General features: G+C 38.0%; 4 protein-coding genes across 10 annotated transcripts in view; 3 read left to right on the top strand and 1 right to left on the bottom strand.

The window, feature by feature from the left end:
• snx18a (sorting nexin 18a) overlaps positions 1-6304 on the top strand; it is a 25899-nt gene extending 19595 nt beyond the window's left edge. Inside the window, exon 2 of the mRNA XM_056250579.1 lies at positions 5798-6304. Coding sequence (XP_056106554.1) covers positions 5798-6051 — 254 coding nt within the window. The 3' untranslated portion in view covers positions 6052-6304. The remainder of the gene's footprint in view (positions 1-5797) is intronic.
• Positions 6305-24507: 18203 nt separating this feature from the next.
• Positions 24508-45003, bottom strand: cspg4ba (chondroitin sulfate proteoglycan 4ba). Its single transcript, XM_056250578.1, has 10 exons — positions 44799-45003; positions 39545-39708; positions 34563-38135; positions 32622-33095; positions 32220-32396; positions 30482-30680; positions 29801-29932; positions 28147-28319; positions 27620-27803; positions 24508-27104 (listed from the first exon to the last, which is right to left on the bottom strand). Exons 1-10 carry the CDS (start codon positions 44854-44856, stop codon positions 25072-25074), a joined length of 7167 nt encoding a protein of 2388 aa, XP_056106553.1. The 5' UTR covers positions 44857-45003; the 3' UTR covers positions 24508-25071.
• A 1096-nt stretch (positions 45004-46099) lies between these two features.
• si:dkey-193c22.1 (uncharacterized protein LOC567837 homolog) lies at positions 46100-58178 on the top strand. 2 transcript variants are annotated; one of them, XM_056250577.1, is made up of 9 exons: positions 46100-46155; positions 46497-46624; positions 47415-47564; positions 47650-47770; positions 55138-55350; positions 55424-55507; positions 56252-56393; positions 56553-56715; positions 56981-58178. In XM_056250577.1, exons 4-9 carry the CDS (start codon positions 47684-47686, stop codon positions 57207-57209), a joined length of 918 nt encoding a protein of 305 aa, XP_056106552.1. In that variant the 5' UTR covers positions 46100-46155; positions 46497-46624; positions 47415-47564; positions 47650-47683; the 3' UTR covers positions 57210-58178. The 2 variants fall into 2 exon arrangements, with proteins under 2 accessions (XP_056106552.1, XP_056106551.1); XM_056250576.1 differs by lacking the exons at positions 46100-46155; positions 46497-46624 and adding an exon at positions 46714-46752.
• Positions 58179-58330: 152 nt separating this feature from the next.
• wdfy3 (WD repeat and FYVE domain containing 3) lies at positions 58331-141598 on the top strand. 6 transcript variants are annotated; one of them, XM_056250573.1, is made up of 65 exons: positions 58331-58552; positions 72637-72847; positions 76938-77061; positions 78567-78676; positions 83792-83953; positions 84053-84245; positions 84622-84808; positions 86030-86196; positions 87991-88458; positions 88974-89072; positions 91186-91379; positions 92260-92717; positions 94138-94221; positions 96792-96963; positions 98212-98426; positions 101187-101299; positions 102716-102950; positions 104691-104791; positions 106969-107187; positions 107983-108164; positions 108976-109207; positions 109403-109563; positions 110754-110865; positions 111054-111244; positions 111745-111897; positions 113594-113667; positions 114390-114551; positions 114813-114907; positions 115213-115333; positions 117439-117656; positions 117827-118023; positions 119614-119748; positions 120034-120213; positions 120343-120576; positions 120759-120858; positions 121190-121350; positions 122112-122341; positions 124802-124911; positions 125059-125241; positions 125438-125595; positions 125693-125770; positions 125969-126196; positions 127905-128073; positions 128401-128561; positions 128848-128996; positions 129556-129676; positions 129786-129871; positions 130772-130852; positions 130947-131001; positions 131085-131204; positions 131343-131460; positions 131541-131647; positions 132276-132429; positions 132525-132616; positions 132806-133018; positions 133349-133496; positions 135024-135178; positions 136024-136182; positions 136331-136510; positions 137143-137325; positions 137425-137515; positions 137696-138061; positions 138454-138565; positions 138732-138929; positions 139176-141598. In XM_056250573.1, exons 2-65 carry the CDS (start codon positions 72668-72670, stop codon positions 139294-139296), a joined length of 10515 nt encoding a protein of 3504 aa, XP_056106548.1. In that variant the 5' UTR covers positions 58331-58552; positions 72637-72667; the 3' UTR covers positions 139297-141598. The 6 variants fall into 6 exon arrangements, with proteins under 6 accessions (XP_056106548.1, XP_056106546.1, XP_056106549.1 ...); XM_056250571.1 differs by lacking the exon at positions 58331-58552 and adding an exon at positions 63113-63303 and having other exon boundaries at positions 137699-138061; XM_056250574.1 differs by lacking the exon at positions 58331-58552 and adding an exon at positions 63114-63299.
• The last annotated feature ends 2581 nt before the right edge of the window (positions 141599-144179 follow it).

Raw genomic sequence — 144179 nt, 5'->3', positions numbered from 1 at the left:
ACCAATGCAATTTATTTTTGTTCTATAATATTTATTCTTTTTAATTTAGTATTTTGAGACAATTTGATTGAACCTATTAATATTTATGCAATATTTATGGTAAATTTTTTGCCATTGAAAATAATGAATTTTTTATTTTATTTTTATTTTTTATTTATTTTTCTTCTATGCAGTATTTTCGGTTAAAATAGAGACTAGGCTTTCAGAAAAAAAAAAAATGTATTAAACATAAAATTAAATAAATCATGTTATTGCATGGGTTTACCACTAGGTGCCTGTATAGCTCTAAATGGAGATGCTTGTGAATTCTAGTTGTTTTTGGACCAAATTACCGTATTTTCCGCACTATACGGCGCACCGGATTATAAGGCGCACCTTCAATGAATGACCTATTTTATAACATTTTTCATATATAGGGCGCACCGGATTATAAGGCGCATAAGATACTGCAGTCAAACGTTTGACTGGGTTTGCGTTATGCATCCACTAGATGTCAACAAATGTCAACAAAAAAGTCAGATAAAGTCAAACTTTATTAAGCTTTCTGAGAACTCCGTTCACTCCCATGGTAACGTTGTTCAAACGTTAAAGGAAAACTCCGGTCAATTTTAACATTGAGCTAATTTTTTGTAAATTTGGAGTGCTGTCAGTACAGATAACAACGACAAAAACCGGTGTTGCCTACACCGTGTTATCCTCTTTTTAAAATTTGCACCCTGTTGACTTAAACGGGAAAAGTTTTAAACCTGCTTTTAGCCTCTTAACAACCTTAATGTGTCATTACAAGTGCACAGCCATGCGAGTGAACACGGTGAATCTGACTCCAGTAAATGTGAAAGATATGAATAAAAATGATGTTTATTCAGCCAGCTCACATACCCGTATTTTCTTCCTGTTTTCGGTCGAAGTCCACAGTAGGCGATTGTAGAGTGCGCGCGCGCGATCATTGGTAACTAAGCAACAGTGGAGACTCAGACTGTCAGCCGATGACGGTGCTGTGTGGTGTTCTGAGAATATCAGCTCAAATGGATAGTTCATCCGAATCAGATGTTGAACACACGGAGGAGGTTTGATCGCGCGCAGCGCGAACTCGACAATCAACTACTGTGGACTTCGGCCGAAAACAGGAAGTAAATACGGGTATGTGAGCCGGCTGAATAAAGAGATTATTCCTGCCTTCGTGAAAGCTCGGATCACAGTTGAGACTGATATATCAGCCCAGGCATCCACGATTCATTGGCAGATAGTGGCGTAAGTCGGCCGGCGCTGTCTCCCCGTCTTGGTGAACGTGTGTTCACCATCCATATATAAGGTGCTCCGCATTATAAGGCGCACGGACGTTTTTTGAGAAAATTAAAGGCTTTTAAGTGCGCCTTATAGTGCGGAAAATACGGTACTTACTTTTAAGATGTGGATTGAATGTATTTTTTTAGAAATTCTCAAATAATACTTTTTGCCAAGGTTTATAACATTTTATTAATGATTATTTTAATAATTTTAATAATTATTATATTAATTATATATATATATATATATATATATATATATATATATATATATATATATATATATATATATATATATATATATATAATTATGATTATTAATTATGTTATGTTTTTCACTCTTGATGTTTTAGAGTTTCACCCCTTCATTGCTGAGCACTTCTTTCTTCATCGTGGCCGATTTGTAGATAATTTTTGTGTTTTTGTCAATTTCCCATTCATTTCCTATGGGGGTCATTTTTGACCGAAGACCAATATCGTTACTATTTTTTTTACGACCACTTAGCATGCTCGGATCATGAACTAAATTTTTTTGTGTGTTCACATATCTAATGGCAGAAAAGTCACCAAGTTTCGTAACATTCCGATGAAGCTGTGATTTTTAAAAATTCAAACAGATTTTTTGTAATCTGAATTTATTGGTGTGTATGTGTATAAAAGTGTGTTTGTATGTGTGTGTGTGTGGGTGGGTGTGAATTTTTTGCACTCTTGATGTTATAGAGTATCACCCCTTTACTGCGGTGTACTTTTTTTTAGAATCGTGGCCGATTTGTAGATTGTACTCTATTAACCCTCATACGGTCTTCGGTCATTTATGACCGGAAAATTTTCTGTTTTGAATTTCTAAAAATCACAGCTTCATCGGAATGTTATGAAACTTGGTGACTTTTATGGCATTAGGTATGTGAATACAAAAAAAAAATTGAGGTCATGATCCGAGCATGCTAAGTGGTCTTAAAAAAAAATTTGTTTTTGTAAGTTTCCCATTCATTTCCTATGGGTCGGTCATTTTTTACCGAAGACCACAAGTGTGACTATTTTTTTTACGACCACTTAGCATGCTCGGATCATGACCTCAATTTTTTTTTGTATTCACATACCTAATGCCATAAAAGTCACCAAGTTTCATAACATTCCGATGAAGCTGTGATTTTTAGAAATTCAAAACAGAAAATTTTCCGGTCATAAATGACCGAAGACCGTCTGAGGGTTAATAGAGTTCATTCTTGTTTCCTGTCATTGTAATATGAATCAGGTTGCTGGGGAAAGCAATGTCTTTGACGTTCACTGACATTGTTGAAAGTTTTATTATAGTCAGTTGATTGGTCAATCATGGTAGCCTGACTTCGTCATACTCATATTCTAGTCAGAATGTGAGTCTGATACTGCTTCATAGGGCTTTGATTATGAGGCGTGTCTTAACCGAACCAGGAAAAAAAAAACTGCACTCAATTGGATAGACCTACAACCAATGAGAGCAACGCAGTAAGTCAACTACTTTGCATAGCACAGTTGTCAACTACAGAACTCAAATGCACGCACGCTGGAAGAAGTAAAATAACGAGTGTTGCTTCTTTTACTTGGCCCTCTATGAGTGCGACCAAAGGAGAAACCACAACGACAGGGTTTTCATTGCGTCCCATCTTCTTAGTTACCATCGGAGCCAGCTGATAAATCAAACTTTTGCCGAATCCCATAGGAAGGACGGCAAACACATCTTTCCGATCGACAAATGCCTAGATTGCAGTTCTATGTTCGTCTTTTAAAATGAATGCGCTGTCGATTTCTTTTATAACGGACGCGATAGCGGAATCTCTACATCTCAGTTCTCCAGCGGCAGTCATCTCTGAGGGAAACCAGTTCAACCCAAGCGCTCTTTGATAACGTGAGGATTACGTCCCTGCAGATCATCTGTCCATCATCGTATAAAGCCCGCCCTGGCAATTTGATTGGCCCGACGATTTCTGAACCGATCATAATTACTCCTCAATGGAGCGAGTCCAGACCGAACTTCCCGATCAAAAAATGTTGTGGGCGGGGTTCGGGCTGGCATCCAGGCTACAATCATGGCATTCTGCTGTCAAATATTTTTGGAATGAAATCGGCAATCTGCATAGCTGAGCTTGTTTTTACATCTCTTGTATCATATCTCTCTTTCAATATTTCATGATAATTTTTTTATGATGATGTGACCTTTTTTTCTCCTGTCATTTCCACTAAGATAAAAGAAGCCCTGTCTATCGCTGGCGCTGATAAAGCAAACATTTTACCAATCTGGCACAACCGTACAGACTACAGAGGAAAACATGTGATTTTACTGCATTTTAACTTCCATGTTCTATGAGCTTGCAAGACTTTTGCAACAATGGCAGAGCTGCACGCAGCTGCCACATATCTCATTACTCATTCACTTTACTTCCTCTTGTAGACAAAAGCTCCAGAACAAAAGATAGCCTAATCAACATTCATTTCAAACAAACATTCAGAAGCATCAGCTGTAGTGAAATCAATTTTATTTTGTATTTGATCGGAGCTTGATGGCCTTCTACATGGCTATAGTCTAAAGCAGGGGTTCCCATTTCCAGTCCTCGCGCCTCCCCGCTCTGCACATTTTGTATGTCTCTCTTATCTGGCATGCTCAGTTGAGGGGTGGGTTCCATTCGACAATATGTGCACTGCGAAGTGGACTTAAAAGGGGATTTTAGAGGGAGATTCCAGTTCCGAAGCAGGCTGACAACGGTAACAAGTCAACTATCATTATTACAGGTTAAATAAGATAAAAAGACATGTTACCAAATTACATTTATTTTATATTAAACATTGCAATTTATAAAAGTAGATTATGGCATCAAACCTTAAACTCTTTTAATATGCTCATTGCAGGGTGGGTGTAGTGAAGTGAACTTCAACAGATATCCCATTCTCAGGGAGTAGGCAGCATTGAACACTGTGTAGGGACCCTGTCAGCCGGGACGCACCCCAGGTCACGGCGCTCTCTGCTAAAAAGCTGATGGTCTGAATCGTTAACTCCAACTCTCCCACCATATATGATGTTTTATTAACAAAGTTCGGGAGAAGCACGTTCAGATAATTAACACGGGTGGAGAGCACTCAGCAATCATGATTAAAACGTATATATAGACTCCGCAGTCTCACCTCATTTCTCTGACAGTTTAGCAGCGTCCCTCCACCACCCCTTCTCCACTCTTCTAGTCCTAAACCACTTTACATATAGGGGGGAGTACTCTGGGTTCGGGCCGAATTCCGAGCTCGGAGCCCTCCCCCCGGACAGCACGCCAAATACGCATTATACTTTATTCCCTTTAATTGTATGTAAGTGTGAACTCGTGAACTAGCTTAAAAAAAATCACAAGGATTCGTCACTCTGGGTCACATGACCACAAACTATTAAATTACTTCCTTGAAGTCTCTAATGGACTTTTGGAAGGGCCCTTCGTGAAGGGATTCAGTTGTTCACTTTCATTTGGACTGGAATTGGGAATTACTGGTCTAAAGAAGTGCTTCTCAAACCTGTCCTGGGGACCCCCACCACTGCACTGTCTCCCTCATCTAACACACCTGATTCATCTCGTCAGCTCATTAGTACAGACTACAAGACTTGAATTGGGTGTGTCTGATGAGGGAGACATCCAAAATGTGCTTTGGTGGGGGTCCCCAGGACAGGTTTGAGAAGCACTGGTCTAAAGCAAAGGCATAGCCCAAATTCAGGTAGAAAGTAAACAATCTGTATTGAAATAAGCAGCAAATTACAAGCAATAGGGCAAATAAACACAATAGAACAAAGTTAAATATTGCGTTTAAGTTTTTCATGTAGGTCTGTTCAAGTAAGAAATACAACAAAAATTAAATAGTCATAATATATATATATATATATATATATATATAAAACCTGCATAGTCTTCAATATGCTGCTGTCACTTTAATTAGACGGTATGCACAGATCCAGTATACTGACACATACATTTTATACTTATACGTTTGATTTTGTCTCAACAGACTGTTTACGTGAATACTCACCAAGGCAGACATTTCAAATGCAATAAGCCACACAAGAGAACTTCATTTGAGTTCTCACACACTGAGGCGGCTTTCAGACCTGGCGTTGGCATACCAGTACCGGATTCAGTTTTCTTGCATGGTTTGTTGTGCTTTTAATAACTTATGAAGTCCATTCCGCTCTTTATTTTCTCATTCACTTATGTTTCATTAGCGCTCTAACGTATATTTACCCCTCACCTCCTTTGACGTGCTCTTGCACCTCCCCACACCTTGAAAACCCATACATTCGCCAAAATAGTAGCCTGATAATTATATCATAAAAGTGACATCCTGGTCATGCCATATTGCTCTTTTCAAAACATGTTTTTACAACAGCCACATTCATGCAGAAGAACAGACGAGTGTAACCTGTTGAGCTATTCGTCATAACTTCTCTCTTGACTGAATCTGAGTCAATATTTAGTCTCATCCTGGTTCTGCTTTCTCCACAGGTGCTCTGACGAAGGTGAAGGAAAGCCAGAAGCACGTAGAGGAAGGGAAGATGGAAAGCCTGCAGGCAGACGGCATCAGGGAACGCTGCAACATCATCTCTTTCGCCACTCTGGCTGAGATCCAGCACTTCCACCAGACTCGAGTGCGGGACTTCAAGTCCCAGATGCAGCATTACCTCCAGCAGCAGATCAGCTTCTTCCAGAAGATCACAGGCAAGCTAGAGGAGGCGCTTCAGAAGTATGACGATGCCTAAATAAACCACAGTTCAATGGGACTGAAAGAGCTTTACCTTGCCCGGCAAAGAGCCTGGTGAGGGTTAGCCAGCCCCTAGCAATATACGACAAACCAAGAGTCTAAAATTGATGAAATTTATCCCCATACAATGAGTGTCCATTAGAAGGAACTGAATGACTTTTTTGGGGAAAGTATTTAGTGAGATGGCGATAATAAACGTCTAGTCTGGACTGTGTTTTCCTATGTGAAACTGCTGAGGAGGACAGAGACACGCAGGACATAGTCACAGAGAACATGGAATATCTTTGATCCTGCTACTAATGTCATATTTTAAACAGTGTTCTTCACACAGACGAATGAAATATTAATATGACTTGAGGGGCTCGTGTGGCTCCTCTCTGCCACCTTTTAAACACTCGAGACCCTCTTAGCCATTCTTAGATGTTTACAGACCTTACAGAGCCGCTGTCATCACTGTTGTGCCTTTCGATCTCGTCTTGTTGGTATTTTCATCATTTCTTAAAAAGAACTATATATTATTCTTATTCTGAAATTTGTTTTTACAAGGTTTGATGTTATTATCTTAATTATGTTATCTTAAAAGTCACCCCTGCTTAAAATGGCAGGACGAAGGAGTAGCTGGCTCATGTTTTGAGATAGGTGTGGGAGTAGCTTGTCACAATGCTCTAATTGGATATCCCATCTGATTTGTTCCCCCCACTCCCCAAGATATTTTGGGCCAATGCTGAACAGAATGTGCATTTGGGGGGAAACCGTTAGTCGTAGACAACTGAGCAGGCAGGCACCTACATTTTTTTTTTTTTTTTTTTTTATGTGATGTAAACAGGAAGCACAGCACACTCAGGATAACATGAGTTCATTTTGGACATTTCTGCCTACCATTTTTTGGCTTATGACATTTCTCAAAACTTACAGTCAGAGAATCCAGTTTATTTTCTACTACAGATTTCTACTTATGAACCACACCTAGATGTTCTGAAATATTACAGAAGATTCCAAATAAATTGTTCACCTAACTGCTTTTTGCATTGTATATATTTTGTAGCGCATGTATTTTGAGGTAGGCACATTCAAACACCACATTGAACATATTTTGATTTACTTAAAGTAGTTATAAATAATCAATGGCAACAAGATGTCTGTTTGCTGTTACTTGTCTTGATCATATCCTGTGCAGGCATAGTGAAAAGGAGAACAGATGGAAATAGTAACACAAAACGGTTTTCTTAAAAGGGCTGCACGATATTGAAGTAAAATGCAATAAATTGTTAAATACTTTCGATATGCGATACAAAACTGCTTTAAGTGTGTAAAATCAACTTTGATTTATATATTTAAATATATTTAAAAACCTTAAAATTATATAACCAATAAATGTTTCATGTTCTTTCCGTGAAAAGAAAGCATCACTACAACTTCTGAAAGTGAACAGCAGCATTTTAGCATTACATAAAAAGTAATTTCACAAATTAAAAATGTCATTTTAACATCAAACAAACAAAAAAAGCAAATTGGTAATGTATAGTTATATCAACTTGAATCCTTAACATCAAGAACATCCAGGTAAACGAAAACATAACTAAACTAGGGGTGGGCGATTTTTTTGTTTTTTTAAATTATCTTAGTTATTAAAAATAAGAACAAAGGGGTTTGCAAAATTACAAATAATAGGACAAATACAATAAAACAAAGATACAAATTAAATAAACACTGCTTTAAAATTTTCAGGTTGGCCGACATTAGATAGACATTAGATTATTACATTAGTAAGAAACAATACAGAAAATGAATAATCAAATGTAAAAGTAAAACACTGCAGTCTTCAAATGAATTAAATATACACTGATTCATATTAAAGCTATAAAATGTATTAATTTAAGAGCAGTAAGTGATTTATTTTCTTTTTTTCTTTTGTTGTTTGACAGACAGTACTCTATTAGGCTCCTGTCACTTTAAGACCTAATGCACGGATCCTATTGACACACATCGGATTTCTTTCCCATTTGTTTACATTCACTTAATACAGACTGTGTTTGCATGAATACTCGCCCAGACAGGCATTATGACATAACTGTGACCATTCAACTGCAATAAGCCGCAAAAGAGAACTGAATTTGCCATCACACGCTGTCCGAGAGGCGGATTTCTGTGCGAGCGCTTCGGGTGTGCTTCAGTCATGACCTAAAATTGACTTTAAGCTACTTTTTGAAGTACCCTATTAAAATCATTCAGATATCCCATATGCATATTGCGATATTTCTATATATCGTGCAGCCCTAATTCATTTGCATTCTTTACATTTTTTGTTTTCTCTTTCCCTGTTTTTTTCAGTATATATAACCAATATTGATGCAGTTTTACAACTATAAGTGTTGTGCTGAAGGGAAGAGGAAATCTTTTAAGCGTCTTGTTATTAGTGTTGAAGCATGAAAAATGTGAAAGTGGATACAGATGTTTATTTGTCAACACTTGTGAAATATCAACCCTATATTTTCACATTGTACATGATAATAACAGACACTTGTGATTGTTAGTTTGCATCAGCAATAAAAACACTTCAAATCTTGTTTACCACAACAAACACCTGTTATGTCCTAAGGAATGAGATTTTTACCATATCTACATTGTTTACAATCTCTGTAGGATATGGGTATTTCATGGACTTTCAAGGAATGACTACTATTAAAACTATTACAATGTAAACAAAATCTTTTTAATACTTATATTATGCAGGCTATATTTTATGGAGGACCAGCTCTACCATATTTAAAAATAAATACAGAAATAAATAAATGCTCAATAAATAAATAAGCATACAATTAATTGCCCCAAAAAATACAATAAACAAAGAAATGTAGGTAGAAATTAAATTATACAGTGAGACATGAATGTATATATCTCTTAATAAGCTTCTTTATTTATTCACCTATGTAATAATTACCTTAATTATTTATGTGCATGTTATAATATTTTTGTCTGTTTTATTCTTCCTTTGTATTTTTTTTTTACCCTATTTATTTCTTCAATCCTATTTATTTCTGCCTGTCGTTTTTACATTTCTGTATGCATTTCTGCCTCATTATGCAAATGAGGAGGGGCTGTCTTAGGGGGTCAACTTCTGCCCATTGGTTGGTTAGCATTTTACTGCATCGGTCGAATCTACATGCCACCGGCCACAGTCACAACAAAGATGGCTACCTACGATGAAGTTGTCAGTGAGCTGAGGCATTTAGCAACTGTTAAATGGACCACAGAAAAACATTTCAGATCTCAAACTTACAGCGTTCTAATTCTTCCAGTCTATTAGCAGCTTCCCTTAAGAGGTCGGACGCTGAACGTCTGCCTGCTGAGTTTGACATTACTAAACAATGCTTCTTCTTCTTCTTCTTTGGATTTTTACGGCAGCTGGCATCCAATGAGTTGCATTACTGCCACTAATCAATGCTTTATGGCGGGGAAAAGCCATGTAGATTCGACCGATGCAGTAAAATGCTAACCAACCAATGGGCAGAAGTTGACCCCTTAAGACACAGCCCCTCCTCATTTGCATAATGAGGCAGAAATGTAAAAACGACAGGCAGAAATAAATAGCATTGAAGAAATAAATAGGGTAAAAAAAAACAAAGGAAGAATAAAACAGACAAAAATATTATAACATGCACATAAATAAATACTTAAAAAAAATAAGTAATTAATAAATAAAGTTGAAGATTATAACAGACAATAAGTAAATAAGGTAATTACTACAAAGATGAATAAATAAAGAAGCTAATTAAAAGAGATATATATATTATATACATTTATGTCTCACTGTATAATTTAATTTCTACCTACATTTTTTTGTTTATTGTATTTTTGGGGGCAATTAATTGTATGCTTATTTATTTATTGAGCATTTATTTATTTCTGTATTTATTTTTAAATATGGTAGAGCTGGTCCTCCATAATATTTATGACCTAGTCATTAAGCAAATATACTGTATGTTGAGTTCATTTAAATGTATAAATAAAATTGATTGAAAAAACATTATTTCATATTTATAATTTAATATAAAATATACTTATTCTTACATGTATAAAGAAATTTGAACCTAAAATCTAAGGTACTGGACATTATTTACCGTCTTCTACCCATTTTATACTGTTTCGAATATAAGTCGGTAACAATACGTATGGGGATTGCTGTCAGACAACAGTGATTTTTCAGTTTGTGTTGCTGGTAATGAGAGGAGTGTTCACTGTGAATGGTGACAAATGCCTTTTTCAAGGCCAAGCCGTGGGAACGCAGCCTGTTTGCCAGACCTGCCTGCTCTTCTAGTTGGCCCGGGCTTTCCTCAGCGCTGGCTGTAAACACTGAAGCGCACTCTGCTTTCAGCGGGACGGGTCTCCGGGAGGTGTGCCAAACAAGTCTCCTACTGCCAGCCATGGGCTATCCTGTCTCAAAGTCCTCACTTTATTGGAGTTTTTTGAGATTTCCAAGATAAAAACAGTATATTGATTCAAAACATCACTATCAGACTAGTGCAGACACAAAACATCCTGCTTTGCTTTGTTTTACAATACTATGATTTCAGCTTTTTAAAATACAAGGATGTGATGCTTAGGGTAATAACTGTTGATGAAGTGACTAATGTTGAGGTAATTAAATGCGATTTTATCTTCTTCTGCCATGGGTTTGAATTATTTTCTTACCGGTCCAAGCTCAGACACTGTTTGTATCAAATAATGTCTCTGTCTTTTCCTGTTTAGGCTGCATCATCCATAAGTGTGAGCACATCTTTTTTTAATTGTGTTAACATGTGATGCTATGCTGTAATGCTCTGCACACCAAGTCTTGTCTCTCAATATATACAGTATCTCACAAAAGTGAGTACAGCCCTCACATTTAAGCAAACATTTTAGTATTATCTTCTCAAGGGACTATACTGTAGAAATTAAACTTGGATATATTTGTGAGTAGTCAATGTGCTGCTTGTATTTACTGTCCTCTGAAAATAACTCAACATACAGCCATTATTGTCAAAATAGCTGCAACAAAAGTGAGTACACCCTAAGTGAATATGTCAAAACTGCGTCCAAAGTGTCAATATTTTGTGTGAGCACCATTGTTATCTAGCACTGCCTTAATACTCCTAGGCATGACATTCACCAGAGCTGCACAGGTTGTAGTTGGGACCCTCTTCCACTATAATGACATCATGGAGCTGCTGGCTGTTAGACACATGGCGCGCTTCTCCACCTTCCGCTTGAGGACGCCCACAGGTGCTCAATAGGGTTCAGGTCTGAAGACATACTTGGCCACTCCTTCACCTTCAGCTTCCTCAGCAAGGCAGTTGTCATCTTGGCGGTGTGTTTGGAGTCGTTATCATGCCGTTCGGCCCAGTTTCTGATGGGAGCTCATCATATTCTGTTTCAGAATGTTACAATCCATGTTTTCCTCAATGAAGCTCAGCTCCCCAGTACCAGCAGCACTCATGCAGCCCCAGACCATGATGCTACCACCACCGTGCTTGACTGTAGGCAAGACACAATTTTCTTGGTACTCCTTACCAGGGCGTCACCACACATGCTGGACACCATCTGAGCAAAACAAGTTCATCTCAGTCTAATCAGACCACAGGACATGGTTCCAGGAATTCATGCTCTTGGAGAGGTTGCTTTAAGCAAACTTTTTGCGGGCCTTCTTGTGAGCCAGCACAAATTTTAACTGCTCTGATACAAGATACACAAATGTGTATGTTCCTGTCAAGCAGACAAAAACATGAACATGATGAATAGGCTTTGCATGGTTAAACGACGTACTGCTATTATCACTTAGGGTGTACTCACTTTTGTTGACAATAATGGCTGTATGTTGAGTTATTTTCAGAGGACAGTAAGACTGCTATACAAGCAGCACATTGACTATTCTAAAATCTATCCAAGTTTCATTTCTTTAGTATTGTCCCTTGAGAAGATATACTAAAATGTTTGCTGAAATGTGAGGGCTGTACTCACTTTTGTGAGATTCTATAAATATATTTTAGTGCTGTCAAATCGATTAATTGCATCTAACATAAACGTTTTTGTTTATATAATGTGTATATATTATTTTATATATATATTATACCCGGTATGCATGTCTGTGTGTGTACATATATTCATACACATACAGTTAGAACAAAATTTATTCAGACACCTTCAACATTTCTCACATTATCACAGTTTATTCGCTATAGTTTAGAAAATGGTAATAAATTATGACAAGAACTTATCAAATCAGTTGATATTTCACTGGTTCTGGCCATCCTTCTGTTAGACTGTCTCACAAATGAATTAGGTTGAATAGCTGTTAGGCAGTTAAATTTAAGTATACAATTAGATAATACCAATTTAGGTCAACCAATTACCAAGCAATGCTTAATTTTATTCAGTCTGTGGTGTAAAAAGGTCACAATTAAAGAAAAAACACTCAAGCAAAACATGGTTAAGTGCAAAGTGTCTGAATAAATTTTGGTCCCAATTTTTGTATCAATTTTATTGGTAGTCCACCGTATGAATAATTTTTGGGTATAATATATCAAAGTTTACTTTATTTTGCTATCCTCCTCACTTTACTTTACATAAATGAACAATTTCCTGGACCCACTAATTAAAAAATATATATATAAAAAATTTATCTGGTGTCTGAGTTTTTTTTTTTTTTGACTGTATGTATATATATATACACTCACCTAAAGGATTATTAGGAACACCATACTAATACTGTGTTTCGCCTTCAGAACTGCCTTAATTATACATGGCATTGATTCAACAAGGTGCTGAAAGCATTCTGTAGAAATGTTGGCCCATATTTATTGATAGGATAGCATCTTGCAGTTGATGGAGATTTGTGGGATGCACATCCAGGGCACGAAGCTCCTGTTCCACCACATCGCAAAGATACTCTATTGGGTTGAGATCTGGTGACTGTGGGGGCCATTTTAGTACAGTGAACTCATTATCATGTTCAAGAAACCAATTTGAAATGATTCAAGCTTTGTGACATGGTGCATTATCCTGCTGGAAGTAGCCATCAGAGGATGGGTACATGGTGGCCATAAAGGGATGGACATGGTCAGAAACAATGCTCAGGTAGGCCGTGGCATTTGAAAACGATGCCCAATTGGCACTAAGGGGCCTAAAGTGTGCCAAGAAAACATCCCCCACACCATTACACCACCACCACCAGCCTGCACAGTGGTAACAAGGCATGATGGATCCATGTTCTCATTCTGTTTACGCCAAATTCTGACTCTACCATCTGAATGTCTCAACAGAATTAGAGACTCATCAGACCAGGCAACATTTTTCCAGTCTTCAACTGTCCAATTTTGGTGAGCTCTTGCAAATTGTGGCCTCTTTTTCCTATTTGTAGTGGAGATGAGTGGTACCCGGTGGGGTCTTCTGCTGTTGTAGCCCATCCGCCTCAAGGTTGTGCGTGTTGTGGCTTCACAAATGCTTTGCTGCATACCTTGGTTGTAACGAGTGGTTATTTCAGTCAAAGTTGCTCTTCTATCAGCTTGAATCAGTCGGCCCATTCTCCTCTGACCTCTAGCATCAACAAGGCATTTTCGCCCACAGGACTGCCGCATACTGGATGTTTTTCCCTTTTCACACCATTCTTTGTAAACCCTAGAAATGGTTGTGCGTGAAAATCCCAGTAACTGAGCAGATTGTGAAATACTCAGAGCGGCCCGTCTGGCACCAACAACCTAACCTGACTCCGCCAGATGGATTTGCTCCGCATATCCATCTGGAAACCTTCCGTTGAAGTAGTTTTGGTAAGGGGCGAAAATACTGGTTAGCTGATTGGCCTATGTTGGTGATAGACGGGCCAAATCAACCAATCAGATCAACGAAGCATATGACGTACTAACAGAGCGTATCTTTTCCTCTGAGAAAAGCCTCCAGAGCAGTGTTTTGCTCTTCTTTCAGTGAAGAAATACTCTGTAATTCCGATAAAACTTGCTCGATAGCCACGCTGATGCTAGTTTCATCCGCTGAAGCCGACATGTTCTTTAGACTGAACTGACGCGCTTCTCGTTGCGTCACACCTCAACCCGCCTCAAAGCCAACGCTGATTGGACGTTCGTTTGGTGAACTGCTCCCAAATTTTCTTTAACGGAAAGTATCCAGACTGATCTGCGAGTGAAACCTTGAAAGCTCGCGAGATCAGGATGGTCTCACGAGGCTACCAACAACCATGCCACGCTCAAAATCGCTTAAATCACTTTTCTTTCCCATTCTGACATTCAGTTTGGAGTTCAGGAGATTTTCTTGACCAGGACCACACTCCTAAATGCATTGAAGCAACTGCCATGTGATTGGTTGATTAGATAATTGCATTAATGAGAAATTGAACAGGTGTTCCCAATAATCCTTTAGGTGAGTGTATATATATATATACATATAATATATACTGTATATAAATATAAGAATATGTATACATATAAACAAAAAAACTTTTATGTTAGATATGATTAATAGTTTTGACAGCACTAATATATACACATATTAAACACTTGCCACAGAACACATTTGAGAGGCATGCAGTGCTGTAGGTGCCAGAATACTAAACGCTGGCTTTAAACGGCTTCACAGGAAATGCATTCCAGATGTTTGCAACTGCAGGAACACAAGTTCCTCCCAAAGGAACTTATTGAGGGTTGATATCACAATATGGTATCAGTAGATTTAAAGAATACTTACCACATTCACTTTATATTCTATCTAATGTAATATAAATAATTGCGAAATATATTAAGGAATCATAATAATAAAAAAAATAATTAAGATTTTATTTTCTGTTTTAAAGGGGTCATATAATGCCATTTTTGTACAAGCTAGTATGATTCTTTAGGGTCTAAATGGAAAGTTTGTAATATACTTTAATTAAAAATTGTCATTAGTATTGTAAGAAAACAGTTATTTTACTTGGTCAAAAACAGCTCTGTTTTCAGCACACCGTTTCAGTGCATATGACTTTAAATGATAATGAGCTTCGCTCACCCCGCCTCTCTGTTCTGTGCGTACACCGTTTGTAACACAATAACCATAACGCGTTGTTCAGTATAAACGTGGGATTATGAATTATATTGAGAACATCATACATAGAAAACATGCCGCAATGTACCCTAAGTGTAAACCTTAGACGCATTCATTGTGAAGCGTGCAGCTAGCGATTTGCAAAGATTAATATAAATATTAATATAAAGTTTAATAAAACGTTACACTCACTTCAGTTGTTCTAGAGGTTCAGCAGGAACACGAATAGCTGGTACCGATCCTTTTTTCATGAGCAGCTTCTTAGCAAAACCAGCTTTATACTGACCCTCGTTTATAAAGCAGTCTGGTGAGAAATGATTCGCGCAAACATGAGAGCATTGACGTTGCTCGTGGGGAATATTCCCTTCGAAAACAAACTCAGCCACTGCGTCTTCAGCGGTTCGGATTTAGGAACATTAAAATGACTGCTGTGTTCTTTATTACACCCAAGAACAGAACACCACAATCGCTTAGACGCCATTCTGCTCATAGACAGTGCTCCAGCATGTCAACAATGACCGCGCCGGTCCGCGCAGACTATGATTGACAGCTCGCTCACGAGCAAGGGCGGGTCTGTGTTGAAACGCTGCTGTCAATCAACAATCGTGGGAGGGGCTTCCGACCGTGTGACGCCACGGTCGAACGGCTCGATTTGAGACAGGGGAAAACATATAAGGAGATTAAAACAAAAACACTGGATGGATTTTTATCATTTTATGATGGTTGTGTACAGGCACTGCCAACACACATTTCAGTACAATCAACTTGTAAAAGTGCATGTACCATTATATGACCCCTTTAAGATTTTTATTCAGGAACCTCTGTGATCGGGGCAGTCATAAAACCCATGTGATGAGAGTGAGTTTTCGCCAGTTCATAACTAAATTGGAGTCCTGAGATCCTTTTACGTATTAAACTCAATTTCAATTCCACCCTCTTGAGGAATGCCGCTGCAACGAGTCAGAAGGAAAACAAAATTAAAATTCCTCCCTAATAATTGAAGAATGTTAAACTCAGTGCAGCTTGACATTACATCTCATAGCAGCTTATTGTGTAAGTCTAACTTGCAAATTGCTTTCTAATGCTAATGCCAGACCTTATCAAATCCTATTTGAGAAACACAAATGCAGTGAATATTTGTCCTTGTTACATGGTTGATATGTTTATCATTTTCCCTCAAGGACATGAATGCCTTGATAATGCCTAAGTGCACTTATCAGTGTTATGGTCTTGTATATAATTCGGAGTCCTGAGATTCTCTCACGTATTAAACTCAATTTCAGATCCAACTTCTTGATGAGGAATATATTTATTGTAAAGGAATATACTCTTAGGGGAGATTAAAAGGGGCATCAATATATAAGCTGCATTTTCAGCATCATTACTCCAGTCTTCAGTGTCTCATGATCCTTCATAAATCATTCTAATATGCTGATTTGGTGCTCAAGATAGATTTATTATTATCAATGTTGAAAAAACATAATATTTTTATGGAATCTGTAATGCTTTTTTCAGTTTTCTTGGTAACACTTTACAATAATCCCTCATTTGTTTACATTAGTTAATGTATTAATAACTAACAATGAGCAATACATGTATTTCTGTATTTATTAATATTTGTTAGTTAATACAATTACAGTCGTTCATTGTTTGTTCATGGTAGCTCACAAAATGTTTACAAATATAACTTTTGATTATAATAATGTATTAGTAAATGTTGAAATAAACATTAAGATTAAAATATGCTGTAGAAGTATTCTTCATTCTTAGTTCTTGTTAACTAAAGTAGTTAATTAATATTAACTAATGAAACTTTATTGTAAAGTGTCACTGGTTTCTGTGATGAATAGAAAGTACAAAAGCATTCATTAAAAGCACAGCATTTATTTGAAATAGAAATATTCTTGCTGAATAAAAAACATATTTTTTCTTTTACATTTTGGTTGAGCATAATATAAAGTTTGGATTGGATTTAGTAAAAAAAAAAAAAAGAGTGAAAAAATAAGAAAAAGCTCAAGAAATAAATCCAAATTTATTGCATGTATTAAGCTAATCAAAATAACATGCTCATTTCACTAGATTTCACTGACAAGATGTGCTGATGATCTTAAATTATGCAGGAGTTGACTGACATGCTGCTGTATTTATTGGTCAATTGCATGCTGTGCTACAGTTTCCCAGCAGACCTGTTTCCCAGAACTTCTGTTTCCCATCACAGGACTTTGATGTGCACTTGACCTGCTAAGGGGATGTGGACTGCACACCATTCTTATAGCCTACAGGTTGGACATTACTGGAAACCTCTGGAAAAGCTCCCCTAAGAGCTGTATGACTGCACATTCCAGTGTTTGCAGTTCACATCCTTGGTTTTGACCATAGAAATTCCAAGAAAGCCATACCACAGTCTGATGAGGTTATATTGTAAAATAAGCTGTTATACATCCTAAGACAAACTAGTGGTCACAGGAAGTGTGGTGACATCCTCCTTTTCATTTAACCCACACAGTACAGATAATTTACTTTCATTATATGGGTAAAACACATTCCTCATTATATCTTCTTTTCTATTCCACAGAAGATAATACAGGTTTGAAGTACCATGAGGGGTGAGTAAATGATGACATCATTTTCATTTTTCGGTGAACTAATCCTTTAAGTGCAGGTGTTCTAGAGTTCACTTAAACTAGTTTAAAGTCACCATGAAATCAAAATGGACAATTCTTATTTTATTTTTTTTTCAATAGAATATTTCAGTATTTATTATAAATTATTTATTTGTGTTCATCATTTTTTTTTACCTTAATCTTTAATCAAAATAGCTTCCTCTCTCTCTTGACAAGGCATCTCTTCTCTGATGACATGTTTATTGGCGTGAGGGCGGTGGCAACTGTCACTCACATGACATCACAGCAATAGCAAACCACAACCCTCCAATTAACTCCCGATGGACAAAACAAATCCCGCCCTACATTTTGTCGTATTCGAGAAGCCATTTCACTCAGATATATGTCACAACAAGCAAGAAAGAAAAGACTATCGCAGCTTCTGTTTCTTTCACATCAATAAGGAATTTGGGTAACACTTTATTTTACAGTGTCATACATGTATGTTACATGTACTTACCGTAGTAATAACAGTACATTTTGCATAATTGCATGCAACTAACCCTCAACCAAACCCTAATTCTACCCTAACCCTATAGTAAGTACATGTAGTTGCTTAATATTACTCAGTACTTAAATATATAATGACACAACCGGAATTTGTTACTTCTGCTATTACAAACTTCACTGTTGCCTGTGATTCATCCAAAAAAATATCACAAAAAACGAGTAAAGGTTGAAACAAGTCACAAGACCCTGACAGGGCTGCACCATGTCTCTGTGTTGTGAATCACACACACATCAAACACCTTTAGCCCACTTTCTTTGTGTTTTAAATACTTTTGGCAGTTGTAGACCCCAGATGAGTATCAATGTTCAGTTTCAAACACAGTTGAGAACTAGGAAAAACATAAAAAATACAGACGATTCAAGCAAGCTCTTTATTAATGTATATTTGCAGCAAAAATTGAGTCAGAATTGACTTTTCAGTGACCAGCCCTTAAGCATAACAAGCAGTGATATCCCATGAGGTAATGTTGGCAGCGCACAGCGGACCATTAACTCGACCTGCCCACTCTCAAGTGAATTGGAAAGACACTATTATACTTAAACCAGGGTATTTGTTTGTGTGTGTGTGTGTGTGTGTGTGTGTGTGTGTGTGTGTGTGTGTGTGTGTGTGTGTGTGTGTGTGTGTGTGTGTGTGTGTGTGTGTGTGTGTGTGTGTGTGTGTGTGTGTGTGTGTTTTCTTTGCTTGGTGGTTCACTGAAAAGTTCAGAGAAAAATAGTAAAAAAAAAAGAATTCTGTAAAAAATGTATATTTTATATTTTTAGACTATTTTTTCTGAACTAATAATAATGATTTATTTTACATTGCTAGACTTTTTTTTCCTCTGAACATCAAAAAGCAATGGTGGGTAGAAAAAAATGAAGTGTTAAAAAGAGTAAATACTTCCAGATAATAGTTATACATATTTATGATATTTTATTCATCACAGTATAAATACGTCTTCATGCATTAAAATATGTAGCTGTCTATATTTACGTAGGCGTTGTTTTTTTCTTTGAAAACCCCTAGACCACAATTCCTCATATACAATTCTTTATAAATCCCCCAAAAAACAATAAAAACAATCATAAACAATTGCAGCTTGTTATCTGTATATCAGCTATATTGTATTGCACTGGTCACTTTGATCAAAACTTTCAAACATTTTGCCCCTTTACTAATGAGATGTATCTGTATTTCAACATGAAATATACCCTGCTGCTAGTCTGTGGTCCATTTAAGGTGAGGGGAGTTGTGCCGAGCCTGTGCATGTGTACCTGGAAAGGTCTGGAATGTGGGAGCAGTGGGAATATTTCACTGGCGTGTTGTTTTTATACCCCCACACAGGAAGCTCTCTCCAGCAGGGCCTCATTCATGTCTGAAAAACGCTGACTGCTTCCTCCTCTCTCTGGCTGCTGGCCATGAGGCCTGATTATACACACACACACAGTTGTTAAAAAAGTGTGTGAACCTGAGAAAAGCGTGACTTAGCTCTGATTCAATAAGCATCTTTTCACATATTCAGAAGACAAAGATGGCAGAGGTTGTCTTTCGTTTTTTATTTTCATTGGACAAAACAAATATAATTTGAGGTCTAGGTTTAACTGCAGTTGGCTGCCTCATCTTGTAGTTATCTCCTTCACTTGGGCATTTTTAAAAATTATGAAATGAGTTTAAATCAGCTGATACACCAACCATGAGCTACTGTTTAAAAATCAGAGGTGGACAAAGTACACCACTTCCTTACTTGAGTGAAAGTACAGATACTACTGGACAAATATTACTCCATTACAAGTAAAAGTTGTAAAGACCGAGTAAAAGTACAGAAGTACTCGTTTTTAAAAGTACTTTAAGTATCTATCAGAAGTACTGTAAAAAATTGCGCTGTAAATTAATAGTAATCTACTGGCAGCTGTGTGCAACCAAAATCATCCCCTTACTGACATTACAACTTTCTACTCAAGGACCTTGACAGAAATGTAGTGGAGTAAAAAGTACGATATTTGTCTTTCAAATGTAGTGAAGTTAAAGTAAAAAGTTTTCAGAAAAAATAATACTCAAGTAAAGTAATACTCAAAAGGTGTTCTTAAGTACAGTACTCAAGTAGGCTAAATGTATTTTGTTACTGCCCTCCTCTGTTAAAAATGTTATACATATTGGTGATCTAGCATTTAAAAAATAGCAGCAGACAGAGGGAATGTGAGGAACTGTTACTGTGTATTCAGAAAAAAAAAAAAAATATATATATATATAAATTGTGCAGAAAAACACTCATCATAATGAATAACATGTTCATTGAAGATCTTCACTAAATCTATGAAGAAATTATTTAAAAAAATGTAATGTCTTTTCTCAGTTTTTGGACCTATACTGTGTATATATATATATATATATATATATATATATATATATAAAGAAATAGGGTTAGTTTAAGTGGGAATTTGGTAAAGTAAACATTTGGTAATCTGATGCTCCAATGTGTACATTGTTTAATTGTGTATTTGTTTAATCACAAGTTCAAGATAATATCACTGTTTTTTTGGTGGGATGTCATGTCAAGTGTCATTTGTTTGTCTGAAATGTTGTAGTGACACTTTGCCCAATCACAGATTGCAGAAATGTGAAGTGCAAAAATGTCCAAGGTTACCCTGATTAACCCTATCGATTCCCATCAACCTGAATCTCTGGAATAAGAAATGAGGTATGGATTCAGGGAAGGTTAAAAATTGCAGTAAAACTGTAATGTTTGCCCAAAGGCTTGTTCATCTCTAGAATAAAGCATGTATTCTTCTTCTTTTTTTTTAAAAAAAAAGAAGAACAACTGCTTATCTCCCCCAAACCGTTAAAAATTGCACAAACTCATTTACTGTAAGTGTATGTTAAGGGTTTCTCAACAGTAATGATATCCTCACCCAGAACTGTGAAATTCTGTCTTCAAATGTAACATTTCACATCTATACTACATAGACTCAGTTTACTAAGGCCCTATTTGGGTGTATTTGAGAATTAGTTTAGAATGCCGAGAACTGATTGTAGAACATGCTCGAGTCAATCCAAAATTATTTAGAACTGGTTTGCCCTTTGTATTTTTATAAATTAATGTTTTTCACGTGCATGTGTTAACTGATTGGCCGAACACTGGAAAACAAACAGCAAGTACTGCTTACTTAACTGGATTGGTAACACATTACAATAAGGTCTAATTTGTTAAAGTCCCCCTAGTCAATAATTGTATCCCTTAAAACTCATCTTTGATCACCAAAATAACATATTTCAAAGTTTTTTTCCTTTAAAAAAAGTCTTCATGCCTTAAAATAGCTTGAATGAAACTCTACACCCTTGCCTTATTTAGTATATGCGGTTCTATGAATATGCAAATTAGCCCCGCCTCCACTCACTCACACCAGCTCAGAGATCCACTTGTTGATGATCACACGTTGACGTGATTGGTTACATCAGACGTTGGTTAGTTTGTGATGTCAGAAACACCAGCAATTTCAAACCGTGATTTTGAGACTGTCTTTGGTTCACTGCAGTTTTAAGGAGAAAATACTCAGCAATGGTGTTGACTTATGAATTTGCACATGGTTTGTCTTAAGGGACATTAAAAACACCACATAGACATATAAACATCATCAAAAGCTTGATTTTCACCACAGGGGGACTTTAATGCAAAATTTAATGCATAACTAATATAAACTAACAATGATCAATATATTTCTACAGCATTTATTAACCTTTGTTAATGTTAGTTAATAAAAATGTTCATGTTCATGTTAGTTCACAGTCCACAGACTAATGTTTACAAACACAACTTTGGATCTTAATATAAATGTAGAAATTAACAATAACTAAGATTGATAACTGCTGTAGAAGTATTGTTCATTGTTAGTTCATGTTAACTAATCTGGTCCTTCCCTTTTTTAAATAGCCAATAGGCTTTAGTTACATCACAGACATGATCATGATTTGCTGCTTGTCAGTTGGTTACAGGTGAGTGGGAGGGATATTCTCATTCGAGAGCATTTGATTGGACAAAAATCTGTGCAGTGCAGGACGAGTCATCAATATTTTCCACAAATTTTCCTGGACTGTAAATTTCATATCTGGAAACTTGCTAGAATTGACAAATAAACATTTGAAAGTACACCAACAAAGATCAAATCAGATGCTGGGGCTCAGAAATATCTTACCTTAAACACTCTTATTGGTACGATTCATCACGGATGACACGAAATCAAATTAAGAATTCAGAGAGTGGCTCCTCTGCTGGGCAGCTCTTCATGATCTGGAGGGCTTAAACCCATTATGTTTCCATCTCTTGGGACCCTCTTTAACAAATCATACCTCAAGATGAGTCATGAGTCACTACTAGAGCCAAATGCGAACATAATCAGCTCATTTTCACAACTTTCTACTTTTCCACTAAGGAAAAGTAGGAAAAAGCAATACAGATAATGGTTTCTACACAATGGGGTTCATTAAGAGGGCTGGCCTTTTGTTCTTTGATGTGAGCATATTCACTGAAATGCAATATATAAAGAGATAATTTTATATAATTATAAAGCTATTGTTCTGTCAAACCTTTTCAATGACTCAATGAAAAGTATAGTTTTGAAGTTGATTTGTCATGCATTGACATCTTGTTTGGACTTAATTAAATCACAGAATAAGCAGATAAGCCACTGTCAATGTGACTTATCAACCATTTTCTGATGCATATCGGTGCGAATCATCCTGACACTGATATTCTTAACTGAACCGGTTTCACAGTGTCACGTTTGTATAAGGTCAGCACATTGCAGGGTTCACGTTTGGCAGACTCAGTGGATTGTCACCAGCTTGCATTGTTTGTAATACAAACCAGTTGCAACAATAGGAACTAATATTCCATCACACTCATGCTGCTTGTGACAGAGAATATTTTATTCTTATTGCATTTATTATTAGGATAGTATACTACAATAATAGTGTATTTTATTAATATTAATTGTATATATATATCTGATATATATTCTCTTTTAACCACAAGCACACTCTGAGATTTTTACCAAATGAGCTCTCAGCATGTATCTGGAAAGTGGTTGAAAAAAAAACACTTTTAGCACCTATTAACTGAAATCACAGTAATTAAATACGAGGAATGACGTATCATAGCAATTACATCCCCAGAGGCACCTCGCTGTTTTTAATCTGTGTGTGCCTTCTATTCACATCCAAAAGAAGAGTAGCTCTAGTGTACAAGGCAAAAAGTCACAATATCCATCTAAATAAAGAAACTGCACCTGAGTTGAGGTCTATATTGATATATTGAATTGAAATGCTTTATGAAGTACTAGATCAAAAAAAATTATCCCATTTTGCTTAAGAGCTGAACAGGAGTCAAGATGGCTGGATTGCAAAACATGTTCCATTTATTGACAGAACAATTCAGTGTATCAGACAAATAACTCATAAATGAGGAAAAATATACAGTGACACATTTGCTGAAGGACTGAACCTATTGTAAATAGAGTGGATTTAGTTTCAGCTTGCGGGTTGTTTGAAATCCACATTGGCATTTTTGTACAATACAGAGGGCATAAAAATGCTATAGCATATTTAAAAACTACAGTTCATAAATGTAGGGATATGTCCACACCACAGCTGCTAAAATTAATTGAATATATTGAATTGGATGCTATATGTAGTTCAAATGTAAGTAACACAGAGTTTTATTTACCACAAATAAAGAAATCAGTGGCAAGAATCCAGTGGTTTCCTCACATTGCATCATTTAAAGATGTATGGTATTTACTTCTAAGTACCTGAGAGTACAAAAACATTTAGGTTACATAAACATTCAATAACGACACACAAATATATAACACGCATAAAGTAAAACATACCCAAAATATACATAGTAGTGTCGTTGAAATGTGCACACCACACCTATATTTTTTCAGTGCTGGAATATATGTCATTATAATATTTCAGAAATTCTAAAATCATTAATAAATATCCTTACGGCTTTAAATAGTTTCAGTATATAAAACATAGTAACACATAATGTTATCCCATTGAAATGAATTCAGTGTAATACATTTTTTTTTTTTTTTACTTTGTTATTTGAGGTAGACACAAAAATTACTCTTAAAACACCCAGAATCACTTGTGTCTTCACACATGACTTTGAATTTATATATATATATATATATATATATATATATATATAGAAAAAATACAATAGACCTTTTTCAAATACTTAAGTTTGTCAATGAGGATTCAAAATCATTTCACACAAATTCACACTATTTTCTAAATTCATGTTATCGATCTTATTGTTAATGATTCATCCATGTATACGTTTCATTTTTGTTTTGACCTTGTAATTTTTAAACATCATGTCATAACTCGATCTTCTGGTGAAAGGACACTTCTCTTTGGTGGCATATGTTGGACTTCTCCAATCATTTAAACCACTTAAACCCCGCCCCTTTCTTACAACTGACCACAAACTTGTGTTCAGCCCTGCTTCCATCTAATCAACAACAGATACATAATCTGACTGTTTCACACAGAAGCATGTCACAATACAGAAGAATATATCTGTCTCCCAAATTTTTATCTGGATGTTTTCCTCCCTAGTTTTTAGGTTCTTGGGAAAATGCTGATTATTTGCAAACATCAAGGCTGCAAGTACATGTATATGCAAAAACCAAATAGTTAATTGAGACTTGTGGGGCCACATAACTAGAAGATGTAATGTTTCAATCACATTTCAGTCAGTGATTATCAGAGATTACAGTGATGAATCTGAAGGTCATACCCAGTACTGATTGTTTCGCAGGGTGGGGTTGGTGGTCCTGCAAAGCTGTGAAACTTCAGGCTCCAGGTCTTCAATAGAGCACAGAGACACAGATTGGCCATAATGGGAGTTTTTAATTCCGGTTTGAAGTCTAGTTATGGCTGAACTTCCAGCGTTTCTTGGAGTAAGAGGAGTGACGGTTACGATGGGGACAGTTGCAGGCCACTGTAGCTGGTCTTGATTGTTCGGTTGAGCTGGAGGACCTGATGTCCTCTTTAAACGCTTTGGTTTCTTCCTCCAGTTCCTTCTTAAGAGCAGCACTGACACGACCACAATGATGACCAGAAGCAGAAGAGCAAGAAGGGGCAAAAGGATGATCATTGAATTTGAGGAGAAGCTCGTCTGGGAAACTGACTCTACTTTCACTGGGTTATCATTTATGGGATAAATCTCCTCCACCCCATGGGTTGGTTTCAGGTTAGTCGTACCCATGTCATTGCTGTTTGAAATACCCCAACGGTTGCGACCTTTGAATCTTGACCCAGATTTGGTCACCTGTTGTGTCGTACGCACCGGTGGAGGTGTTGAGGATGGAAACAAACTCATTTCAGCGGTTTGGTTGCGAAAAACAGGTCTGAGTGTGGACATTGGGATCATTGTTGACATCTCCAGAGTGGGAACATGAGGTACGATGCTGAAAGCGAAAATCCCAGTGGCAGGTTGGACGTTTTTGGCTTTAAGCACAAATCCGAAAGAGTCATTTACTTCATGGACACCCGTCAGGTTTGCCTTTAACTCAATGGCCAGTTTATCCTGCTGTAGTTCACTAAATGTGAAAAAGCTCACAGATTCGGCTTTCCTTCCCTTGCCGCTGGTCACCCTGACAATCCTGCCATTCTGCGGTAGTGATGTTATTTCAAACAATGGGTCATTAGCACTCAACAAAGCCAGTTCAGACACATTTAGCAAATGTGGCTTCAGTTTAATTCGAATTCCGTTTGGAAACGTTGCCCTTTCTGTGTACTTAATGAGAGGTTTCACAGTGATATTAACTACTTGGTTAGTTAGGTTCGCTTCTGTTGTGAAGGCCGCAAACTCAAAGTTATCATGGGACGACTCAAGGTTGACCATGTGATATCTTAGCTTTTCCGCCTGGAGATCATCTTGACTGAAAACAGTGACGTCCTCATTGTCCAGTAGGAGTTTACCGTACTGTGGCGGTACTGTGATTTTATAGTGCACTGTATTGTTTTTACCATTGGTCACTGCTGCGAGGTGTGACCGTGTGAGGGTTACAGAAGTGTGTCCCTGGTCCAGTAGCACCTCTGTGTTGTTAACAAGCAAAAGAGTGATCTCTATGACTTCCAGATTGAACAGTTTATATAATGGACGATGATGACCGTCGGTGACGCTGAAGTAGAACGCTCCAGATGAAGGACTGCCATCGTGAACAAAGAACACCTCTCCATTATTGATCTGAGCCTGAGAGAAGGAGTCCACGGACTCATTCAAGTGCTCTGCAATGGCTAGGAAACCATTGCTAGGTTTGCTAATCACAGTGTATTGGATTTCAGTGGGTGGGTTATCCAGGTCAACCACCCTTAAGTTGTTGGGTCCGATAGCCATGGTGTCCCCCTGTACAACTTTGAGGCTGGGGGCTTTGGTCTTTAGAACAGGTGGTTGATCATTTATGGGGATTATAGTGATGTTGAATGTTTCTGACACGACCTCTGTATCTAGGGGGCGGGATGGTGGTTTGCTCTTTAGGTTGAGATACACATCAAAGTCAAAATGGTCACGGGTGGTCTCGGAGTTGTCGTGATGGTATGTGATTCCATACTTGTTTAGAATGAACTGAGAAAAATTGGGCTTTTCTTTTGTAAGATTTCGTTCCCCAACGACGATGACACCATGCTGTGGAAGAGATGTGACCTGGTACCAAACCTCATAAGAACTGCGCTTGGATTCAGGTTGTTTAGTTATAAGATTGGATGCGTCCAGCATTGATTTGTCAATTAGCACTTTATCTCCTTCAGTTAGTTCCACACCTGAAAAAAAGCCATGACATTTCAGTTAGAATGTCAGATTTAGAGTATACTTGACCATTTCTAGGATATTCATGTTTAATTCATCATTTATATTTAATAATAATGTTTTTTAATAAAAATGTTTCTTGAGCTCCAAATCAGATCATATTAGAATGATTTCTAAAGGATCATGTGACACTGAAGACTGGAGTAATGAAGCTGAAAAGTCAGCTTTGCTATCATAGGAATATCATAGGAATTACATTTTAAAATATATAAAAATAGAAATATAATAGAAAATAGTTATTTTAACTTGTAATAATATTTCACAATATTATGTTGTTGTTTTTTTATTACTGTATTCTTGATCAAATAAATGCAGCCTTGGTGAGCTGAAGAGACTTCTTTCAAAAACACATATATATATATATAATTAAATGTGTAAATAATTAAATATTCTTTATGCTTCGGGACTCAACTTTATCGACTGTAAACTATTTAATATTAATTGTTTTTGTCAGATTTTCACACTGTACCTTTATTTTTAAGGAGCACAGAACTTTGTTCAGGTCCAACATTTTCGTACGAAATGTCAATGTCGAACGTCTGGGTTTCAAGCGTAGCAGGAGGAGATGACACAGTAAAAGAGAACTTATCTAGTGCTGCCCATCCCAAAGAGGTCCCATGACTTTGCTGATATGCTACTTCACTCGCATCCACCTGTAATGATTACAGTTCCATGAGTAACTAAAACATAAAACATGAAAAATGCCCCCAAATCCTCAAAAAATCTTAGACATGACTGTAAAATATTATTTCCTGATATACAGTAACACATTTAATTCTCTTTCAGCATATCAACATTGTGTCTTTTGAAAGTATCAGCACAAGCTTATATTAGCACCAAATCCTCTTGTGCCGGCTAACTAGGACATGTTACATTCAGCTTTCAAACATGACAGGCCCTCAGATTATGCTCATAGTTAAAGTAAATTTATAATTCATTGCCTTGCACTCTGATATGCATGGCACTGACATGGGAAAAGAGGTTGGAAACACTCACCATTTGTTGTGTGAACGATGAAATATCTGTTGTGGTCTTGTCTGCCTGCAATTTGACCAGTTTTCCAAATTTCGGGGGATTGATCACAGTAAAATAAATGGTTCGATTTGTGATGCCAGAATCATCATTCGTTACGGCCTGAAGAATGTCGGTTGAAATCAAGAAAAAGGAGCCTAGATGAAAAAAAAAAGACAATAAGAATAGCCCCGGAAACTTCCAAAACAACACATTGGTCTGGTACATGCTATAAACAAAACCACATTGTCTGGTGTATGGGCTTTGAAATGTGAATGTTTAGCTTTTTTAGGTTATGTTAAACAGAAGTGCATCTGAACCAGGAATTACAACCAAAAACAAATTTGGAAGTTATATTTGCTTCAGAAGTATAAACACAGTCAAAGATTGAGGGTAGGGAAGTATTTCGAGATCCTGTTTCAGAATACTTATGTTAAAGCACATTAGAGTGACTGAATTCGAACAACTTCGAGCTATATTACAGGAAGGATTTTGCTTAAATAATCTACAAACTCCTTTCATGACTTTAATGGAAAGTCATCCATTCTGTATTTATAGTTTTCTGTTGTGTCTAACCATTTGAAAGAAGCCCTGAACACAAAGGCCACGAGAATAGCTTGACAGGATGTGGCATTGAGAAGCATTTGTGAAGAGTGGCATTAATTTTAACACAATAATGCATCTATTGGTCAAACTTACTGTTGATTCATTAATTTATAATCAATTATTACTATTTAAATTCCTGTCCATGTTCCTGTCCAAAAATTGATTAGGAATAAAGTAATGAAATAAACTGGAAAGTAACATTAAAAGGAAAAGGGAACAAAAGATTAATGAACTTCATGAACAAATAAATTCAGTTCGTTAGAAGTTAGGCAAACCTCTGTGAAACATTATGTATGAAGCCATTTCAGATGCTACCATTTAGTTTAGTGTTGCTATCCATTTATAAAACTGAAAGAAAGCAGAAAATGCAGAAGTTGAAAGTGCAGCAGCTGTTATTTTCTTAGACAATGCAATTTTTTTCTAGCTGTGGTATTAAATGTGGCATATGAGTAAGTGTTTCTAAAATGAAGCAAATGACTGTAGTCTAATAACTTTAGGGACTTTCAAAGGCTCTCCACTGAGCTATTTATAGCCCGAGAATTAAAGCCGTTTTGTTATTACATGGTTTGGTTGCACTAGGATTGAGAAACCATAAAACACTATGAAACCATGAAACACTGTGTTGATGCTCAGACAGAGACTAAGAAGTCTTAACTGTCTACGAGTGGGTGGAGACAGCGTTGTTGACTTTATACAGAGCGGAAAGGAGGCGTCAATCTGGTGCTCTGACTTGACATGAGAGGCAGCCAGATGCTGACCTCACTGCTGTGAATAACATGACGTTATTTTACTCTTAACTCCATAAAAAGAGATGGAGAGCCCAATTTGTTCAGGTACTTATACGGCCTGAGATTCCATACAAAATTAAGAAGTACTACAGAGATCTAAAATACTGTCTCTACAATGATTTTATGTTTATCCTTAATAAAATCTAATATTTGATATCACAGAAACTATTTCATTATAGATAATCTGTGTGTGACAGAATATACCACATTACTGCTGAAGTTCACCTGATATTAATCAGCATTACCTGGAAACACCTTAAGAGGTCCAGCCTTCTCTAGAGTAAGAACCAGGGCACGAGCTGTAATACTGAATATCTGTCTGGGAGCAAAGTTCACACCATCATTCACTTGGAAGTTAAAGCCTCCTGCCATTGGGCCTAAGAAGAAAAAAAGAGCAAACAACATCATTTCCAGGGATTTAAATATAGTTCACAATGCACTGCAGCATCAAAGAAACTTTTTAAACCTTTGATGCCACATAATTTAACAACTCCTTTTATGTGATCTCTTTTATCGTACTGCACAGCTTACTATACTAAGCATGGTGTCTCAAAAATAAAAAATAACAAACACATATATATATATATATATATATATATATATATATATATATATACAACATATAAACTCAGACACAATCTTTATTAAAGGTTCCTTCTCAGTCTAATTTCATTTATTATCCATAACAGAATCTCTTGGATGAAGTACACCATGTCAAAGTAATTATTCTGTAACACAGTTTAACTCGAACCAATTTTCGCCTAAAATGGACAAAAACGGGAGGAACAATGCTGTGCTATGATTCAAAGCACAACACTGACATCTAGTGGTTGAAACACAATGACACAGACCTTGTAAACACAATCTGACAATGTGAAAAATGCTTTATTTTAAAAATAAATTAAGATTGTTTAATGATATCTCACCACTATGTACAAAAAGCAGTTGTCTCTGGTCAATGTGAGCTTGAGTAAAGTTCATAATGGGCCTGTTAGGGGCAGTCTTCAGAGCCAGGTGACCATTGCTGGGTTGGGTAATGATGTACTCAATCTGCTCAGGGATTGTGTCCTCATCTTCTGCATTCAGATCCTCACTGGTGATTTCTGTGACAGAGTCAACCCACACCTGAGTAAACAATCAAACAAATAATGAGGCACAGATTAGTGCTTGAAAGGCTTGTAGATCACTGAATGGTAACTGGCATATTGTTAGGGAAATCTAAAGTTAGATATATTAAATTAAAATTCTGAAATCCCTGAATAACACGTTTCTGCTAAAACACTCTCCTGAGTTTCACACCTTGGCTTTATTCATACCAAGTCATGGTACACTGATTGAATCTTACTTCAACTAAACACAGTTTAGGGAAAACAATCTTAACTCAACTAATCTGAATGCAAATCAGATACCAAAGAACAATACAAAACACAGAGATAAGGAGACATCCTGACTCCAGCAGAAGAGTAATTTTTGGATTTCCCATTGTTATGGATCTGCCAGATTATCAAGAGTGTAGTGTAGATTAGGATGTTCAAAAGAATCAGGATGAACACTCTTTTAACAGCTAAAAAAATAGAGGATGCAAAAAATAATCAATTATTTTTTAGTGCTGTCGGGACGGATTTCTCAGGAAATTGCATGCATACGGGATTCACCCGCATGTGTCACATCATATCTGTACATAGATAAAAGAAGCACTGGCTGTGGGACGCGCAAAGCGGAACATTTGTTAAATTGATTATGGATCATTCAAAATGGCAAACCTCTGGGAAATCACCAGTTTTAAAAACAAGCAAACAAAAATGTTATTTTGTTGTCCATCTGCTCTGATAAGATATTCTGCATCCATGTGTACACTGGTACCTCAAACCACATTCATCTGTGCAGAGGAGCAGCGCCAAAGCATAACCAAAACCATGTTCTTCCTGTTTTTTAACCTCTAGAGGGCTAAAAGTTACAGTGTAGTTTTAAAAAAGTTCAAATGTAAGATTAGAGAAAAGATTATAAATAATGTACATCTGAATGAAGTCCCTTTTGACGAAAAAACATGAATGTAGACAAAGACCTAATAGTTTCTCTAAAACCCTGTTGAGTAATTGAATACAAAGCACTGAAATACATAAACCAGATTGTCATCATTTGTAATAAAAATTAGCAAACATGCATTATAAAAGTAGCAGTGGTGAGCCACCTTGTGGGTTTTGTAAATATTTAAATAGTAGTGTTTGAAATCAACAAGCAAAATCGTGTCATTTGAATAATTAAAGCTAGAGGAAAACCTCCTGTAAATACTGTTGTGAGAGTTTTTCAGCTGACAAATCCCTGAAGTTTAAAAGCACGACACTGAAATGTCTTGAGGAATCTGAAGCATGTGGAGCAGCCCATTTGACTGTCCCTGGTCTGTGATCTGTGGCTTAGACTTCTCTTGAAGTTAAAGCCAATGATTTTCATGTCTACAACTAGTCGTCTTATGAGGCTCAGAAACAACTGTGTACTTGTCTCTATTCTTCGACTGATGGAAAACAAAGGGAAAGATACAAAATTAAAACAGTACACAAATTTCAACATCTTTTCTCCAGATCCCCGCAGAGTTCTCATACTCCATAAAACATTCTCGGGACTTGAACCTCAGTCATAAAAAGAGTTTATAAATAGTAATCTCACCCTGAGAACCCTGTTGGCTGTAATGGCTGGAGGCTCGTCATTGACGGCTGTGATCTGGACATGCACAGTCCATGGTGCACTGTGTTTTCGCAGGTCTGTGTCATTTGCTGTGACAGTAAAGTGGTCCTCCGAGGTCTCTGTGTTGTCGTGGACATAATAAATAAACTCTTGCTCCACCTGCCATGTAAAAATAACAATATATTATTATAATATTATTATTATAATATAAACATAACATTACAAAGAGAAAAAGTGACTGAAATATTATTATTTTTAAATAAATAAATAAAACTAACAAATAAATAAATATATAATAATTTACTAAAAATATTTGAAGTGATTATTTATGACTTTTCATAATTTATTTTCCCAATATTATGTTCAAAATTGGAAAAAATTTACCTGCTTCCTTGTAAAGTAAGTTGTGGAAATCCCTGGGAAACGTGAATTCTCAATGCGGCCATGCAGGGGACCCTCTGAGATGTAGTACACAAAATTGAGGCCAGAGAAATGTGGTTTTTTTACTCTGATGATGTCATCTGTGAGAGCTTTAGATGCCCCTTCCTTCAGAGTGATATTGGACACCTCAATGGGTATAAGGCATGGGATGATATCCACAGACATGATGATGTCACTGACCTCTGCGACCCCGTTGCTGGCCTCCATGGTGAATGAATCACTCTCTTGGCCAGGTCCCACCTGTACATACTGAATGTTGCCATCATTAACATCTCGCTGGGAAAAGGTCACTAATGGATCCTCTAGTGTTCCTTGGTACTGATATTTACTCTCAATAAAATGCCGTAAATAGCCATGAGATGGAGCAACTTTGATGGTGAAGGATATTTCTGAAGGTGAACTAGCCTCATGAGTCACCTGAAGAAAAACAGACATAATATTTTATTTCTGCATGCAACATCCAGCGTCGGGGAGCAACTAACTACAAGTAGCGACACTACTAACTTAACCCTTTAAGTGTCACCCCCCTTTTTTTGAATATACATGAAAATGCACATTTCGAACTTAAATGGTTGTAATTCAAGAATGCTTTGGAATATAGACGTAAGATTGGTCTTGTTTTAAAGAAGACATTTGGCAGATTTTTGTAGAAGTGAAATAAATTAAGAAAGTGAAACAGAAAAAAAGTTATAGAAGTTTGAGTTTATGAAAATGTACAATGTAAAAAATTTAATTATTCATATTTTATATAAAATACATATTTTTAAAACCTGGGCGACTGTAAAACGGCAAAAAAATCAAAGCCAAAAATCTGAACAAGTTGTGTTTCAAATTTTAGGTTGATATCTCAAAAAATGAGCTTTCAGTAAGATTTTGTTTGGGCGCAGTACCAAACTTTTTCACTAGGTCACAACCAGACTCCATTACTGCCCATATAAGGGCGCCTCCATTTCCATATGTGTTTTGAGTGAAAGGAACCATTATTTCCACAATTTTCATACAATTTATGAAGTAGACATCCTATTCAGAAGTAATATGAGAAATTTGGCAGATTTTGATATGATTTCAACCTCTAAGAAACATAAAAAGAACACGCATGTGCATTTTAGCTTCCTGCCACATCATATAATTTTTTTCTTTATATAAAAAAAAAAAATTCAGACCTTTTTTTTTTAAATAATTGAATTGATGCTATCTTTTGAACTCTTGGCATGAAAACAAACTGAGGTTTCTACCCTTCTTTCATGATTTTTCATGTTCATCACTATTTCAAAATAAAGGTCTAAGAGTATGAAAATATTATTGTTGCAAATTGATAAATTACGGCTCCTCTGTAATTTATTTTAAAAATATATCACCAAATATGGAAACTAGAGATTGTAAGCTTTCAAATGATATATAGTTTGTCAAGATTAGTTTAGGTTTAGTATGGGATATTACTGTTTTAAAAATGTAAAGGATTTGGGCCCACCGGTGGGCCCGTGACACTTAAGGGGTTAAATACATTTTTATTTTCAGCAATTTTTTTTGCTTTTTTCCAGTAACAAGCTACTTTTTCCATCAATAAGTAGTGAAACGGTCCTGTCTCTGGCTGAATACGGAATTGCATATTAGCATAGTATTCTAGTTTGCTACTCCGAATTTAGCCTCTCACATAAGTGTCAGAAATTCAGATTCATTAAAGTCAATCATTCATCCTAAATGGTCCCATAGGTAGCAAATAAAAGTCTTATTCATTCTAGTGAATGAACATAAGAGCCTTCAAACAACTACACAACAACCTGTTATTGGTAAAAGATATCAATCTATAACAGGATTCCCTTGAATCAGTAATATATTGCTAAAAATTGCCCAATAAAAGCTCTAACTGATGTGGATATTTACCTTGAGTTTACTGCTCTCAATCTTGACTGGTTTCCCCTCATCCACCAGCAAGGTTTTATTATGAAGGATGATGGGTGGCCTTTGATGGCTTTCCAGGTACACTTTCACATGGATTTTAACATCAAGCCGTAGGTCCTTTGCTTCCACCAGGAGTGTAAAAACATCAACAAGATTCTTACTGTTATCATGATGATAAGACAAGTAGTCATTTCTCAGGTCATTCTGGGTGAATGACTCTGTCTTGCTGTCTTTTAAATACAGACTTCCATGTTTTGGAGCCTCTTGGACTTTAAATATTATTTGACTGTCATTTCGGATGTCAAGATTTGTATCCACGCTAAAGTTTGCATTACTAAGTGTCTTGGCTTGCCCTTTCTGAACCAACAGGCCTGTGTTGTTGCCAGTTTTTAAATAAGCATCCTGTGTGCTAATATCCAACAGAGAGGACACATAGTGCTTGCCATCTGACACAAAGAGGACAAAACGGCCAGAGTTCATCCCATGGTGAATAAACAGCACTCGTTTCTGTTCTAAGTCTTCTTGGCGAAACTGGTACAGCTTATGTGAAGTGTCATTCACAAGAACCAAATCCCCCATTGGGATACCACGCCGGGTGTAGATAAGCTGCCCATCACTAAAGTCTGAATCTGCATCATGGTAGCGCAGGTCATCGAGTGTAAGTAATCTCTGTCCATTTCTGACAACATTAAATACTTTGTCTACAATGCGGATGGGTTTCTCATCATTAACCAGCTGTATCGAGATGTTAAAGATGCCTTCCTTGGAACCAATGTCATTATCTCTTATAGGAAGCTTTGTTACTGGGCCTGTGGAGGCTATGAAGGTAAAACTATCAAGAGTTGTTTCACTGTCATCATGAACGTACATAATACGCTCCTCAAGAACATCCTGATTGGTAAAGGACATAATATTGTCAAAGTCTTTGGTAGAGTTGGACAAGTTGATTCGCATTAGCTTACCATGTTGCGGCATCTTTGTGATCGTGTAGTAAATCTCTTTAGTGCTTAGAGTTTCAGCAAACAATTCATCCTTTGTGATGAGTTTACTTTCACCTTCAAGAAGTGACAGCCCATTGTTTGTCAAGAAAATGCTGTTGACATCTGCTTTAATATTGATTTTAAAAATGTGACTAGCAGAATGTGCATGCTTTGAGAATACATGGAAAACAAATTCATCACTGGTGTCCTCGTATGATCTTTCCACAAGTTTGTATTCGACTTTCAGATCTGTGATATCCCTTTGACAAAATGTGGAATTCACATCTAAATTGGCATTATTCACTTCAATTATTCCTCTTTTTGGTAAAGTCAACAATCTAAAACAAAGCTTATCCTCAGACAAGCTTACACCGTGTGCTGTTACATACAGATGCTCAGGGTCAATTACAGCTCTTGTAATTTTGTCCAGCTCTACAGGTTCATTGTTCTCTATTGTGTAGTCTATCCACTTTACCTTTATGGGAAACACCAGTTCTTCAGTAGCTCTGGAGGCCACAGTTACTTTACACTTGAAATGGTCAGTGCTATTACTTGTTTGAATGGACTGGTGGGTGCTAAGGTACCTCAAACGCTCCTTTTCAAGAACTCTTTGGGAGAACGAGCTGGTGATTTTCCACTCTCCACTTGAGTGCATCCTCTGGAGCTCACCAAATTTTGGTGGCTCAATTACATCATAACGAATGTCAACCACCTGCTTCAATGCATTGGTCCAGACGGCCAGTTGCTTGGTGCTTAACAGAAACATCTCTCCTTGAGTCACTTCCAGACCCGTGGTATTGGAGATTTTATACTCAAGTTCCACAGCCATGATTCTAAGCACCACTGTGTTACTCACCTTCTCTCCATCACTGACTCTTAACACAATCCTAGAGTTCCTCACACCCGTGTGGATGTAATATATCTTACCGTCTACAAGAGCTGAATGGGAGAAAGAAGTTACTGGTGTACCTGCATTGTCTTCATTCTCCAAATACCCTGCATCAGAATTAAGGTTCCCTAACACAGAATAAACAAGGTCTGTGTAATTGCTGTCAATGTCTATGGCTTTCAGAACATCAGTGGTCAGCCTCTTCTTGGAGTTCTCCAAAAGAATAAACAGATTCCCCTCAGGTAGACTCAACTCAGGAGCGTCGTTGGTTGGCGTGACGGTGACATTATACCGGTACAACTTGTGTCCTTTCAGATAGCTTGGCACTTCCTTTCTGCTACTGGAGAATACAGAGAACATGAAGTAGTCCTGTGGGTCTTCAGATCCCCCATGGATGTACATCACCCTGCCGTGCCACAAATCCAGCATGCTGAATGTTTGCTCAGCCTGCTCCTGGTCTACATCAAGCCTAAGTTGACCATGCACCGGCTGCTCTTCAATCCTAAAGATGATCTGAGACTGACGAATGCCAAGCTTCTTGAAATCGAGGTTCACTTTAATATGCTTAGAATCCAAGGCTCCTCGACCCCCTTCTGGGACAACAAGGTTCCTAAGCTGTAGAAAATTGTGTCCATAGTTTTTGACAAGACCTTTGGCTAGGGTGGACACATCTGTGGGTGGCAGCTGAGTGACAGAGTCAACGAGGGTCATGGGAAGGGTTGTTGGGCTCACTGTGGTGCTTATTTCCAGCTCCTTTTCAGGATCACAACCAACAGAGATGTCTTTGGTTACCACAGCATTGGGAAGACCCATTTTGGCATTATTTATTTTAATGTCTCTGAAGCATCCTTTGAAGGAGCCACCTTTAATACGCTTCCCTGCTACAGAGGAAAGACCTACCTTTCTGACCTCAGAACGTGTACCGTCATCGATTCCACCAAGGAAAAGGAAACCTTTCAGATGAAAGGCTTTTGATCTGGAGCTAATTATGGACTTTACAGTCTCTCCATCTACTGTGAGTTGGAGGCTTTTTGGAGTGAAAAAGAGCTTAACGTCATGCCATTTGTTGTCATTGATGAAGGTGAGGGAACGTAGTTCTGTTTTACTTCCATCTTTACCGACCACGGCAACAAGGAGACCTTTCTGGAGCTCCAGGGCGACAAAATCTCCTTGTCGAGCTGAGCTGTACATAACGATCCCTTCTTCAGCTGACGTGTGGATTGAGCATTCAAAAGCCCACTCATGTTGTGCTGTCCAAGGTGGAAGGGATATGTAAGCCTGTGAGCTGAAAAAACTGATCGGGTCATCCTCATTGGCAAAGAACTGAGGGCTGCATCCTAGGGAAACCTCATAGACATTCTTGAACCCAGAGTAGGGCCTCAGTGATGAAAGGAGATTGTGCTGATTAAATATTACTTCATCGAGGCAACCACGGAAGCCATTGAGATCTCTGGAAAGATAAGCCTGATCCAAACCTCCAGTACCACCCACATATAGGCCGTCGTTGATGTGCAGCTCTCTCTCTGGGCCTGGCATTCGCAGACTGGTCTTGGAGTGGTTGTCCACAGTCAGTGTGACGTTATATAACTCATGGAGAAGCTCTGCAGTGTGCCAGGCCAGATCATTTAGCTGGGTTCCACTGTCTGAGAAAAGGACCTGCTCTCCAGAGCCCAGATCCATCCTTACCTGTGAATGACAGAAACAATGTAAAAAACCCCCCAAAAAACCTGTCTTTACACACTCATACATAAAACACTTTTATTTTTCAATAAAATACACTGTACACTATAAAATACACTATACACTAAACCGCAAGGTGGTGGTAGCTCTGTGAAAAATGTTAAAGATTTTTTCTTTTAATTTAATAATAAAAAACGTTCACGTTTCAGCATATTTCAGATGTTTATTGTGGAAAGTATTTACAAATTAATCAGAATTGTAAAAAAAATTTCATGCTAGGTTAATACATAAAACATTAAACAAAGTATTTAACATTAAAGTACACTTAAAATATTTAAAGTAAAAAAAAAATCCAGACAATATTATGTTTCAGTACAGTGACAATATAAATGCCAATTATTTAATTTTGTCAATAACATGTTGGTGTTGCTATAATATCTATAATATTTTTTACACAGTATAAATGGAGAAACAATATAAAGGAATCAAAAAGTTTGAAAACCCCTGAGTTTTAGGTCTAACAAAATGTTTACTATAACAGGAGTTATTATCTGAATTGCAAAGAAAATGTGTAAAACTATTTTAATCATTAGCATTTGTCTAAAGCTCATTCATTTTACTCTTAACATGAAAAGTCACTGTCCTTACAAGACAAAATTGTCATGGCTTGCTGAATATTTCTACCTTTTCCTCAACTGAAAGCAATTATAACCTGTGATGTATTCGAAGAGGGTCACAGTCAAAGGATAGCAAAAGCACAATTTAATGACATATGATAAATGTGAGGGTTCAAAGATACTTTCAATTACAGTCAGACCTCAAAAAGTTCAGCACAATCTGTTCTGTTGTAGCCCTAAGATATCCTCTACAAAAGGAAAATGAATTTTACGTGAGTGCCACTGAGAGAAATGTAAAAACCAAAATCCATTTCAGAAATTCATGCAAGGATTTTGAACTGGATTGTGGGAGTTGATTTAATAAGATTCAACTCTAGCAGATCCTCCAGTCATGTACCTACAGTACTTCTCTCACAATGTCAACTAAGCTCACATTCTTCAGCCCTTAAGTCAGTGCAATCATCAGATTTGTATTGTATACCTTAAAAGAAGGTGGAAGAGTCTGTGGTGAAGCAACACAGTATCATAACTGGGCCAGTTTAAAATTCACTACTGCATTTCATCTGAAGAGGATGGTGTTGAGTTATTGTCTAATGCTGTCAGTCTTGATAAAAAGCTTTCAGAAATAACTTTTTATTATATTTTTTTTAAATGTTGCAGCAACTTAACATAATCCTTATAATAGCTCTAATTAGATTATTTTCAAGCCCAAACAGAATTGACATGTTTCCACATGTAGTTTTATTGTGGTAGATGATCTAAACATTGCTGAGGGTGAAATAGCAACATGTGACTCACCTGCAGTCTGCCAGCATTCATCTCCAGCAACAGGAAATCATTCTGCCCTGCAGCCAGGAAAAGCAGGCCACTCAGGCTGGAGGTGCGGAAACGAACGTGCAGTGTGTTACGGCTAGACGTCTCTGTCCCTTTTAACTGCACAAATCCATCACCATAGAATGAAGCTGCAGATAAGAGAACATCATCATGATGTGTGTTTAGTTTTTTTTGTTGTTGCCCTGAATGCTCCATGATTTCATTCAAATTGTTCATTTTTGCTTATTGTTAATGAGTTTCAATGTTGTGATTTAAACTTAATTACATCACTTTTCAATTACACTTAAACTTGGTGACTTTATAATGAATTGGTTTGTAGGAAGATTTGTTTACATTTAAATGGATAGTTCACCCAAAATAGTACATTTTGTTTTCATTTACTCTCTCTCATGTCATTACAAACCTGTATGGCTTTTTTTCTTTTCTGTGGACAACCAAAAGAAAATATTTTGAAAAAGGGGAATCACTTTGTATGTTTGCAACTATCTTCAAAATACTGTATATTCGAAACGAAAGTGGAAAAAATACAAATTGCAATCAACCAAAGCTGCACATTTCTGTATTTTTCTGATATTATAGCGAAAGACTCCCATAAACCTAAAATGCTTTTTACTGTTTTAAATTTGTTTGTGAGTCCTGTGAGTGCTGTCTGTTTTAATGCATCAACTGCAGTATGTGATAGCTTTATAAAGTTTTTCACAGATAAAATTGTTGATATAAGGCAGAATATTGTATCTCTAAACTATGATCCATCTATTCTTTCTCTCTGTTTCATCCTTTGAGTATTTTTAGTAATTTTAGTCAGTTTCTTTTCATTCACTTTAAAGATATTATTAAGATTTGATATGATAAGACATTTTTCCGACACATTTTTTCCTGCAGGTTTTTGATGTTGTTGGGCCTAGCATTTTAGCTATAATAAATAAGTCCCTTCTCACATGTATTGTTCCTAAATACCTAAAACATGCAACCGTTAAATCCATGCTTAAAAAACATAATCTTGACTTAAAGCTGCTGTAGGTAACTTTTGAAAAAATGTATTTGCTAAAACTGTCATTATGTCCTGACAGTAGAATATGAGACAGATAATCTGTGTAAAAATCAAGCTCCTCTGGCTCCTCCTAGTGGTCCTATTGCCATTTGCAAGAAATACACGCTCCCGGTCAGAAACAACCAATCAGAGCCAGGAGGAATGTCTTAGCAGTGTCAATCACGCTCGTGTACGCGCTGATCACACCCCTCTCTTGCAAAGCGCGAGCCGTCGTTCAAACTCAAGATTGCCGGCGTGCTGCAGCTGTGCTTATGACGGAGAAACAACCTAAACTGCCAATTCTCGAGTGACACCTGCTCATCAAACAAAGAGGTAAAAGGAAAAAGACTGATGAAGATAAACAAGCGAAAAAGAAAGAATGACACAGAGCCCATTGACTCGGTGTCAAAACTCTAGCCGCATAACATGTAGATAAAATGTCACACACTCTGCTAAGCAACAATTGAAACCTGCTAATTCACTGGCTTGTCATGTTGCTGAAATAATGTACTAGCACACCTTATCTAGCATTATATATCGCTAGAATAATTACTTACATACTGTAACGTTAGTTACCGTTATATTAACGTTATCTTACTAGCTATTTATAACTTATAGATAGAGTGCAACGTTATAAAGTTACATGTAGGCTATTGGAAAATACATAATGATTTGAGGACCAAGTTTGTAGTCAAAGTATGGGCAGGCCATAGTCAATGTAAAGCATATTATTGACGTTTAGTCCCTATTAGTGAATGTGCCATATAACTTTTTATCCGCCGTTATGGGTGGCCCTGTTTATAGCCTGCGCGTTCACGACAGGCTCCGCTGTGGAGGACGAGCTGTGGAGGGAGGGCTGTAGCGCAGCAGAGAGCAAGGGGTGGGACCTGTAAGTTGTGTTTGTTCAAATTTTCAGGCTAAGTCAACGTTTTCTCAAAACTCCCTACTGCAGCTTTAACCATATATACTTTCCATTATAGACCTATATCAAATTTATATTTTATTTCTAAAATCTTTGGAGTTGTTCCAAACAACTTTCTCTGAGTCATTTGAAGTTAAATTGTGTTTTTGAAGAATTCCAATCTGGGTTTAGAAAAAAAAAATATATCACAGTACCGAGTCAGCTTTATTAAGTTAAGTTTTTAATGATATTTTATTGTCTGTTGATTCTGTGATACTCTTACTCTTAGATTTAAGTGCTGCTTTTGATACTATTACTGTGGACTACAAAATTCTCATCTCATGACTTGAACAATGTGTGGGTATTGAAGGTTGCACTCTAAATTGGTTTAAGTCCTATCTGAATGCCAGAACGTTTTCTGTTTGTCTTGACGGGTTCTCTTCTGATGTTTCTGTTTTGGATTATGGAGTCCCTCAGGGCTTCATTCTGGCCCCTCCGCTGTTCTCGTTCTAATATGCTTCCTCTGGGGACTATTCTTTCTAAACATGGGGTGTCATTTCACTTTTACGCTGTCACTGGTGATACCCAAATTTATCTGACCCTAAAGAAAAATGACAAAAAAGGCCTAAGCTCATTATCAACATGCTTGTCTGATATAAAGTCCTGGTTTTCCTTAAATCTAAACGAGAGCAAAATGGTTATTGTTTCTGGCCCCTCAGGTGTTTCTGTTACTCCCGAGGGCAACCTGGGAGATTTGGTCCCCTATGTAAAACACTCTGTGAAAAACTTCTGTTATTTTTGATTCTGCTCTTAAATTCAATAAACAGAACAGATAAATACTGTAGTTAAATCTAGGGTTGTCCGATTAAGATTATTATCTAAGGCTAAGAGTTGCAGTTTGAGAGAGTGATCCATTCGTTCATTTCATCTAGACTTGACTATTGTAATTCTCTTTACATTGGAATGAGTCAATACAATATTAGTAGTCTTCAGATGGTTCAAAATGCAGCAGCCAGACTTTTGACTGGCTACCGGTTTGTTATAGAATTGATTTTAAAATTATGCTTTTTGTTTTTAAAGCTCTAAATGGCTTAGCTCCAAAATATCTCTCTGGATCTTTTGAAATTAAATAACTGCTAGATTATTAAGGTCATCTCAACAAAGATGGCTGATGGTTCCAAGATCTAGACTTAAGACAAGGGGTGACCATGCTTTTTCTAATGTTGGTCCAAAATTGTGGAATAGTCTTCCTCTATCCCTAAGACTATATCCACTAGATTTTAAAGATTTTAAATCTCAGTTAAAAACCTACCTCTTCACACAGGCTTACAACTGTTTTCTGATTGGTGTTTTTTATGTAAACTTTATCATTTGTTTTGCAGTCTTTCTTGTTTCTGTTTTTTAAATATTTATTCTGTTGCACAGCACAATGGCTACTGTTGCTTTTATTGTGCTATATAATTAAAAGTTAAATTAATTTGATTTGATTATTCTTTTGTAATCTTCACAATCATAAAGGTTTGGAACGACATGAGGATGAGCAAATGACAGAATTTTCATTTTTGGGTTAACTATCCCTTTAAAGTTACTTTTAGATTTTCACATAGACAATAAATAAAAGTGACTGAATGAATAAAATCAGCAACACTTGTCTTTATGACAGGCCGGATGGCGCCAGGGAAGCACTGTGATACCCATGTGCATGTGCTGGCATGCTCTGCCCTGACAGCACCCTGTTCTCAACATAAAAGACTCTGACATGGCCACATTGTCTTAGCCCTGCTGTCCATTGATGGAGGCCTGCATGGACGCAGCTGTTTTCTAACCCAGCCACTCCACATCACCCTTTAATCTACACTAATGTGTTCTACACTCTCATCAACCTGTCTTTGCAAGTGTTACTATAGGCATTTACACTCCACAATTTGTATGGGTACAGAACACTTCTACTTTGGGACTGAAATCCCATACTGATGTTTAGTGTAATGCTGTGAAACTATGCAAGTTTATTGTGGTGTCATTACTCATTTGTGATACTACAGTTGCATGAAAAAAAATTCTGTTCGAATGAATATTTATTTGTTTTTAAGTCCTTTGTTTACAATGCTCAAGGCACCATGCAAAGTTCAATGAAGCAATGTGATTCACTGAACTTTGCATGGCTGGCACAAGTAGCTGAATAAAATTGTGGAAATAAAGATTATATTATGTAATATAAGATTGGAATAACTTTTACAATGCAATGATGAGTAAAATATGTCAAGCCATACTTAACCATATTGGTCTAAAAATGCAAAGGAGCAATATTAAGACAACACATTTGATCAAAAGTACATCTACAATAATGATAAACATAAAAAATTGAGGTCAAACTTTGTGGTTAGAGATATACTAACAAACCTGAACTAACAGTAACAGAGGAGAAAACTAGAATGCCACTATCTTTAGTCTCTTTTTATCGCACAAAGAGAGCTTGAATCTGACATCTTGGGGATTTTATAAGTCTGGACACTGCACTCCAAAATAAGACCACAGAAGACATCAGACATCTTGATAATTCAGTGCAATTGCTATTGTGAAGCTCAACACTAAACAAATGCAACTGATGCAACAATTGGCAAATGACACTATATTCAAATGCACCACAGGAATCAGCATTTAAGTCATTTGCTCTTTGAATAATGCTGGATCGCTCTGAGTTTTTTTTTTTTCTGTTGTCCAAAGCTGCTTTTTTTTAACAGTTAGGAAAAACATGACCACTTGAATAAACATCCAAGCTAATAATATGCATTGCTTTCATAATGCAGTGATTCACTAGCATTAAAGCACGGATTTCATTGTTTTTTAATAACAAAAAAGGCTTTTTTCAGTACCTAGTACTGACATTTGTGCAAACTGTGAATATGAAATCTCTGAGAGCCACAAATCTGTGCAATCATGACTGCTATAGCCTATTCTGTACACAAAAAAAATTGGGTTCATGGTTTGGGTATGGAAGAGTCAACTGCAATCATGCATATTTTAATATATTTCTTTGTATTAACGTCAGTTATTCCACAAACAGAATATGACAAGACATTCTCATTACACAGACAGCAGTAAGTCTGGTTGTTCAAAAGTCATTGCCATACTGTCCTCTGATATGTGGGGGAAACGAAGGATCGTTCGCTTGGTCTTGCTGAATCCTCGCTCCAACTCAAACGTTTTACTCAAAGGTAGGCTAAATGGTGAAATACCCTTCTTACTGGCTTTACATTAGTCATACTTCAGCAATTTAAACAACTTACCCCCTTGTGCGATTCCGACAAAGATCAAGAGTAGTCCGTTTAAAAGGATCGTTCTCATTTTAACATCAATGCAGTGTTCATTCCGCTTGAAATGGAGAACGAGTGTGTTTTAAAGTCATTGTGTTAACAAATTCATGGCAGCTCGGTAACTCCTCACTTTAAAATCTTTTCCAAAAGTAACTTGTCTTCTGTTCGAGCAGTAACGTTAAGCAAGGAGCACTGGAGGAGAAACTCCGCCTCCGAGTCCTCGCGCTTTCTCTAGCTTCAGATATTTGCCCCTCACCCCGCCAACAGCACCGATAGATCATTCACGTATAAAGAAGACCGTATTTGTACTTGGATTTTTTATTTATTTTATTTTTTTATATAGAACACACACACACACACACACACACACACACACACACACACACACACACACACACACACACACACACACACACACACACACACACACACACACACACACACACACACACACACGCACACAAACTAATTCATATTTTTATAATAGATTTTTATAGTTTTAGATTAAAGCCTTAGCTTGACTGAAAATAAAACAAATATTGTTTTATAACAGACACACGCACGCACGCTATTTTTAATACAAACTGCAATAAAATTGTAAAATCATTTTAATTTAATTAATTTTAAATTCATAAATTTATTATGGATTTTCATAGTTTTAGATTAAAGTCTGGGTCTGGGACAAGGGTTAAACAACAATCTATACATAATGCATTTGAAAAGTAGCAAATAAAGGCAAGGCAGGGTGAAACGCTTTTAAACCTATTTTAATGTGACCTTCATAACCAAAAGAAAACAAAATATATATATTGTAATACAAATTCAGTCAACCATTCACGTTGGTTTATTATGACAGAATGATATTTTGAGATAATGTAATAATATTAAATGTAATTAAACAATAAAATGATAATATGAAGGATGAAACCGTTTGATATATGAATAATTATAATGTACGCGTGCTGATTGGACATCAGTAGGAACATCCTCTTAAATGGCAAGCGCTTAAACCAATGAGAGAAACAAATGTTTATGTTTGTGTTATTTTGATATAGACTATGATATGGGCGTGTAAGCTTTCATACTAATAAACGTTAAAATATATCAATACAATTATTTTCTATATGCTCATTTATAGATAAATGTGGACGTCTTTTTTTTATCTAAACGGCAGTTGTGCGCGTTGACAAGCATATTTGTCCCGCCCACGTGAGCCCACGAGCCAATAAGAAACATAGTATGCTATCAGCGCATGCTAAAGAAAGAAGTAGTCAGGAAGTTCATGCAGCGAATGCATCCATCTGGGCTTACGGGACACTGTCATCTGCAGGTGATCTGCCTTGACACAATGCACTCTTTGCACCACTAATGTTCTGGTTTCAATACATGTTGAACTATCTTTTAGTATGTAGCTAAATCAAAGCTACAGTCATTATGTAACAAATGCAATGTCAACCTTGTTTATTTTGCTCTGCTTGCGACTTTTCTAATGCATAATCAAGCCTTGCGAATCCTTCTTACGTTTTGAAGAACATTGTAATGGGAAAGTATTGCTGTTTACAGCTAACACAAGAAATACGTTGTTAGATACTATACATTATGCACATTGTTATTGTTATCTTCAATATCAGTAACTCCTTACCAACCTTTACTTTTTTTCTATTTTAAAAGTAATTGTATTCTGGTGCATTCGTTTGGATAAAGAGAGAAGAGAGCCCACCGACTGTATCTTCAATGATGTAGGAGGCGCTGTTGACATAAAGAATACATACGATCGGGGGAAAAAGTCGTTCTCCTGGGTAGGTTTGTAATAGATTCTGAAATAGTATCTGATTCTGCATCTATGTACTGTATATGTTCTATAATCAGAGTCGTTTTGGTACTCCAGGTATTAGAACTAACAACCAGCAGCTGGCATACAAATAATGTAAGTATCATGTTAAAATAATGTCATTCAACATACAAGAATCATACAGTTGTTTGAGGTGATTTAATACCTTTATTCAGCAAGGATACATTAAACGGATCAAAAGTGCCAGTAAAGTCTATTACATTGTTAAAACGTTTTGAATGCTAAATGGTAAAATAAAAATCTATTTTAAATAAATTTTTTTTTTTGGGGGGGGGGTTACTTTCTGTTTTTAACTTTCTGTTCATCAAAGAATCCTGAAAAAATGTATCACCGTTTCCACATGTACCGGTAGTTAAGCAGCACACCCGTTTTGAGTATTGATAAGAAATGTTTCTTGAGCAGCAAATGAGCATGTATGATTTCTGAAGTATCATGTGACACTAAAGACTGAAAATGCACTACCATTACAGGATTAAATTACATTTAAAAATATATTAAAATAGAAAGTTCTTTAAAGTGTATAATATTTCACAATATTACGCTTTTTACAGTTTTTTTTTTTATCAAATAAATGCAGCCTTGTTGAGCATAAACAATTATCATGTTAAAATAATGTCATACAACATAGAAGAGTCATAAATAGTTCTGGTGAGTAGTACATACTATTAATGTTCATCATTATACTGAATAATTATACCCTAATGTGATATAAATGATGTTGTTATTTCTTGTTTCAGGATTGTATTGAAGTGCTATCTCTCTCTTCCATTGGTGGCAGGGGCATTATTAGTGGGCCTGCCTTACAGCATCTCTCTGGTTGCCCAGTGGCTCTATGGCTGGCCCAGTAAACCAGGGTACCAAAAATATTTAGAGGCTGTCAAACCAAGGTGACACAGCATTAACATTTTGATGCTACTCTACTTTAATTGTAGGCTTTTTTAATAATGCAGATGTTTCTTGCCCTCCCCGCAGACGCATATACTGCCTGACAAGAGCCGTGCTTGAAATGCTGAAGTATCTGCAGTATGGCAAACTGTATTTTCAGTGGAAACTGTGGTACAGTAATGACAAAAATAACAAGCACTATGTGAAAGTTAGTTCTATTTTTATATATTCCTGTTAATGTTAAGAAAGGGTGTGGTTTATTTAGCCACAGGGCACACAGTGAGCTATACAATGCAAGTCAAGTCACATTTATTTATATAGCGCTTTTTACAATACAGATTGTTTCAAAGCAGCTTAACAGAGATAACAGGAAAATAATGCAAAAAAGTTTGTTTCAGAGTACAGAGCCATAGAGAGAGAAAGTTTAAGAAACAAAGCTACTATTACGTCTAAATTTAGGACAGTGATAATTCTTTTAGAGTTTTGTGGTGCAACATAAATCTCAGTATTAAAATGTTTTGAAAATGTATTTTGTCATGAAGTGCTCCAGAGACGCAAAGGCTGTGGATCCAAACGCAGTAGTTTCTTAAAGGAGTAGTTCAATTTAAAATGAAAATTTTACATTTAATTTAATTAAATTTTCATATTTAACACGCTACAAAGTAAAATTCTAGCTTCCAGCCAAACAGCCAAACGCAGTCTACATGCATATAAAGCGCAACTCATGACGTCAGAAGTAGCGTAGTGCGTCACGGCGTGGTGTAAATATCAGCAATCAATATGTCACATTACTCACATACAGTAAGTTGCGCTTTACACTTAAGTCATCCATATGTTCGTTTGGGCGGAATAAGTTATTTTACTTTATAAAAGTTTAAAAATGAATATTTTTCTTACACAATCTCATGGCTTTGCTTCAGAAGGCCTTTATTAACCCCCTGGAGCCGTGTGGAGTTCTTATTTAATGGATGGAGGCACTTTTTTGAGTTGCAATCCACTGCCATTATAAAGCTCGGAAGCGTCAGGGTGTTTATTAATATAACTCCGATTGTATTCGTCTGAAAGAAGAAAGTAATATACACCTAGGATGGCTTGAGGGTGAGTAAATCATGGGCTAATTTTCATTTTAAAGTGAACTTTAATCCAAATAACAGGCAAAAGGTCAAAACCACAGGGCAAACAATCCAGATAGCAACAGGGTCCAAGATACAGGCAAACCGGACCATAACACAGGAAACCAAAAAAGCACTCAGATATGCTGTGGTGATACAAACAAGACTTCGGAATGAGTGAGTGAAAACACAGAGCTTATAAAAGACAAACACAAACGAGTTAATCACACACAGGTGGAAGTAATGAGTCCAGGCAATGTTTTATGGGAAGTGTAGTTAAGGGAGAACTCCGGCGCAAAATGAACCTTTGGTCTAATTACACATTGTTACCTAGTCAACCGTTATCTGAGATTTGTTTTCATGATTATCGAATGTCAATAGTTTTATCTCTAAAAACAGTTTAGCCTATAAAGCTAGTATAACGCTAGTATATTGGGCATAGATCAATGACAAATAAAAATCGCTTGTTAATACCACTAACAAGGCTCAAAATAGCCCCACACTAACACGGTAGCATAATGAGGGTCCCTACCTTCAAACCGAAGCATTGAGAACTTTGTCAGTGTCCAGACAGTTTAATAAGAAGATATTTAATACATACAGTCAATTTCGCGTATACAGGCAGAAGCCATCTTTGAAAAACAGTCTCTACCAGTCGATCTACGAACGCCGATCCAAGCCTGCTGTTCGCGCTCACCTTATCACAACTTATAGCTCGTTCACATCTCACCAGCGCACTTGGATCGGCGTTCGTAGATCGACTGGTAGAGACTGTTTTTCAAAGATGGCTTCTGCCTGTATACGCAAAGTTGACTGTATGTATAAAATATCTTCTTATTAAACTGTCTGGACACTGACAAAGTTCTCAATGCTTCGGTTTGAAGGTAGGGACCCTCATTATGCTACCGTGCTAGTGTGGGGCTATTTTGAGCCTTGTTAGTGGTATTAAAGGAACACTCCGACTTTTTGAAACTTTAGCCTATTCACCTTATCCCCCAGAGTTAGATAAGTCCATACATACCTTTTTCATCTCCGTGCGTGCTGTAACTCTATCTGACGCACCCACCGCTAGCCTAGCTTAGCACAAAGACTGGATGTAAATGGTTGCAGCTAGCATACTAATCCAAATAAGTGACAAAATAGCGCAAACATTTTCCTATTTACATGTTGTGATTTGTATAGTCACAGAGTGTACAAAAAACGAAGTCACATGAGACACAGACATATTTTAACCGTATAAATACTGGGAACTATATTCTCTGAAGGCGAAGCACTGCTACTTGGGCGGAGTGATAACCGCAGCACCTGAGACGCGCTCTCTGCTCCTCACCACGGCTCGTCTCAGGTGCTGCGGCTATCACTCCGCCCAAGTAGCAGTGCTTCGCCTTCAGAGAATATAGTTCCCAGTATTTATACGGTTAAAATATGTCTGTGTCTCATGTGACTTCGTTTTTTGTACACTCTGTGACTATACAAATCACAACATGTAAATAGGAAAATGTTTGCGCTATTTTGTCACTTATTTGGATTAGTATGCTAGCTGCAACCATTTACATCCAGTCTTTGTGCTAAGCTAGGCTAGCGGTGGGTGCGTCAAACAGACTTATAGCACGCACGGAGATGAAAAAGGTATGTATGGACTTTTCTAACTCTGGGGGATAAGGTGAATAGGCTAAAGTCCCAAAAAGTCGGAGTGTGTGGTGGATGTAAGATACATAATTCACCTTTGTTAAGTGTAGTTCTATACACTGTTGGTTGTAAACACAGCACTCTGTTCTTCACGACTGTTCAGGGATCGCGGTCCCTTTAAATACTCTGAACGTGTGCTCACGTGGGACGCATGTCAGCGCCATTTGTTATTATTACTTTTCTTTCTATAAATAAATGACACACGCATTCGTGTGCTCAAAGTGAGAAGTTGTCTCTTGCAATTTACTGCAATTTCCACACTGGTGACCCCGACATTAGTCTGCTGGACGTATCCAGAGACACGACACGACCATGACCGCGAACGCTGTCACCCTTAAACTCCCCGAATTCTGGGAATCGTCAGCATCTGCATGGTTCGCCCAGACTGAAGCGCAGTTTGCGTTACGTGAGATCACCGCGGATACAACGAAATACTACTACGTTGTGTCGGCTCTCGGAAATTCAACAGCATCCAGAGTGGTGAGCCTTCTTACAAATCCTCCCGAAAATGAGAAGTATGCAGCACTCAAAGCCCACCTGTTGAAAACGTTTGAACTGTCGGACACTGAGAGAGCCAACAGGCTTTTCTCACTTCAAGGATTGGGTGACAGCAAACCGTCTGAGCTCATGGACCGCATGCTGGATCTTTTAGGTGAGCACAGACCAGATTTCCTATTCATCCAGTTATTCCTGCGTCAGCTACCTTCCCAAGTGAGAGCTGCATTAGCTAACACCACAATCACTGACTGTCGGAGACTGGCTGAAGAGGCTGATAAATTTTTTCTGGCGAGTCAAGGACATTGTGCGGCCGCGTTTTTTCCCGCGCACATCGCTACGGTGACAAGGGACGATTCCACACTCATCGGTGCAACCACTTCTCGTCGGCAGCAGTCTTCTGGCACCCAACAGCTTTCAGGCTTATGTTTCTACCATGCAAAGTTTGGAAGTAAGGCTACCAAATGCCGTTCGCCATGCAGTTTCGGCGGTTCGGGAAACGCCAGGGCCGGCGCTCAGTAGTGGCCATGAGTGTCGGCCGCGTAGACAGGCTGCTTTTCATCCGTGACAGCATCTCCGGACGCCGTTTTCTGTGCGACACGGGAGCACAGAGGAGCATCCTGCCTGCATCCCGTTTGGACATGGTGGCCGACAGCCACGGCCCCCCTATGGAAGCTGCCAATGGTAGCCCCATCCGCACATATGGAACGAGGTACGTCGAATTGTGTTTCGAAGGACAGCAGTTCGGCTGGGATTTTGTTACAGCAAAGGTTGCCATCCCCCTCCTCGGTGCTGATTTTTTATGTGCACATGGATTGTTGGTGGATGTTAAGAACCACCGTCTGATTGACGCCGTTACATTCTGTTCATATACGTGCATGCTCAGCGAGGCCGACTCCATACGATTGTCTAGCATGCTCTCAGCTTCCGATGATTTCCACCGTCTACTTGCCAGTTTCCCAGCCCTCACTCAGCCCACTTTCTCTGCATCTGCCGTCAAGCATGGTGTGGAGCACCATCTCGCCACTTCTGGCCCACCCTTCTACGCCCGTGCTCGGCGCCTTGACCCGACCAAACTTGCCGTTGCAAAGGCTGAGTTTGCGAACATGGAACGCCTGGGCATAGTCCGCCAATCCGACAGCCCGTGGGCGTCACCCCTCCACATCGTCCCCAAACCGGGCGGTGGCTGGCGCCCGTGTGGTGACTACCGGCGGCTTAATGAAGTAACGACACCTGACCGATACCCTGTTCCGAACATACAGGACTTTTCTGCACACCTGGCTGGCAAGGTGATTTTTTCCAAAGTGGACCTCATCCGGGGATACCATCAGGTGCCGGTGCACCCACTGGACATTCCCAAAACGGCAGTGATCACGCCATTTGGGCTGTTTGAGTTCCTGCGCATGCCGTTTGGCCTTAAAAATGCCGCCCAATCTTTTCAGCGCCTCATGGACTCTGTTTTGCGGGACCTGCCTTTCCTTTTTGTGTACTTGGATGACATCCTGGTGGCGAGCACGTCCAAGTCTCAGCACCTGGCACACCTCCGAACCCTTTTTGAGCGGCTTAGCCAACATGGATTAATTGTCAACCCCGCCAAGTGCCAGTTCGGTCTCTCCACCATCGACTTCCTGGGACACAGAGTCACTAAGGACGGGGCAGTTCCTCTCCCATCAAAGGTGGAGGCAGTCACACAGTTCCCACGCCCGCTCACTGTCAAATCGCTGCAGGAGTTCCTTGGGATGGTGAATTTTTACCACGCTTCATTCCTCGAGCTGCTCAGCTCATGCGGCCCTTGCACGAGGCCTTGAAAGGTAAACCCAAGCAAGATGTGGAATGGACTGATGGCAGGGACGAGGCTTTTGCTGCCACAAAGGCCGCCCTAGCGAACGCCACCATGCTGGCACATCCTTCTCCTACAGCCCCCATCGCCATCACCTCGGACGCCTCGGACTACGCCGTCGGTGCGGTCTATGAACAGTGGGTAGGCGGGGCCTGGCAGCCACTGGCTTTCTTTAGCCGTCAGCTGCGCCCCTGTGAGCGGAAGTACAGCACTTTCGATCGGGAGCTGCTGGGTCTCTACCTAGCCATTAGACACTTTCGTTCAATGCTGGAAGGCCGACATTTCACTGCTTTTGTGGACCACAAGCCACTAACTTTTGCCATGGCCAAGGTAGCTGAGCCGTGGTCCGCCCGCCAGCAACGTCAACTATCCTACATTTCAGAGTTCACCACGGACTTGCAGCACGTTGCTGGTAAGAACAACTGCGTGGCGGACTGCCTATCACGTGCTGTGGCAGGGGCAGTCCATCTTGGTTTGGATTACGCCCGCATGGCAGCGACTCAGTCCACAGACCCGGATGTGCAACTCCTGAAGACCTCGAACACAGGGCTGCAGATCGAGGACGTGGTTTTTGGTGATGCCGGCACTACGCTCCTGTGTGACATCTCCTCAGGTAGTCCTCGGCCGGTCGTTCCCTCAGGATGGAGACGACAGGTTTTTGATGCCATCCATGGTCTCTCCCACCCAGGTTCGAAAGCGTCACAGAGGCTGGTTGCAGCAAAGTTTGTTTGGCACGGCCTCAAGAAGGATGTTAGGGACTGGGCTAACACCTGTGTTGAGTGCCAACGTGCCAAAGTACACCGCCACACTAAAGCCCCGTTAGAGACTTTCCCGGTACCTGAGAGGCGTTTTGACCATGTAAACGTGGACCTGGTCGGTCCTCTGCCCTCCTCTCACGGTTTCACGTATCTGTTAACCATGGTTGACAGGACCACCCGCTGGCCTGAGGTTGTGCCACTGACGTCAGTGGCGTCCATCGAGATGACACGGGCATTTATTGGCACTTGGGTTGCCCGTTTCGGCACCCCTTCAGACATATCCTCTGACCGAGGCGCGCAGTTCACGTCTGAGCTGTGGGGCGCTGTCGCACAGAGCCTCGGAGTAAAACTCCACCGCACGACCGCATATCATCCGCAGGCTAACGGACTCTGTGAACGTTTTCATAGGGCGATGAAGGCTGCCCTGCGTGCCAGCCTCAAAGACAGCAACTGGGTCGACAAGCTCCCGTGGGTGATGCTGGGCATCAGGACTGCGCCAAAGGAGGACCTTCAGTCCTCATCCGCTGAGCTTGTTTATGGACAGCCGCTGCGGGTGCCAGGGGATTTCGTACCTAACACCACAGTTCCCTGGTCTGCTACTCTCCAGCGGTCTACTTTATTGGACAATGCAAGGCTTTTCACACCTGTCCCAACTTCCTGTCACGGCCTCCCTCAGTCGCACATTCCCACTGGTCTTCAGACGGCTGACTATGTTTTCATTCGCCACGATGCCCACAGGGGACCGCTACGCCCACCCTACGAGGGCCCATTCCGGGTTCTGGAGACAGGGGACAAACATTTTGTGGTGGACAGGGGCGGCAAACCAGAGCGATTCTCCATTGACCGCCTTAAACCAGCTCACTTGGACATAGCTAGGCCTATTGACCTGGCTCAGCCCCCACGGCGCGGACGGCCTCCTGCTCTGCCCCCTCCCCTACCTCCCACACTCCATGCCCCACACCCGTGTCATAACGGGACACAGGTTACAGTGGGGTCTCCTCGACCTCCGGCACAGCGCAGCCGTTGTGGCCGGCTGATACGTCCACCTCCCCGTTGACTGTTTGGTTCTTTTTCTAATACGGTGAATTCTGGGGGGACGTGTGTGGTGGATGTAAGATACATAATTCACCTTTGTTAAGTGTAGTTCTATACACTGTTGGTTGTAAACACAGCACTCTGTTCTTCACGACTGTTCAGGGATCGCGGTCCCTTTAAATACTCTGAACGTGTGCTCACGTGGGACGCATGTCAGCGCCATTTGTTATTATTTCTTTTCTTTCTATAAATAAATGACACACGCATTCGTGTGCTCAAAGTGAGAAGTTGTCTCTTGCAATTTACTGCAATTTCCACAAGTGTTCCTTTAACAAGCGATTTTTATTTGTCATTGATCTATGCCCAATATACTAGCGTTATACTAGCTTTATAGGCTAAACTGTTTTTAGAGATAAAACTATTTACATTCGATAATCATGAAAACAAATCTCAGATAACGGTTGACTAGGTTACAATGTGTAATTAGACCAAAGGTTCATTTTGCGCCGGAGTTCTCCTTTAATGATGGGAAAGCAAAGGCGAAGGGAGGATTGCCCTCTAGTGGAAATCAAGGGCACTCCAGCTGGTGGATGTAACACACTTGTTAATTTCTATTTTATTTCATTGTTGTTCTGTCCTTTTTTAGGGCATCACCTTTGGTCGCAGAGGGAATAAGTTAGATTTATATTATTCACCAAGCACGGGTCATTCTGATGCTGCTCCTGTACCGGTGGTTGTATTTGTTTATGGAGGAGCCTGGGGTTCAGGAGACCGCTCTATTTACTGCCTGTTAGCCTTACAAATGGCAAAAGAGCTTAATGCCTCTGTAATATGTCCTGATTATTCCATATTTCCAAAGGTAAACCACCTATAAATATTTATTATTTACTTTTTTAGTGTGGATTTTTTTTAAATGTGTCCTGTGTTTTTAGGGAAATGTGTTAAATATGATTCAAGACATTAGTGACAGTTTGCTGTGGGTGAGAGAAAAGGGACATGCGTTCAATCTTGATCAAGTAAGTTTCCTGTTCAATGAACTTAACAAAATGTTAAATGTTGTAAAAACTGTTAAAATTGCATCACAAATGCCAATTTAACAGTTCAGCATTACTCAATGCACTTTGTAATAATATTAACTTTGTCATATTTAATATTAGCACTTTAATATTTCAAAGTGCTTTCATAGTACACTACCATTAAAAAGTTTGAGGTGTGTTTTAAAAAAAAAGAAGAAATTAATACTTTTATTCAACAAATATGCAATAAATAAATAGAAAGTGGCAAATACTTTTGCATTGTTACAAACAATTCTATTTCAAATAAATACTGTTCTTCTGAAATGTCTATTTATCAAGGAATCCCAAAAAAATGCATCACGTTTTCCACAAAATTATCAAATTATGTTTCTTGAGCAGCAAATCAGCATATTAGAATGATTTTTGAATGATCATCTGAAACTGAAAACTGGAGTAATGATGCTGCAAATTCCACTTTGGTATCACAGGAATAAATTGCACTTTAAAATATATGAAAATAGAAAACAGTTATCTCAATAAATTGTAACAATATTTCTCAATATTACTGTTTTTACTGTATGTGAGCGTAAGAGATTTCTTTCAAAACATTTTTTTTTAATTCTTAGCGACCCCAAACTTTTAAACGGTAGTGTATATTTTCGATTTTGTAATAAAACAGTTTCACCTTGGCTAAATTGATGTAGAAATCTTCATCTAATTCTGAACCTACGCTTTTTAATGCAGGACAACATAATATTAATAGGTCATTCAGCGGGAGCTCATCTGTGTTCCATTACCACACTGTTTCTGGTGAACAATGTAGAAGAATTGTTCATCGAGACCAACAAACAGAGAGATCTTGTATCTGCCATTAAAGGAATCATAGGTAAATTAATGCTCCAGATTTATTATGTGTCTTGTATTATGATTGTTTATTATTTAGCATAGCAGTTGCCCTGTTAATTCAGTTTGTCTTTAGAAAAAAAACTTGATCAAGAAAAGCAATATTTTTCATTCATGTTGTGTTTTTTTGTTTTTGTAATAGGTCTGAGTGGCGTTTACAGTATATTGGATCATTATAAGCATGAGAAAATGCGGGCTGTTGAATATGTGTCAACTATGCACAAAGCTATGGATGGTGTGGAGAACTTTGATTATTATTCACCAACATCATTACTCAAGAAATTGAATAAGGATCAGTTGAAACGGTATGACAGTTATTGCATATCTATTTACACATTAACAACTGCTGAAGCAGCAATACATTAATTGGTTTTCTTTGTATCACTATAGTTAATTGGCCAACTTGTTAGATTACCAAGTAAAGGTCACAAGTACAGAAAGAGGCAGAATACAGTCAGGGTGTTGAATATGCTCCGTGTTATGTTAGCTACTGTGAGGGTCAGAGCAATTCATTATATTATTGTAGAATTAACAGTAAACACTTTATTATTTGCTATGATTTTCTTGCAGCGTTCCTCCAGTGGGTTTGCTCCATGGAACCAATGACATCATAGTTCCGGCGGAATCATCAGTGATGTTCTCTGAGCTCCTGACTTCTCTTTCTGTCAGTATGTCTCTTTATCTAATACCTAAAATGAACCACACCGAGATGGTCACTGACCTTATGGCTCCAGACAGGCACTTTTACCATTCTGTTTATGGCTGTATTAAACAGGAGTACAGTAAATTTCAGGGTTAGGTTGATTAATATTTGTATTCTTATTTTTATTATTATTAGTCATAAAAGTCATACAATTACTAATATCATTTTCTAATATGCCAAACAGTCATTATCCTTAAGTCATTATATGTTCTTTATAGTTGAATTGTAAGTTTACATTCAAGTTCTGATGATGTTTTTCTCTGAAATGTTTAATTTTCCATCAAAATGTGTTCAATAAGATGAAAATGTTAGCTCTGTGCTTGCTCATTTAAATAAAAAAATAATCTGTTTAAAAATCTACCTTTAAAGTGTAATTAAATGCAACGGAGAGAGATTGTTCCAGTTAAAACAGGAATAATTAATGAATAAAGATACAATTATGTTTCGCATTCGAAAATGCAATATGCATGGAGAAATACTGCATTCTTATACATATATTTTAGGTTTACTTGTGTAAATTCTTCTATAATGTTTATTTGAATCATACATAAATGTTTCCCTTTGTGTTCTACTTACAGAATTAGTAATTTGGTTATTGATCTTCTTTTGTTTGTTTGCCATTCACAGTTGATGCCACTTGATCTTAGATTGAATAACATAATGCTTCAGCTGTGCATGCTGCAGAAATGTTATTGATTTATATTTGCTTTGGTCATGACTGATGAAATGTTGTTGCCAAGAACACATGTATGTTCCTAATCGTCGGGTGTTTAGACCAGCATTGAATATTCACCTTATAAGTAAACTGCTCCTTATTGTGGGAGCATTATGCTTATGATATATTAGGAATGTAAAATGGATGTAACATAAAGTTATAGCACAGGTGTAGGATTTATTATTATTGAGAAATGTGTTTGATTAAATATACATGTATTACAAGTGAATATATTTACATATTGATTGCACTGAAACTGTAACATCCACATCAGCATCATGTAAAATTGACATTCCTTTCTTCTTTTACTGCTGTGGCAGTAAAGTGCATTAAACAAACACTATAAATTCTGACAGATTGGCCTTCTATTATTACCTGACCAGAGTAAAAAAAAAAAACCGTTCCTCCAAATTTAAACGGAGAGCTGCATCCTTCTGACCAGCAGGAGTCGCCGTTTCCCGTGTAATTAAAGTACTACAGCGAGCACTGGGAGGCAGCGTCTCCCACACCGCTAAGATCTGAAGTAGTGCTGGAGCTGGGACGAGCTCAAGCTTGTGTTGTTTGGGATGTCGAGGATTAAATATGGCCACTAGCTAGCTGATCTAACAGAACCAGTAACCGCTTCAGAAAGCACTGGCATCACCCGTGAAATATGGATGGGAAGAGCGCAAGAGGATCTCTGTAGAGCGCTTCTCACTGACGCTTGAACACATCGGCTGGTCTGGTGAGTTCTCATGGATATGCGGATACACTGGAGACATGCAAAACACATACACACTGCCCACTGGCGCTAGCTTCCTTCCTCCAAAATACAGCTTCCTTTCTTTGCATCTTTCTAGAAATGTTAATATGTTATTCGGTTTATATAAATGACATTCAATGCAATCCAGCTGTGTGAAAATGAAGCGCACAGCTCGGCATGTATTGGTTGTGTGTAGCCGGGGCTGGCTAGCTGTGGCTAGGAGTGGAGGACTCCGCTAGCCTGTTAGCTGCTGGCGAATAATCACTCATATGGAGAAAATTCACAAATACGATCGTTTATTATTGTTTACGTTACCTAGAGTTAATCACATGCGGAATTATTATGACTTATTTTGAGGTTATTTAGGTTATGTTTAGTGAGCTGTAATTGTCGTACTGTCACTGAAGATATCGCCTCATCCCGACTGTAACCTACTGAAATTATTTGTGGTTCATGTCATGCAGTTTATAATATAATAATATGTTGTTTTCTAGCCTGGTTCATGTGTGTTGCTACTCGCTAATGTAATTCCAATTTTACTTTTCCTATACATGATGGCCGTTATTTCTTTTTCTTTTCCCCTCGTTTAATGCTAATTATAGGGTGTCTATTTTATAAATCGTGTATAACGTAAACATTACCTTTCTGTGTTTTTTACGGTCTATGTGGTAAAGTCTGTGTAGTGTTGTTGACTGTCTGGCTGATAATACGCACCCCAATTTCCCACACTGGATCAGTTGTCTGTCTATCTATCTATCTATCTATCTATCTAACGTTACACATGGACACTCATGAAGGCTGAAACTAATCCCAGTAAATCATCATTCAAGTTGTGATATGGAGGCCATGGTGAATTATTGGGACACGGTGTAACATTAATGGTGAATTGATGGACAGCTGCATCAGGTAGAGGTCATGGACTCATGAACAGCTGTGTATGGCCTCCACACCTCCAGGCTGCTCATGCCATTTAATTTGTGTTGTGTGCTTTGGTGAGGGTATACAGAACTGTGAATAAGATTAGAGATGGACGATTATTGTGGTTTTATTATATCAACACACCACCCTTGTTTTGTGCAAGTCATTCAATCTGTGATGTTATCCCAGGGCCATCATAATATTGGCTTGGGGCCAAATCAGTCAAACGTGACCTAAATTGCCCCCATTTAAAGGCTATACCTAGTTTTCAGTTTTTCTTTACTTTTACTATTAAACCTTGTTTTACTTTGTCACTGTTTTAAAACTAATGAACAGAACAATGTAAATGCTTCTTAAATGTCATTACATGATGGTATTACAGTAGCTAGTGCATCACATTTAAAGAGTTAGTTCACCCAAAAATGATAATTCTGTCATTAATTTCTCACCCTATGTCGTTTTAAACTCTTTAAACTTTCGTTCATCTTCGGAACACAAATGAAAATATTTTTTAATAAAATCTGTGCCAGTTCTGTCCCTCCATTGAACTACCACTTTGACCGTTCATAAAGAGATCGTAAAACTAGGCCCTACTAATCCATATCAATTGAGTGGTTTAGTCCAAATTTTCTGAAGAGACTCGATCACTTTATATGATGTAAAGATTGAATTTAGGCTTTCTATTCACATAAACATTGATCAGCGAACATAAACAGAAGCTCAACCGAACCTGCTTGATGCGCGAGAGCAAACCTCTTGCAGAAGCTCAAACGTGCGGCGTAACACGAGAATGAACCTCATTGGTTCTCGCACGTCAGGCGAACATGCTTGAGCTTCCGTTTACCACAACTGATGTGTGAGTTGATGAATGTTTATATGTGAATAAAAGCCTAAATTCAATCTGTTCATCATATAAAACGACCTTGTCTCTTCAGAAAATTTGGACTTAACCGCTCAATTCATATGGATTAGTTTTGCAATCTCTTTATGAACTTTTTGGAGCGTCAAAGTGTCAATTGTGTAGCTTTCTATGGATGGACTGAAAGCTCTCATATTTCATCAAAAATATCTTCATTTCCAAAGATGAACTAAAGAATTACTGGTTTGAAACGACATGAGGGTGAGTAATTAATGACAGAATATTTTATTTTTGGGTGAACTATCCCTTTAAGATTTAGCCCAAGTCATTTAGTAGATCTAATGTAAAAAACGTGTCTGTAAAAAATGGCCGTGAGATCAGACAGGATGTATAACTAAAGGTAGCTATGTTGCTTGATAATGTCTCGTGCAGTGGACTTCCAGGGTATTTGACCATCTGGGGGTCATATAATGCCATTTTTGTACAAGCTAGTATGATTCTTTAGGGTCTAATTAAAAGTTTGTAATATACTTTAATTAAACATTCTCATTAGTATTGTAAGAAAACACTTATTTTACTTGGTCAAAAACAGCTCTGTTTTCAGCACGCCGTTTCAGTGCATATGACTTTAAATGATAATGAGCTTTGCTCACCCCGCCTCTCTGTTCTGTGCCTAACGTTACACCATTTGTTACTCAATAACACAATAACCATAACGCGTTGTTCAGTATAAACGTGGGATTATGAATTATATTGAGAACATCATACATAGAAAACATGCCGTAATGTACCCTAAGTGTAAACCTTAGACGCATTCATTGTGAAGCGTGCAGCTAGCGATTTGCAAAGATTAATATAAATATTAATGTAAAGTTTAATAAAACGTTACACTCACTTCAGTTGTTCTAAACAGAGGTTCAGCAGGAACACGAATAGCTGGTACCGATCCTTTTTTCATGAGCAGCTTCTTAGCAAATCCAGCTTTATACTGACCCTCGTTTATAAAGCAGTCCACTGAGAAATGATTCGCGCAAACATGAAAGCATTGACGTTGCTCGTGGGGAATATTCCCTTCGAAAACAAACTCAGCCACTGCGTCTTCAGCGGTTCGGATTTAGGAACATTAAAATGACTGTGTTTGTTATTACACCCAAGAACAGAACACCACAATCGCTTAGACGCCATTCTGCTCATAGACAGTGCTCCAGCATATCAACAATGACCGCGCCGGTCTGCGCACTGTGCGCGGACTATGATTGACAGCTCCCTCACGACCGAGGGCGGGTCTGTGTTGAAACGCTGCAGTCAATCAACAATCGTGGGAGGGGCGTGCGAGCTTGTGACGTCACAGGCTCAAACGGCTCGATTTGAGGCAGGGGAAAACATATAAGGAGATTAAAACAAAAACACTGGATGGATTTTTATCATTATATGATGGTTGTGTACAGGCACTGCCAACACACATTTCAGTACAATCAACTTGTAAAAGTGCATGTACCATTATATGACCCCTTTAAGTGAGATTCGCAGGGAGCATTAATGTTCAGTCTAGCATACGAAGCCAGTGTACATCAATATCTCTTGACAGGAAATGGAGATGGGAAATGCACCCAACACATACTCAATACTACAGGTTTGGCTAAAAATTAATTTATGCTCTGTTAATGCTCTGGATTTATTTTTATCAACCTAATTAACTTCAGGTTTGCTTTCTGTGCAATTATTTCAAGTAAAAAGCACATTTTAAACAATGTTTAAATGCAGTTCTTATTATCATGGCTCACATAATAAAAAGAGCCCTTTATTTTCATATTAAAACATTTATTACTAAATGTAGGGACTTTCAGTATTACTAAACATACCAATTATGTGAAACTATGATCACTTATTTTTATATTTATTTCCATATGTTATGTTGTGATACCTAAAACTATAGCCTAGCCTACTACCCAGGTGTCATTCTAAATGAATGTTTTGTCAAGTGAAGTGAGTCCTGTGCTCGCTGCTCGGTGTGTATTATTGAGAAGTGAATCAGCACTCAGCGTCACACATTACACATGTGATATTTTACACAATTCAAACTTAAAGCTGTTACCGTTGACCAAATGACATTGTTGGAAACATGACTCGCATAGATGCAAAGAACTTTAGCCGAAGTGTTTTGTGTCATGAATCGGTGCCAGTTAAAACCCTTCTACAGATTAAGCGTCAGCTCTCTGCTTTTTGGACAAAGCTTCTCTTCATTAATGTCGCTGTGAGCTGCTTTGATCTTTATGTCCTCAGACTTACTTCAGTGCTATGCTGCAATCAGATTTTCTTTGTGCCGTTATTGTTTTCATATCTGCTTGAAAAAAGGCCCTTTATGTAATATTTGAATCTTCAGTGATATCTCATGTTTGCACTGGATTGTAGATGTTGATATTTTCGAGTGGTTCAGGTTATTTAGAAGGTGATGTTCCAGTGTTCAATTCCTCAAAATCAGATGACTGACTTCCCCTTTTAAAAATATCCAGAGCTAGACTAGAGTCATTACCCTGATCTGTTGATCGTTTTTAGTTTTTATTTTACAACGTGATTATTTCATAACCGCCATCTGCTCTTTAAATGTTACCCCCCCCTGTACTGCCTATTTGGTATCTCCTGGTATGACACTGGTCACTGTAGCCACGTGGTAGAGCTGGTGACAGGGAGGATCAGCTGTGCCAGTCCCTGCAGGCTTGGCTCTTTGGTACACACACACACACACACACACACACACACACACACACACACAGGTCTCCTGGCAGTGCCAGCAAAGAGCGTGAATCGTCACTCGCTCCCACAGCGTCCTCTGCCTTCTCTCTTTTTCCTAGTCGACACGACACAAATTACAAACGGTTGTTTTCTCAGCAATCTCTGGATCGAAATTACACCTGTAACAACGAGGGATGCTTGCAGAGCACCGGGAGAACAGTAGGTATAGAAAAAGAAAAACATGTTTGATCAGTGTCTCCATGGTGACAAGGCGTTTGTTTACAGTTTGGAGCCGTGTGTCATGGATTTATTTGCTGCGATGGTGGTCTTGAAATGGCTTCTTACTTTATGCTGAGGCTTCTGGCAGCGCTTCGGTTAGAGAATCACACATTTTTGAATGCCACGTGAGATTCTTGTATAATTAAAGGCTGTTGAAGGTATAACAAGTGACAGATGGCACAGCTAGTTAAGCGATTGTGGCGTTTCTCCCGGAGGAATGGTGGTGTGGAGCAACAAGAGGTTGCTCAGAGTTTCAGATGTAAGAAAGGGTTAGATCTCTTTTTTTGTGTGTGAATAAACTGCTTGCACTGTGCACTGTGGGCGTAAATGTTTTCATCACTGCTTCATCCTGGCAGTCATTCTTTTCTGAGAATTGTGATTTTTGATGACTCCAAGCACTGGTTTCTGGCTGCTCATTTCGAATCAGGTCAAGACAAGTTTGAAACCAAGGGCTTCATTAGACTCTGACTCCTTTAACACTGTTTACACAGGAATTTTGGACCATGTCACTTCAGGTTGTTACTGTTCACAGTTATTACGTCACCAGGTTATGTCGTCCTCCCCAGATTTAACTTTATTTTCAGTAAACTTTGTTGCCTTTGTACTGGTTTTGTTGAGTGTTGCATCTCTTATTGTATTGATATTCTTCTTGTATTGAGCACTGCATGCATTTCTTGTTGACTCTTGTGGTTTAGAAGTGCTTGACATGTATTGCGCAAGTATAATTAAACTAAATATTGGAGGTTGCTTTGATTCAAAAGTTATGTTCTTGGCGACTTGCAAGAACTTAAAAATGATAAATGTGGTAATTCGTTATTAGTAAATCTGTTATGAAATGGCAATCCCAACAACCTTGTAATAGTACTCTAATGTTTAAAGGTTTGGTTAGTTTAGATTTCTTTAATCGTTTTATTATTTTGTGAAATAAATAAATTCATTTATTCAGAAAGGATGTATTAAACTGATTTATAATGTTACAAAATATTTATTCTATTTGTATTCTATTTGAACTTTCTATTCATCAAAGAATCCTGAAAAAATGTATCACTGTTTCCACAAAAATATTAACTTTTTGATAAGATAGTTGATAATTAATAATAATAATAAGAAATGTTACTTGAGCACCAAATCATCATATTAAAATGATTTCTGAAGGATCATGTCACACTGAAGATTGAAGTAATGTCTGCTGAAAAGTTAACTTTGTCATCCCAGGAATAAATTATACATTTTAAAATGTATTCAAATAGAAAACAATTATTTTAAATTGTAGCTACTAATATTTCACAATATTACTGTTTTTGGTGAACGTAAAGCATTAATATAGTACCAACCCCAAACTTTTGCATCATAGAGTCTATAAATAAGACAGTTGGGCTAGCTTTTTTGTTATTTTGCTTCGTTTATGTTTTTTAATCAAGTTACCTCACAGAATGGCTACGCAGAATTAAATAGTTTTAAATAGAATTAAATAAATTTTTGTTGTATAGACTAGTCATTCATTTGTAGATTTTATACATGAGATCATGAGATTTTATACAAGTTATAACTGCTGGCACATTGAAAGAAAAAAACAATAATAACAAATTAAGTGGTTGTTGACCGAATATTGAAGGAACTAGGGATGTCAACTTACTAGGGCTGTCAAGCGATTAAAATGTTATATCTAATTAATTACACAATGTGGTGATTAATTAATCGAATTAATCGCATGCCAATTTTGGCTGAGAAATTATCCCCAAAAGATAATTTAAAGTCATTATTGTGTTAAATGAGAAAAACATCAAATAGACACAAAAAGATTGATTGAACAAAATTTATTAAACATGAACTTTTAGGCTTCAATGGCCGTGAGGTGAGTAAATTATTTTTTTGGGGTTAAATACTTTTAATGTTTTTTTTTTTATTAATATGTTTTATTTTTATGAAATGATACTCTAAATAAGAAACTAAAACTGCCAGTAGGTGGCGATAAATGTCTAAGTTAGTTATTGAGTCATTCATTCTTCCGATTTGTTCAAACGCTTGATTCATTCAGAAATCAAGTGAATGGGTATTACTATTTAGCTATGTTTCCATCCAAAGTTGCGAATTTAACTTATATGCAAAATTGGAATATCGCATAAAAAATTTGCGAATAAAGCACCGTTTCCATCCAGTAAGCCAGAGAGAACAAAATCGTCACTTCCTGATAAACTGGCGCTAAATATCACTAAGAAAAATGGAAGTTGCTACAGTAGGAGAAGCCACTATAGGCCTAGCCTAGATAATCATTTTGAATAAAATACTTGCGCTTCAGAGCGCGCAGACGAAATGCAATAAAGTTATCTTGCTTTTGGAGATGGATGCCTAAGACAGTTCTGGCAGGTAATTAACCACTATGATGCATTGTAGCAAAATTTGCATCAGCATTTCAGATGAGCAAAATGTCAAAATAACACGAACGATGCTGTGCAACAAGAACAGTCCACTGGTTAGTCCAGTTATGCCATCCCAAGTCTGTTTTGATGCGCATCGGGGAATTGATTCTATAAATCTGTTTCCATCGTAGTTTATGTGCATGTTTTCTCATCGGATAAAAATTGTGTGCACATTTTTAGAATTTGTTCATCTTGGCGTTTCCATTCAGCGTTTAAAAAAAAAAAGCGATATCCCAAAATGCGCATAAAAACAGGTGGGTGGAAACATAGCTATTGAATCATTGGTTCACCTGATTGATTCACTCAAAACACGTATTCATTCAGAAACGTAGCACCACTGTGTGTCGTTTTAAAACTTAGAAGCTTGGCTTTACAGTGAATATGGGACCATCACTTAACAAGTGCTTTTAAATTTGCTGACAAATTACAAGTACTTTCATAGCGTGAAAAATAACTGCTTTACATGAAAATGTCATCTGTAAAATCATAGTACATAACTGATAGACTTGTCATATATCATTGAAAAGGTCTCAACTAGCAGAATACAATGAGCATATTTGTTTCAGTTAGAAGCCAAACTATACCAAAGTATTTGTATAAAAAATAGCCACTGACATACTTTTGCACCACGTTTTGGTTTGTAACCCGGTAACCGCGAAACCTTTGTAAACCATAGTAGATCATATCTTTATTTAGAGCAAGTGGTCTCGAACGAGCCCAGAGCCAACATGAGACGATGCGTATATTGTGGAGTGACATGCCATGCTGCTTGGTAAAGCTATAGAACTTCCGCAATCATGACGCCGTCATTTGAAAATTCAACCAATGAAAAAGGTTGAATCCGAAATCACCCCCTAAACACTCATTCACTATTCCCTACGTTAGTCCACTAATACGGTTCATTTGAAGGAGTGAATGAAAAGGAGTTAAATGAAAATGTCATTCGGACAGCCATTGAGTGTACATCTGTTGTACACTCGTTATTGCAGTGCAATGTGGGATTGAATAAGTGCACTCAATAACGTCCATTATGGTTTCGGACACCACTACAAATGCCCTATTTAAGGGTATAGTAATAATGATTTCGGATTCAGCCTAGATCTCGGGTGTTGTGGGTGAATATAGTGGTATTATTAGGGACTATGTGCAGAGACCAATCGGACACTGTTTTACAGCTGGAGCGCGCTTGGATTGGTTTGATAGCTCAGATTGACAGGTCTTGATTTAGGCTACCATGCGCCATAGAATAAGAGCACACACTGGATTATCATCAGGCATCACCCAGGATCTTATTACTTGTTTATTCTATGTACTTCTATTGTGGCGTTTAGTATTTCTTATATGTTCAGTAAAATCACTTGTTTGGAGGATTTATTGGGCCCTTGGTTAATTATGTTTAGAAATAAATGGCTAGCCTACCAATCCATTGCAAGGCTTGAAGACATTAATACACTTCAAGTACCGTAAGTACTGCACTCTCAGGTCATTTTTCCTTGTGTGTCTGCTGCACGTGTTTTGCGCATGAGCCGCACGTGCCTCAAAACTACGCACTTAATGATGACCTTGCTTAATCGGCCACCGACAAGTTTATTGACATTTTTGACATGATTATTGACAATTAATCATTATTGACAAAACAATTAATCAATCGTCGATTAATCGTAGACAGGAGCTCAGAGGTTTATATGTGTTCAGGAATCCAGTGGGCTGTTTCGTATCGAGACGGCTGACACTGTCGCCTGTTGTTGACTTGTAGCCTCTAGTCAGTGGGAAATGTTCCCCTCACTTCTGCATTTCCATCACCCATAACAGTGGCAGAGATGTGGGGTTTGTGTTTACGTCACTCAATATTCCCAAGAGTCTTTGAAAGGCTTTGAGGAGGCTGAAGCGATGCCTTTTTTTCTCTCTCCGAACAGTCCTTTGGAGCTTACTTTGCTTTCTCAGACAGTCATTGGAGTTGGCAGCCCTCTAAGAAATGCCATGAAAGACTTAAAGCGTAAAAGGCTTAGCCACATTTTACTGAAGATTTCATGTCCCAGCAACCTTACTCCCCACCGATTTACATCAAATCTGCCTCTGTATGTCCCAAGGCAGGATTATTCATTGAGGAAGGACACATAGACTAAGGTGAATTAATTTTTTTTTTTTCATTTTTGAAACACCTGTTAACAATTATAATTCAGGTTACACCTTGTTGCAACCACTAAAGCATGTTTTATGTTCAAACACAAAAACAGCGTCTACAATTGTAGTGGCGGACAGTTTATTTCATGACAAATGAAATGAAAGACATGTCAATAAAATGAAGGGCAAAATGATTTCTTCTTTTTTTTTTGTGCCTCCCTGAGTCTATTTCCGAAGTTCTGACGTATTTATGTTTTATTTGTGTAACACAAAAGGGTCTAATATAAACTCAAGAAAAACTTACCTTCACAAATGTTCACTTAGCCTTTCAGGGCTTCTGTAGTGATATCAGCCATTCAAGCACAAAATTATTGTTTATCTCATCTCTTGATTTCAAAGTTCAAAAACAGTTTTCATATTTGCCATAATTTGCCACACATACTGAGTCCCTTGCAATTGGCGATTTCATGAATGAGAAAGATTACTCAACTTATGCAAGCATTCAAGGCTCATTTATCTTAGTAGAATAATTGTTGTTATTTATAATTGAAATGTCTTTTTCCCCATGGATTTATGGCTCTGTTTCGGATATGATTTGTACTTTGGGGACGATGTGCTCCCCCAATGTCCATAGACCTGGATAGGATGATGGGGGTGCTTGACAAGTGCCATAGATAAGAAAGGTCTGGAATGGTAAAGAACGACTGGTCCTCATTAACACTTACATGACCTGATTTTTATGTTGTCTTTACCAGTAGGAGGCCAAAGCATTTGTATGTCAATTTTAAGAGCGTTACTGTTATGTCTAGCTGATTTGTGTTATTATGTTGGATTAAGAAAAAAAATTTCATGTAATGTACTTTTCAACATTGTGGTGGATTGCATTATGAGGAAAGCCTTTGAGGGCAAACGGGGCATTCAATTTGATGAAGATCACTTCTTAACGGACCTCATGTTTGCTGATGAGGTCCGTTAAGAACCATTGTTGTTCGCTCAGTCCTCGCGAACAACAATGCCGAGGCCACGGATGTCCTCTACGACATCGCCCACATTGCTCAGTCGTATGGCCTTCAGATCAACGCCGAAAAGACCAAAGTACCCACAACGGATGGTTCCCAAGCAATCGCCCACCTTGCCGGGGTCCAGATTGAACAAGTGCAACATTTCAAATACCTTGGTTTGCTGGTTCAGGAGAAGAAAGTGGCATCTTCTATGCAGACCTACACCAGAATTGGGCAGGCAGCGGCGGCGTTCGCTTCCCGTGTCTGTGGAAGAGAAACAACATCTCCACAAAGATCAAGATCCGCCTCTTTCGAACGCTGATCCTACCAATTACTCTCTATGGATCTGAAACATGGACCCTGCTCAAGATGGATTTGACCAAACTTGAAGTTTTCCAAATGCGATGTCTACGCCAGATCCTGTGAATTTCGATTCGCGACCGCATCACCAACGACGCAATCCGAGCCAGATGCCAACAACAACCAGCCATCGAAGAGCAGATACAACAACGACGGCTGAGATGGTTTGGACACGTGTGCAGAATGGATGGAAATCGAATACCACACCAACTCCTCTGGAGGAAACGACCAACCCAGTGGAGAATCCAGCGCACTGCACCCAAGAAAACATGGATCAAGCAAATCAAAGAAGATCTGAAGAAACAGCGGCTTGACCCACAGCAGGCAAGAGTAGTCGCCACAGACCGAAAAGCATGGAGACAAGTGATCGAACGAGTTTGAAATCCTGCGGCAACCACAGCAATACTGGTTGCGAGGTCGTCCTCCCCCAGATGCCAGCTAGGGATCAAAAGAAAGAAAGAAAGACCTGAAATTAAGAATGATTGGGTTGCAAAACCACAATTGACTGTTGGCCACATGAGAGAAATGCAAGCAATTTTTGTTTTACACAGGGCACAGGGCTTTTTTAAATTACATTTATCTCACCTAAATGTAAGCTCACTCTATGTAGGCTATTTGTGTTTTTAATATGGGGTAATTTTGTTTTTTTGTGCATGAGTTTACATATGAGATGCATGCATGAGAGCACAAGGAAACTTGATTTCAACCTTGAATTATATTTACAAAATAAACAAGAACAAATAAACTAATTACAAGCTGAAGCACGAATAAATAAACTAAAAATACAAATGAAAAGAGTGCTTTAAGGTTTTTCAGGTAGGTCTAACAGTATTCAGGTACAGGAACACTACATAAATTGAATAAATTGAATGTTTCATTGTATAAATTGAATACAGATTAATTCTTCTCGCTATCTTTTGTTCTTTTATTAACATTAATGACAGACAGCAGCAGGTTTATTACGTTGCTGTCACTTTAAGCACTAATGCAGGGATTCAATGTACTGATACACATGTGTTTTCTTTCTATTTCTTTCTACTATTTACGTTCACTTAAGACATCACCCTCCACTGTGTTTGTGAATACTCGCCAAGATGGGCATTTTGACACAATTTTGTTAGTTTCTGACCATATAAGCGCAATAAGCCACGAAAAAGCACTCAGTTTGGTATTCGCGAGCTGTTTGAGAGGCGATTTTATGTAGAGCGCATAGAAAACCATCTCTCAGAAAGCATGTGAGCACTACTAAATGCTTTAAATTAAAAAAGGCCTTGTACCGCAGCGTGAAGCTCGCTTGTACAGATGATGTGGTGATGTGAAGCCTTGTGCGCATTTTGAAAGTGAAAGAGAAGATGATGCAGTAGCGTTGAATCACTATCGTTGTTTGTGAAATTGTCTCTCAGAAAGTTTTAAAATTACTGATTTGATTTGATAATATGTGTGGATTAATTTACTCATTCAACCAGCTAATTGAATAAATGTTTGTGGGAATTTCCCGCCTTAAAAGCGTGAAACCTGCAGCGATGTATAAATTGATGCACAATACCCGCAATCCTGGGCCATGTGTGGCATTTTAGCAACTTTAATTGTTCAAGTTTGGTTTGCTTGGATGAATGGACAGTTTTGGATTATTAATTATTATTATTCGGAACACAGTTTAAGATATTTTAGATTTAGTCCGAGAGCTTTCTGTCCCTCCATTGAAAATGTATGTACGGTATACTGTCCTTGTCCAGAAAGGTAATAAAGACATCATCAAAGTCGTCCATGTGACATTAGTGGGTTAGTTAGAATGTTTTGAAGCATCGAAAATACATTTTGGTCCAAAAATAACAAAAACTACGACTTTATTCAGCATTGTATTCTCTTCCGGTTCTGTTGTCAATCCGCGTTCACGAGTCCGCAGTGACGCGCTGACGTGTTATCTGGTGCGCCCGAGCTTCGTTTACAGTCTGAGGGAGACGGTCAGTAGCGTCTTACGTCAGCAGCGTCACTGCGGACTCATACAATGCTGAATAAAGTCGTAGTTTTTGTTATTTTTGGACCAAAATGTATTTTTTCGATGCTTCAAAACATTCTAACTAACCCACTAATGTCACATGGACTCCTTTGATGATGTCTTTATTACCTTTCTGGACAAAGACAGAATACCGTACATACATTTTCAATGGAGGGACAGAAAGCTCTCGGACTAAATCTAAAATATCTTAAACTGCGTTCCGAAGATGAACGGAGGTCTTACGGGCTTGGAACGACAAGAGGGTGATTCATTAATGACATAATTTTCATTTTTGGGTGAACTAACCCTTTAAAACAATTTTACTGAATCACAATGCCATAAAATCTTTCATGTGGTCTTAGCAGACACATTAGAATAATAATAATAACCATTTGTTACATGGAATAATATCCAAAAATTCAGGAGCCTGGATACAGTGCAGGTATTTTTAGTTAGATGGATGCAGTCACTGTTGCTCTTGATCGTCTCATGTTTCCCGCCTTCAAGTGTTGCTGACTTTCTCAGTGGCTGTAGATGTCTGCGGTTGTTCCCGTCTAAGAATCTGCTTCAACTCACAGATGTTAAGCTTTTTGCTGAGGACATTACTGAAACATACATTTTTTATAACAGCACCTAACAGGCTCAAGCAAATGTCTGTCAGATGCGTGTCCTATTTTCCATGTGCTCGCCAGCTTCAGCAGATGATGTAAAGTTCTTGTGTAGCTTCTTTGTTTTCCCTAAATTCTGTAACCATTACCCAGTTGGATCTGATTCATGACTCACTGTGTGGAGCACAGCAAGGCATAGGAAGATAACTGTTTGTCAACACTGTTTGCCCAGGAAGCAATGCTTGATCACAGGAAATACAATAAATAAATGATAATAATAATAATAACTGAAAGAAAACAATTGATACAATTTTTATGAAGTACACCAATCGCCCAGGGGCCTCCTGTCAAGACCTATTTGTGGCAAAAAAAAGTGATAAAAAATTGTCTGTACAGAATATACAAATCTTGTTGCTTTATACTTGGATATTTAAGTTTGGCTTTATCACCGTGTCCTTGAAATGAACCCGAATAATATCTTGGAATCTTGGATCCAATTTTGTTTGCATGTCCTGCAGTATTTCTGTACCTGCAGCAGAATCTTCACTAGAGGAACTCAGACAGAAGCAGTTCACTGCAAAAAAAATAAACAGGCTGAATTTGATCTGCAATTTGAAGCTAGCATATCACGTCACATTAGAAGTGGACTTTCACAGTCGACGATCAATTTCCCTGACATCTTGTTATTTTTCCCCCTCCTCACCCTCCCCTTTTCATTTCCTCCATTTCACAAAACCTCTTTTATCTGTGTGTCTGCTCTCTCAGGGCTGGCTTCGGCCTCAAGAAGCCTCTAAGGATGAATATGGTGAAGAGGATCATGGGGAGGCCGCGGCAGGAGGAGTGCAGCCCGCAGGACAACGCGCTGGGACTCATGCACCTGCGCCGCCTCTTCTCCGAGCTCTGCCACCCGCCGCGCCACATGACACAAAAGGAGCAGGAGGAGAAGCTCTACATGATGCTGCCTGTTTTCAACCGGGTAAGAGAGAGAGAGAGAGAGAGAGAGAGAGAGAGAGAGAGAGAGAGCTGTTTACTTAAAGAGACAGCATCATCACCTAATATGCATCAGGATAATGCGATTTATTTATAAGAGGCAGACTGAATGTAGAGGATTCACAAAGATGCAGCCTCTCAAGTCAAAATGCATTAAAAGAAGTGACAAGTGTAATAGACACGATTGTATTGCACTGCTAATGCTAAATGTAACCCGTGGTGACTTTTATTTTTTTCTTGTTTTGTTACCATTAATTGACAGTTTAGAGGAGTGACGAGACAACAACAGCAGGATTATCCCCCCCCCCCCCCCCCCCCCCCCCCCACAATTGGCTCAGTCGGGCCGGTACATCAGATGACTTGCCTTGCCTTGCTAACATTTTCACAGGCCCAACCATTAAATAAAACTATTATAAATTAAAAAAAAATTTGCGGCGTATCTTTATCAGAAAACAATTAAATTCTTATTTATATTCTAAGATTATTATATTATGTTTTTCATTAAATATTAAATATTAAAGTAAAAATTACAACAAATCGTTAGTTACAGTCGTGCTCAGAATTAATGGCACCCCTGGTAAATATGATCAAAACTGGCTGTAAAAAATAAATCTGCATCGTTTATCCTTTTGATCTTTCATTAAAAAATTTGCCAAAAATCTAACCTTTCATTGAGGTAAAAGAATTAAAAGTGGGGGAGAAATCACATTATGAAAGAAATGTTTTTCTCCAAAACACGTTGGCCACAATTATTGGCACCCTTTTATTAATTTTTTCCAATCTCCTTTTGCCAAGATAACAGCTCTGAGTTTTCTCTTATAATGCCTGATGAGTTTGGAGAACACCTGACAAGAGATCAGAGACCATTCCTCCACACAGAATCTCTCCAGATCCTTCAGATTCACAGCTCCATGTTGGTGCTTCTTCTCTTGAGTTCACTCCACTCAACTCATCAGGTCAGGGAACTGGGACGGCCATGGCAGAAGCTTCATTTTGTGCTCAGTGACACACGTTTGTGTTGATTTTGATGTTTGTTTTGGATCGTTATCCTGATGGAAGATCCAACCACGGCCCATTATAAGATTTCTAGCAGAAGGCGTCAGGTTTAGATTTTTTATCTGTTGATATTTGATAGAATCCACAATGCCATGTATCTGAACAAGAAGTCCAGGACCTCCAGCAAAAAAATTGGCCCACAACATTAAAGATCCAATGGTTTATTAAATTGTACACATGGGGTACTTTTTATCCTTGTGTGCTTTAAACCCATCTAGCGTGTTTGCTGCCAAAAAGCTCTTTTTTTAGTTTCATCTGACCACAGAAGCCTGTGCCGTTTGAAGATCCAGTCATGTATGACAACTGAATTTGCTGGAGTTTGTTCTTGGACGAGCGAAGAGAATTTTTCTTGAAACCCTCCCAAACAACATGTGGTGATGTAGGGGTTGTTGGATGTTTTATTTTTTAATAGGCTTTCTGACCCCCAATACTCAAGTAATCTCTGCAATTCTCCATCTGTGATCCTTGAAGAGTCTTTGGCCACTCAAACTTTCATCCTCACCGTCCATTAAGGCAATATAGACACACGTCCTCTTCCTGGCAGATTCGTAACATCTTTAGTTGATTGGAATTTCTTAATTATTGCCCTGATGTTCAAAATGGGGATTCTCAATTCTTTAGCTATTTTCTTACAGCCACTTTCTGTTTTGTGAAGCTCAACAATCTTTTGCTGCACATGAGAACTATATTATTTGGTTTTACTCATTGTGATGGATGATTAAGGGGATTTGGCCTTTGTGTTTCCTCATATTTAAACTCCTGTGAAACAAGAAGTCATGGCTGGACAATTTCATGTTCCTAGTCCTCCTGGTGTGCTAAAAAAGGTCAATATTAATGGGAATATCCTTCAGAGATATTTTACTCGTAAAAAATTCTAGGGGTGCCAATAATTGTGGCCAACGTGTTTTGGAGAAAAACATTTCTTATAATGTGATTTCCCCCTCACTTTCAATTATTTTACCTCAATGAAAGGTTAGATTTTTGGCAATTTTTTGAATGAAAGATCAAAAGGATAAACGATGCAGATTTATTTTTTACAGCCAGTTTTGATCATATTTACCTGGGGTGCCATCAATTCTGAGCACGACTGTATAATTGCACTAATATCTGGAAATTGTAAAGCTATAATGTGACAGCTGTAAACTTCATAATAATTTTTGCTGAAAATCTAAATTTGTACACTACCGTTCGCAAGTTTGTGGTCTGTAAGAATTTTCTGGGGGAGAATTTAATACTTTTATTCAACAAGGATGCATCAAATTGATCAAAAGTGATAGTAAAGACTTTTATATTGTTGCAGAAAAATTATATTACAAATAAATTCTGCTCTTTTGAACGTTGTATTCATCAAAGAATCCTGAAAAAAACAATCACAACAATATATTTTTAATAGTATTTAAGTACTCTTTTTAACATCAATAATAATAAGAAATATTTCTTGAGCACCAAATCAGCATATTAGAATGATTTCTGAAGGATCATGTGACACTGAAGACTGGAGTAATGATGCTGAAAATTCAGCTTTGTCATCACAGGAATAAAATAGCCTACATTTTAAAATGTATTCAAATAGAAAACAGTTATTTTAAATTGTAATATTTCACAATATTACTATTTTTACTGTATTTATGATGTATTTCGGATTGAAATGAATGCAGCATTGGTGAGCATAAGAGACTTCTTTCAAAAACATAGAAAAAATCTTACCAACCTTAAACTTTTGAAAGGTAGTGTACATGTATATGCCATAATCAGTCAACTGTATATTGTTTGAAAGCAAGAAAAATCTTGCTATTTTTTATTCTTTTATTTTTAAACCACTATAGTGTCATGATTTTTTTTTTTTTTTTTTTTAAACCTGTCATTAAACCAAATTATCCACACTTTGCTTTTGATGTTAACTTAAACAATGAGAAGAAGTGAACCAAAAGTGATTACTTCATTTACAAAGGCTAAGTAGTCGTTATGACATCAAGTGACTCTCACAGGCTGGAGAAGAGCATGATGGTGCTAATCATCCAGCATTGATTATGCAGAAACACTGCAGATGACCTCATCATTGTGCATGAAAGAGCGCTGACCTGCTGTAGAAGCACTTGTAGAAGTGGGATGAAACATGCTCTCTATTTACAAAGCTGTCATACTTCAAGTGTTATAGACCCATCTGAAACGATGCATATCAGAATTAAAACCGCAGTGTCTCATAGATTTTGATTTCTTCAAACAGCAAGATGACTGACATGATAGATTTAAAGGGATACTCTACTGGTTTTTCATATTAAACTATGTTATTCCCTTATCTAAGACGAGTTGATGCATACCTCTCTCGTCTCAGTGCGTGCATTAAATCGCTGTCTTGCGGCGAAACTTTGTTACACAACGGTGACACAAAATAAAACGTTGCGCTTTTCTAAGCGTGTAAAATGGATAACTCTATTGAATGGCAGAATACCACAGCAAGTGCTTGGGAGCACTTCGACTCGGCGCAGTAATATCATCTCTCGTGAAAAGTCCGCTCCCGTTCAAATGAGAGGGAGGAGGAGAGGGAGCGGGGTAGAGGACTTTTCACGAGAGATGATATTACTGCGCCGAGTCGAAGTGCTCCCAAGTACTTGCTATGGTATTCTGCCATACAATTTAGTTATCCATTTTACACGCTTAGAAAAGCGCAACGTTTTATTTTGTGATATGAAAAACCAGTAGAGTATCCCTTTAAGCATGGCAGTCTTCCGCCTCTTATGAATGTTTGTGGTTTATACTAATTTGATTGGACACTCGGCCTGTGAGCCAAATCCTGAAGGGCAGTTTTCAGAGCTCCTGTGAATGTCTTATCTTTGCTGCAATGAAAGATGAATAACTCTACAAACCGAGCATACGGCTCTTTAGACATCAAGGGAGCTATTGCTGATTAAATCTCAGCTTTAACTCAAGAGGTCCCCATCTTTGTAGAGGGGAAAAAAGGACTGCATGAAAAGAAGGTTGTTTGAGCTCTGTAAATGGTGTTTGTGTGTGTGTGACAGGTGTTTGGGAACGCTCCACCGAGCTCCATGAATGAGAAGTTTTCAGACCTGCTGCAGTTCACTACGCAAGTGTCCAGGTTGATGGTGACTGAGATCAGACGGAGAGCGTCTAATAAATCAACAGGTACTTCAACCTTCTATCTATTTCCTGATATGTTATACCCACTTTTCCCGATCCAATCAACTCCCGATGGGTTAAAACAAGTCTCACCCTTTTTTTCTCTCATTTAATGCATTAATTAATTCATAAATCAGCATATTACGCATGTTAAATTGGTTGCAAATTGTAATTCATTTTGATGTTATATAATTAAATAATAATTTTTTTATTTTTAAAAGTGATTTCTAATCACTTTTAAAGTTTTGTGATTTTTAACTTCTTAATTTTCAAGAAGTTTTATCCTCTATTAAATAAATATTTGTATAGAAATTACATAGACATAAGAGTGTTGATCTTGACGAAGTTTATGCCAAATACCAAAATTGAATTTTATTCAGAAACAGAGAAGTTTTTATAGCTGAAAACCCGTAAATAAAATGTATTTAATAATCAATTAATTAATCAAATTCATGTAATAATAAACACTCAAAATGAGTTATACAAACATTTAAATTGCACAAAAGGCAGTTTTTATATTCACTTTTTAATAACACAACAGCATTTATTATCCTTTGTTAACATTAGCTCATTTTAGTTCACTGTGTGCTTTAACTAATGTTAACAGACACAACTTTTGATCTTAAAAATGTATTAGTAAATGCTGAGATTACCATTAATTAAGATTAGTAAATGCTGTAGAACTATTGTTCACTGTTAGTTCATGTTATCTAATGTAGTTAGTTAATGTTAACTAATGAAACCTTATTGCAAAGTTTTGCCGAATTATGTTTCTACTACAATTTGTTGTTGAAATGTAATAACTTAATTTTGGTGCATCACTAGTTTATAACTGCTTTATACTGTACCTGTGCATTCTTGCTTTAATAGCTGTGTTTATGACTGAGGAAGACTGGGCTTGGTCTCAGAGTTACTCTGCTGTTCACACACTGTGTTGGCAGCTTGTCTTGGCACATGATGTACACAGTAATGTTTATTTCTGGTGATGTAATCTGCATATGCTGCATAGATTCACAAAACCCAGACCGAGCATGTCATGAAACGAGTAATTGCTTAAGCGTTTTAGTCAATTTTATACCATCTATTAAACATCTTGTGTTTAACACTTTTTTTTTTCAAACTGTAGTCATAGTACTGATGCAAAAAAAAAAGAATAACTTAATAATATTGTATTTATTCTGTATGTCAAATTTATTGTATTTTTAATGACTATGGATTTTACAAAATTATATAATTACATTTTTGTTGGAGCAGAAAATAATATTCTCCTGAGTAAATCTTGTCCTTTGTGAATTCACTGGGGTGTCTCAGTATTGCATCTCAGAACGAGGCAGCAATGGATGAATGAGAAACAAAACCGCCTGCATGTCATCACCTCTAATTGACTCCGCGTCCTTCCCCAGATGAAGCCAGTCACACACAAGCTGACGTGTGAAAATGGATTTGATCCAGATGCACAGACTGTTTAACGCGTCAGTGATTCTGTGTGTGTGTGTGTGCTCCTCCCACAGAGGCGGCCAGCAGAGCCATTGTCCAGTTTCTGGAGGTAAATCAGAGCGAGGAGGCGAGCCGTGGCTGGATGCTTCTGAACACCATCAACCTGCTGGCCTCCTCAGGACAGGTCTGTATGTTTAATGTGCATCAGATGAAACAATCACAAGATGCATGAAACATGAAAACATATTTGATTGGCACTAGAAAAATATATACAGATACAGTTTTTTTTTTTTTTAAAGAAGCCTGTAATGTTCACCATGGCTACATTTATTTGATCAAAATACAGTAAAAACTGTAATATTTATGAAATATTATTACAATTTAAATTAACTTTTATTTCTAATTGAAAATATTTTAAAATGTGATTTATTCCTGTAATGGCAATTCTTAATATCAATGTTGAAAACAGTCGTGCTGCTGACATTTTTTTTTTTGGTGGAAACTGATAATTTTTTTAAGGATTTTTTGATGAATAGAGAGTTCAAAAGAACAGCATTTATGTTGTCTTTATTCAGCCATTATTTTCTTTTATTCTGGCATTACGTGGCTTACCCACCCACATCGCTTGGATTCCAGTGTACATTTACCCACATTTTATCTTTCTAGAAAACAAAACAAAATGTTTTCTTAGAACTTTATGTGAATTATTTTGATAAAATACATCGTGAAATATAATCTCACCTGGGTACAGGAGCATTGGAGCTACAATTATCTTCAAGACAATCTGTGCAGGTTAAGAAGTTAAAGTGATAGTTCACCCAGAAATATTTTTTTTTTCATCATTTACTCACCCTCATGTTGTTCCAAACCTGTATGAGTTTCTTTCCTCTGTTGAACACACACAAAAATTATATTTTAAAGAATGTTGGTAACTAGACAGTTGACGATAGCTATTGACTTCCATGGTATGTTTTCCCTACTATGAAAGTCATTGGCTACCGTCAACTGTTTGATTACCAACATTCTTTAAAATATATTTTTTTGTGTTCAACAGAGGAAAGAAACTCATACAGGTTTGGAACAACAAAACAGTGTTTAGTGTATGATACACTAGTATGATGCCTAGTGTTTTAAAGTCTGTTCAGAGTTGAAAAGTCATGTAGTGTATTCCAGTCTTAAGCAGAACAGTTCATCAGAGTGGTTTCCGCCACCTCCTCCAATTCAGCATTATCAATGGTGGTCCAACTAGCCTGGTTAAAACCAGACCATTCTCAGTTGTAACTGAGTTATGGTCTGGCAAAGCGTCATAGACAATTCAATTCCAGAGGGGGGTCACCAACGGACGTCGCGGATAGACCTAAACCCAATCAGAGAGATGAAGGAGATGACGTTTGCAGAGCGGCGGAGAAACATATCAGAGTGTTTGCTCGGTTTTTAACAAAAAGGAAACATTCAAATCGCTTATAACAGACGCGATAGCTGATTCGAACGAGTGATGTTCGACGGCGGCATCCATCTTTGTAATGTAGGCTTCAAAATCCCAGCGCTGTCGTCATCGTGTAAAGCCCGCCCCAACGTTTCTGATTGGTGCCTCGATTTCGACGGATTGGAAATGGGCTTGAATGAGCTCTTTGCCAGACTAACTTTCAGAGCAAATCTAAATTTGCCGGAAGTTGTCTGGGTTTTCCCAGGCTAGGGTCCAACTAGTGACAATGGAAAACTAGGCATCGGCTTGGTGTGCCACATCCTTCAAAGTTTTCAGCTGCCAAATCTTTGTTTTGAGGACCCGTCCTTGTCCCGTGGTGTATGAAAAAGATAAACGGCATTGTGTTTGGGAATCAGCCATCCTAGGTTGGGCTTTCAGCACCCAGCACTTGTCCATACTAGAAAAAGGTGTAATTTGTTGAACGTGTACATGGTAGTTTCACAGCTGAACAAGACCCCTTATCTCAAGTTACACAAGTCTCTGTTTTCAGGGATGGACACTGTCTTTTCCTAGACTGAGAGACTGGAGAACCGTGTGGAGGCCGGAAGGACTAGTTGAAATTTCCTTAAGTATGTTTTTAGTCAATTTTGGACTTGACCAAGAGCAGGAGAGAGGAGGAATACTCACTCTATAGTGAAAGATGGCTTCTCCAACAATGCTTGCACAAGTATTGCCTTCCAGCTTCCCCACTGCTGGTGTGGCGATGTAAGGATGGTGTCCTGGAGGACCCATTTCTCAAGCTGTTGATTGCTCAAGCCTGCACAGCTTGAGGCCATGACTACCAAGTCATGGGTCAGTTTATGAAGGCCTGTTTGAAGGGAACTTTGTGAAAAGGTGTGGACAGTCGCACTCTACATAAATGATCTCCAATTACCAATTACTTCCTCTCTGTACTGAGTGGCCAACGTGTTGCGATCAAACAGACAATATTCCTGTCATGTCATTCATTAGATGAGGAAGGACTGATCCTGCTCTCATCAAAAGCTCTTCAGAAGTATTTCTAGCTCTTGATGTCAGTCACCTTAGAGGTGCAGATTTCCTGTCCAGGGGAGGTCATTGTGTCAGGGAGAGTTGACTAATTGCCCAAAGGGTGTCTCAGATTTTGGAGCACTTTGGAAATGCCAATGTAGATTTTATGCATAACAAGGAGAATATATAATATCTGGTGACGTCTATTCATTAGCAGCTAGTGCTTTTCTATATATTTTGCAGTGCATTGTGGGGGCTACAGTATATCCATGTCATGTAGTAGGAAATGGTTTCCGACTATGTGTGCTTACTCTGTAACAAGGGCATGGTTACATCATTGGCAGAGTATCATTACATCAAGGGCTGTCTGTGGATGTCCCATAGTCATGTGTTGTATTGACTGAATGAGAATGTTGTTACTACTGTTCCCACAAGAATGGAAGCCCTTCTAGTTAGATCCTTTATGAAAAGGGCTGTGGCAGTACCATGGTACAGCGACGGTCATGATATTCACATGGTACATTTCTTCTTACATTTCAACAGTGTTTATTCGAAACCGAAATATTTTTGTATTTTATGGATCCTTGCTGAATAAAAGTATGAACTTCAAGGGAAAAAAAGTCTTACTGACCTAAACCTTTTAACGGTAATGTACATGCTATTATAATTAGACATCTATGTTCATGTCTCCTTGTGATTTTAAGGTTATTTTTCTGCAGTGTAAGTTGTTTGTTTTTCTATTTTAATAAAGTAGGATCTCATTAATTGGCTTAAGTTTTGTCAAGACTCAAATCTTCCTCAACTCTGTTGTTAGCCGCAGTTCTAATATTTATTTTGGTTCATATAATCCTTAAGGGTAATTTACCTCGATAACATTTCAAAAAGAACTTGTGCGCAAAAATATGGAATGCAGAAATGTAGATTTCCTGTGTCCTTCTCTTACTCGCACTGTCTATTTGTACCCTCTTTTTGCTTTACGCGGAATACATAATGAAAACCCTTTCTTGTGTTAATGTTGATATCTCATTGCTGCTCTTTGAAGTACATAAAACACATTTCCACCATCTAAATGCAGACCTCTCGAAATGCTTATCCAAGTGATTTGGCACAATATAGGGCTTGTGATAAAACCGGATGAGTTTGAATTGCACGATTTTCTTTCCAGGCAGTAGTCTGGTTTTGAGAGGTGAAACATGTTGAAACATGAGGGGTGAAATATGTTTGTATTCCAAGCTGTGAGTTGGAGACAAAAACTGGTGCTCTTGGCAACACCCCCCGCCCCTCGGAAACAACAAAGGTCTTTTCTTTTCTCTCTATAAGGACGCCCTTCATGCTCTACATTCCCAATGCACCCTCATTTCACCCTCACGGATGCCGTCTCTTGTCTCTTCTTTTCCCCCCTCTTGCATTGATGCCTGTGAGAAATCCTCCTGCTCTTTCCCTCTTCTATTGGTGTTTTTCTGTCTGACATCATCGTTAATGTACACTGACTTGACTTCACACCGTCTGCTAGCGTAGCTTCAGTGCTGAGGTAAACTACCACAGAGCAAGCTATACCAAGCCTTGACCATCTACCATAACAGGGGCTTTATGGAGTCCAACTGTGGATTTTACATATGGATATTTTGCCTAGGAGGCATTATTAGTGTAACCTGCCTTATTTGAATGTAAAAGGCCATTCATTTTTACTAAAGTGAGGGTGATTTGTTTTGACTGAGAGAGTGGGTTTGGTTTATTTTTGTTCACATAGTATGTTTCCTGGAATGAAAATGCAGAAGTGATGAGTCTCTTCTGTTTTGCTGTCTCATTCTTATGAAAGCAGTGGATGTAATGGAACCTCCATTAAAATGTTGGCACTGCTTGGATTCTTTGGCCTTGTCTTAAGACCCATTCACAACAAGAAAGTGAACTACCCTATCGTTCAAAAGTTTGGCCTCAGTAAGATTTTATTTTATTTTTATTATAAATGAATACTTTTATTCAACATTCAATTGATCAAAAGAGACATTAAATAAAAAAAATATATGTTTCAAATAAATGCTGTTCTTTTAAACATTTTATTCATCCTGAAAAAATATGTATGATTATTTATTTCTACCAAAATAATGACCACAACTGTTTTCAACATTGACAAAAATGAGAAGTGTTTCTTGAGAACTTTGGAGCTTTAATAATGGCCATTTCTGATCTATTGTGAGGAGTTTTTGTGTGGTAGCCTGTGCACACACTGGTTCAGACTGGATCTGCAATGAAAAAAAGTGTTTGGGCTATACATGTGTGTGAGAGAATCATTGGCTAGATCGAGCTAAATCCTATAACTTCCTGACTTGCCTTAAAAGCGTCTGATGGGATTTTATCCTCTCACTTCAGTGTTTCATTGGCACTGGTAACAGGATCCTGCTCTGATTAGTGTCAGAGGCGAGACTGCTTCAGGTGACATGGCAGGGAAAAGTGAAGCTCTGACCCACCTGCAGCATTTCCTTTCAGTCACGTCCACCTGAGGCCCTTTAGAGCGGAGTGAGGATGAGGATGTCACTGGCCTACCATAGATGGTTATCAGGGTTTCACCTGAGACCCAAAACTGTGTAGTGAGATGCAAAACAACTTATATCCTCTAGCTTTTCATCAATTCACCTAGTTTACTGTGAATTTAGACAGTTTTTTTTTCTAATTTGAGTATTTGCAAATCCGTTCACAAGTTTGGGGTCAGTTAGATCTGTTACCAGAATTGTGAAATATTAAACAGTTTGCCAGTTATTTGCATTAGTCAGTGCTTGAATGGAGAAAAGAACATGATCTGCTCATCATCTGAATTTGAATCCCTTCCCTTCTCTGCTTCTGCAGAAAACTGTGGACTGTATGACCACCATGTCGGTGCCCTCGACGCTGGTCAAATGCCTATATTTGTTTTTTGACCTGCCCCACATGCCCGAGGTTCCTGCTGCTACCCAGACCGAGCTTCCTCTAGGCGACCGCAGAGCTCTTCTACAGAAAGTCTTTGTCCAGGTCTGTCTGTCTTTAGGAACAGCATTTTCTCCACAAAATACCCATAAAAGACACACTTTGACACCAACCGTGACTTTCTCTTCTGGTTGTCCTCCTCAGATCTTAGTGAAGCTGTGCAGTTTCGTGTCTCCGGCAGAGGAGCTGGCCCAGAAGGATGATCTACAGCTGCTCTTCAGTGCCATCACTTCCTGGTGTCCCCCCCACAACCTACCCTGGAGGAAGAGCGCGGGAGAGGTGCTCACCACCATCTCCAGACACGGCCTCAGCGTCAATGTCGTCAAGTACATCCACGGTGATGATTTAACTACCGACTTCTTTCACTGTGGTTCTCTGCCGTTGCTGTGCATGGATGCATAATACTGAGAATGTTTTACTGCTGGCATCTTATGAACCCTAGTAACATTTTAACCTTACATAACCATTAAACTGTCACTATTGTGCGTTTAGTGTTTTTAGAGGTCAGTGTCTGGTGGTTGCATGCGCTCTTGTCAGAAACTGAAGCATTCAAATTTCAGCCCTTAAGAGTCTAATATAAAAAACTTTCTTTCTAATGACACCTTTAAAGTATGTGAATGTGGGCTGTTGTTTTTAGACAAAATGTTTTGGTTTACGGCAATAAAAAACTGCTTAGAAATTCACAACCAAGTTGACACTATTTGTTCTTGCAGAGAAAGAGTGCTTGTCGACGTGCATCCAGAACATGCAGCAGTCAGATGACCTCTCTCCTCTGGAGATTGTGGAGATGTTTGCTGGGCTCTCCTGTTTCTTGAAGGACTCCAGTGATGTCTCTCAGATACTGCTGGATGACTTCCGCATGTGTCAGGGCTACACCTTCCTCATAGATCTTATGATCAGGTAATTCATCAATCTTCAGGGTTTAAATGTGAAGGTTAATGTGCGGTCATTGTCTAAAAATAAACCCAGACAGGAAGATTTTGCAGTAATGATCAGATGACTGTACATTATCCCTCTTATTACATGGCTCATTACCAAATATATCTATATTCCATGTCTACAGTTATTCCAACTACAGTTCAAACTTTTTGGGGCGGTGAGATTTTTTTCTCTCATTATAAGTATCTTATAATGAGAGATTCACTGAAGAAGACTGATTGCCGAATCGTTTTATTGATCTATATGTGCTTTGTTGCATAATAATAAAAAAGAAAGAATAATTCATAAAGAAGACACAAGCTAGTGCGGATCTTTTGTTTTTCATTTGAAAATATGTCTCTTATGCTCACCTTATGTCACCTTTTTTCACCTTTGTTGCCATTGGCTTTTGGCTTGCTTAGTTGGGTACATTAAATTTAACATTCAACAATAATATTGATCTGCCTGAGATTATATGAGAACTGAACTGAGCTGGACGGTGACATCACGGTTTTCTCCAGAGCGGGTATATACTGGATAAATTAACTAAATTAATAACTTTTTTACAGCAAAATTAAACATCACTGAACTTACTTAAGCTGGACTGTGAAAAAACAACAACTTTGTTGCATTATTTTCCTGTTATCTCTGTAAAGCTGCTTTGAAACAATCTGTATTGTAAAAAGCGCTATATAAATAAATGTGCATTTTATTTGATCAAAATACAATTAAAACAGTAATATTGTGAAATATTTTTACAATTTAAAATAACTAATAGTTTTCAGTGTTACATAATTCTTCAGGAAATCATTCCTATATGCTGATTTTGTGACATTTATTAATTTCATCAATGCTAAAACAGGGATTTTTTTTTCAGGATTCTTTAAAGTTCCTAAGAACAGTATTTGTTTGAAATGGAAATATATTGGTAAATTATAATTGTCTTCAATGTCTCTTTTGATCAATTTAATGGTTCCTTGATAAAGACTAGTATTCATAAAAATAAAAAAAAACATACATTTGTAAACTGTAGTGTTTTTGAGTTATTATCTTTCTTGTAGGTTAACTTAAAGGGTTTGCTTAAAAAGGATAGTTTACCCAAAAAGATTAGGTATTTAAATGCAATAAGAGGCAGTATAATCATTTTAATTTCTGATATGTTTGTATAGTGATGTTCTCTGATATAATTGCTGTGCATCTTAGGTTGGAGCAGGCCAAAGAGGATGAAGCCAAAGATGCTCTAAAGGACCTGGTGAACCTGGTGACCGCCCTGACCACGTACGGTGTCAGTGAGCTGAAGCCAGCTGGTCTCACCACCGGAGCACCCTTCCTGCTTCCAGGTTTTGTGGTTCCACAGCCTTCTGGGAAAGGTTAGTCCTCTGTAAAATAACATGCACTTGACTCTTAACTTATGTCACAGCACAGCTGGGTGTGAAAGTTGGTGATGTGAAATCCCGGGGTATGTTGAACTTCGGCCAGGAAACATTGTGAAATTAAGGTCTTTACAGGATTCAGATGGCAAGTGTGCAATGTTGAGGCTTAAGTGGCCTACATTAGTAAAATACTTTAGAGATTTAGTGTGCTTCTATATTTGCAATCATTCACATTTTTCCATCAATTCAAATAACGATTTCATCTATAATGCACATTTTTATTACTGTGATTCTCTAAAAAAATTCTTTATTTTTATTTTAGATTAGATTTTAAAATGTATGGGCATATAACGGTCAAACCTTTTTTTAAGAACTAGCAGGATGAATTAACCAAGCTGTAATCAATGACTGTCGGAACCAAGAGATTTAAGTGAGAAGATTAGCAGTATTCTGAAGTGAGAGATTAGCGGTATTCTTCCTCTCTGCATTTTCATATTAACGTCCTCATCTATGTCTGCTTCTGCCTCCCTTCATTAGCTAGATTACTCTTTTAGTCACGCAGGGAGAAGGGCCTGTGGTTTCTGAGGGAGAATTAAAACATTAGTGTTCACTGGCTGTAAATGGCATTAATTGGTCAGAAGGAGGCAAACTGCTGACACCTACTGTGTAATCTGGTTAGGTTATTTGTTTGGGTTGTCTTATGCCTCGCCAAGAGCCATTAAATGCTGTAATTAAAATAATGGCGGCAGATAATGTTGTTTATGCACCCAGTCACATCAAGACTTCCTCTTTTCCAACAAGCCAATCACAGAGATAGTTTCTTCCCTACTTTGTAGTTTGGCATTTTCATGCAGCCAGCATTATCGCTTATTGCAGAGAGAGTTCATAAAGTTTGAATGCACATGACTTTGTTTTTAAGGGTTGGAGGACTGACTTGTGTTGCTCTGTAATCATATGATGGTTGGGTGTTCTTAGTTAATATTGCATATGGTATGTTTTTCTTGAAGCTTAGTTAAAGAGCATAATGACTTTAGAAAGAGCCAATGAAGCAATAAATATAAGTAATTAATTTATTGCAGAGAGATATCCCATAAACATGCAGCAAGGACATCTGTTGCAGACCTCCTATTCACTTTTGGAGGCTAATCAGCAGTGTTTTAGTTGAGACCAGCTCATTCGAGTCTGAGTCAAGACCGAGACCAGAAGCGGGTTGAGTCCAAGTCAAGACTATGAATATGGGCTTTGAATCCAAGAGTTTTTTTTTTTTTTGGTCTTGGTCCTCGAGTCTTGAGTCCAAGACCCTATTTTCATGGTCTTGGTCTTGTTGTGGATTTGGTCTTGACTTGAACTCGACCCCCTTCTGGTCTCAGTCTCGGACTTGAATGAGCTGGTCTTGACTACAACACTGTTATGAGTGTTATGTGCTACTATATGTCACTGACATCTTGTACAACATAACTATTTGAAAGTTGTCATGAATATAGACTTCTGCGGAATCTGCGCACAGATGAAGAGGAAATGAAAATATGTGAGGTTGTGTGTTACTAGCTATGCAAGAGTCCACCAAAGGTCACGGGAGTTTCTACAGTTTCATACTGTCATTAGGATTACTGTATGTGGTGTTAAACTAACAAACTTTTGTTATTTACTCACCATCATGTTGTTCGAAACCTGTATGACTTTCTTTCTTCTATGAAATACAATAGGAGTCATTTTGAATAATGTATTGGTTGTTTTTTTTTCCCCATTGTCCATGAACCGTTTACTTAATAATTTGATTTTTCTTTTCAGGCCACACGGTCAGGAACATCCATGCTTTTTCTGTGCTTCAGAATGCCTTCTTGAAGGCAAAGAGTGGTCGATTAGCACGTATGATCCTTGAAGCCATCGCCAATATCTATGCTGCCGACTACGCCAACTATTTCATCTTAGAGGCACAGCATCCACTGTCACAGTTTGCAGAGCGAGTAACAAAGCTACCGGAGGTGCAGTCCAAGTACTTTGAGCTGCTGGAGTTTGTTGTCTTCGGGCTTAATTACGTACCATGCAAAGAGCTTTTTAGCGTTAGCGTGTTATTAAAGTCGAGCACTTCTTATGGATGCAGCATCACAGCCACTCGCACTCTTCTCAAGCTTGGGCGCCACCATCCCGTCTTCAGTGATGTCTTCCGTGAAGTTGGACTGCTAGAAGTGCTAGTTAACCTGCTCCACAAATATGCAGCGCTGTTGAAAGACCCAACGCAAGCCCATGTCGAGCAGGGTAACACTTTTGTAAACTACATTTAAATAAATACGAATAACACACACACACACACATACAGTATATGTATGTAGTATAGTATATTATACTACAATAGAGTGTTTGTTATTATATTGAATTAGCTTTCATATTTATATTTTAGTTTTTTTCTTTCAGATTTTTAGTTTGTTTTAGTAATTTTGTAATTTCTTTTATTAGTTTAGATATTTATTTAATAACTGTTTAATATTTATATTTTGTTATTTGTAATTTTAGCTTGTTTTGTTTATATTTTTTTTTTAAGGTTTAGTAATTTTAGTACTTAAACTTTTATTTCAGCTAGTTGCCAGAACAACATTTCAGATTTTGTATTGAAGTTTTAAGTTTTTCATATAATATTTATATTTTATTTTATTTCACCTTTATTTCAGTTAACACTTTGTAAAGGTGTCAGTTTTGTATTTAGTTAACAATAACAGTGCTGATAATGGTTTTAATTCCATTCTTTGTTTACTGTTCCCGCTCACTGTGGTCAGGTGATGCCAAGAACAATATGGCTGAAGAGCAAAAGCAGCTTGCCTGGCTTGTCATGGAGACACTTACAGTACTCTTGCAAGGCTCGAACACCAATGCAGGTAAATGTGTTGCACAGCTGTTTCCTTGAACGGGATCTCTGTGAAGGATTTACTTTGACTCCTCCTTTTTTCTTTTTTTAAACTTACATTTTTGGCCTTTCTGAGATATGAAGGTGTAGAGAGAGGGGAATGGAATTGGGCTCCAACTTGCTGGGTTTTGAAAGAGGAAATGGTGAGCAGTAGGCATGGATTTAGACCGACTCAGTAGTTTTGGTGTCATGTCTCTTCCTCTTTAGCCACTTTTGTTCATAATCAGGGCCACTCTGCATCTGTCTAGAAAACTCTGCAGATTTACGCAGAATTGCAAAGCCCATGATTTTAGGCCCCGATATACTCTCAGAGACGTTCTTTGTTTAGGGGTAAAACGAAGTTCGAAATACGTGACCACCGATATACTGTTATGGAACATCTGGCGCCGCCCACACTGCTGAGAGTGACGGTTAGATGAATTTGTAAATATGTGCTGCACGCTTTCCTCTCAATAAAATACACACACAACAAAAAAGGCAAGCATTTTTTAAAATAAAGCATAAGATAGCAATATGGATAAGTTTGCACGAGCTCTGCAATTCAGCACTCTAGGAAAGTCACGTTTATATATATATATATATATATATATATATATATAGCACTTTATACAATAAATTGCATAAAATCAAGCAGCTTTACTGTATTTAACATAAAAAACAGTGTCAGTGTCTCGTTTTGTCAGAAGTACAACTTCATTTTCTACTATAAAGCAGCTCTCCAGTGTGTCTCTCGTGAGGAGAAATTAACTGGAAAAGATTTCCACAAGAAAGAAGGCGGAGCCTCAGTGCACACCTACCTATTACGTTATCGGAGCGGTGCAAATGGTAGAACAAACGGTAGAACAAAGGTGTTTACCAGCCAAAGCGAACTTTCCGGTAAAGTTTGGCAAGCTTTTTCGAACTCCAAATGAAGTTTGTTTTGGCCGGATTTTGCTGATTTCGCTTGAAGTATATTAGGGCCTTTACAGCGTTCTACACAACCCCACACCATGTGTTTTTGTTAACGTGAGGTTTTGGTATTATTGTAGTAATGTGTAACTGAAAGTTCATCTCTCTAGAAAGGAAGTTCTCATAAAGAGATTTTTGTACTGTTTTATCTTTGTATAATTCATGCAAGTACTTTGAAGACAATCACAGTTTTAAGAAAATAAGCTTCCATAAGTTTTGGCAGAAAATTGAGGAGATTGTCCCCTTTCCATTAAAATAGTCATTTGGCTTTAGCTGCATCACAGATCACAGCTGTAAACCATCATTTGCTACTTCCTACTTAGTTGCTGGTGGTATTAGGGGGAGAGTCATTTTCATTCTCCAGAGCATTTGATTGGACAAAAATTTGTGTGGTGCAGGATGAGTCATTAGTATTTTTTTTTTTTTTTTTTTTTTTTTTTTTACATTTTGTCAGAAGAAAATGGCTACTTTTTTAAATGTGGAAGATCTGCTAGGTAAATGTCATAAACGTTTAGCAGTACACTAGCATATAGATGTGCCAAAGCTAATAGACATAGACACAAAGCCAAAAAAGAAAATGTTTGCTTTCATGGGGCCTAAAACAGAAATATACGAGATCGACATTGCCTTTTTTTTTTACTTTCCAGTGAACCTCTTAAGCTTTTATTATAATTGCATTATTGTGCTCCAGTTTTTCCTTTTTTTTATGCACTCAGGGACGAGTCAAAATTCATTTTCTTGCTCTCAGGCCCTGCAGTAGTCTCACTCTCGGTGCTGAGTCAGGTCTCTGGTTCTTCAGCTCTGTAATCATTTCTCTTCTGTATCATGGCTGCTGATAGTCTCGGAATGCTCGCTCTCAGAGATGTTCTCATGCTTTATTCATTGGTAGCCAATCAGAATGGTTTTGTTGCAGAAAATGACTAAAGTGAGTAATTCCAAACGTGGCACTGCCAGTGAGGTGATCAGTCATTCCTAAATCTCACTACAGCCCAGTCTTGATGCGTCTAATATTTACACAAACAATACATTAAAGATCTTGCCAAGCTATAAAGTTGAATCTGGAACACAAAATTGCTTGTCTCCAAGCTTATATGACACTCAGATGCATTTTTAACAATAGAATCTCAATCTCTCAGGTTTGTTCCGTGAGTTTGGCGGAGCACGGTGCGTGCACAACATTGTGAAGTATCGTCAGTGTCGTGAGCACGCTCTGATGATCATTCAGCAGCTGGTGCTGTCGTCTTCTGGAGATGATGACATGGGCACTCTGCTCGGCCTTATGCACTCCGCACCGTCAACAGAACTACAGCTCAAAACTGACATTCTGCGGGTGAGGCACATTCATAACTCTGAGAAGAAATAAGTGTGCACATGTTGGTCACAGGTGTAGGTGACAATGGAGCAAATGTGGGGAAAAATATCCACGCATTGAAATTAATGTTGCAAAATTTTATTGAACCACTGCAGTGTTTTGCCAAATAGGAGACCTACTGATCAATAAAATAAATAAAATGTTGGTGCATTGATATTCTATGTTATCTAATATAATAATAAATAATATATATACGGCATATGATATATTAGTTTGCATATATTTACTTTTTCCCTACATTCATAAATCTAACACATGGTATTCACTTAAATGACTTTCTTAAAAAAAAAAAGTTTGTTAAATCTTTTTACTAAAGTCTGTAAATTTGTAATTTTTTATTTTTGTAAAACATTTTTTAAATATTCTCTTATGCTCACAAAGGCTGCAAAAATACAGTAAAAATAGTAAGAATGTGAAATTAAAAAAAAAATCTGCATTGTTTATCCTTTTGACCTTTCATTCAAAAATCGAACCTTTCATTAAAGTAAAATAAAATAACAAGTGTGGGGGAAATCACATTATGAAATAAATGTTTTTCTCCAAAACACGTTGGCCACAATTATTGGCACCCCTAGAATTTTTTATGAGTAAAATAGTATATTCCCAATAATATTTACCTTTTTTTTTTTTTAGCACACCAGGGTGACTAGGAACATGAAATTGTCTAGCTATGACTTCTTGTTTCACAGGAGTTTAAATATGAGGAAACACAAAGGCCAAAATTACCGAACCCAAACGTTTAAATAGTTGTATAGTGAGGAGCATCCTTGTTGGACAATTAACTTCCATCCGTATGATTTAAATTTGGATTCACTTGACAAACTTTGTTTCTCATTAGGCTTTGCTGGCTGTGCTGCGCGAGAACCACCGTACACGTACCGTCTTCCGCAAGGTGGGCGGCTTTGTGTATGTGACCTCACTGCTGGTTGCCATGGAGCGTTCTCTCTGTTCTCCACCTGTCAGCGGCTGGGAGAAGGTCAACCAGAACAAAGTCTTCGAACTTCTACACACCGTATTCTGCACTCTAACAGCAGCCATGCGTTATGACCCTGCCAACTCACACTTCTTTCGCACTGAGATCCAGTACGAGAAGCTGGCCGATGCAGTGCGACTTTTGGGATGTTTTTCTGATGCTAAGAAAGTTGGTCCAGCAACTGTCTTCCCTTCAAATGCCCAGCCATTCCAGCGGTTACTGGAGGATGAGATCATACCTGCAGAAAACGTGTGTCCCACACTCAAGCATTGCAGCAAGCTGTTCATCTACCTGTACAAGATGGCCACCGACTCATTTGACAGGTGTGTATAAATGGAAGTTGTCTTTTCTTAATGGATAGAAAGGATCAATGTTTTTTGGTGAGATATCAGTAACATGGCTGAAAAAAGAAAATGAAATCCATCTTTTCAAGGAAGCAGTTCACTTTTATTGAAACATTTTAATAGGACTTTAGTGAGGATGGGCATGTCATGTGATTTAGTTGAGTACATTTTACACATAAAAATACTTTTAAAAATTAAGGGCCAGATTTACTAACAGCTTGCGCAACTGTCAGGTTTTACTAAAGACACGCAGTGAAATATTTGCGCTGAAAAGGTGCAGATATTACAATATGCAGATTTAAATATATCAAAGCTGATTGAACAATGATGAGAATATTACTTCAGAATAAATTATATTTACAACACACACACAAAAAAAATCCGGACAAGCAACTTTTTTACTCAGACAAGTAAATGACAGAAGCACATGAAAATGCTTAATGTCGAGCCCTGTGTATATGTGTATAAATATATATATTTTTGGCCAATAAAAAATAAATAAATAATTGCTCTGTAAAAACAAGCAAATTTATTTTACAAAAATGGTTGAGACACGCAAATACACAATACTAACATGAACTGTTAATGAAACAAACTCAAACATCAAACTGCTCCTGATGAATAGAATGAACATCATTCCTGCATACAAATCCCTCCCAACTAACACGTGAAGTACAAGTTATGTCATTTATTGGTACTTTTTGGTTATTTCATGACTTATTAATTGACAACGTAACTAGGACAGTGCATGCTCATACGGTAGTCTGTTTTGAGCTTTATTTGAAGTGATATACAGCGTGCGCCACCGCATTTACGATCGAAGAGTTTGCACGACGGGCACAGTATAACAGCTGATAGGACAAAAAAAATTCGAGAGACTTTTTATTCCGTAACGATAGAATAATGACACTGACATATAGCCTGTCAACATCTCATCTGACCGCACTCTGACAGATGTGTGAATAGTCTTTCAAAATGAAGTCTTGCATCAGAAAAATGTAGAATTACATTTGTTGTTGTTTCTTTAACTGTACATTGCGGCCCACCAGTTGAGAAATGCTGCATTAATATATCTTTGTCGTTAGTCATGACCTTCCCATGCTGAGTGTAGCTGTGCTTTGGGCTTGTGTTTTTGTTAGATTTGCATGATCTGTAGTTCTTCTGAGTTCTATGTGCTGTGCCCTGAGCTGTAATTCAACAGGAACTAACTGCCTCCCTCTCTTGCTCTTTTCTCATTTCTTTGTCTCTCTTAACCTCTGGCATTGCCTTGCTGCACACGCTGGGTGTGTGTGGTATGGACCTGCTGTTTGTGTTTGTATGGCTGTGTGAACGTCTGGTCTGTCTTTATGTTGATTGTTTGGTCGTGACTCCGCGTGTCCGTGTGTTTGAATCGTTGTAGTCGTGCCGAGCAGGTGCCCCCCTGCTTGACTCAGGAGACCTCCTTGCCCTCTCCTTGGGGCACGCCAGCAATCGCCAGGAAGAGGTACTGCTTTCTGCCACCTCTTCCTTTTCTCCCTCTCTTTTTCTGTTCTGTTCTGTGCTTGTCGAGTGACCGGGCCCATTTTTCCCAGTCTGTTTCCCTTTCTCTTCCTTCCTTTGTTCACTTTCCTCTTACACCTTCCTTGGTTATTTTGGTTTCTGTCCTTTAAAGGGATTGTATTTGCCCCAAAATGAAAGTCAGCATTTACTGTTGTCGTTTACTGTAGGGATGTACTATATATTGGGATCTTATCGGTAATCTGCCGATATTAGAGATTTTAAATTTATCATATTGCACATAAATACACTACCATTCAAAAGTCTTGGATAAGATTAAAAATAGTTTTCTTAGGGCCCTTTCACACCTACCTTGTTTGGTCCGGACTTTCGGACTTTTCAGTTTGGTCCGAATCAAAATTACAGGTGTGAAACCTACCCCGGACCACGGCCCGGACCAAACAGATGAAATTTGCAGGTCCGGATCAAACTGAACAAAGGTTTGGTTCGTTTCTAGTGTGAAAGCATTTCTTTCTGTATGGTTCAGACTTTCAGACCTTTTATAGGAAGTTCTGGTGGTTCCCGCATAGCCGAAAAAACAGAAGGTGGCAGGAAAAATGAGCCGTGGTAGCACATGGGGAGAGGAAGGAGACGAGGTTTTTAATTGAAGTATGGTCTGATGACATAATAAGAAGTCAATTTGCAGTCTTCTCCTCCTTTCCTGCCGGCGACGATAAAATGTTCGGACGACGAGGACGTTCATTTGGCGAATTTGAACAAGCCTTGTGTATAGTTGGTGCTGCAGGTAATTATGCCATACAAATAACAATATAGTTGCAACGATATGCGTCTGTTCATTCATGTTGTCAAAGTTTCCCGCCGAATTGACAACACGCTGACGTCAGACGCACGTCCATTTACAAAACCAATGTCAAGATGCAGCCCACATAGATGATGACGACAGGACGCAAGTGTGTCACGTAAAGTTCTTTAGTGCGCTCGCATAATTGCAGTGTGAAACCAAACCAAAACTTTCTGAAAGTATCAAATGTATCAAAACGTGAACTTTGGTTCGGACCTTGGTGCGGACTTTCAGCTGTGAACACGCCCTTAGTCTCTTCAGATCACCAAGTCCACATTTAATTGATCAAAAATACAGTTAAACAGTCATATTGTGAAATATTATTACAGTTCAAAATAACTTTTTCCATTTGAATATATTTTAAAATGTAATTTATTCCTGTGATGACAAAGCTGTATTTTCAGCATCATTACTCCAGTCTTCAGTGTCACATGATCCTTCAGAAATCATTCTAATATGCTGATTTGGTGCTCAAGAAACTATTGTAATTGTAAAGTAATTATTATCAGTGTTGAAGGTAACGCTTTACTACACATATTATTTTAATAATAGTACATTATGCACAATTACAAGTAACTAACCCTAAAGATAACCCTATAGTAAGCACATGTAGTTAATCAATATTACTTAGTTTATTACTTATAACGTCAACATTTGAATGGTTGTGTAAATCTGTTGATATAGTTTAATTAATCATGTTCATTTTCACTATTTTTCATTTTTATTACCTTTAACAGCATCTAACGCTCACTTAAAGTTAGTCTTTAAAAACACTAATAATTAAAGAACGCTCTTCAATGTAATCTTTAGCAGAGCTTAAAATGAATATAATTGTTTTATATTGTACATTATAATTTTGTGATGCCTAAATATTAAGTGTTATTATTTTTAATTTATTTAGACAAAAGAATGTGTAGAATTTTAGTATGCATTAATCTGAACAGATATCACATGGAATTGTCAATAAAAAATAATAATTTGAAAAGTGATAAAAAGGTATCTCTTCCATGTAATTTTCTCTCTAACAAGCCCCAACAAGCAACAGGAAATTCAGCTGATAACATGTAGCCCTGCCTATACAGAAATGTCATTGTTTCAAAATCTTGCTCCTTATAGTTGTCCATTAAACATAAAATATGTTATAATTGGCTGTCACTGTGCTGTGCCAGGCTACATTTTGGTTTTCAGTGTGAACAGACAAATTGCTTGTCGTAGAAGGTTTAGGATACTGTTATTCATCTTCTCCCTCTGATCAGAGTGATTGCCTTCTGCAATTTTCTTCTCACTTTCCCTCTCCTTGATCATCTCCTTGACCATGCTTTCATCTTCCTCTGCACCATCTCATCTGCTGTGTTGAGCTATTTTGCTTACCCATAAAGCTTTGCAGTTGCAAAAAATTCCACTCCTCCGGTCGTGCTGACAGCTTTTTTTCAGTAATTTCAAACTCTCTGTGGGGAGTTTTGATTCATAAGTAACATTATATCAAAGCTGATATTATTTAAATGGAATTTCAGTGCTGTATTTAAGAGTAAGTTTAACTATGACCAAAGAATCCTTCTTTCAAAAAGCTGTCTAAGCTTTTTCACCGTTTTAGCTTTTATCTGGAAAATGATTTGGCCAAGCCAAAATGTGTAAGTGAATTACTCTTTTCAGACACTGTCAGTAAGTAATGAGACTAAGAAGAGACATTAAGTGATCTTTTTCTTTCCCAATAGACATGGCTACCACAGCTCATCCAACTCTGCTTCTAGTAAAGCCATAACGGACCTGAAGCTGCACTTGGGGAATCAGTTCCAGCATTCTTCAGACCCTGTAGTCATCCACCCTGGAGCAGTGCTGGCAATGATCGACCTCCTACCCTCTGTTTCTTCTGACACACAGCCTGAGGTACGAGTTTCTTGTAGACATAGGCTGTGTCTCAAAACCTAATGAACTGACACATTGTTTGGTGTCTACATGGGAATGCCTAATGCAAAATCTTAATGTTGGCATGTAGCTAGGAGAGATAAGAATGTGTTGCTGAGCTTGTCAGCATCAAATATGCTCATATACTTTGCTGTATCTATGATGCTGCCCTCAAAAATGTTTGTATACACTACAGTTCAAAATTTACGGTCAGTAAGATTAGAAAAATAAATAACTTTTTTTATACTTTTATTCAGTAGGGATGCATTCAATTGATCATAAGTGACACAAATGTATCCTGGTTTCCACACAAGTTGAATATTCAAATTCGAATATTAGAATGATTTCTGAAGGATCATGACGTTTTTACTGTGTTTTTACTGCAGCCTTGGTGAGCATAAGATTTTTTTTTAAATATCAAAAAACTTACCAATCAGCTTTTTAGTGATAATGTGGGATGAAGGCTGTCTCAATATGCAGCCATATTATAAACTTTAAATGACCAAGTTGTGCTTCCTTGGTTTTGAGACGGAGCCAAGACTTTGTTCACACTTATCCAGTTTAATGATTTGTTACCTAAGCATGATTTTGTTTTTCACTTACAGTAAGTTGTCAAAATTGAGGGATTTTATCAGAATGAAAGCGTCTTTTGGGGATTTTGTGTAAAGGCGTGTTCCCAGTTAAGCTCTATAGACAGAATTTTTGTTATGTTTGCCACGATTACCACAGAAACAAATCTAAGCTGCTCCCTGGAGAGGTACAGAGAGTATCTAGAGAGTACCATTCATACAATGGAAGAATGTGAGGCAACACATCGGCTCAAATTGAAATGATATTCTGTGGTAATCGATAGCAAATGTGGCGTGCTGATGACATGAATGAATTTGTATGTAACCTAGAGCATTCCTTTAAGGGGTGTGTCTTCTGAAATCAGGCCTACAAGAAATTTGGTTTAAGTAAAATTCTTATAGGATATCAAATAAATTAAATATTAAGACCATATTGGATACTACTGCAGGGTTCACAATGAGAATCAGATACACTGATGTTTTTGTTGTCCCTGTGATGAGGATTGTCCACAGAACCTACTTGACTAGTGATACATAGCATTCAATGTTTGGCTTGTGCCACTGCAATGTGAATTTTAAATTTCAGATTTTCAGTGTTTATCGGAATTAAGTGTACTACTAAGTGTCCTGCTGCTCACTTCACCCTTGCTCTGCTCCTTAGCATGCTCTGGACCTGCAGCTAGCTGTTGCTAACATTCTGCAGCTGTTGGTGCATTCGGAGAGGAACCAGCAGATCCTGTGTGAGGCAGGTCTGCACTCACGCTTGCTTCAGCGCTGTAGCTGCGCTTTGGGAGACGAAGATCACCCACTCCACCCACCGCTGCAAAGGATGTTTGAGCGACTGGCCTCCCAGGCCCTACAGCCGATGGTGCTCAGGTGAGTTTGCTCAGAAGTAGGGATGCTCATTTCGGTTAATTTTCCCGACCGACAACCGCCACTCGTTATCCAAGTATTAACCGTTAACTGATAAAGATTTTAATAGCCTATTGAATTAAATAAAAATAAAATTGACGAGTGTCTGTGACCCGTTAAAAATACAAAACATTTATTTTAACGTGCAAACAGCAGAACAGATCAACAACAGAACCTGGATTCACATCAAATTTTCAGGCACTTGACAGTGACAACAGAGAAAAACAGAATAAAATAATATAAATAAAAAACATAAAATAGGCCTACACTAAATTTTTTTTTTTACTTATATAATTAACAAATTAAGATGACAAAAAGAAATCACTGAATCCGTTTGAAGCTTTGAAAAAACGGCAAAGTTTTTTCGTCCAATTAAAATAGCAGGCCTACCTCAATCCACACATTGTCTAGTTTTTATTTAAAAAAAGTAACATGTCTACATGATGTGGGGTTAGTCTGGAGCGCAGCCTGTTGAGTTAGACCTGCGGCAGAAAACACCCTCTCCGATGGCACAGATGTCCCGGGAATACAGAGATAATGTCTCGCTAGAATGGCCAGCTTCGGGAAGCGACTTTCATTTGCTTGTGGATGTTTGCTTCGCAAGTGATATTGCATTGTACTTGTAACCACTGCTTTATTTTAATACCGCGTAGCATATTTTGCAAGTAACTTCGTCGCCCTTTCTGTCAAAATGGTCCCACACAGTAGGCCTACTTCTTTTCGCTTGCTCGCTTCATTTTGCTTGCTCAGCGAAATATGTCTGTAGGCACGTGTGGTTGCGCGTGTCGACGCTCCCCGTGAGTTAACAAATATAGGCTATATAGTATAGTAACCATGCAGCAAACAAAACAAAAAAAAACCTACAAATTTTTTTTTAACTGTTAAACCGTTTAACTGATAGTATTAATCGGTCAATTTTTACGGTCAATATGAGCATCCCTACTCAGAAGATTTTTATTACAGATTTTTCTTAATAATAATAAAATATTATGACAGGTATATTAACATAACATACCGTAACGTAATAAAACAGGACATTGAGGCCCTCCCTGCTGCTAGTACAATACAATACAGCGTATACAGTACATTACACAACTGATACAGTGCAGATTAGAGGGCCAGCTCTTTGTCCAGTACATCTCAAGGCCTCAGCAATGTTTATTTAAGTGATGAATATTTATGAAAAACTTCTTAATGGAGCATGTTTCTGCCCCCAGCCTTTTATTGATTACTCTCCCACATGTGAGCTCTTTTGAACTGATTTTTGTTTATACAAGTACCAATCAGTTAAAGTCTAGCTGCACGATTCAGTCTGTTCTGATTCAATCTTGCCACAGCTGCACGTTTGCATAAAAGGAAAATGATCAAATTTGACACATCTTAATATTATTCAAAGCTCTCCATGGGTCTCCAAGTCAAACGGATTAGCGATTTCAATTTCCCGCATGGCTGGTCAAACGTGATGAAGGATGCAGACTCGGTTCACCACAAAATAAAAAACAAAACAGCAGTTCATTCCAGCTCATTTGAGGAATCAAACCATGCCTTGTATCTTGGTTTAAATGTCATGCAACCGTCAGCTCTGGAAAAATCCTTCTGCAAATAGATACAATAATAATAATAATGATAATAATAATAATAACAATATTTAATTAAAGCTGCAGTCCGTAACTTTTTGGGTTAAAAATTATCCAAAATAAATTTGAGCAAGTACATAACCAGCCAGTGTTCAAAACTCTCTGCTTGCCTTAGCTCGATTCAAAACAGTAAGCTTGTAATAATGTTTTTAAATCCAGTGGTACTGGTGGATTTCCACGGGAAATTCGAGCATGTCTTTGCGTCATTACGTCACATCTGTACACATAAAGAAGGAGTCTCGGCTAGTATAAGCTATATTGCGTGTGAGGATGCTGGAGGTGGAGATTTATAGCCTTTTCTCACAGCACTTGATATAATTAAACTTATCAATTTGATGGCGGATCCAGAAAGGTTCAAACGACAATCACCAGTGACAACAGATTCACCCGCTGTAAAATTCAAAAGACTTCGGAGTGGCTACAGAAAAAAAGAGACTGCAACCGGACCCATGCGAAAACAAGGATACATATCGGAAGGGCATTAAATGTAGTCACGCAATGCTGATGTTGTTAACATTAACAATTTGAGAACAAAGTATAATTTGCACGGTTTGACGTGATATGATAAGCGATCGTTAGATTTAATCAGCGCGATTTACTGCAATGCTTTTTTTCAGTTAGTTGGTCAGAAGAACAAAAGTGGATGTTACTTGTTCAGATGACATTTTAGGGTGAAAATTCTTATGTTGGTCATACTTCCAAAAAGTAAAATCTGTGATTCTGAATGCCAGTATCCACACCGGCGCGGCGACTGACAGCCGCACATTCTCCTCAAAACATTGTGTTCATCCGCGCTGTGCCGTGCCGAGGCACATCTCACGTAAAGTTGATAATTCCGCGAATGACTGCAATTGCAGATTTCTAACAGAGATTGCGACAAAGAGGAAAAACTACAGACTGTATATGTATTGTTTATTAATACGTGTTGTTGTTATTTAATATGTTTTTAATTGCATTTATTTGTTATTATTTATGGTCTTTGTCTTAATCTATTTCTTAATGTGTTGTTATTATGCTGGAAGATCAGGCAACTGTTCATTGTGTGGGTTATTGCTGTTGCTATAAAATGTTTTTATATATTTTCCAGGGAATTTTTACGACTAGGGAATCCTCTGAATTGCGGTGCCTGGGACAAAAAGCTCCTGAAGCAGTACCGGGTCCACAAGCCGAGCTCCCTCAGCTATGAAGCTGAAATGCGAAGTAAGGAGAAAAAAAGAATGCATAAAGACTGTTAGAACTGTCAGTGTGCTTTTGTACCATCCCGTAAACAGTTTGTGTCAGTGTTACGTGGTCTTGTCTCTGTGGTTTCTCTGTGGGCCAGTGAAAGGAGGGACATTACTTCTGGCTTCACTGACTGTGGTCTTTGGTGAAATGCCATCAATCACCATCAGAATCAAACAAAACATTCTCCTCTCGGTCTCCTCGACTCTGCCAGCTGAGAGCCGTTCAATTGAACAGGGTTTTGCCGGAGATGAGTTCCCAGCTTCCCTAATTACCAGTGAAATTACTTTTCTCCAAGCTCTCCATGTCCAGCGAGTCCTTTTTGAACTTGCTAATTTAAAGGTTTCCTGCTTGCTTAGTAGAAAGTCTGAGGAATACTGTTGTGTGTCCAGGGTCCAGTAAAAGCAGATATTTTTGCTGGTTATATCCACAACAGATCATGTCTGAATGAGGTTATTTAAGAGAACTCTAATTTAAACAGAATGAACTTCTAGAGTGACAAATTTACAACATTCAACACTCGCATGCTTTTTATACCTTTAGCATTCAGTTTTTTGACCTTTCTGTTTCACTGCTTGAATCTTTAAACAGCAACATTGGGTGAAAGTGAAATGGCATTTATTATGTATGGGAATTCTTGATAAATTGACTGAATATTTTATATAAGGTACTTTCACAAATAGGGTACAAAATATGTCCTGAAATGAAATAATGTTTTATTTTATTTTATTATTATTATTTTCAACTAATGGCTAGTAAAATGAGATGGGTGCTTAAACATTTTAGAATTTTGATCATGAACCTCAGCAGGGCAGACTAAATATTATGAGTGGTTTTAATTTTTATTTTCAGTTTAATTTATGTGAGATTTTTATTTTTTCCCTGTTACCAAATTTTGAGACATTCAGTGTTGGGTAATAATAACTTGCAACCGTGATTTTCTTGTTTTCAATAAATAAATAAATAAATGTAAATAATTAAAATATTATGTTACATATTATATTTATGTAATAAAAATATAGAAAAATATAGAAATTAAATAGACTAGTTACATTTATTAATAAAAAAGAAACAACCATTTTCACTACAGACATTTAATGTGATGCTTTTCATGCGATGTTAATGTTATATAGTAGTTTACCAAACATATCTAACAAGATACATAGGATTTGTGCCTCCTAATGTTTCCTTAAAAATATATATAAACAGCACATATTCCTGTTCCTAATAATGTGGTTGAGGTGAAGTATAAAGTCACTTATACTAACAGAAATAACTGTTATCTGTTACATCACAATTGACCATTAACTCATTCTAATTAATAGTGTAATACTAAGCGAGCAGGAGAGTTTACGGGACCAGCCTAATTGTACATTTGACCTTTTGCACCTCCAGACAGCATGACCCTGTCCATGGAGGGTTTTGGGCCGGATAGCGTGTTCACAATTAATGAGGACAATAGCCAGTACCGGATCAGTCGAAGTCTGGTGCGATCAGCTGAGGGCAGCACTGTGCCCCTCACCCGAGTCAAGTGCCTGGTCTCCATGACGACGCCCCATGACATCCGTCTCCATGGATCCTCCGTCACGCCCGCCTTCGTGGAGTTCGACACGTCATTGGAGGGATTCGGGTAAGGCTGTCAGCGCTAGTCGAGCCTAGTCTATCTTTTGAAGATAAAGATTGTTTGCACAGTCACTGTTTGCAGGCAGACACCCATTTAGGCATCAGAGATTTATTGGCTTCGGTTCAGAATGTGTTTATCAGATATATGCGTCAGTCAAACATTTATCTGGTGTTGTGCTTTTAAAAGCTTGACCTAGTTTAAAGCTCACAGAAAAACAGAGGCTTGAAATACGCTTACATCTCTGAACGTATCACAGTTCAAAGCGCAACAAAGAATCCACACTGAGCCTCCATCTGTTTCTGTTTAACATAATCCCATCAGGGTACGTGCTAAAACTGAAAATAACAGATCTTTAATATTTCATTTTTTTCATTAATTATGAAAGCACAGTGATCATCATTTGTCTTCTTTCCAAATTATTAGCTGCTTAAATGGGAGATTTATGTGTATGAAATGGGTCAACGGTTCTGTTTTTGCACCCAGCAGACATAATAGAGAAACCCACATGCTTCAAGTAATATTAGTTGTGCACAGATTGAATTTTGTTTGTCTCCCAATGGCTTTTTTATTGCTTGAACAATTGTGCAGCAGTTCTACCGACTTAAATACCACAAATTCCCATTAAATGCACAGACAACTCAAATGATGTGTCTTAGTCAGGATCCTCCTGTGTCTTTAAATACTTCCTCCTACATCTGAATAGGACATGCAGTTTAGAATAATTGAAGATGTAAAAATCACTTGTACTGGCCCACATTTCATCTTGCGGATGCTGAGAAAACTCTTGCGCGCACACACGGTCCCCATCTGCCTTCATGAAAAATTCATGTAAACACATTCTGTATTGGGCCGTGCAGACCAGCCTAATGGTGCTGCCACAGCTGGGATAAGAGCTTTTTTGGTTATGAGGAGGAGGAGGACATTAACCCCCCTGTTTACACACATGCATAGACTTCTATTGTTTTTATTTTTATCTTATTTAAATAAATTATTATTTAATCATGTATAATCAGTTTGAATAATTATATTAATATTTTTAATAATATATATGTATGCATGTGTGTGTGTGTGTGTGTGTATATATATATATATATATACATACACACACACATACATTTTATTTATTTTTACTTTTTTATTATTATTATTATTATTATTATTTTGTCATATGACCTAAATTAAACCCTTCCTCACTTCCATGTCTGGTGGGAGGTGGTCATGTTTCACTATTTTTGGGTGGATGTTTGTATTGTTAATGTGAACTGGGATGTTTCTTTTTTTATGCCACCATTTTTTCAATATTAAAATGACATGCGAGGCTTCCTTTGTCAGGATTAATTAGCCTCCAAAGAGACTCGTTTAGCAGTTTTGAGTGACACTTGGTGGTTTTCTGTTTAATTTAATGAATGGCAGAATGTTTAATGAAGGAGTCGTCTTCCATTGGGTCGCACCTATTTTCATTATTTGCTTCTCTGACATTTAGTAATATCTACTGGAGTTTGAATCAGTTTTATTAGTGGATGTTTGTAACCGATGTAATTTAGTGCTGTTATGATGAGCACACTCTGTCATTGTTACATAAGTCATGACACCCACAAATAAACATCCACATCTCCTCTTAATGCAGAATGTGAAATATTCCCACATTTTATGACTGTTACTGAGAGACGAGAGTGAAATGTCTGAGCTGCTGGGATTCCTGATAAATTGAAATACTTTTTTTATTTTCTCATCTTCTCTCTCCAGCTGTTTGTTTTTGCCTAGTTTGGCCCCTCACAATGCACCGTCGAGCAATGCCAACACATCTGGAGTCAGTGACGGGGCGGTGGTCAGTGGCATGGGAAACGGTACGTGCTCATAAACACACTGTCCCTCAACCCCCATGATTTGCATAACAGCAGCCACTCTTGGAAATCTTTATTAAAGGGATCGTTCACCCAAAAATGAAAATGTTGACATAATTTACTCACCCCCATGTTGTTCCAAACCTATATGAGTTTCCTTCTTTTGTTGAACACAAAAGATGATATTTTGAAGAATGTTGGTCACCAGACAGTTGACAGTAGCCATTGACTTCCTTATTATTACCATAGTATCTATCTATCAATCTATCTGTCTGTCTGTCTAAATACTACTAAATATTTCTTGAGCACCAACTCAGCATATTAGAATGATTTCTGCAGGATCATGTGATACTGAAGACTGGAGTAGTAACTGCTGTAAATTTTAGCTTTGCCATCAAAGGATATAATAAATATTTTATTATATATTAGAATATATATATTTTAAATTGTAATAATATTCCAGATAACATAATAATAAAAACACAATATTACTTTTTTTTTATTAAATAAATGAAGCCTTAGCTACAGTATTACATGTCTTCCTCCATTTTCCAAATCCAACTATGTTTTTGTTACTTGCTTTAACTGCTCAGCTTTATATGTATACTAAAATCAGTACTGAAGTCTTAAATGTTTTGAATCACAAGATGTTGCCAATTAGCTATTCCAACTTGTGTTGATTATAAGAATGCCATGGATGATATGAGAGAGATAAAAATAGCACCGGTATGTTGCCATGGACAATGGTGATATATAATTAATCAGTTGTTATGTGATTGACCAATCAGAATCAAGTATTCCAAACAGCTGCGAATCTAACGTTTTTGAGTTTACAGACGTGGGATGGCAAATGATGGCATTGCAGCTTGACAGAATTTTAGAAGCGTCTTGGCTCATGACAGGCGGGAGGTAGAGGGAACAGGAGCACAGCACTGATGGGATTTTAGCGAAGATGGTGGAGTCTAGAGAAAAGAGGCAAACTTGACAGAGCTTGGCAGAAATTGTTTGTGTGCCTTTGCTCCTGTTTAAGCACCACCGGCTCACTGCAGCCCTGAGTGGGTGTACAAGTGCCTATGTAGTATTAATGAGGTGATTCAGGGCTCGCTGCCTCTCCATCTCTCTCACTTCCTCTCTTTCTTTATTTTACTGTCTCTCTCTCTCGTTCATCCTCCCAATTTCCTCTCTCTCTCCCTTGTCTCCTCTCTCTCTCTCTCTGTTAAATGTAAATGGATGATTTCAGAATTTATAGATGGACTCCTGCATCATATCCTCTGACCTATTTTTGTCAATGACATCATCATTTCTTCCTCAGAGAGTTTCATTCAGATCCCCTGCAGTCTAGTTCATTGTTCCTGTCTCTCTTCCAGGGGTTTCCTGGGTTTAGGGTACAAGCCAAAGTGGATTTAATGTAACTAAGTAGCTTAGGGTACATTTTCAAGAGTCTGTGCTTGATAGATCATTATGCAAAGTCCAGGGAGATTTATTCAGTGAAGATATTTGTCCCAAAAAAAAACAAATACCGGTAAAAAGAAAAATTTGAACTTGAAAATAAACGATTAAAATAAATATGAAAATACAAAACATATATTAGACGGTTTTCAACATGGATCATAATAAGTAATGTTTCTTGAACTCCAAATCAGCATATTAGACTTATTTCTGAAGGATCATGTGACACTGAAGACTGGAGTAATGATGCTGAAAATACAGCTTTGTCATCACAGGAATAAATTGTATATTGAAATGGAAAACATTATTTTAAATTGTAATACTATTTCCCAATATTACTTGTTTTACTCTATTTTTAAACAAATAAATGCAGCCTTGGTGAGCATAAGAGACAAAAGTTATTAAAAAACATTCCAAAAAAATTACCGACCCCAAACGTTTGAACAGTGGTGCCATTTGTAATGAAAAACAAACAAAAATGTTTTTTTCGAAAGTGGTCTCAGACTTTTGGAAACCCACTGTATACTTTGTCTAATAGGAAACACTTTACAATTCATCACCTGTTCAAGCAGCATCAGAATTTAAAAGAGGTCTTGTATTCTAAAAATAATCAACTTTATTATTCATATAGCATTGGACCGCTGCTACTGTTATGTATCATTCTGTATCCAAATGATGCAAAAAGAGAAAGTAATTCCTAATATTAAATATCCTCCTTTTCATCTCTACAGGCGAGCGTTTCTTTCCACCCCCATCTGGCCTGAGCTACTCGACGTGGTTTTGCGTTGAGCGCTTCAGCACGCCACCCCAGAGTCACCCTGTGCGTCTGATCACGGTGGTGCGACGGGCCACCTCATCTGAGCAGCACTACGTGTGCCTGGCCATTGTGCTGTCTGCTAAGGACCGATCTCTCATTGTGTCCACCAAGGAAGAGCTGCTTCAGACCTACGGCAAGTGTTTCTTACGACTTCCTCTTCTAGCTCTTTAGTCAGCAAAGTTTTAATGATGTGGAATGTTTGTGAATCAGATGACCATTTCAACCTCTGTTCCTTTATACGCAGATTAAATAAGCTTATTAAAGCATATATTTAATGCTGTTGTTTGTGAACACATTCAACAAATAATTAAAACATTTTAAATAATAATTTAAAGTCCCCTTGTAGTCAATAATTTTATCCCTTAAAAAATCATCTTTGATCACCAAAATTACATATTTAAACGTTTTTTTCCTTGAAAAGGGAAGGCACCCTTGCCTCATTTATAGTATACGCGGTTCTATGAATATGCAAATTATCCCCGCCTCCACTCACTCGCACCAGCTCAGAAATCCACTCATTCGCGATCACACGTTGACGTGATTGGTTACAAGGTAGTTTGTGACGTCAGAAACAACGCAATTTCAAACCGTGTTTTTCAGACTGTCTTTGGTTCACTGCAGTTTGAGAAAATACTCAGCAAAGGTGTTGACTTATGAATTTGTACATGGTTTGTCTTAAACCATATGAAAAACACCACATGGACATATAAACAGCATTAAAAACTAGATTTTCACCACAGGGGGACTTTAAATATTAATTTAGCTTTTGAAGTCATCACGCTTTTGCTTTGTAGGCAAACTGTAAGTAGACAATTAAGCCATTTTTATGTAGCGTTTAAGATCATTTTTAGTTACTTCTGAAATGCAGAGGAAAAGTTCCTTTGTCTGTGGTTAGTGACGTGACATCATTTCCTCTCTCCCCTCGCAGTGGATGACTTCAGTGAGGAGTCCTCCTTCTATGAGATCCTGCCCTGCTGTGCTCGCTTCCGCTGTGCTGACCTCATCACCGAGGGACAGTGGCACCACCTGGTGTTGGTTATGAGCAAAGGAATGCTGAAGAACAGCATGGCGACTCTCTACATCGATGGCCAGATGGTCAGCACGGTCAAGGTGTGGCCCAGCTCCTGATGTGGACACCTTTGTTTTGTTTTGACTTAAGTCATGGAAAACATTACTGTGGCATTATTATCTTTTATGCACAAAGGTCATATTTTTTAACATAGCTCAAAACTGGTGTTTTGGCAAACAGATTAACCAAAACATACTTTTTCTTACCTGTTCGTCACACATAAATCATATGCTGGGTCCAAAATTAACATTAAGCAGCATCTGGGGGTAACACTTCAGCTGTTGGCTAGTTACATTAAGCTATTTAAGTCTTAAGGCTGGAATATACTTTTTGTGCACTTTCTTTTTTTTTTTACCTAGATTTTTCCCTGTTTTAAGTCTGGACGAGATTACATCAAAGCCAGTTAGCAAATTTGAGGTGACCGATTGTACATAAATTTGCGTAGTGTATGATGGGCATGGGCTTTGATGTTTTAGCTTCAGACTATGAATCCATCGATCCATCGTTTGATTTTTTTTTAGTTGATTTTAAAACGCATGTAGCAATGAGGCACATCATTCTGTGCTTTTGCTTTCCATCTTCAAAACACGAACCGTTCAAACCACATGAGTGTCTGCACTAGGAAAGCAATCAGATCATCGAATGTGTTTTCGACTACCTCTGGAAGTGATCGAAAGTGGACAAGCTCAAAACGTTTTAGACCCTGTTTATACCTGTATTTAGCATTATCATATAAAATATGAAAAAAAATATTGTAAAATAACGTTTGAAAAAATAAATAAAATGCCCTGCCCTGCAAACTGACAAAGTCACACTCTCCTCTTTTGTTTCTCATTGTGCTTGTCTTTGTAGCTGCACTACGTTCACAATGGTCCCGGTGGCTCTGCCTCCACAAACCCACCTGTGATGAGCACGGTGTACAGCTACATCGGCACGCCGCCGGCCCAGCGCCAGCTCTCCACTCTGGTCTGGCGACTGGGGCCCACTCACTTTCTGGAGGAGGTGCTGCCTGCGGCCAGTGTGGCTGCCATCTATGAGCTGGGACCCAATTATGTAGGCAGTTTCCAAGCTGTTTACCTGCCGTGTAAGTACCTGTTATATCACACTAGGTGGATAACTAGATACTAAAAGTAACTAATCTAAAAAGTAGATTTGTATTGTAAATGAATGGGTGTTGTACTGATTCAATATTTTATCTTGTATGTGTTTAGCAAAATGCAGGTATTAGTTGCTTGTTGTGGCTTGATAATAGTGACAGGGTTTCCTCTCATATCTCCAGGTAAAGACTCAAAGACTGAGGCTGTGCCACCCTGTCCTGTTGCATTGGTCCCTGAAGAGAAGGTCTCCTTCAGTCTCTTTGCTCACTCTGTATCTAGTCTCACTGTGGCCAAGATACGAAAGGTCTACAACAAACTGGACAGCAAAGCCATCGCCAAACAGGTAAGCAGTCTCACCCTCTTCCTGCTTCTTAATGCTAAAATTATATACATTTTTAATGCAATAATTTTAATTAAAAAATATTTTTTGTTACGATATTTCTTTCCCTTTTTAACCATAAACAAGCCAATTTTAATTAAATATTAATTTAAACATTGATGAATTCGTGTAATGAATTAAACAATTAAATTAATAATTTGCGTTACATTTTATATTTTGACATTGACATATGGATGACTTCCTGTTCAAATTAAACTGAACAACCACGAAGTAATCATGGCTGTAAGCAATATTGTTTTTTAAAATGTAATTTATTTCTGCAATTTTCAGCATTATTACTCGCCTTCAGTGTCACATGATCCTTCAGAAGTCATTCTAATATGCTGATTTGGTGCTCAAAAAACATTTCTTATTATTATTAATGTTGGACACAGTTGTGCTGCTTAATATTTTTGTGGAAACCATTTTTTTTTAGGTTTCTTTGATGAATAGAAAGCTCCCCCCAAAAAACAGAAATATGTTACATTTGTTTTCATTGTTACCTTTGGCAATTTAGCAATTTAATGCATCCTTGCTGAATAAAGGATTAATTTCTCCCCCAACTTTTAAAAGGTAGTGTATGGGATGTGCAGAATTGTTTTTTTCTTTCTTTTTTTTTTTTTTTACATTTGATGCAGAAGTCTTCAGGGTAAATGTTTAATGCACCTTGTACTGTACTTTACTGTTATTGCAAGCTGAAAGCCGAAATCAACAAAAATCTTTAACTCCTCATATATATATATATATATATATATATATATATATATATATATATGAGGAGTTATATATATATATATATATATATATATATTTACCCCTTCTCCAAATATATATATATATATATATATATATATATATATATATATATATATATATATATTTACCCCTTCTCCACCCCTTTATTAAAATTAAACGGCTTTTTGTGGAAAACGGCAGACTTATAGACATATTTTTTTTCTTTACTAATTTTATGGGATCATCTGCTGAGTTCTAGTATTGGCCACTTTGGTAGCTGAAAGTTAGCCAAAATATTTATAAAAGTTTCAGAATGTTCCAATTCTGCAGAACTTTGCGGTGCAGGCCTGCCCCTCTGTAATTATTTGAATTATCACTTTTGGAAAGCTGCTCAGAGTGATATTTACATCCCCTTTCAGCTTGGGGTTTCCTCTCATGAAAGTGCCACACCAGTCAAGCTCGTCCATAATGCAGTGGGCCATCTAAACGGACCGGCCAGGACCATTGGATCTGCAATCATCGGTTACCTGGGTGAGTGTGTGTGTGTGTGTGTGTGCTGTTTTCATTAGGACAGTGGAGATTTGCGAGGATTCTTTGCAGAATAAAACATTTGAAAAGTTCATAAATGGACAATGGAAAGGCACTGCACAGCTTCTTCAATAAACCAGCCCTTTCACTCAGTGTTCATGTATTTATAGCTGCAATCTTGTTCCATGTAGGTGTTCGCGCCTTCGTAACCAAACCAGTGGCCACCAACCTCCAATACATCGGAGGAGCAGCTGCCATTCTGGGCCTGGTTGCCATGGCATCAGACGTAGAGGGTCTCTATGCTGCAGTAAAAGCGTTAGTTTGTGTTGTCAAGAGCAACCCGCTAGCTAGCAAGGAGATGGAGCGTATCAAAGGCTACCAGGTGGGCTGCAATAACAATTACTCGGTGAACTTTGAACTGAGGGTGTCCTCTGTTCTCTGCAGCTGTAGCTGTAGGATGTTATGAGCCAATGAGGTGGCAAATTAAATGCTAACAGCGAGCCTGGGCTGTTGTGACTGGTGACAGCCAACTGATGTGATAAGTGGGGGTTCGTACGGGTGGGGCATGCTGGGATGTGCTGGTTTAAGCATAACAGATGGTGCATTGTTTTATTTCTCTGCTGCTTTAATGGGCTCTGTATAGAGAATGTGATGTTTCATGGAGCTAATGTTGATTGTGGTGTCACTGTGTAAGGAAAATGAATGGCTGAATGTTGGGTTGCAGCCTGTTTTAAACTGATCGGTTCACTGAATCCTGAAATAACTAACAAAAATATAGCAGATCATTCTTTTGCATGGACCTTCAGTTTTTGTTGTTTTTTTCCTGTCAGGTTTAGATCATTGCCTGAAAGATCTTCTTTAACTGAGCGTTTTCTGTTATAGCTGTTGGCTATGTTGCTGAAGAAGAAACGGCCTCTGTTGAACAGCCATATCCTGCACTTGACCTTCTCTCTGGTTGGAACTGTCGATAGTGGCCATGAGACTTCCATCATTCCGAACTCCACAGCCTTCCAGGACCTGCTGTGTGATTTTGAGGTGCGAAGCTCACACGAGGAGCCTTAGTGGTGCTGTGATTTTTCAGTTACTCTCATCCAGCAGATGTACAAAGAATAACGGACCTCTTTTAAACACCTAGTCAAGATCTATAAATATTAGGGCTGTCAGTTAAATGCGTTATTAATGGCGTTAACGCAAACCCATTTTAACGGCGTCAATTTCTTTATCGCGCGATTAACGGTCTTTTTGGCCTAGCAAACTTTGTCATTTTTTTCACATGCTTTTGCAACAGGACGCGGCGCTGCGCTATGAAACCCATTCATTTCAATGGCTTGCACTGTGCGAGGACGTTTTAAAAGCGCAAGCGGATCTAGCTAGACCGGAAACAAAACAACAGGCACGCCGCACACACTTGTTTAGGCTTGCGAGCCGGACAAATAGTTGGTTAACGTTACGTTTTGAGTGGATGACGAGCACGAGACGCCGAAATGGATGCCAATAAGATTCTGAATGGAAAGTTTACTTTTAAAAAGTTGCCAAATGGTACCATTGACAAGACCAAAGCGATCTGTGTGTTTTGTCGTTGTGAACTGAGCTATCATCATCGCAGCACGTCCAGTCTGAAATACCACTTGATGATGGCCAAGCACACACACACACACACACACACAGCTGATGCGAATCCTCCGCCCCCCCGTCAATATCTGGACCTCGTCAGTATTTCTTTCACCCTTTTATTGATGGACAGTGTTATATTGTGTGAGAGATTATTTGCTCCAAGTGAGAATGTTAGTGTGAAATTGAACACAGTATATGCCAATGTTGTTTTCAATAAAAAACATTTGCACAAAGCAAGCCGATCCACTTTTCCATGTTGATAAGAGTCAAGTCAAGTAAAAAAAATAATGGGACAAAAAGAAATCAAGAGACATTTAGAATAGATAAAAATGTGCGATTAATTGTGATTAATCGCGAGTTAACTATGGCATTAATGCGATTAAATATTTTAATCATTTGACAGCACTAATAAATATCTCAGACTGGCATGATCAGTGACCTTGTTGAAAATTGAACTACGGGCACTTGTTTCTGTTTTTTCTGGTATAAGATATCCAACAGTTTTGCTGTTGCAACATAGTTTCAGTGGTCCTGTTTTACACTGGTCACTTCAAGCGTATTCTCTGTGATAGCTATCCGATTGTGAAAAGACCAGGTGTAAATGCCCTCCAAAACCAAGTAGCCAGATATGACAGTGCTACTGCAACACGCATCGCCCCAGATATGGCCCCCCGTAAAATCGCAAACCGTCGCAAATAAACCGATTCATCCTGAAGCTCAAAACACAATCGATTTCATTAAAAGAGGTGTGAATAAACTTACCAGTGCTGATGCCGCTTTCTCTCCTTTTGCAGTCTTTGATCTTGCAAATAAGTGATGATAAATAAAATGTAGCTCATATCTGTTGCTTTCGTTTACGTGAACTGTTAAATTTGCTGGGAATTGAAGATCGGATTTATATTCGTTTTACTGAGACACATTTATGTGGCCAAGTGTAAATGGAATCGTTTTAACAAATCGGATAAATATCCGATTAGTAAAAACACATGAAGTGACCAGTTGTAAATAGGCTCAGTAAGTGGTCTTCAGTTCTGAAACGGTTTTGTTTCAAAAGATCAAGAAAAGTGTTTGTTTTTCATGATATCCACTTTTTTTCAAAATAATTTGGTTCTTTCAGGTTTGGCTTCATGCTCCCTATGAACTGCACCTCTCTCTCTTCGAGCACTTCATTGAACTTCTGACTGAATCCAGGTAATCCATCTGTGCTTCAACATTCCTTACTGAATCTTTGATTCAGGGCAATTTATTAAAACCTTTCTGCAATGCAATGTAACTTTAAAGCCGTATCGAAGGTTGATAGTGCACATTAAGCATAAACATTATGATGGAGACCCAGAAGCAGTTACAGAACTACATATGCTCTTATGCTCACCACGGCTGCATTTATGTGATCAAAAATACATTAAAAACAGTAATATTGTGAAATAGTATTACAGTTTAAAAGAATTGGATTCTATCTTATATATTTACATTTATTATAATTTAATTTATTAATTTGCCATTACTTCAGCAGCCATTACTTCAGTGTCACATGATTCTTCAGAAATCATTAATAATATGATCTGATTTGATGCTCGAGAATCATTTAATTGTTTTTCACATTATGAATGTCTTAATGTTACTTTTGATCCATTTAATGAATCCTTACTGAATACAAGTATTCACTTAATCTTACTGACCTGAAAAAAATCTTACTGACCTGAACATTTGAATGGTAGTGAATGAATTACATGGTATATGAAATGTATCAAATGGATTTTTGAGGTCTTCTGCCATATTGACATCATAGACAAGGGTAGAGAGAGTATGAGAGGAAATCTGATTTTATTCGTGCCTTAGAGGAAGTGATGTTGTTAAATTCATAGACATAAACTATTATCACTAACACAGTGTTTAATTGTTTCTGTTCTCAGTGAAGCTGCTAAGAATGGCAAACTATTGCGGGAGTTCCAGCTGATCCCCAAACTGCTGCTGACTCTGAGGGATCAGTCTCTGTCTCAGCCCACCATCGCTGCCATCGGCAATGTCCTCAGTCTCCTGCTGCAGGGCTTCCCCAACTCATATGACCTGCTCAGGTAGACACAGAGATATAGACATTTTTAAATGTATGAAAAGGGAAGACTGAATCTGAATCAGAGTTGACACAATCAGATCCATTTGATTTTGGACAGTTTCAGCTGCCACAGAATATACTGTGTTTAGAAGCAGTGGTGACTTGAGGAATAATTTCTGTTGTCTAAGAATTATTTGGTTAGATACTACAATAAAAAATACATTTAAAACATAATTATCTTAAAAAAAAAAAAAAACTCTTCAATTATTTGTTTATGGCTAAGGTTTGGGCAGTTCATCTCTTCAACATTACCAACATTTGCGGTCTGTGAGAAGTTTGTCATTATGGAGAACACCAATGAGGAGAAAATCGATAGAGGTTGGTCATCTTTTTTTAAGTTTCAAATAAGCTTAGTATCAAAGAAACATTTAATCTTAACATCACTCTCTTAACAAATCAGACCCTTTCAATTCAAGCAGCTTTATTTTGGTCAACATCAAATTTGTGTGAAAAAAACTTGGATAGAAAATGCAAAATCTGCATGGGGAAGTTTCATGCTTGAACAAAATTCCCAATCATGCAGATATCAATTGAAATGACTGGATTTCACCCACACAATCTCACCAAGCAGCATTAAATGTGACCACACCTTTAATCTTCTTCCTGGGTGTTTGTTTGTCCAGGGGCGGATGATGAGTTTGGAGGCCTCCTGTCGTCCAACCTGATTCTTCTGCGGAACAGACTGCTGGATATCCTGCTCAAACAGCTCTTCAGCTGCAAAGAGAAGAACACTGTTAATGCACAGTGAGTGATGCTCCTTATTAAATCATGGGGGGATTATTAGACTTCAGAGAGCTGCACTGCATTTTACAGCATCTGTAACATTGTTACTTGAGCCTGCTGGTTTAGGGATGATATCTTGGACTGGATACAGAAGGAACTGGACACTTTGGATATGTGTCCAAAATTATTTAGTGTGGGCCAGTGCCCGGTTGCATAAAGCACCTTAAGTTTTTCCCTTAAGTATGATACTTAAGGGGCGATTTACCCTTACCTAAGAGAACAACTTAAGGGTGTTGCATATAATCTCTTAAACGGTTCTCTTAGGTAAGGGAAACATTTAAGTGTTTCACGACAGCGATCCTGGATTCACGTTATAAAAGTCTGTTGTTGCCATAGATACGCAAAACACTAACATGTCGGAATATCACGTGTCAGTCCAGTGACGCTATCATGCAACACCGCGTTAGCTCGAACGTGGCGGCAGTTTGTGTTGTTCACCGTCTCATGCTTTGGCTTTAGTTTAGGTTTTGTGAATGCACTTCTGGCTCTGTGTCTCGAAATACAGCTGAGTATATTTCCATAGCATACCAGTTTTCTTCTGTCATGATTCCTTTTAAAACACAGAATCAGCTCGTTCTCCTGTAAATTTTTTGTCGGCCACACACTCTCCGTGCGCGCACTGAACAGTGATAGTTTACATGCGAGTCGCGTGTAATGACAGACAGACAGCCGTCTAGTTTGATAGCGATGTCAAATATTGCGCGTTGATCAAATCGGTATTCTTGCAACAATTTTTCATGGCTAAATTGGTCCAAAGGGTTCTCCCTATTCCCTATGATCTTCAGCTGGTTTCATAAATTCAGCCATGTCGTCTTATTTTTGTCCGCGTTACTCTTAAGGTTACGATTTCCAAACCTTAAGTTATACTTAGGGAAATTACCGTTAAGGGGTTTTATGCAACACTTAACGATTTCTTAAGTGAAAAAACAGCATTTAAGGGAAATTCTAAGTGTTTATGACGTTTTACTTAAAAAAACCGTTAAGTAACACTTAAGGGTATTTTTCTGCAACACCCTTAGGTTTAAGGGAAACATAAGGGCGACTTTAAGGGAAAATTACACTTAAGGTGCTTTATGCAACCGGGCACAGGTGTTTTTATTGCTTAGTGCACTTAGTGTATGTACTTTGTGTATGAAAAAATAGCAGAAAACACCATTTAAAGGGATACTCCACTTTTTTTGGAAATAGGCTCATTTTACAACTCCCCCAGAGTTAAACTGTTGAGTTTTACCGTTTTTGAATCCATTCAGCCGATCTCCGGTTCTGGCGGTACCACTTTTAGCATAGCTTAGCATACATCATTGAAGTGGACAAGACCATTAGCATTTCTAAAGAAAAATGACCAAAGAGTTTTGATATTTTTCCTATTTAAAACTTGACTCTTCTGTAGTTACATCGTGCACTAAGACCGACAGAAAATGTAAAGTTGCGATTTTCTAGGCTGATATGGCTAGGAACTATACTCTCATTCCTGCGTAATAATCAAGAAACTTCACTGCCGTACCATGAGAGCAGCAGGCGTAATGATATGACGCAGCGCCTGAAAATAGTTCCGTTGTGTTGACGGAAGGTGGCCTATTTTCAGGCGCTGCGTCATATCATTACGCCTGCTGCACTCATGGTACGGCATTGAAGTTTCTTGATTATTACGCAGGAATGAGAGAATAGTTCCTAGCCATACCAGCCTAGAAAATCGCAACTTTTCATTTTCCGTCGGTCTTAGTGCACGATGTAACTACAGAAGAGTCAAGTTTTAAATAGGAAAAATATCGAAACTCTTTGGTCATTTTTTTTTTTGAGAAATGCTAATGGTCTTGTCAACTCCAATGATGTATGCTAAGCTATGCTAAAAGTGGTACCGCCAGAACCGGAGATCGGCTGAATGGATTCAAAAACGGTAAAAACTCAACAGTTTAACTCTGGGGGAGTTGTAAAATGAACCTATTTCCAAAAAAAGTGGAGTATCCCTTTAAGCCTGTTGACTTAAAGCATTATAACATACATTTGTAAGTTTCGCCTTCATATTAATCACCCTACCCCTAAATTCTTTCTGCTCCCTCCCACAGAGCATGTGATGAGCTTGTGCGCACCTTGGGTTTTGATTGGTTGCTGATGTTTATGGAAGAACACATTCACTCTAGCACAGTGACGGCAGCTCTCTTGATCTTGGTGGTGTTGCTGAGTAACCAATCCATCCTGAGCCGGTTTAAAGAGGGCCTGTCTGGTGGAGGGTGGCTGGACCACACCGACTCTGTGCTCACTAATAAGATCGGCACTGTTCTGGGTGAGAAGAGACCTAGCCTATATGATCATATTTAATGATTATATAGATGTTAAAAAACAACTATCATTATACAGTAATGATATTTGATAACAATAAGAACAATAACTAAGTATATAGTATTATAACATAATAATTTGTGAGCCATTTCTTTTACTCTTATCTCCTTTCAGGTTTTAATGTGGGCCGCAGTGCAGGGGGCAGGTCGACGCTTCGTGAAATCAACCGAGATGCCTGCCATTTCCCAGGATTCCCCGTGTTGCAAACTCTACTGCCCAAACACACCAACGTTCCAGAGATTTACTTCATGCTCATGGCCCTCTTTCTCCAGCAGCCAATCACAGAGCTGCCTGACAGCCTGCAGGTACATGTCAGTATGCAAACCTTTTTTTCCCTACTAATCAAACTTAATGTCTTCATACATATGTTACTATCATATAAGATTATGAAGTGAGTTTATTTACCAAATAAACATTTATATATGTGTGAGTGTGGATCACAATCCATATTTCACACGTCTGACACCACTACTTCACTTCATACATTTTTTAAATGATTTGTATTATCTACATTTGAGTGTATTATTTGCAATTTGTGTAAAAACATTGAACTGAAAAATTAACAATATTTTCCTTTTTTTTTATCTTCTGTACACATGATCATGTCACCAATTTTCTTTGGTAATTAATGACCCAGAAATATTGCAGAATCTGAAATAATTTCACTTCAAAATCCTAAAACTGTTTATTTTCAAATGTATCCTCAGATCTTTACTATATATAGTTTACTATTTACTTTACTATACTATATATATAATATACTAGTGTTCAAAATTGAAATTTTCACTTTATCATCCATTTAATCATGCATGCTTAATATAAATGTTAGCCATCTGCACTTTGTTTCTCTGTGATAGAGCATTGTAATGTCACCAATGTTCATGCTTTTACTTTTTAAATGAATAATTGACCCTTCGCTAAGCCACGCCTGAAAACCGCCACTGGCCAATCGTGTCTTAGCAACCGTAACTAGGCGCGGGAGGTCTGGCAAGCTTTCGAGCGAGGGAAACATGCCGACGCGTTGTGCGTATGGATTGTGCAAATTTGACACCCGGTATCCTAAAAGTTTGGAAGGGGGAGTGGAATTTTTTCCTTCCCGAAAATCTAAAAGCCGAGGGGAGAAATGATGGGCATGATCCAGCAGTGTGGGAGACCCCATTCACAACTACATGTCCACAGGATTAACAAAAACACCTTTTCCTTTTAAGTTGGAAATAATGACGGTTCTTTGTTCATAATGCATATATTTTAACGTAAAATAAGACGATTAAAGACAAGATGGTGGCTCACTGACATACTTTAAAATATATTTAGGCATTTTGTTAATCGACAGTCTACTACCCCTGACTGAGTAACGTTAACTTTAACCCAATCCGACCGCGGCTCTCCCGGTGTTATTCCACAAGATTTATTTCCTGTTTGATTTATAATTATTAGATTATTTTCACATCACTTACCCTGCTGTGCACGAACACAGCTGTTCCTCAATTTGTGTTTCCCATTTGAATGGTCAGCGTATGAGGTGCTGCTGCTTGCGCTGGGACTATAGGCTTTAGCTTCAATTTTTATGAAATTATTCTCTAATCGGTTGCATATTATGTCGTGGATATATCCCTCGAATGCATACTGCAGTCCCTTTTGTCTTGCTCTCTCAGATATTTCACATGTTCGCCAGAAATTACTAATTATCTCATTGGGAATGTCTGACACCGGTGCATACACACTGTAATAGACGTGCCAGGCGCGAAAGCTTGACAGGCGTAGCAACAGTAACTAGGGAGGGCGGGGCTTAGCGAAGGGTCAATTATTTAATTATATTTCATAAGAATTGAATGCAATTGAATCATTTATATAATATATATTTAACAATAATTATTGAATAATCCCATCTTCTCACACAGTTTGACCTGGATTCTATCTGGTCGTTTATATTTGGCGTCCCGGCCTCCAGCGCTACAGTGGTGGGCTCCATTCACAACATGTGCACTGAAACAGCGTTCCTGCTCCTGGCCATGCTGCGCAGCATGCTAAACCTAGTGAGTCTCCAACTCGCCTGCCTCAGAAATATGTGTACGAGGAGCAACTGTTGTTATTGTGATGATTGTTGCGGTTTTCAGTTGGTAGTTTATCAAAGGTTTTCTACTACGACTGATGAAGAATTCTGGATGAATTGGGAAATTAAATAACAAACTGATGCTCAAAGTAAAAAATTAAGGAAATGGTTTATGTTAAAATAATTGATTCCCATGACCACGCCCTTAAAATAAGCTCTTAGCGTAAGCTGACATAGTTTTGGATATTTCTTTTTATCTAACCCACAGCCTTGGCAGTCAGAGGAGGAGGGTTCCTGGCTGAGAGAATATCCCATCACTCTCATGCAGTTTTTCCGTTACCTCTATCACAACATCCCAGATCTGGCACCCATGTGGCACAGCCCAGACTTCCTGTGTACACTTGCTGCGACAGTTTTCCCCTTCAATATACGGCCCTACTCTGAGATGGTATGCTCTTGCGCTTTGTCATTGTAACTGGCTTTTGGGACCTCAAGGCCTTTGAGAATTTGTCCTTTTGATGTTCAAGGTACAATTGAAGGTTATTGTGTAGCTGAAAAGTGTCTTGTTTTCCCTCAGGTGACTGATTTGGATGATGAAGCCAGCTCCCCAACTGAAGAGTTCAAAGCCTTTGTGACAGATACAGGCATGAACCGCAGCCAGTCAGAATACTGCAATGTAGGCAATAAAACCTACCTGACCAACCACCCAGCCAAGAAGTACGTCTTTGACTTCATGAGGGTCCTCATCATGGACAACCTGTGCATGACACCTGCCAGCAAACAAACCCCCATCATTGATCTTCTGCTAGAGGTAAAATCATCTCAGATATCGGCTCGATCACAAGTAAACATTTTATTTGTTGCCAGTTAAGCTACAGAATTTCAGTGCATGTCATTTTTGGCTTTAATTTGTATCGTCTTTGCATGCTGCTTATTAGAAGCTAATGTGGGAGTCTGTTGGGCAGAAACGCTAACTTTGCTCTCTGTCCTCAGGCCTCACCAGAGCGCTCCACCAGAACCCAGCAGAAGGAGTTTCAGTCCTACATCCTGGACAGTGTGATGGAGCAGCTTCTTGCAGCAGATGTTCTGTTGGGTTAGTTTATTAGTTCTTTGTCTCATTTTTGGCACTCGACAGCCTCAGTCCCCCAAAAAGAAAAAAAGTCTAGTTTGTTTCATGTTAGAAAAACATTCAGGGTTTGGAATGTCATGATTAAGAGTCATGCGAGTCATGTCATGTCATGCGAGTAAGTGAAAATAGATATTTAATTTTATTCGTTTAGCGTGTGCCCCTGAAGCTGATGGTGACTTCTGTGACCCCTGACCTCCACCACATTTCCCCTTGTTCTAATGTTCCCTAAGTAAAAATGATATTAACCATTTCTTCATTGCAAATCTTTCATGTTTGTGGGTCTTTCCTCCAACAGGTGAGGAGGCATCATTGCCCATAACAACAGGAGGAAGTTACCAGATTCTGGTCAACAACGTCTTCTACTTCACCCAGCGTGTGGTGGATAAGCTGTGGCAAGGCATGTTCAATAAAGAGTCCAAGCTAGTGGTGGAATTCATAGTTCAGCTGGTCACCCAGGTGAGTGCAGTCCTGTGACGTCATATTAGGGCTTAACCTCCCTAGTAATAATTAATAAGCACACTTGTTCCCATTGCCAAAATGTCTCTAAGGAATTATGAAGGGAAAATCTAAATTAGGTGATACAAAGGCATGGTCTTGCTGTAACATTTTTGGCTAAGGGTAGTTCACCCAAAATCATCATTTATTCACCCTTGTGTCGTTCCAAACCTGTAGGACTTTGCGTTTACCCAACATTTTGACGCCACATGTCTGTAAATAAATAAGAAACAACAACGGAGTGTCTTTAAAAACTCTCTTTTGTGTGGAACTGCTTCCTTCTGCTACAGATTCAAATCTAAAGTTGACAGTTTAACAGTTGAGCCCGAGCCTCCGTTACTAATTGTAAAATTTCACTTTAGACCTAGCAACGAAGGAACGCCGTGTTGCTTCATTGAAGCTTATTGTATCATGTATTAGGCTAGAGATGGACTATAAACGAGTGCATTACCTGCATCTACTGTAGCTGATATTCTTCTGGTCAATCTTAATCAGTTTGAATGTCTACTGAGGAAAGCGGTATCTTTGTCTTTGTCCTTGTCTATAAACATTACAACTTTCTGTTAGTTTGACAATGCTGTCTCTCTCTCTTCTCTCTCTCTCTCTCTCTCTTACACTTATTTGCAAGACTTTAGTTGCATCCCTATGTGATTTACATGAGTGGTGGTTTCTCCACAAATCTCCTTTTCTCATTTCTTCTGGGGTTTTTTGTCCCTCAACAGTCTAAACGCCGATCACAGGGTTTGTCTCTGGACTCAATCTACCATTGTCTGAACCGAACAATACTTTACCAACTCTCACGACCACACAAGACTGTCCCGCAACAGGTCACCCTGCTGGATTCACTTCGTGTGCTGACGGTAAACCGAAACCTTGTGTTGGGACCCGGCAACCATGACCAGGAGTTTGTGGCCTGTCTGGCCCACTGCTTGATCAACCTGCACACGGGGAGGTGAGAGAGACACGGGGTCGCAAGATGTTTTTAGGCACTTTAAGTGAAATCAAGGGTTTATGAATTTAGAGCGTATGGATGGACATGCTAGTCTCTCGTGCTATGGTTTCCATTTGACATGCAAGGAGTCTCTGGTTCAAATCCAGACTTTTGTAATTTTCATTCAAAATTCATTTAGATCAGCGGTTCTCAAAGTGTGGGGCGCGCCCCACTGGTGGGGAATAGAGACGTGACAGGTGGGGTGCGCCAAACGGGAGGAAATTTTCCATTTTATGCCTTTATATCTTTATCCAGACATCCCAAATGTCCCGGAAGTTCCGGGAGTCTCCCGCATATTGATAGCGGCTCCTTGACGCCCGCAAATGAGATCCAATCTCCCGGAATCTGGAGCAAGACCGCGCACTAGAGTAAAGAGTGACTGCGCGCGCGCGTGTGTGTGTGTGACTATTAATGCAGCGCGTGTGAGAGCAAACCGTCCTTATAGCTGTGTGTTGCCGCTTATTAGACCGATCACCCCCGGGGGCGACAACAAGTAACAGGAATTCCCCACCCCCAAAATAATGATTGTCGTGACGTCGGCATATTAATTGTAGCGGAACAAACTTTTGCGCCCATAGATATGTTTCGCGCCGATGGGTAGCCAGGCGCGCTGGAAGCTGTTTCATGCGTAAGTGGGGGCTGAGGTCTGGGTTGGAAAATATGAGACGTCATTATGTTGTGGCTTACGACAAGACATGAAATTTCTCTGAACATTGAACATGATTTGAGAGTGGCAGTATCAAGCCTGCAACCCTGCTTTAAAAAATTGTGCAATGCAAAACAGGCTCATTGCAATCACTAAAGCAGGGATAAATAGACCTGTCTTGCCAAATGGATTTCTCTTCTTTTCTTTTTTTAACAGATTGCAAAGTGGCACTTTTATTTCTTTTCTATTTTTGAGGCACTTTTATTTTCTCTATTTTTGAATTTCATGCAAGTTATGACACAGATGCACTTCATTTTCTTTATTTTTGAACTTGCTGTTATTTGATGTAGATAGTTAGTTTGTATTTAGATACAACTTGTTACTATACTGATACTACTTGTTACTTCAATAAATTGGAACATTTTAAGCTTTTTACGTATTTTATTAGCATTGTGTCGGGGCGATGGGGGCAGGTGGGGCTTGAAAATTCCTCCTTGTCCAAAGTGGGGAATGACCGAAAAAGTTTGAGAACCACTGATTTAGATGAACAGGTTGATGGTTAGATGTGTGCTGACAAAAATAAATGTAATAATAAAAAGAAATAATACTAGATTAAAAGACAGTGGGTCTCATTCATGAAACATTCGTAAATATACGAGTAAATATGCGAGTGATTTGCGCGTAAAGAGACCTTCCCGAAAACTCTTCTCCTGATTCACAAATACTTCGTAAACGTCAGATGTGATAGTGAAATGTGTGTGTGTGTGTGTGTTAATGAATTCCAATCAGTCGTAAATGGGATGCGCGTGCACGTTCATTCTCAATTACCATAAATCCCGCCCATTAAATCCGACTGACAACTAACTACAACTGGGTGTTAAGCGCACTATTTACGCGTGGCTGGGAGCAGGTGTAGATTTCTTGTGTACCAACTAACATTTGGAAAATACGAACATTTTAATGAATCCGAAAATTTACGCCAGAACCACTTTACACACGATTTACACAAAAATTCGTTCTGCTCGTGTTTCATGAATGAGACCCAGTGTGTGTATATATAAGCAAGCTGTGAAGCAAACACATACATTTAGATAGATGTATAAACTATATGAGCAGTAAAATTAAATACATTTTGATTGATGTACATTGTATATAAGATATGAAAAATAAGTAAATAAATGTAGTTAATAATAAGTAAAATAGTAAATAATTTAATTTAGCAATAAATAGTTAAAAAAAATTAATAAAATACATTTAGATAGAAAGATAAATGGGTAGATATCCTGTAGGAAAATGAATCATTTCTCTTCTCAGTCTCAGGATTGTTTGTGATTGTGCAGCTCTCTGCTTTTCATTTGTGAGTCACTGCGAGAGATTTGAGGGGGAGGTTCACGTTGTCATGGCTCTGCATCTAGGCTGACTCAGAAGTTTGGCTTCAGAGAGACTGAGAAATGAGAGCAGCTCAGACACAGTGAACAGAATTACATTAGTGTGCAGTGCTGATACTCTGAGCCTCTGAGCTCTGCTGACGCAGGAAGATCAATAACTTCAACTGAATTGATTTCGAGTGTCTAATGTGCTGAAATGATAGTTCATTATTCTTACTGTTTGTGATTTGGCATTCAAACTCATATTATTGACTGACAGGATGAATGCGTCACATGATGTAGCACTGATAAATCATTGGCCAAAAGACCCTGGTGTCTTTAAATGTATGAGAATCGTATGCTGTATCGCCGAGCCACAGGTCAGTTCTCTTTCATGTTCTTTTACAGTAGTGTGGAGGGCTTTGGTCTGGAGGCGGAGGCCCGAATGACCACCTGGCATGTTGCAGTTCCATCCGAGAATGAGTCGGACAGCGTACAGAGCCAGGATGTTAGCGAAGGTTGTTCTTTTTCTGACATTTCTGGGGGGAAAAAATCTGTGCTGGATTAAAGCATAGAGTTTAATATCTTTAACACTTTTACAAACTCTCATAAAAGCCATTATTAACATCTAGCTTATTCTGTCCTTCTTGTTTTGTGTGTGTTAGGTCGTCAGTTGCTGCTCAAGGCAGTGAATCGTGTGTGGACGGAGCTCATGCACAGTAAGCGACAAATGCTGGAGGACATTTTTAAAGTGTCTCTACCTGTCAATGACAGAGGACATGTGGACATCGCCACCGCCCGATCTGCTCTAGAGGAACCTGCTGCTAAAAGCTGGCAGAGCCATCTGGGTGAGGAAAACATCCAGTCAAACACGCTCAAATGTTTACTTTATAATTCCATCACATGTGCAGATTCTTTCAATTTTAGCAGCGTGTTGCTTTCACACTCTTTCCTGTGTCTATCTTCGTCACTCTGCTTTTTTTTTTTTTTTGATCTGTTGTGTGTTTCTCTTACTGTGTTGAACAACTTCTGTTTTCCTTCTAGTCCATGAGAAGAAATGCATCAGCAGGGGTGAGACTGTTGCCCCAGCGAATCAGTCCAAACTGTCTCGAGTCAGCAGTGGCTTTGGTCTGTCCAAACTGACCGGCTCCCGTCGCAGCAAGAAGGAAAGTGGAATGAACAAGAACAACCTTTCTGCACAGGTAACTGACAAAACAACTTTCACAAATGTGGAACTGAGCTGATCTTTCGGACTTGCACAGGTAGTTTGTACTCACATTTAGTTTTGACTGTCCACAGGAAACCTTCCAGTGGATGTTCACGCACATTGCTGTGGTTCGGGACTTGGTAGCAATGCAGTACAAGGAGCATCAAGAGGTAATCTGCACAATTTCAAACATATATAGAAAGGTCGCATAGATTATTTTTAGAACAATAATAATTGGTTAAATGTTTTACATGGGGTAGTCGTCAAATAAATGTTTTCCCAAGCCTGATTGTAGTGGAATCAATAATAAAAAATAAAAATAATTAAAAAAAGATGTTTGTTCCAAATATGCATTTGTTTTTTCACAGAGGCAGCAGAATGCACTGAAGTATGTGATGGATGAGTGGGCAGGGATTGAATATGAGCTGCTTCGGGAAAGGGGTCTCTGGGGGCCTCCTATTGGCTCCCATCTGGATAAGTTTCAGTTGGACATGACCGAGGGACCCTGTAGAATGAGGAAGAAAATGGTTCGGAATGACATGTTCTACATTCATTATCCCTACGTGCCTGATCCTGAGCCCAACGCAAGTACTCAGGTTAGTTTATGCCCTTCTTACCCCTTTTTTGTTGTAGTTTTTAATTAATGAGGTACCTGTAGTGTATTTTTTATCTCAGGTAAGTTTTGGGACAATACTATATCGTCGCTGTCGGGTGGAAACCTTGTATCTTTAAAAACGATACTTTTCAGGATTTCGTTAATTTTTTTAATAATTATTCACTGCGTTGTCAAAGTAGATATTGTGGCTTTAAATAGGGTTAGACACGTGCATGAGTCATTATAATATTATTTTTATTATTATTATATATGTTTAAATTATTAGAGATAGAGATAGTCATCTACAATGATTTCAAGATTTGCTTAAAAAGAAGGTAATTCTGACTGCCCGAAATAGAAAATAATCTTATGCAGTTAGGTTTAATCTTATTTTACCCCATTAACTGAAACAAGTCTGTTGAATGTGCCTATAGTTCCAGTGAAAGTCAGCGTGTGTATAGCACTAATGGCTGATAATATGCTCTGAATGGATCTTTTGTGAACTCTCAAACTTGAATTAGCAGCATTAGCCATATGATGGTAATGAATGCACAAATGGACCCTTAAATGCTCTCATATGCTCCTCTTGCCTTAACCCATTTTCCCCTTTTTAGAATCACTCTCAGGTGCCATTACTGGCCGCTGTGGTTAACTTAACAGTCCAGGTACAAACTGAAGTGTGCCTAAACTACAGTCTTGCTGTATGCTCTCAAACAACTGCATTGAATGCTGCTGAATGCTTAACTGTAGAATAAAATGTCCCCCCAGACCTTCTACATGTGCCTGGCTCATGACAGGGAGGTGTATGTGGATTTACGCCTCTGCAGAGCTTTTAAAATGCTGGTTGGAGATGTTTTCTCTGCTTTCATTCCTGTTGAATATATTTCATATACAGTACAGAGAAACCTCTAAAAAAATAGATTTAGGAAAGCTCCTTCCCTCGTTTGCTAATCCTTTTAATCCATATTATAGTATGTGTTGTGAAATTGAACAATATTCAAACAAGAATGTTGCATAGTACGGTTACAACTTAATAATAATTGGTATTCATGTTGAATTATGTAATTACTGGCACCAAACAGAACGGCAGAAACAAAGACCTTTTCACATACTTCACCCAACTTCCATTGTTCAGCAAACAGATACTGTAGCCCCGCCCTAAACTCTCTCCATTGGTTGAGCCAGTGTTGTTATGTGTGGCCCATTTGGACCACTCAAACAAACAAATTGCAGTTCTGTTTGGTGCTGCTAGTTGTGCAGAAATTACATACTTCACCTTTAATTATAGTTTCCTTGAATTGTATTTAGATGGAGGTTGATAAACAGCATGTCCATGCAGATTGTTTTTCTCACCAAAATCAATATTTAAAATTTGCATACAGATGCTTGACTGAATTTGAATCTTGAAAACTTGCTGATCTAAAGATGTTTAAATACTTGAATTATCCTTTGTGGGTGAATATATAAGTGGTGTCTAAATATGAATTACACAATAAATGTGAAATGTCAGTGTGGGATTTTCTTAAGGAGTGATGCTCATGTGGCTGTGTCGAGCCCAAAGTGTGTTTGCATGCCTCTGACTGGATTCCTCTGGCTGTCACTGACTTGCAAGAGCGTATTTTTCATTATAAAGGTTTTCCATCAAGGTTGATATAAACCCAAAAAAAGTGAATTAATCCTATTAAATAGTTCAATTTCAATCCTTCCAGAAACCAGTGCGCTACCGCCGAGCGATCAGCTATGACAGTAAGGAGTATTACATGCGGCTGCTGTCAGGGAACCCGGGGATGTACCAGCACTCCATAGAGCAGAACACAGAGGGAGAGACCACACAGCAGGAGCCTGAGCATGGAGAGGACACCATCGCAAGGGTCAAAGGTCAATATATGTTACTGTGAAACTACCACAGAAATTAACTGATCACTGGTATACATTCTACATTGAGTTTTACAGTTATTGATTATACATTTTGCTTGTCGATGTATGTAGCATATAGAAAAGAAGTACCATTTTCAATACAGTGAATTCTTCTCCTTTTTCAAAAGACTTGACATACTGTACAACTACTACTAACTTGTTAGTAAAAGGTAATTCTGCCGACTCTTTAAATTGAATGGGAGAAACTGTCTGTCGAATGATATGATTGTCTATCTATTAAAACTGTGTGTTGCATGAATTGACTCAGTGTGCTGTGTTATGTTTTAGGTTTGGTGAAGGCCCCTTTGAAACGGTCCCGCTCCACAGCAGATGGGGCTGATGAGGACAGTCAAGACCAGCTGCAGGAGTTGCTGGAGTCAGGAGCTATGGACGAGGAACAGAAAACCGACAACACCACGCTGCTCCGCCTGCTGGAGGAGGGAGAGAAGGTCTGCAGCACTACACGGCTACACCACTTCCTCCACAACATCCTAGTCACACTGCTTAACAACTGCAATTTGTTTTTACTGGCAGTCTCTGTTGTTTAGAAAATGTGGGTCTTTGGATAAAGCTTTATTTTGATCATTACAATTGCGGTAGCTGTCAGATTACCCCCCATTGGTATAAGGGAAGTAATAATCAAAACCGGTCTGGTTGTTATTTTACTTCATGGGTAATTTGGATTGATTGATATGAATGATACTGAGAATGTGTTTCCTATGTTTGTGCTGATAGATCCAGCACATGTACCGGTGTGCTCGGGTTCAGGGTCTGGACACCAGTGAAGGACTGCTCTTATTTGGGAAAGAGCATTTTTATGTGATCGACGGCTTCACTATGACTGTCACCAGAGAGATTAGAGACATTGAGACACTCCCTGCAAAGTAAGTTTTTATGTTTGGTTTTCTGCTCTTAGCTAATTACAAAAACTCACTTGTAGCTGATAATCTGGTAAAATTCAATATTCTTTCCTGGCCCACTACTGGCCCAAAATGCAGATTTTCTGTGTATTACATATATATATATATATACAGGTATACATAATATATATATTAACATATATAAAAAAAAAAAGCCTTTTTTATTTTTAATTTTATTTTAATTTTTAAATTTTCTTGCTTCTCAGATATTCTGACATAGTCTCTAATAATCTAGTGCATTTTTTTTCTCAACCTTTTTGACTGGCCCCCATTGTCCAACATAATATTCCCACATAGGATAAGATATTTGAGTATTCCTGCTGTAATTATGACAAAGCAAAATTAAAAAAAATAACTACCCTACGATTCATTCTGTCATTCAATTCTTTTATCATGTTTAGATTCATTTATGTAATTATTTATTAATATTAGTCATTCTGTGGCCCCTTTGGAGCTTTGCTAAGGCACCCTGGTTGAGAACCACTGGTTTAGTGTTTGCACTTTGTTTTTGTGACATTTGCAGTATGCATGAGCCTATCATCCCCCGAGGGGCCCGGCAGAGCAAGAGTCAGCTGAAACGAAGCTGCAGCATCTTTGCTTACGAAGACATCAGAGAGGTGCACAAACGTCGCTACCTGCTTCAGGTATGCAAATGATCCATTTGGCTTAATTTGTTGCTTGAACCCAGATAACATTGGGCAGCTTTCATGTTAAGGCTGATAATGAAGTTACATTATGCTTTCTTCCTCACAGCCCATGGCAGTAGAAGTGTTTTCTGGGGATGGAAGAAATTATTTGTTGGCTTTTCAAAAAGGAGTCCGGAACAAAGTGTATCAGAGGTATTGAAAACACTCATGCCTCTTAAGGCAGCATCCCACTTGCCGACAGCTCTATTTTAGATGTGGATGTCACAGGTTTTGATCATATTAGATGAAATCTTATCTTGTCCTGTCAGATGTTGTCACACTCGGCTATTAAGAATAGAAAGGGGTCTTCCACAGACATTTCTCTCAGATTCCCTGTCACACATTGCAGCTCCCCATTTTGGGAGCAATTCATTGTGAATTTTGACTTTATTAGAACAGGTGTACTGCACATTCATAAACCACTGTAATAGACTACATTAAGATGCTATTCATGAAGTGATTTTACCCAGTAAATGTGTTTTGTCCTTTCGAGACTTGATTTAGAAAATGAGAGAAATGCATACTACCTTTCCAAACTTTGGGGTTGATATTATATTTTTTAAACACATCTCTTATCCTCACAGACGCGTCATTTATTTGATCACAAATACAATACAATAATATACAATAAAAAAAGTAATTTGTGAAATATTTTTACAATTTAAAATAACTTTTCTCTTTTAATAGATTTTAAAATATAATTTATCCCTTTGATGGCAAAGCTGAATTTTCAGTATCATTACTTCAGTCTTCAGTGTCACATGATCCTTCAAAAATTATAAGTTGAAAACAGTTGTGCTGCTTAATATTTTTATGGAAACATTTTTAAAATATTTTTTTTTCTATTGATAAATATACAGTTCAAATGAACAGCGTTTATTTGAAACAGAAATCTTATATAACATTATGTCTGTCAATTTTTTTCAATTTAATATATCCTTAATGAATTAAAGTATTACTTTCTTTTTTTCTTTTTTTTATTGAAACGGGAGTGTATTCCAGTGGGAAATAACTGATTAAAAAAAGCGGTTAAAGCCAAATCTTGTTTTCTAGGTTCCTGGCAGTTGTTCCCTCACTAGCCGACAGCTCAGAATCTGTCTCTGGGCAACGTCCCAACACTAGTGTGGAACAAGGGTAAGTTACCATCATATTATAAGATTATGAAGTGTATTTAGAGTTTATTTACCAAATAAACATTTATATATGTGTGTGTTTGTGTTGTTAATAGGTCTGGTCTTCTTAGTACGCTGGTCGGAGAGAAGTCAGTGACCCAAAGATGGGAGGTGCGGTATCTTCACATTAAGATGTTTTGTCAGTTTGTTTTGTTTTTGCAGTGTTGCTCATAAAAGACTCTCTTTATTTGCAGAGAGGAGAAATTAGTAATTTCCAATATCTAATGCATCTCAACACATTGGCTGGCAGGTCATACAATGACCTGATGCAGTATCCAGTCTTTCCATGGATCCTGGCCGACTTTGATTCTGAGGTACAAACATGTGCTTGATCATTCCTTGTAATAAGTACTATATTCTGTTGGATCATTAGTACCGGTTTTGTGTTTTTTCTTCTGCAGTCTGAGCTTAAATCTTCCTCAGCTAGTTAAAGATGTTTAATTATTTCACAGGAACTGGACCTCAACAATCCAAAGACATTCCGAAACTTATCCAAACCAATGGGAGCACAGACAGATGACAGACTGATCCAGTACAAGAAAAGATTCAAAGACTGGGAGGATCCTAATGGTGAATCAAAGACCCCTGCTAATGATCTGTGAGTTGTTGATTATGCAAACTTTTTTAAACATGTTTTTGTTTCTTCACAGGTGAGACTCCGGCGTATCATTACGGCACCCATTACTCATCTGCAATGATCGTGGCCTCATATCTGGTCAGAATGGAGCCGTTCACACAGATCTTCCTCAGGCTTCAGGTTCGTCCTTGCTTTCTTCTCTTTACTTTGTGTTTAGTTATTCTTGTTGGGAGTTTTTTTTTCACCAACGGTGGGGCAAAGATGGAAAAAAAATGTAACCTACTAAAGAAACCTTTTTTTATGAGGCTAGATTGGGGACAGGACTTGAACAGGACAGTCTTGTCATTGTTCTTCCATTCTTCTACACCCATTGTTACGCAGGTGGAAATAGATTTTGTAATAAATGTTTCTAAATAAAGCCTCCACATAGCATAGACTGTCTCCACAATAAACATAGCATCAGCTGCACTCACAAATATTTGCAGTGTTTTTTCCCATCCAAAGTTTATAAGCATTAATAAAGATATTCTTTTGTTTCTGACAGGATGTTGTTATTAGACATATTAGCATCTGCACCAATGGATGAAAACATTCTAATTATTCTAAGTTATGTATCCTGCTCCTTTAATTGCTAAATCGCTTTAAAGTCAAGTGGATTCTGATTGGCTGTCAATGTTTGTATTGTTCGTCAGCTGGAAACAATCTTTCTGATGTGGACTTCCCTGTAAACGAGCTTTTAGAGTTGATCCAGATTGAACATGAGAAGTTAAAGCTTTTGGTTACATGTTAGTTTCATTTGTGTTTTTAGGGAGGGCATTTTGATCTGGCCGACCGAATGTTTCACAGTATACGAGAGGGTTGGCTCTCTGCTTCCAAACACAACATGGCTGATGTGAAGGAGCTCATCCCTGAGTTCTTCTACCTTCCTGAGTTTCTGCTCAACTCCAACAACTTCGACCTGGGTGAGGACAACTAGCCTCATCTCTACCCTAAATACAGTCTCTTTCTTTTATTTTTCTACAAATGTGTTATTTAATTTGGTTAATCTTTCCTAAAGGGAGTAAACAGAATGGCATTAGGCTTGGAGACGTTCTTCTGCCTCCGTGGGCAAAAGGAGACCCAAGAGAGTTCATTAGGGTTCACAGAGAGGTAATGCATTGTCCCTGATGGAGCCTGTGGTCAGAAAGAAGCTCTGTGTGTCATTGTTTCATCCGCTCCTAATACAGATCTTTAATACCGTTCTCCTAATCCCACTTTTAACCTAAATGTCAGAGAATAACTGAAGGCCATCTCCAGAAACAGGTTCATAACCTTTAGGGTTTGTGTGTGTTTTTTCAGGCTTTGGAGTGTGACTATGTCAGCTCCCATCTGCATGAATGGATCGACTTGATCTTTGGTTACAAGCAGCAGGGTCCTCCAGCGGTGGAGGCAGTGAATGTCTTCCACCATCTCTTCTATGAGGGCCAGGTGGACATCTACAACATTAATGACCCACTTAAAGAAACCGCTACCATTGGATTCATCAACAACTTCGGCCAGATCCCAAAACAGGTTTGCGATTAAATTTTCGAAAATGTCATGAATGACGTTGGTGGTTATTCTGATAGGATAACTGTGCAAACTTGACTTCATACATCTGGTAAAAATCACAGTGACACTAGTTGGGTAAAAGTCATGGAAAGGAAAGTTTGTTCTGAAAGAAGTTGTATCCTCATTTGTTTGCTGATGCCATTTGGTTTGATATTCTGTGTTTAATGTAATTAAATTCATACATTATGTGTGACTTAGGTGTCCATATTCCTTTTGGTACCACTGTACAGTACATCTTTGTTTTTGATTTATTCAGCATCAAGTTTAACCTCTGTTTTTCTATTATTGTAGCTGTTTAAGAAGCCTCATCCTCCAAAGCGGGTGCGCAGCAAGTCAAACGGAGAGGTGCCTGGTGTGCCTGTTACAATCAACTCCACCTTAGACAAGATCTTCTTCCATCATCTGGACAACTTGCGCCCCTCACTCACTCCTGTCAAAGGTGATGCAGATTGGATAGAGGTGTACAGTAGGGATGTAACGATACACTCATGTCACGATTCGATACAAATCGCGATACTGAACTCACGATATGATACTATTGCTTTGAATAGTCATACTACTAAAAATAAATGTGATATGGTGATTTAAATGATGTTTGCGCTTTCACTTTGAGGACTGCCATCCCGGCAGCACATATTTGCGCTGAGATGATAAATGCAATCAATCACGGTTCTAATCGCAAGAAAGCATGTGAAAATGACTATTCCTAAACTGTAAATGATTAGTTCATCCAAAAATTAAAATTGATTATTTTTACCATGCCTTTATGACATTTTAAGTTTTAGAGGAATGGACTTTAAATAATAATAATAATAATAATTCATCACATTTATATAGCGCTTTTCTGGACACTCAAAGCGCTTCACATAGAAGGGGGAATCTCCTCAACCACCACCAATGTGCAGCATCCACCTGGATGATGCGACGGCAGCCATAGTGCGCCAGAACGCTCACCACACACCAGCTTACTGGTGGAGAGGAGACAGAGTGATCAAGCCAATTGGTATATATATATATATATATATATATGGGGATGATTAGGAGGCCATGATGGACAGAGGCCACTGGGCAAATTTGGCCAGGATGCCGGGGTTACACCCCTACTCTTTCGAAAGACATCCTGGGATTTTTTGTGACCACAGAGAGTCAGGACCTCGGTTTAACGTCTCATCCGAAGGACGGTGCTCAATTGACAGTATAGTGTCCCCGTCACTATACTGGGGCGTTAGGACCCACACAGACCACAGGGTGAGCACCCCCTGCTGGCCTCACTAACACCTCTTCCAGCAGCAACCTGGTTTTCTCAGAAGGTCTCCCATCCAGGTACTAACCAGGCTCAGCCCTGCTTAGCTTCAGTGGGCAACCAGTCTTGGGCTACAGGGTGAAATGGCTGCTGGTGGAGGGACAGAAATCTCTCAGGTTTTATGAAAAAATCTCTTAATTCGTTTGAAAGTCTTATAGGTTTTAAACGACATGAGGGTGAGTAAATTAAGACAAAATTAAAATTTTTGGTTGAATAATACCTTATAAATACAGTAAGCTGAGTCTTGGATAAAACTAACTCTATATTGTGAATCTTATCATTTACATCAACGATACATATCGTCGCATTTTTATATAGCAGTATCTCGATATAACAATGTATCGTTACACTTTTAGTGTACAGTAGCATTACATCCTCTGTGATGACCAATCAAAAGTCAGATCCAAACAGCCCACGTTTTGAATCGCATACCATTTTTTGTTGTTACTACTAATTTTATATTCTGTCATATACATTTTGTATTAATATATATATATATATTGTCAACTATTTAATTTAATAACTATTTATTCATAATTAAATGTCATTTTTATTTGTTGAAACTGTTTTTTCAGAAACAGTTCTGGTCATACAGAGAACAATTCTGGCCATACAGTGATGAGCATTTAAATGAGCTCTGTGTGTGTCATTTGTGTCGTACAGAGCTGAAAGAGCCAGTGGGTCAGATCGTGTGCACTGACAAGGGCATTCTGGCTGTTGAGCAGAACAAGGTGTTGGTTCCTCCTGCCTGGAATAAAACCTTCGCCTGGGGCTACGCGGACCTCAGCTGCCGCCTCTCCAACTATGAGTCTGACAAGGTCATTTGCTACATACAAGTTCTTATGTTTACTTGTAGTGCTTTCAGCAGCTGTTGTGAATGGCTGTCAGATCCTAAAATGCATTTGGGGCAAGAGCTTTGCATATTCATAAAAAAATGTTAGGTTTACTTTTATAGTAACTACAGTTGAAAAGTTTGGGGTCGATTTTTTTTTAAAGAAGTGTCTATGCTCACCAAGCCTACATTTATTTGATTGAAAATATAGTAAAAACTGTAATATTGAAATATTCAGTGTCACATGATCCTTCAGAAATCATTCTAATATGCTTATTTGGTGCTAAGAAACATTTGTCATAAATTATCAATGTTGAAAACAGTTGTGCTGCTTAATACTTTTTGTAGAAACTGTTCATTCTTTTTTTCAGGATTCTTTGATGGATAGGTAGTTTAAAAAAACAGCATTTATTTGAAATATTTATTTTTTTGTAACATTTATAAATGTTAAATTATAAAATGTTTCTTTGTCACTTTTGATCAATTTCTTACTGACCCCAGACTTGAATGGTAGAGTGCATATTTTCTGTATTTTGCGGAGCATTTATAAACAGAGTTTCTTTGAGTTATCAGAAGCATTTGACATTTTTTGCAGTATTTTCTTTCTATCTTTTTTTCTTCTCAAAAAAATTCTGTAGAGATATACAATGTTGCTGTGGGAAATATTCTTCTCAATGTTGTTCAGATGATTTGCATTTCACTAGCTGTGTAGTAGTGCCCACTAGTTGTAGTGTTTGGTTACACTTGCTTGTGGTGTTGGTTCATTCGATATAGTGTGTATAGTTTTCAGGCTTAGTTGTCTAATGTTCGTGTGTTGCGTTCGTCTCATAGGCAGGGATAGTATATGAGTGTCTCTCTGAGTGGGGACAGATCTTGTGTTCTATCTGCCCCAATCCCAAACTGGTCATTACTGGAGGATTCAGCACAGCCATCTGTGTTTGGGAGACCGGGACCTCCAAAGAGAAAGCCAAGACCCTCACACTCAAACAGGTAACTGTTATTAGCACATGATAGCTTTTGTTTTGTATTTGATTTGATGCTGCTTGCTTGTTTGATTCTTTTTACTCCAAAGACTCATTTGCTAAACCTACTTGTGTTTTGTATGTTGATTGATATATGTATGTATGTATGTTTCCAGGCTCTTCTGGGCCACACAGATGTAGTTACATGTCTCACAGCGTCATCAGCTTACCACATTGTCGTGAGTGGCTCTCGGGACCGTACATGCATCATTTGGGACCTGAATAAGCTGTCTTTCGTCACCCAGCTAAGGGGTCATCGGGCCCCAGTCTCGGCACTCTGCATCAACGAGCTTACTGTGAGCCCACAATAATGCTTTCTGAAAAGTCACAAATATTGTTTAAACTGCATTTAAAATCCTTTTAGTTTAAACATTTAATAAGCACATACAGAAAACTATGGGGAAAAAAATATATTTTTATGGGTTATTGGGACAATAAAATAATTTATTACTAAATTATATTTTTAATAATAAATAATTATAATAATAAAAATAAAAAAATATATAATAATGTATTATCAGTATTGTTATTATTGGCTGATACAGAATTCTAAATTATTACCAACTTATTCGTTTTTGGTATGAAGTTTATTTGATGTAGTCATCAAACTCTCAGAAGCTGTAATGCGTTAAAAATGTGCTTCCCTTTGAAAAATTCCTGAAAATTAATTTATTTGTGAGCTGAACTAATATATATTAATATAACTATTAACTAGAAAAGTATGAAAAAAATATTTGCATTTTTTTTAGTTTATTGCCTGAATATGAATTAATTTCGAATTAATAAGTGAAATGCTGTTTACGTTATAAAAAAAAAAAAAAAGAGAGATTCCTGATTTAGATTCTTGCTTTTTAAGAATCCTCATTATAAAATGATGCCTCAGAACTAACTGAAGTATTCTGATTTGGTTATGACTCTGTGGGTGTAGGGTGATATAGTGTCCTGTGCTGGTACCTACATCCACGTGTGGAGCATTAATGGAAGCCCCATCGCCAGCACCAACACCTTCACCGGCCGCAGCCAACAAATCCTCTGCTGCTGCGTCTCAGAGATGAATGAGTGGGACACACAGAATGTTATCGTTACAGGACACTCAGATGGTGTTGTCAGGGTAACAGCCTTCATCTGAATTTACCTTCTTTCTTTCCACTCTGTCTGTTTAAAAGTGTTCAACAGATAACAGTTCTTGACAAGTGACTTTATGTTGTAGTTCTGGAGAACCGAATTTCTGCAAGTCCCAGAAACCCCTGCTCCAGACCCTGTAGAGCCCCCTGAGGTGCCAGACTGCTGTGGAGAGATTGGTAAAACATCCCCCCCATGACATCTTTTAATTGTCATTTGTTCTGTATTATTGCAGAGTATTAGATCAAATAAATAAAATTGATTAACTTTGCTATAACGCTTTTTAGCCTGCTTTATGCATTACATGAATTTCTTTGGACTTTTATTAGATCTTTTCATATTAAATCTTGTTCTTCCAGAAGGTCGTGACGCTCCAGACGATGACACCAGTGAGTCTGAGGGAGAGGAAGCCAGCCTCAGTCAGGACCCCAAGCCTCGAACCTCAAACAGCCAGCCCAGCAGTGCCGTCCACAGACCCAAGCCTCGCAACGGAGCCTCCTGGTCGGTGGACAGTGGCTCTGACGACTCCCGCCGCTGGTCGGACACGCTCAGCATTGACGAGAAAGACGGCTTTGTTTTTGTAAACTACTCAGAGGGCCAGATTAGACCAGGAATTCCCTCGCAGCCACATTCCCAACCGCACTCAGCACCCTCACATGGGCCCGTGCCACAGCCTCTTCAGCCCAGTAATATGGAGGCTCGGTCCTACAACAAACTCAAACCAGGTGAGGTAGATTAAAACCAGCCGTTTCATGTGATGACTTGTGATACTTTTAATTATATTAAAAATATAATTCAATATTAATTTATTATAATATATTAAAAACTAATTTAATGTATTTAATTCTAATTTAATACTGTTTTACTACAAATTATGTTATAGACATAACAATTTACATGAAAAGACCAAAGCGAGATCAGTAAATCCTTAAATGAATTGGATTTTAATTTATGTAATCAAAATGCATTTAAATTCATAGATTTCAGAAGTGTGGCTATTTAATCAGTTAAGCATTAGTGCTGTTCTCTTGTGTTGGAGGATTTTTATGATAGTGTTTTTTTTTTTTTATGTGACCAAATGGCATGTTCTTTACTGTTTACTTTGACTCCTGAACAGGCTACAGATGGGAGAGACAGCTGGAGTTCCGGAGCAAACTCACCATGCACACAGCGTTTGACCGCAAGGACAACGCTCATCCTGCGGAAATCACCTCGCTTGCCATTTCAAAGTAGGTGCTCTGTGTTTGTGCTGGAATGTGGATAAAAGAAAAACTGGTTTCTACTGTGTTTCTGATGTGATTTAACATTGGCATCACAGTGTTTTCTCAGAGGGCATCAAATGAATTGTTTCTTAACAAGATAACGGTTGATAACAAGCTGTTCTTGTGTACTCAGAGACCACAGTAAGATCCTGGTAGGCGACGGCCGTGGCCGCGTGTTCAGCTGGTCTGTCAGTGATCAACCAGGACGCTCCACTGCAGATCACTGGGTGAAGGACGAACAGGTGGACAGCTGCTCCGGATGCACAGTGCGCTTCTCCCTCACTGAAAGACGCCACCACTGCAGAAACTGTGGCCAGGTCTTCTGCCAGAAGTAAGAGATTATTTGCGATAATATATGGACTGAATACATTTGAAAATATATATATATAATTTTTATTTTTTGAAAGGGCACTGCAACAATTTTTTTTTTCAATTTTTTTTTTTTTATTTTTCAATTTTTTTTGAATTTTTTTAAATCTTTCAAATGTCTTGATAATTAGAATGACTATAATTTCAGTGACTAAATCATTTTCAGCTGATTTTCTGTGTTTCACAATTTGTTGCTCGTCCCCTTTAGGTGCAGTCGCTTTCAGTCAGAGATCAAGCGGCTGAAAATCTCCTCTCCTGTGCGTGTGTGTCAGAACTGTTACTACAACCTGCAGCATGAGCGGGGCTCTGAAGAAAGCCCGAGAAACTAGATCACCCTCACCCCGCCTCACATGCCCAAAACACCCAACCACCCTCAAAAAAACCCACAACACCGCTCCCCGTGCAAAATCCCATTGGTAAATCACTGACGTAGACCAAAATGGGATCACTAATGCTCATAATTCCATATATTACAGAAGTGTCAACATTAAAGAGAGACGATTGTTAGTTACTTTTCCATTCATGCATTTTCTTTTGCAGTTTGCTCCGTCATCTCATTGGCATCATCCACAAAGTCGGCAATGTTTAGATTTTAGAAAAAGCGATGCGTATAAAACGCTTCCTGATGAAACGAGATGACATTTGTTTATATTGTAAATACTTACAATGGCATTTTTAACTTGAAACAGTGAAACAAAAGTCATTATTAAGAGATAAAAGAAGAAATGAAAACAACACTTTGCTTGTAATATAGTATTACAGTATGTTAAAAATCACTCTTGGCTTTAAAAGAACAAAAATGTGAGTGTGTGTGTGTGTAGTCAATGTCACAAGTCACAGCATCCCAGCGGGAATAATATTGGGGACTATGAATGTTGATAAATGTTTGTGGGTTGACATTACTAGCTTGTCTAGTTATGCAAATGCTTAATTATTTGGTTTGTTTTATATGTTCTGTTGAAGTGTTGCCCACAGTATCAGCCAGTTGCCATAAACAGTTTTTCGGTTTAAATTTTGTTGCCAAACTGCCTTGATTTGTAATTACTATTATATATTTTAACAGTAGGTCAGTGAAAGTATGTAATTGTTGAATTTAGATCAAAGACTGAGGATTTTGACCACTGTAAATCATTGTTAATGACAGGATTCATTCAACCTTTAAAAGATTCCACTACCTTTTTGTTTACGTTTTAGAGACAGAAAATCAGTTGATAGACTATAATATGAAACATGTTTCTGAAGTGTCAAGAGTTAATACACATTTCATATTGGATGTTTTACTGTGGGACTTTTCTGACAGTCCTTAATGCAATTATTTATCTGTTATTACAAACTAATATGAATTAGATGACTTAAATGTTGATTTGACTCTAGCTTTGTTTTTTTACTTTTTCACTATTCTTATTCTTAAAATCTCAATTTTAACCGTTTGCGATGTTGCACCAGTTTAAACGTCTGTAGATTATGAAAGCAATAGTTCCTGATGATTTCACTCCACATACATTTGACGAAAGACTGTAGCTTGAAAGTTATCATGTGTAAAGAAAAAGGGATTGAACACTTTTTGATGGACTGGAAGCCTACTTTCTCTGTACCTTAGGCAAGACTATGAAATAGAAAGTTTGTTTCATCTTTTCTTTTTTTTGTTTGTATATGTTTTTGTTTTTGTTTTTTTGCTTTTCTTTTGATACTGTGGGCAATACCTATCAAAAGTGCTGCTTTAATTAATAGAGAGAATATCTTTCTCTTTCTTCCTTTAAACTGTCCGACACTTACAACTTTAAAATATGAAAAATTTGTTACAGTTGCAGTTTTATGTATGATTTCCGTACAACCTAATATGCACTCATTATAGTTGAATTATTCTGTATTAATGTACTGTAATTCAGTGTGCAATCATAACGTCACAAAGCTGTTGGGATTTTGCTGTCGACAAGCAGCTCAAAGATCAAACGACTTTATCAATCTGAAATTATTTTTGCACCTTGACATAGAGACATGGAGTAATCATTGTTTTATCAGATGCATTTTAATGTTGTGGGCTATTATTTTGAAAGAGTGCATTTCTTTACAGTGAGATGAACTGTACAAAGTATTTATGCAATTATAAGGTTTTCTTTTTTTATGAATTTTTGTTTTGTTTGTAATTTTTCAGCAAGTTTGGTTACTTGTTGCATGTCTAACACAGCTGACTTTCTGTGTCAGAGTTTTGTACATGTTTTGGCATTGTTTTTGTTTTGTTTTCTTTCTTTGGCTCATTTTTATGGCATTATCTAACGAGTCAATCCTGAAGGTTTTGTGTACAGTTTTAGGCGGATATACAGAGAACATGTCCCATGACTCTGGAATGACTTTTATATTATATGTATGGATGTTGAGGACTGATCTCAGAACTGATGAAATACACACGGATTGTCCCTGTTTGGTGGTCTTGTGATAGACTGCATTACTACAGTATCTAGTGTGCAAAACTGTGGTAGCTGAATGTTCATTGTATATTTGTGTTGAAAAACAATTATATGAAACCCCCGTCCCCCATAAAAAACCCTTATACCTGTTATTATGACGCAATACATATGGTACTCATACTTTTTAATTTAATTTCAATTAAATACTTGCTGTTTATCACCACCAATGTCCTCAAATGAGTTTTTTCCATATTAACTTCCAGTGTAGTGAATGAATGTAAAATCTTGGAGGCCAAGAACTTCATTATGACTAGGAAGACTTTAGAAAATGTATAACAATATAGGACAAATGTGATTTCACACTTTTTAAATTGAACAAATTTGATAAAAGCGGTTTAATCGAGACAGCATTCATCGTGCTTGGAAAAACTCATGTTTGCCTTGATCGCTAACAGCTACAACAAAGTCTTAAGTATTAAGTCTCTGGTGAAAGCACTGAGGTGTTTGATCACTGGTTTCCGGGAACACCGCTGAATGCTCATTTGTTTGAGAAACGATCCATTCTATGGAACATGAATGTTTAAATTTGGGTGTCCAGTAAACCACTGCACTGAGAGAGCAAGGAAATGAGAGACAATGTTGTAATCTGAGTGATGTGCCAATACCACTCATCTGTTTGTTTGCTATGGCACTTTATAATATTCTTTATTACACCAAAAAATACAAAGTAAATCATGTATATATGTTCTAAAATATAAAATGGCATCATGACATTTCTATTTGAACACAAATTATTGAAAGTAACCTGTAAATTACTGTGCCTTGTGTGTACACCAATGATCTATATAGACAAATACATCTCTTTTATAGATCAGTGGTGTACTGTTATGATTCACTGCTCTGAGACTTTATGAGCGATCCAAGTGCAGCATTTATTTAGGACAATCCATAATAGAAGTCAAAAACAGGCAAATGGTCAAACAAACACACAGAACAATCCAAACTAGACAGAATCCAAGGAAACAGGCAGAGAACATGAAACACTGGAAATGCAGTTGCACTAAAAAAGCTACGCTTTGAAAGCAAACCAGACCACAGCTTAAATAGGCAAACACAAACAAGCTAATGATCCACAGGTGGGACAAATCAAATCCTAATGAGTCCGGGCAATGTTTTATGGGTAAAGTAGTTCATAACGGGAGCGCAAAGGAGTCGAGAGTAGTGTCCTCTGTTGGAGATCATAGGCACTCCAGCTGGCGGATGTAACACACAAACTCATGATGGTTGACATTGTAACAAAGTTTATATGTCTTGGGAGTAAACAAGAAACATGAATGCCTCAAATTGAACCTGATTGCTGTTCACTTTATAAAAAAAGGAAAAATAATAGCCAGAGACACATTAGCTTCTGGCACTGCATGAACATCTATGCTTATATTCATGTTCTGTACACACTAGAAAGATTTAATGAGAATTCGGTTGTCACTGTTGATTGAATTCAGTTGCAGGATATGGATTTCACACATAAGTGAACTCTATATACAGCAAAAGAGTGACAACCATATTCACTGTAGCTGTAAGTAAGTAAGTAAGTAAACGTTATTTATATAGCACCTTTCACAGACAAGAAGGGTCACAAAGTGCTTCACAATAAAAACAGAAATAATAAAACAAATATAAACCACAACACACTTAAAACGCAAACAAAACCATATGGCTATGCTTGTCTAAAAAGATGTGTCTTAAGGTATTTTCTAAAAGTTTCTACAGAGTCCAAGGCTCTCAAGGCTAATGGAAGAGAGTTCCAGAGCCTTGGAGCCACCACACAGAAAGCACGATCACCTCTTGTTTTAAGACGTGTTCTAGGAACAGTAAAAAGGTCTTGGCCTGAAGACCCCAAAGAGCGACCAGGAGTGTGTGTGTGTGTGTGTGCAATAGATCCTGGATGTAAGAGGGAGCTTGACCATGGAAGGCTCTGTAAGTAATGGTTAAAATTTTACACTGCACTCTAAAACTAATTGGAAGCCAATGAAGAGCCTTAAGCACAGGTACGTGATCTCCTGTTGGTCTTTGACAAAAGTCTTTCTGTACAACTTGCAGTTTGTCCATGGAGGATTTGTTTAAACAAGTGTACAGTACATTGCAATAATCCAGACGAGAGGAAATAAAAGCATGAACAAGCATCTCCAGCTCTTCTTTAGAAACCACGGATCTAATCTTAGCGATGTTCCTGAGATGGAAAAAACAGGAACGAACCACAGATTTAACATGACTGCTAAAACTCATGGATTTATCAAAAATGACACCCAAATTTCACACAACATTACCGTCCGAGGATGGTAGAGCCCCAATGGCCTGCCTAATCTTTGGAGTAATGTTGTCTGGAGCAAAAATCAGCACCTCAGTTTTGTCTGAATTTAGTTGCAAAAAGTTGTCTGCCATCCATTTATTAATGGAGGCTAAGCAATTGTGCAACAAGGACAGTTTATCCAGCCTATCAGGGCTAAAAGATAAATATAATTGAATATCATCAGCTTAACAATGATAAGATATTTCTCCAAAACTAGATGCAGTGTGTAGCTACGTAGCCTTAACTGCCATTACAAGACTAAAGTAAAAAACTATGTTTCTTATTGAAATAACAGATCTTGCCCTTTATTCATTCTGATCATTAATGGAAAAAATAATTTCACCTCATCCAAACACTTGGGAGTATTGTGTAAAAATATTGTGAGAACAACATTTTTATTCTGTTCACCCTTCGGTGAAGTTCAGAAGAAAACAAAACGGGTAACCAGAGAAAG

Source organism: Rhinichthys klamathensis, unplaced genomic scaffold (assembly GCF_029890125.1).
Source record: "Rhinichthys klamathensis goyatoka isolate OS25496 unplaced genomic scaffold, OSU_Roscu_1.1 h1tg000071l_1, whole genome shotgun sequence".
Lineage (NCBI taxonomy): Eukaryota > Metazoa > Chordata > Actinopteri > Cypriniformes > Leuciscidae > Rhinichthys > Rhinichthys klamathensis.
The sequence above is the reverse complement of the archived record's forward strand: the minus strand, read 5'-3'. Positions and strand labels throughout refer to the sequence as shown.

What these genes read in the sequence shown, in the direction of transcription:
- wdfy3 (XM_056250570.1), top strand. Translation starts at nt 63,275, where the DNA reads ATGCTTGCAGAGCACCGGGAGAACAGTAG. An exon ending in CGGAACAAAGTGTATCAGAG is followed by an intron (nt 129,872 to 130,771) that starts GTATTGAAAACA and finishes CTTGTTTTCTAG; the next exon opens with GTTCCTGGCAGTTGTTCCCT. An exon ending in ACCTCGCTTGCCATTTCAAA is followed by an intron (nt 138,566 to 138,731) that starts GTAGGTGCTCTG and finishes TTGTGTACTCAG; the next exon opens with AGACCACAGTAAGATCCTGG.
- cspg4ba (XM_056250578.1), bottom strand. Translation starts at nt 44,856, where the DNA reads ATGAGAACGATCCTTTTAAACGGACTACTCTTGATCTTTGTCGGAATC. An exon ending in TGAATGCTGGCAGACTGCAG is followed by an intron (nt 38,136 to 39,544) that starts GTGAGTCACATG and finishes TGTCATTCACAG; the next exon opens with GTAAGGATGGATCTGGGCTC. An exon ending in ACCTCTTAAGGTGTTTCCAG is followed by an intron (nt 28,320 to 29,800) that starts GTAATGCTGATT and finishes TTTTTCATCTAG; the next exon opens with GCTCCTTTTTCTTGATTTCA.
- si:dkey-193c22.1 (XM_056250576.1), top strand. An exon ending in ATTATTCCATATTTCCAAAG is followed by an intron (nt 55,351 to 55,423) that starts GTAAACCACCTA and finishes CTGTGTTTTTAG; the next exon opens with GGAAATGTGTTAAATATGAT. An exon ending in AATAAGGATCAGTTGAAACG is followed by an intron (nt 56,716 to 56,980) that starts GTATGACAGTTA and finishes ATTTTCTTGCAG; the next exon opens with CGTTCCTCCAGTGGGTTTGC.